The sequence below is a fragment of the Euleptes europaea genome, chromosome 3 (genome assembly GCF_029931775.1).
Source record: "Euleptes europaea isolate rEulEur1 chromosome 3, rEulEur1.hap1, whole genome shotgun sequence".
In the NCBI taxonomy this organism is placed as follows: domain Eukaryota; kingdom Metazoa; phylum Chordata; class Lepidosauria; order Squamata; family Sphaerodactylidae; genus Euleptes; species Euleptes europaea.
Genome location: NC_079314.1, coordinates 68,066,513 through 68,210,691, shown reverse-complemented (window position 1 = coordinate 68,210,691; position 144,179 = coordinate 68,066,513). Strand labels below are relative to the sequence as shown.

The 144,179-nt window shown below is 41.8% G+C and overlaps 1 protein-coding gene across 1 annotated transcript; it reads left to right on the top strand.

Moving 5' to 3' along the window:
* The first annotated feature begins 68,181 nt into the window (after positions 1-68,181).
* Positions 68,182-125,394, top strand: LRIG3 (leucine rich repeats and immunoglobulin like domains 3). Its single transcript, XM_056846501.1, has 19 exons — positions 68,182-68,360; positions 77,446-77,517; positions 77,761-77,835; positions 105,623-105,757; positions 106,815-106,958; positions 108,605-108,748; positions 109,027-109,170; positions 109,594-109,737; positions 111,140-111,220; positions 112,281-112,352; positions 112,619-112,690; positions 114,598-114,761; positions 119,519-119,839; positions 121,253-121,534; positions 121,700-122,152; positions 122,358-122,522; positions 123,929-124,072; positions 124,175-124,450; positions 125,127-125,394. The coding sequence occupies exons 1-19, from the start codon at positions 68,182-68,184 to the stop codon at positions 125,366-125,368; spliced, it is 3,309 nt and encodes a 1,102-aa protein (XP_056702479.1). The 3' UTR covers positions 125,369-125,394.
* The last annotated feature ends 18,785 nt before the right edge of the window (positions 125,395-144,179 follow it).

Sequence of the window (144,179 nt, the reverse complement as noted above, 5' to 3'; positions counted from 1 at the left end):
GGGAACACTATGAAGAGAAGGGTAGCATTAATTGGGAAAAGGTGGGGGGAGATGGTTTCAGAGAACAGAGTGAGAGAAGTCTTATGAGAAGGAGCCGGGGACAATGACAGAAGTAGGACAGGAAGTAGGACAATGACAAGAAGACAACACAGTGTGGAACTGAGAGGGGAAGGAGGATTTCTAAGCAGGGATTCTGGGGGAGAGGAGAGTTTACATCATATATTACTTAATCCACACTATAAGTGTTGTCTGTGAAGCTCAAGTACAACTGTGTGGGGGAAGAGAACAGTCTGGGATAAAAGTGAACCTAGTTTTCTGAATCAAGTTCAATTCTAATTTTTTTGCTGTTTTTTAAATTATTTTTCAAATTAAACATACAGACATACATAAACAAATTAGTACATTACATTATATAATTAATATCTAATAATACTTTTGTTGCTTAAATTCTATCATACGTTATTGGCTATACAGTTAAAGAATACATTCCATTTTCCCTAAAACTCGGAAATTGATCTATTATGTACTACAGATGTCGATTTAGCCATATTTACATACTCTGTTAATTTATTTAATAATTCAGTTATATCTGGGTACTCCTCTGCTTTCCACTTTCTTGCATACACCACCACTCTTGCCACTGTCACCATATACCTAAATCATTCATAATATATTTTTGAGATATTGCTTGGTAAATTATTTCATAACATGCTTGTTGGATCTAATATAAACTGGATTTTCAATATTTTTTGTATTTCATTGTGTATCATTATGCAGTATTTTCTTGCTTTTTTACAGATCCATCACATATGACAGAATGTTGTGTCTGTCTTGGCATTTCCAACAGTTACCACTATAACCTTTATTAGCCTTTGCTATGTCTTGCTGTGTTATATGTCATCTAAAATACATTTTATACCAATTTTCTTAGCATTTGGCATTCCGTGAATTTAATTTCTTTGGCCCATAAATTTTCTTACTAGCTCATATTTATACTTTCTTCCAAATTTTGCATCCATTTTATTATGAAATCTTTTCAATTTCGTACTGTAATAACAATTTATAGATTTTTTTCCTAACAGATGTCTTAAATCTCCCTTAATTAGATGTTAATAAATTGTCTTTTCTCTTAAACATCCACCTTCCTTTTTCATCTGTTCTTTCATTATTGAAGCCATTTGATGATACAGTAGCCACTGAATATTCTTTCCTTCATCTTTAATTGTTTGCCAAGTTTTTATTTTGGCTCTTTTGTCCATCATATTCTTAAAAGTTATATAGCCCGTTTCTTTTTGTGTAACATTATTACAGTGTACATCAACTGGCAATGTCAGTGGTGGAATTGGGGGACTTATCCTTCTTCTGCATTAAAACCATATTCTAAGTAACCCAGCTCTTAAGATATATTTCCCATCTTGTTTTTAATTGTTACTAATTAGTTCTTTGTCCATAAGTAGTTATGAGTTCCTTCTTTAATATCAGTTATTTCCATTTCTGCACTTTGGATCAATGATCCAATCTGTTTTCCAAACTAATGCTGTGGCTTGACAGTGTAATTTGATGTTTGGAACTGCCAGCCCTCCTGTTTTCTTCTCATCTTGTATTACCTTAAATCTCACTCTTGGTCTTTTCCCACTCCATATGAAATTGATCTTTGCCATTTTTAAAAAAATCTTTTCCACTATTGGTAACATTTAAAACAGAAAAATCAATCTTGGTTATATGTTCATTTTCTTTTGCTGTTGAGAAATACAGTATTTACTAAAATATAAGACTTAATTTTTCACAGGTATGCTACCAAAAAAAGAGAGGGGGTCAATTTTACATTTGCATATAAGTGACAATTATGTAAAGGACTAAGTAAAGTGTCTAATTGTTGGTGCTGTAACGTACAAGATGTACTCTTCAAAATATGCTTTGCATCTGTCCAGTTAATCGGTCTTCTCAGGAGGAAGTAATTAGTAATATCTATTTTGTATTAGAATATGTATTGATCTTTTAGGATGCTGATGTACTTTTAAACTGTTTGCATGTCTCCTGGAAGCTAAATGATGGTCAATGAAAATGGACCTTCCATGCCCTTACTGTTGCTGAAAGACTTATATTACAACACTGGAAAGATAGATGCCCACTTCCAGTAATCTAAGAGATTGAGGACCTCACAACTTTTCAGCATTTGAACATATGGCACAGAGATGACAATTGCATATAGACATATTTTTAGACATTTGAAAATCTTTTATAGATGCTTATCTGTAGACTTGCCACCACTGTTGTTATATTTTGTTTTTTGTTTTTTTATTTCTCTCTCTTTGGGGTAATTAAAAAACACAAAAAAGTTAGACTGATGTCCAAGAATATTTTTGTGTATATAACACTTTTTAGGGGTCATCTTTCTTTTGAGTAAAATTAGTACTTTAAGTTGCTACAAGACTCCTGCTTATGGATAAACCCTAAATGTGTTTTAGACCAATTCAAGATTGGCTTGTATAGCCATCCACCATGATACTTTGAATTTCGTTCTTCTAAGGGCTTAGTCCTAGAAAGCATTCATGATGAATATTAAAAATGCCTTTAAATTGTAGGTGCAAGATGCAGAGCAAAAGTGACTCTTCTTAAAAATTAAATGTATTTTCTAGTCAAAATAGTTCTTTTCTTTGTTCCTTCAAAAGCAGGATGATGCAGTGGTTAGGAAAGCTTTTGTTCATATTTATATTTTGCAGATACTCAGCTCCTAAACAGTCCAGCCTCTACAAACCTGAAAGAGAGGTGGGATATAAGTCCTGTAAATCAATTGGTCAATAAGAAAATGGCAGTGTTCCCTTGACATGTCATTGCGTAATGAAGCCACAAGAATCATTTTAACATTCCAGGACATTCAGTTGCTGATTTAAGAGTAGCAGTTCTCTTATTAAGGGATTGCAAAGGGAGATTAGAAAGAGAGACTGCTGAATTACAACTAATAATGAAACTCAAGACAATGCATTCTCCTGGATTGAATAGAGATCTGGAATTCCTGTCTCATTACCAATGCTAATTCCTCCACCCCTACTACCCCTCGGCATATCACAACTAAGCCAATCACTCCTACTAATGTCATTTACTTGCTTTTGGCGTTTCCATTTCCATTGTATGTCTAATTCACTCTTATCTACTTAAGGATAGATGGACTCACATTCTAGCTCTATCTGAAGCTGTGGCTCACGAAAGCTAATACCCTGCCAGAAATTTTGTTAGTCTTTAAGGTGCTACTGGACTCTTTCTCTTTTCTACTGCTGCTGACAGACTAATATGGCTACCCATCATGAAGCATCATTAGGGGGTGATAGGAGACCCTAAAAATAGAGGTTCATGCACATCTGTTATAGTGTATTACTGTGCAGAGTCAAGCCATTCTAAGCTCATTGAAGTCAATGAGTTTAAGGCCGGAGTTTAAGGCCATCTTTCTGGCCGGTTTCCAATAATTTGTTATAATGGCTTTGCTAATGTTGTTACTCTGTGAAGTGTTGTTGCCTGAAGTGAAGAATGTCTGGTTTTGACAACAGACCTTTCTCATTTGTAGCCACAATTTCCCCCCAATTAATCAGGATTAACACATTCCTAAGAAGCAAAACTGCACTAAGGCTGGGAATACTACAGTTGTGTGGTTAAATGGTCGGGGTGTGTGACAGAAATTTTATTTTTTTGTATCCAAAATATTTATATCCCACACTCTAAATTCCTGAGATAGCTAATACAAATACCCATAAAATAACAAATACTTATAATAGACAAATAAGAACATCATAATAGTACTGAAGTAAAAAAAAAAAAGACAGTCTAGGCAGCTTTAACTTCAGTGGACTTAGAAGGGTATAACTCTGCAAAGGACTTCACTATAGCATATTCTTAAAAGCCTGCTAAAATCAATCAGCAGCAGAAACAGATAAAAGTGAACACTGGCCAGGATAAATTGACAAAACAGCACATGCAGCATAAGACCAATAGAAGAGGTTCAGTAAAAGAAACCAAAAAGAATGCAAGGGTCAGACGACATAGGGCGAAAATGCACGAACGTGCGTTCGACCCTGGCTGAATCCTGGCTGGAACAAGGAAGAAAGGAGGCTAAAGCGACCGTGCGTTTTCGCCCATAGTAAGCACGAAAAACTGGGATTCGGCACAAGGTTAGTGGCCTTGGGTAGGACACTCCAAAACTGAGGAGTCACGATATAGAGCTCTTCTGGCGGTTCACCCACCTCACTTGAGAAGGTAAAAACATTCTGAGCACTGCCCTAAAAGGAATGAGGTGAAGAGTAGCACTTCTGCCTGTTTGCAGACTTAAGATATTGACACACTAAGCTGAGAAAGTGGGCCATGTCTCCACATCTCCTCAGGGAGGCATACGTCTTACTCTGTGGATCTTAGCCTATTGCTTGTTTTTCAAATACATCCAAAAATCCAACCTTGATGATTTGACACTCTGTATATTTCAGTTTTGTTTCCATAAAAAAGCTATCCAATTTCAGGTGAACACAACATCCCCAACCGTTGTTATTATATCAGCACTGGGCTTGTAGAATGGGTAGTGAAGTGGCAAAAAAGTACTGCTTAGACCTGGTCAATGACGAGAGAATTCCACCCTGAGGAAATGCAGTGCCTACAGTTCATTTGTTTGAGCTGTGTCCAGGGACAAAAGAAAGCGGCCTTTACTTAAAATGGTAAGAGGAAGAGTAATGAGCTAAAACTAAAACCATTCAGGTTATATGTGAGAGAAAATTTCTCCAAAGCTACAGCAGTTTGGCATTGGAAATAACTACCAAGGGAAGTAGTCAAGCCATTGTCAGTTGAACCGTTCTATTCAGGATTAGATTGGATACAGCTCCATTGAGAACAATGAAGAAAAACATTGCGCATGGTGCATAAGGCTTAACTGGGAAACCTGTAAGCGCTCCCATTTATTTCTAATTCTTTCCATGTAGCCTACCTTATTTCAAATGATGCTATTATTAGAGATGCAAATTTAGAAACAGACTACATACTGTCTGGAATTCAAGAACTGAATCATTCATTATCAGCCATGGTATATAATCATGCTCCTCCATTGATTGTCTAAGTCTTTTACCATGATATTGTTATGGCACAAAGATAATGATTCATGTAATTCATAAAACATTACAAAAATTAATAACAATTATCCCATTTACCACAAGCTTAGACTCATTATTAAACCATCTGCAAACCATTTGTACAGTTGGAGTTCTGCCAGCCGAGTTCTTAAATTGCATTCTTCTGTCCAGCTGCAAAAAAACCGCATTCTGCCAAATTTGTCTTTCTTTCTCCCCCCCCACTTCAACCATGACTGACTGCCTACAATCAGGTTTCCATTGGATTTTTTTTGTTCTATAATTAAGTGTAAAATAAACTTGCAGTTGAAAACCAAACTAAATTAAGAACCATATTTGTAAAATCACTAAGCACATTACAAACTAATAAATGTTACCATAATTTTGTTGGAAAATAGTCTGATACCTAGTGAAGAAATACAATGTCCAGGTCATAGAGAAAGTTTGAAAAGCACAACCATTCCCTGGCATTGTTTTACACATTAGTCATGCAGTTGAATATGACATAGAGTACTGACAGGGTTTGACCTGGGAATTATCACTCTGTTAAGGGTTAGGGTTAGTGAGCATGAACAAACATCTGTGCCTCTATGCCACTCGCATTATTGCAACTTCCCAACACTGGGCTGGGTGCTCACAACTGTTGGTACACATCTAATTCCACAGCTCCCACAGCAATTAGTAACTCCAGCTTGAATGGAATTTCCAGAGAGACGATGCCCAATAAAACCATGTCTGTCTAATCTTTCTTCAGATGTTATAGCCTCCAAAATCACTAGCTGAAAATTTGAAGATGAAATTTGGGATCAGTGGGTTAGGAATCACACACAGACACATCAACATTAACCAGCGCAAATTAAAGAAAGAGAGGTGCCCCTTTCTCCAGATGTGTTGGTGCTAATAATTAACAGACAATGCTAGGATCAGTGTCACAGAGTTAAGTTGTGAGGGTTAACTCAAGCCTATTACAGCTACATTATTTCTGGAACAACAGATAATGAGACTTTGTCTACATCTATGTGACAGCCCTTCAGGTCCTCCGTAATCTCTGATAAGATAGATGAGAAGAGCCCAAGAACATAGCTGTGTGAGACATAGGGTATGACCTCACATTGCGTATAGTTCTATGATGATTTTTCTCAAATTTTTAACAGCACAGATGGAGGTAGCAGTCTAAAGTTGCAGAATGGCACAGAGGAGAGTGGCTAAAAATGGATAGCCATATTTTTCCACAGAAAGGGTAATAGCAATATGCTAACTGTGGAAGTTTAGTCATGTGAAAATGACTAGCCCTTGTTCCTCTGTGTACCAGTCCTCCACTTCCAACTGCAATCCCTGTTCCTGCACTTTTTAAAAAAAATCAAGAAAAATGATCACAGAAGTAAAGGTAACCCAGAGTTCTGCATTTTTTTTTATTACAATGGGGTGGGGAAAATGTGACATTCCCCTACAGACCATGTGACCCAATAGTCATGGTTTTGGAACCTGACAAAATAATTACTGAATGCTACTTTCATGATGCTACATCATGTGGTCCTGGAATTCAGAAGAGTTTATTGCTATCATATTTATTAAATAGAACAGGGAAATGTTTAGAAGTCACACTGTCATACTATGGTTCTAGTTTACACTATACTCAACATGAGAACTACATATAAAATGAAATCCACTCTGGAATAATTAAAAAGTTTATGAACCATTCTTGTGAGCCTGGTTTGATTTCTGATTTATGTTCAGGATGAAATAACTGCTCAGGGCAGGTGTTTTTTTTAAAAGGAACTACATTTGAACTATCAATAAGTTTGGAGGCACAGTACAGGAAACTGTATCTTCCCCATACACTGCTTCCTTCCAGAAGATCTCCCAGACCAAAGAATTACAGAGGCTCTCTAGGTATTTTTATGTTTCACATATAAACTCAATTCCTTCACCCCCCAATCATTTGTAGCTTAACTCATATGTGATCTGTGCTAATTTATCTCCAATAGGGATGCCAAGTGGCTTACATTTTATCTTTACAACAACCTTGTGAGGTAAGCTAGGCTGACAGTGTGCCATTATCCCAAGGCCACTCAGCAAGCTTCCATGGCAGAGTGCGGATTCAAACCTGCAACTCTCAGAGTCTAGTCCAGCCACCACACCATGCAGTCTTTCAGTAAGTGGGTGAGGTTGGTGAACTGCTATGTTTGAACAATTTGGGGCATAAAGCAGCATCTACCTACTGACATTTAAAGTGATCACCACATTGTAGCATGTATAATTTTTGTGCCTCTGGAATAGAAAGCTACTCTTAAACTCCATTGTACTTATTAAAGGAACCAGGATCTACTAGGTACCTAGAACTAGGCACAGGTCCATGTACCCATACACTTTGGGCAGAGATAATTGGCCAGTCATTCAATTTAGTTAATATTGCCAAATATTAATTCTACTCCATGAAAACTAGACTTGATATGTTATGGCAATACAAATAATCCAGGGTTTGTTATCTTACTTTGGAATGTACAAATGCATTGCGTGCTTTGCTAAAAGTATCCTGTTACGAACCCACTGTATGTGAGACTCAGGGTACCAGAGACCTACATTCCTGGAAACAATGCCTGTGAACAGTTTAATTATTTTGTTCTTCTTTAAATCTCCTTGCCAAGAACTTTACTGGATTAAGTATTCAACACCAAGAGATTAAAGAGGAATATCCCTGTAGCTACCACTGGACATGTTGCCACATAATCATGGGGATTATCTTTTCCAGGAAGTAGATCAAAGCTTTGTTTTCTTGCAGGTATCAGATAATAAAGGCCAAGGCTAAAGCAAGCTCTCATCACTTTTGCATCTATCTTCTAGCTAGTAGAACACAACTAAATAAGAATGTTCACAACAATAAAGCCAAGAGAAAATGCTTCTTTCCTACACAACAGCTGTAATAATAGGAACACCAAAGAGCAACTTAAGGTGAATAGAGAGATGGCACGTAACAAGAAATCTTTAAGGGAGCACAAAGAAAAGCAATTAATAGATTACAGACCTCTTCAAAAGGAAGAATGAATAAACAAACAGTCACAAAGATCACACTATTTGTGCACAGCCTTGGATAGGATGTATATGAATTGCAGGTAGTCTGTTTGTGTGACCAGTGGTTATTTACAAGGAGGCTTTTCAAAGACACTGCTGCACATGACACAGAATAAAAGTCTGATTCGGAACATCGCAACACTCAAGAGTTGCCTTGATTAATATTCCCCGATACCCGAAATGTCAGAATATAAAGACTAGAGCTTGTTGCTGCTCTCAATTCACCTACAAAAGAACCTTAAAGGGAAAATCCAGTGTGAAATTGCTGAATTGGAATTCAATAATAAGTTCAAGACTATTCCCCCTCCAGGTCTTGCCAGGGAGTTTGGATTTCTCACTCACTACAGGTGATAATATCTTGCTTCCATTAGAGATATTAATTAGTTTAACCATATGCATGAATTATGAATTGTATCAACTTATTTTATTTCATCCTGCACTAGATATTATGTTAATCCTACTTTGCACATCTAACAACAGTTAGATGTTAGATGGAACAGTTAGACGGAATACTGTGTACAGTTCTGGTCACCACACCTAAAAAAGGATATTACAGAGCTTGAGAAGGCGCAGAAAAGAGCAACCAAAATGATTAAGGGACTAGAGCAACAGTCCTATGGGGAGCGGTTAAGACGCTTAGGGCTGTTTAGCTTGGAAAGAAGGCGGCTGAGGGGAGACATGATAGAGGTCTATAAAATTATGCATGGTTTGGAGAGAGTGGACGGGGAGAAGTTTTTCTCCCTCTCCCATAATACTAGAACACGGGGTCATCTGCTAAAGCTGGAGGGTGAGAGATTCAAAACAGATAAAAGGAAGTATTTTTTCACACAACGCATAGTTAAATTGTGGAACTCCCTGCCCCAGGATGTGGTGATGGCTGCCAGCTTGGAGGGCTTTAAGAGGGGAGTGGACGTATTCACGGAGGAGAGGGGTATTCATGGCTGTTAGTTAGAATGGATACTAGTCATGCTGCATTATTCTCTTTAGTATCAGAGGAGAATGCCTATTATTTTGGGTGCAGTGGAACACAGGCAGGATGGTGCTGCTGCACTCGTCTTGTTAGTGGCTTCCTAGAGGCACCTGGTTGGCCACTGTGTGAACAGACTGCTGGACTTGATGGGCCTTGGTCTGATCCAGCAGGGCCTTTCTTATGTTCTTAACATTAACAGTAGCCTTCACCCACTCTAAGTGAACTGATTTCTATTTTGATTGGCTATTGTCTTGAACCAACCTCTCTTAGTAACATTTCTCTTCCTCTGGTCTGTTGTGTATATAAACAGAACAGCCGAATTGATATACAACTCATGCATCTGATGAAGTGACTTCTGTCTCTGACTCACAAAAACCTATGCTGGGAAGAATTATGTAAGCCTCTGAGGTGCTAAACTCCGGTTTTATTTTGCTAAAGTATTGCACATGGTTCCAGAACACACTATTCTCTATAGGAAGACAAACTGTAATCAATGAACAGCCCGTTGCTGTTTAGGTGTAACAACGGCCAATTTTGTGAAGCTCTTAGCTGACCAAAATTCCATTTCAAAAACTGTGACAGTCACATAAGTGTCAAGGATTTGACACCTAAATGCTGTCAAGTAGTCTCTCAAGAACAGATCCAAGGGAGGACAATGGAGATCCCACCCACACTTGATAAAAGGCAGTTAATAAGTAAATAAAATTGATGGTCCACTGGAAGGACATTTCCCCATAGTCTGATATCTCTGGTTAATCCTGTCCAAAAGACCTTTGCAACCCACAGTTAGTGCCTGCACCCCACTTGCAGCTCTGTAAGCAACTCCACAAGAGCCAAACACACATGATCCTGGGAAAACAGTTTAGATCTATGGGGAGGGAAGATTTGTATACAGCTCCCCTTTCTGATTGGTTAAAAACAAGCTGCTTCCTTCCCACAAAAACCTTAAAATAAGGCCTAGCAAACAAAGGTATCGGGTAAGCTTTCAACTGTGGGTCTTATAATACTTGGCCTGCTTGTAAAAAAGGCATAAAGACCTAGAAATCTTTCTAAGTTTTGACACACATGAAGCCGCCTTATACTAAATCAGACCATTGGTCCATTTCTCTATTCTGACTGGCAGTGGTTCTCCAGGTTCTTAGGTAGAGGTTTTTCACTTCCCCTACTGACTAGTCCTTTTAAGGATCTGAACTTGAGAAATTCTCCATGCAAAGCAAAGGCTCTTCCACTTGGCCACAATCCCTGGCTTAGAAAATAAAATAAAAGGACAGTTTCAAGCTAAATTTGTATCTTTCCCAGTTCAGTTTGTCTGTCATTGTGTGTGCTTAGAATAAACTTTTAAAAATTGGATTGCAGACTTCTTTTAGTTTCCAAACTCCCCCCTCCACCAGATGTTCTGCTCACATTCCTTAGCATCTGGGACAAGCTGAAGAAGTCAAGTCGCCAGGACAGAAACAAGGAACCGTTTTTCCTCCTGGGCAGCAAAGTACCATTCTTGGTCTCACACCCACACTTTGGCTGATGAGACTCAGGAACACTGGGGTGCAACCAGTCATGGCCACAAAGAGAACTTCCCAGGTTGTGGCAGTTCTAACAAATCACAGATCACCTAAGGGTCATGCATAAATTCTGTTTAAACACATGAACACACAGCAGATCTCACGCTCCTTTATAATAACATAGTGTGACCTCTTCATCTTCTGTTGCATGGCATTCATCCCTCAATTTTCCAGTCCCCTTCCATAGTCATTCTTACAGCTGTCACCAGTAGCTCTGCATTGTCAGGCTGCCATACACAATATGATAAGAATCTCTCCTCAGTTAACATATGCCAACCTCCAGGTAGTGGCAGGAAGATCTCCTGGGATTGCAACTGATCTCCAGGCAACATAGATCAGTTCACCTGGAGAAAATAGCCTCTTTGGAAGGTGAACTCTATGGCATTATACCCATTGAAGTCCCTTCCCTCCCCAAACCCCACCCTCCTCAGGTTTTACCCCTAAAATCTCCAGGTATTTCCCAACCTTGAGCTGGCAATCCTAGTTATGGCATGCTAAGGCCAGACATATTATGGATATGTCTTGTCAGACACCTGAAATGAATTCATCACCCACACCAAAATCCTTTAGAAAATAGTCAGTATAGTATTCAAATATGGTGTTTCTCCTCTATCTCTTGTAGCCATTATATATTTTTCATTTTAAGCATTGCCAGGATACAGCTTGTCACATCAAAATTCTTTATCACAACAATTATTTGCAACTTTTTCTCAAAATTTTTACTGAAAATAAGCACCTTTTCTAGATTTCTCATCAGATTACATGATGAAGTAAATCTCACAAATCTCAAATCTGCTTACTCCTGGTCTACCTGACTGACGTAGGTTTTTCAAGGGAAAGTATTTCACAGCACTGATGCATTGTATCATTTGATAGTTAACTGTGGGAGTCTGGCCATTTCCAGATCATTCTCGTTAAATCACTCTCCTATCCAGGTTATCAGCTGTGAACCAACCATGACACAGTCCATATTGTTTTGCTAGTATCTGGAGGGGACCAAGCTCACAGATTAACTTGAACCACAGCACATTAAATTAATATCTGAAGATGCCCTTGGTTAGCATTACTAAATAGTCCCTGGTTCTTGAATAAATTACAGAACTTCAATTTATATAATTCATAAACAAAATAAGTTATATAGCCACAAATCTTATACCAGCTAAGAGCACCATAGCACAGAGTGGTAAACTGCAGTATTGCAGTCAATGCTCTGCTCATGACCTGAGTTCGATCCCAACGGAAGTTGATTTCAGGTAGCTGGCTCAAGGTTGACTCAGCCTTCCACCCTTCCGAGGGCAGTAAAATGAGTACCCAGCTTCCTGGGGGTAAAGTGTAGACAACTGTGGAAGTCAATGGCAAAACCACTGCATAAACATAGTCTACCTAGTAAATGTCGTGATGTGATATCACCCCATGGATCAGGAATGACCCGGTGCTTGCACAGGGGACTACGTTTACCTTTAATTTTATACAGGATTCAAGCTGATGGATTTATTACCTTTCTACTCCTATTCTATGCCTAAAAACACAGAATAGAAGCTAGACTTACAAAAATGGAAGTCAATAGATATCTGCCTATGGCAGTCACTATTGCTGCCTAGTGATGCAATTTCTCTGCTTATGTTGGTCATCTCCCTTGTTCATCATGGGGGAAAACAGCACTTCTGCTTGCCACCAGACAATCCACATTAAAGTGCCTTGAGAACTGGTAGTGATGCAGGGAAACAGGAAACCAGACTGCTCTTTATTTCCACTTTGTTCTGCACTATTATTATATTCTTCTTAAGGAAATGGAAAAATCTGGATGTGGAGAGTTTATAAATCATTCTTCTCAGGAAAATTAGAAGTTCTAATTTGAGACATAACCAAGGAATGTTAAGTCAGGAAGTAAGAGGCAGTTGCACTTCCCAGTACTTCCTGTATCTTGCTCCCATTCCTACTCAGCCGTAGGTTTGCTGTGATAAGAAAATGGAAGTAATCATCATGAAAATGGAAGCCATATTGGCACAAATTATTCTGGACTATATATTCAGCTGAACATCTGAAATCTGACTGTGCAATCAACAGCATGCAGACTCAACTGGGTTTACATTCTAAACATTTGCCTCAGTGAAGGACTCCTAGCTGACCTGCAAAACACTGGTGTCTCTGATACTATGCAAGGGCAACGTTGATATGACTATTTCTTAGTATGTATTTGCTGATGCACTAAAGTCGTAAAATTGAACCATTAAACAACCTGCTTAACTAAAACATTTTGCAACTCAGCACAAATCGTAATGCTGTATAATAACTAACTGGAAGAAAACATAGCCACACATTAAGAGCTGCATTTATTGTTCTGTTGTTGTTTTTCACACTAAGCTTTATCAGCAACATTTCTGAATACCAACAAATGCAGTTTTCTTCTAAAAACTACTGCATTGTCTTTAAAAAAAAAGTTTTCCTGAGCTATAGTGGAAATCTAAACATTTTGTCTTGGCAAAACGTGACCTGTACAAATAAAATTAACTGTAACATTTTATAAAATACTGGTATGAATATATATGAGATTTGGATGATTTACTGCCATGAAATAATATACAATTCTTTTCTGTATCCTAAGCTTAGTAAAATTTTAATCTGAATTTAATTAAATGACAGTGGGGTATTGTCAGTGCCTGGTATTGATATATAAAAACAATACATTCCCATATAATTTTATCCTTTTAACAGTTTTCATATGTGTTTTAATATAGATTTTTCAATAATAGATGTTGTATACAAAGATGTATTTAATAGTTTTATTCCTTTTCTGTGCCAAATAATTATATTTTATCTCCTGCCATGCAGACAATATAATTTTGAAATGTCTTATCTTTATCTCTATCTTTATATATAGAAAACCAATTCCCCACATCATTATTGATTTAAACACATTTTCTCTGTGTTTTATTTTTCTGCACCAGCTAGGTTTTCTTCTATATTCAGGGTCTGAAAAGTAGGGGAATGGGAACTAAAAATGAGCTTCGGCTCTGATGAAATCTTTTGTATTCAAAGGTATTCATAGGAATCTGTCACATTTGCTTCAGTCTTCAGGAGGTAGCACAGAGATTATGTCAGGTTCTGATCAAAACAAAGGTGTTATATAATTATTTACTCAATTTTATTTTCTTTGCTTAGTTTTATTATTTTTGTTGTGTGCTGACATAAGATGGCCTTGAGAGGTAACACACAAATGTTCTAAATAAATCAATATTTAATATTTATCATGAACTTTCCTCTACCAGATGGGTCAAGTTCTAAAGTAAGATTAAGCTCACATACTTCATCTAAGGGTATTCAAAAACCTACTAATTCAATTCAGCTCATATCTTGTTCACCAATCATGAATACAGAACTGATTATTTAATGGGCTGCCTGTTCATCAACCAGTTTATAGCTACTCAGCTGATTGCTTCAGCTATACCTTCCTAACACTACAGAATATTTGGCTTTTTATGCACAGGGGTTCTCACACAGCCCAATGAAGTTCTACCCCGTCCTTGCTTTGGCATTGCTCTGCTTGGTAGATGAATACTGTGTTTTAAAAAATCCTACAATTTGGTGTTTGCCTAAGTAGCCTTAGCTACTTTAATGGCTGCCAAACTACTGAGAATAGCAGCATTCTCGTGCATGCACAGTTTTGTAAAAACCTGATGCAAACCTAGTTGGTAGGCATTCAAGTAATTCAGTGCCAAACCAAGCAGAACTGGTGATCAACTTACATATGATCACTACTCTATTGGTCTTTGGCTGGTCACCCCCATCCTGCAGATGGTCACTGAGCAGAAACTTGGATTCAGGAGGAGGCAAGGTCTGGAGCCAGATCTAGCAGGGAAAGGTTGTGGTCCTGCAAACCAGGTGATCCAGCAAGACTGTCTTTCCAGACCCCATCTTAAATAAGCTGGGATGTAACTGGGTTCAGCTCTATTGCCAACAGCAAGTGGAGTTCCTGAGGTGGTTTTGCACACTGGCCAGGATCGTGCAAAGACTCACTGTCAGTGCATGACTCGGCCTTGGTTTTGCTTGCAGCCAGCCTGGCCCTTCACCTCCTTTGTGCCACTTCGGCCCAGGCCCTTCACAACCAGCATTCCTGCAGACTGGGAGAGGGTCCTGGGGGGGCACAAAGCCAGGCTTGAGTCCTTAGGGTTATGAACCTCCAGGTACTAGCTGGAGATCGCCTGCTATTACCACTGATCTCCAGCCGATAGCAATCAGATCACTTGGAGAAAATGGCCAATTTGGCAATTGCACTCTTATCTGGCATTGAAGTCCCTCCCCTCCCCAAACTCTGCCCTCCTCAGGCTCCACCCCTAAAACCTCCCGCCAGTGGTGAAGAGGGACCTGGCAACCCTATGAGCCCTTCATGGCAGAGGCCTGGGGCTGATGGAGAGGCTTCTGGAAGGCGGCCTCTGAGGCTGAGGAGGCATCATCTGGAGGTGTCTCTGCAGCACTGGGCCCTTCCTGGTCCCTCTGGTCCTCCTCAATCTCTGGCCTTGGCTCCTCATCTAGGGATTACAAGTCAGAGTCACTGAGTAGGCTGGAGGGGGTCCTGGCAGCTACTGTCAACATGATATACTCAACTGTTGAAAACATTCACCAAAAAATTCATGGCATCCCTAACATCAGAAGTTTAATCACATTTCTTTACCATGGAGAGCCCTACACCCTGTAGTTCTATGAGTGGGAGTAAGAAGACCAGCCTTAATGTTAGCCAGGGTTAATCATCCTGTCATCATTGCAGACTTTGGAAGAAAGCAGGGATCCTGAACACTTTGCTGCAAAGGTGAACTCATTGAATACATCTTGCTCAAACTCCATGCATATGCATATCTGAATCAGTCGAGCCCCCATGTAGGATCATCTTGTTGTTGTTGTTGTTCAACATTCAACTTAAATCACATGCCAAATGATTTTGTATCTGCACAGAAGATGCCTGTGCTAAATGGTATGGCTTGATCATGCCTTGATAGATAAGTTTCATTTACATTATGTGTTGTAGCTTGTGACGACTTTTGCACTTGTGCAATTGGAGAACTCGGTCTTCTTGACCGTTGGAAAAGATGGCATATGTCTGCCAGGGTTAAGGTAGGGTCACTAAAGTGAACACAGATCATTCATAGTTTCCCCCTTTGTGCAAATTTATCCACAATTAGAATAGTTTGACTAGCCTTTCCTTTTGCTTGTCAATGTGGGTGCCATGTGCTAGGAAAACTTCATTGGAGCAGTTCTGTAGATGTATCCCTCCTAGTAGTTTTACAAAGAAGTTGTTCATGCGGGGGTAGGGGAAGAAGGGGAATGGAAACAAACTATGTCTTCCATAAGACTAGGCAATAACATGCATATGTAAATTGCTCTAGTCAGACAACTCAGCAGTCATTGTCCAACATTGATATAAGGCACCAGAGACCCCAAAAGAGCAAGTCTCAACATAAAATATCAAAATGTACAGCATCCCCCGTCAACATTATATCTTTCAAGTTTGATGTGGCACCAGCACCAGATGCAGTGGCGGCACCAGATGTGGTAGCAGGATAACAGCTGCTACAAAGTAGAATATAACCAGTGCAAGTCATCTTTCTCCCTGCAATTGGACATGTTGAAGTGGTTCAGATACAGACAAACAGTCAAACGTTCAGCTCCTTTGATCATTACCCGCAAGCAGGACCTGAGCCAAACTGGCGGGCAATTGAGCATCCCTGGTTAAAAGGCAACATATTGTCAATTATTTAGTTTATAATTTTATTATCACTGTGGGACCCATTTGGATTTTATAACCCAACTTCTAAAACGACTTGGGTCGTCACTGAGACTAGGCATCTTTATCGGATTTTTTTTTTGCACCATTGCAAATTTCTAAGATAGTGTAAGGGAAGCCATGACAACATAACTGAGATAATACTATTACAAGTTCATAATATATATCTTCCCTAAATATTACTAAATAAAGAACAACTCTTGAGCTTTCTCAAGACTTATCTGCTATTGGCACCTGTATAACTGATATCGGAGAGACATCATGGTGTAGTGGTTAGGGTGTCAGACTAGGATCTGGGAAACCCAGGTTTGAATCCCCACTCTGCTGTGGAAACCTGCTGGGTGACCTTGGGCCAGTCACACACTCTCTGCCTCGACCCTGGCAAGTATTTAGATGGGAGACCTCCAAGGAATTACAGGGGTGCCACGCGGAGGCAGGCAATGACAAACCACCTCTAAACGTCTCTTGCCTTAAAAACCCTAAGGGGTTGCCTTAAGTCAGCTGTGACTTGATGGTAAACACACATACACAACAACAACTGATATCATCCTTTAGAAAACTACATGAAAAGGGAACTTTTTTTCCTAAAGTTGACATGTTCCTCTGTCACAATATCATTGTTATCACCAGACTTTTCTTCTGGGTATTGGAAATGTGAATGATATGAAAGAGTCAGTAATATGAAATATTGATTTTGAATTAGGGAAGCTCATTATGTGAGCTCTCCCAATCAAAAAAGTCCCATCCTATTTCAATCAGGCGCAGACCCCTTCATATTTAGATGCACCTAATCAGACCTTATGAAAAAAGATATAGGGCTGGAAGATGGGACCCCCAGGTCGGATGGCACTCAATCTGCTACTGGGGTAGAGCAGAGGACAAGTATGAGTAGCGCTGTTCTTAATGATGCGATTGGACTAAAGCCGAAAGGACGTTCAGTGGCTGACATGAATAGATGCAAAAGGAAAGTCCAAAGCTGTTCAACGCATATAATAGGAACATGGAATGTGAGGAGCATGAATCAGGGTAAGCTTGGAATTGTTAAACAAGAAATGGAACGTATGGACATTTCAGTCCTGGGAGTAAGTGAATTAAAGTGGACTGGATTAGGACATTTTCAATCAGAAAATTACGAAGTGTTTTATTCAGGGAATGACAAAAAGAGAAGAAACAGAGTTGCTTTAATAGTGAGGCAAGATGTAGCAAAGGCAGTCAGGAGCTATAATGCAAAGTCTGACCAAATAATATCAATCAGACTTCAGGGAAAGCCTATCAACATAAGCATCATTCAAGTTTATGCCCCAACTACAGATGCTGATGAGGAAGAAATTGAAAGTTTTTATGCCAGTGTTAAGGAAGAAATTGATCAGACACCTAAACAAGATATGATGATAATCATAGGTGATTGGAACGCAAAAGTAGGAAACAAAGCAGAATCAAATGTTGTTGGCAGATTTGGGCTAGGAGCACGGAATGAAGCAGGAGAACGCCTCGTAGAATTCTGTGAAGGCAACAATCTGTTCATTGCAAACACATGTTTCAGGCAACCAAATAGACAATTGTATACATGGACATTACCAGTCGGCCAGTATAGAAATCAAATAGATTATATAATTGGAAGTAGAAGATGGAGAAGCTCTATTCTCTCAGCCAAAACAAGACCAGGAGCCGACTGCGGTACAGATCATGAATAGTTAATATCGAAAATCAAGATAAAGCTTAAGAAAAATACCAAAACATTCATAGCACCAAAATACAATCTAAGCAATATTCCGGAAGAGTTTAAAGACCATGTAAGGAACACAATTGAATTAGAGTTCAAGTGAATGTAAACCTGAAGAACTATGGCTGGTAACTAGAGATATTATCAAGAAAGAATGTGCAAAGACTATTCCTGTAGCCAAAAGAAAAGAAAAACCTTGATGGATGTCTGAAGAAACTCTTAAAATTGCCAGAGATAGACGAGAAGCAAAAGTAGAAGGTGACAGAAATAGAATCAAATATCTAAGTGCAACATTCCAGCGACTCGCACGTAGAGACGAAGAGACTTATTATAATAACCAGTGTAAAGAAATAGAAGAGAACAACAAAAAAGGAAGAACAAGAGATCTGTTCCACGATCCAAGAAATCAAAGGGAAATTTAAAGCAAGGTTAGGCAGCTGAAAGTTCAGCATGGAAATACATTAATTGAACAGGACAAAATAAAGAAAAGGTGGGAACAATACACTGAAGAACTATACAGAAGAGATGAAAGGATAAAAGATTCTTTCCAAGAAGAATCTTTTGAAGAAGAACCTACAATTTTAGAAAGTGAAGTGAAAGCTGCATTGAGAGCAATTGGGAGAAACAAATCACCAGGAACAGATGCGATATCAATAGAGCTATTCCAAGCCACAGAAATGGAGTCCATCAAAATCTTGACAAGAATATACCAACAGATATGGAAAACAAAAGAATGGCCCACAGACTGGAAACGATCCATTTACATTCCAATTCCCAAGAAAGGGGACATCAAAGATTGCAGCAACTATCGGACCATTGCATTAATTTCTCATGCAAGTAAAGTGATGCTCAAAATCTTACAGCAAAGGCTGTTACCATATATGGAATGAGAAATGCCTGATGTTCAAGCTGGTTTCAGAAAAGGAAGAGGCACTAGAGATCATATTGCAAATATACGCTGGTTACTGGAGCATACGAGAGAATTTCAGAAAAAAATCAGCTTGTGTTTCATAGATTACCGCAAAGCTTTTGACTGTGTGGATCATGAAAAGCTATGGCTGGTTTTAAAGGAAATGGGTGTGCCACTACATCTGATCATTTTAATGTGCAACCTGTACTCTGGACAAGAGGCCACAGTTAAAATAGAATATGGAGAAATGGAATGGTTTCCAATTGGCAAAGGTGTCAGACAAGGATGTATTTTATCTCCCTATCTCTTCAATCTATATGCAGAACATATAATTAGGAAAGCTGGATTAGATTTAGATGAAGGTGGAGTGAAAATTGGAGGGAGGAACATTAATAATTTGAGATATGCTGATGACACTACGTTATTGGCAGAAAATAATGAAGATTTGAAATGACTACTGCTAAAAGTTAAAAGAGAAAGTGCCAAAGCAGGACTATAGCTGAACATCAAGAAAACAAAAGTAATGACTACAGGAGAATTACACAACTTTAAGGTTGACAATGAGGAAATTGAAATTGTTCAAGACTTTCTATTCCTTGGCTCCACCATCAACCAAAAGGGAGACTGCAGCCAAGAAGTCAGAAGGAGATTGAGACTGGGAAGGGCAGCCATGAAGGAGCTAGAAAAGATTTTGAAGTGTAAGGATGTGTCACTGGCCACCAAGACTAGATTAATTCATGCCATCGTATTCCCTATTACTATGTATGGGTGTGAAAGCTGGACAGTGAAGAAAGCTGATAGGAAGAAAATAGATTCCTTTGAAATGTGGTGTTGGAGGAGAGTGTTACGGATTCTGTGGACTGCCAAAAAAAAAACAAATCAGTGGGTTATAGATCAAATCAAGCCTGAACTGACCCTAGAAGCTAAAATGACTCAACTGAGGCTGTCGTATTTTGGTCACGTCATGAGACGACAAGAGTCACTGGAAAAGACCGTCATGATAGGAAAAGTTGAGGGCAGCAGGAAAAGAGGAAGACCCAACAAGAGATGGATTGACTCAATAAAGGAAGCCACGGCCTTCAATTTCCAGGATCTGATCAGGGCTGTCAAAGATAGGACATTTTGGAGGACTTTCATTCATAGGGTTGGAAGAGACTTGACGGCACTTAACACACATACACAAAACCAGACGTCCCCGACAGTTGATCTCCCTCTCTCTCGTCTTGAACAAAACCTTCTTATCTCTGAGAGCCAAACTAGGTGTTATGGCGGCCACGGGTAGGACCATCTGCTGTGGAGGCGGATTGTTTTGGCACTTGAAAAGTCATGGAGGGGGACAAGATCCTCTGTTCTCACCACACCTCAAGCCTTACAGGATCAGGCCTTTGTGGCATTTTAATGGTATTGGCAGCCTTGGTGGCAACCATAATGTCTAGTATAGTAGGCCCTGAGAAGGAGAAATGAAAACAGGTTGTGTGGAGGGCTTACGATAGACAAAACCCAAATGGTCTCATCTTATTAAATTCTATTATGGAAGACATTATTCTGTTCTAGAACATATTATACTTTATACTTTCACTTTATTAAAAACAAAACATATAAGACAGGAGATAGTGATTGAGTAACGTGTACAAGGTATATTTCAGAACATTAAGTCTTAGCATTTTTGTTTACTGAGTACAATGTGAATATTTCAAACATTTGTTTAATGCTAAGATATTGAAATCTATCCAAAGTAAATTGCTGGCATAATTCAAACACATTTCCTCTCTTTGATTCATATTATAAAAACAATGCATATGTCTCTTACTAGGATATAAAGTCTATTAAATGCCAGAAAGTGGCTCTCACTTAATCACAACAGTGTTGCTGAGCAGCAACTATATAAATGTGATGGCTGATCTGTTCTTCATAATGAGAAAGAAATATACTTCATCAAAGGAAAAAAAAACATTTTTTTCGGATGTCTAGTTAATTCTATTTTTATATTGCATTTAGATGGAAAAGCCAAGTAATTAGAAAAATGTGCTTCTCTAACAACTGGAACGTGTATTGATTAAGGAGGAATTTTTGTGATCTGGTCTTCCCAATTTTACTTCTCCTTTGAAAATGGAACTTGGAAGAGCAATTTTATTCCAGGAAAAGATCACGTAATTTGCCCTCCCCCATCCCACACACTGAGGTTTTCCCTTCTTCTTTCACAATGTTTCTCTGGTTATCAAGCTATCCATGCTGGATTAATATTAGTCTATTTCAGTGTGTTGGCCACATAGCATATTTATTGCCCCTTCTATTTTTCCAGCTTTTGAGTCCTTTTTCTACTTTATTTGCTACCATTTCATGACCTGAATGAACAATCTGCATGAATAAATCATCCTTGTCACTTAAACCAATAAACGAAAATGACATTAATTTTGCCCTATTTTTGTGACACATCATGATTTACATGCACATCACTTGTTGAATAGACATTGAGGTGTAAATTTTCCCCATGAATAACAACAAAACAACAACAGTAAAGAATGGCAATACAATATTGGTGTTTTGCCAACTTTACCAGTGTAAATGGTGGTTTTTACAATAGGTTTTGGCAGTTGAGTTAATAGTTAAGTAGGTAGTCAATGAAAAGTCTACCAAAATCCAGAACTTTCTACCACCCCAAATCCAGTGTCCCCGGGGTCACCAATCCACAAACTGAGGTCCAGAAAAAATAATCATCTGTATACAGCCTGGAGAGCCAGCATGGTGTAGTGGTTAAGGTTTTGGACTAGGACCTGGGAAACCCAACTTCAAATCCCCACTCATGCCATGGAAGCTTGCTGGGTGACTTTGGTCCAGTCACACACTCTTAGTCCTGACCCTGGCTAGTATTTGGATGGGAGACCTCCAAGGAATATGAGGGTTGTGACGTGGGGGCAGACAATGGCAAACCACCTCCGAATGTCTCTTGCCTTGAAAACTCTACCGGGTCGCCTTAAGTCAGGTGTGACTTGATGGCAAAAAAAAAAAAAACCACCCTGTGCTGAACGGTTTCCTGCAGTAAAATCACTCCCCTTAGTGGAATAGGTACTGTAGTTATGCTGAGGCTTCCCAGTAACAGAGAATGCACTCTGAAGAAAAATACTGCTTAGGTTTGGTTGCATCAGGAGAGCAAAATGGCCCGGGCATTACCTCAACACAGCGTATACCAGCATGGTTGCAGCTTGCAAATGTGGAAGCCCTGCAGAAGATGCCAGAAGAAGTCTTCAGCCATTGCTAGGCCTGGCAACCTGCAGTTAGAAGGCATGGTTGAAAGGCAGCTGACTCCAGTGGCAGCACACAGGAAGCAGGATGTAGCACGGACCAAGGGAGCTTCCTGTGTTCAGGCTGCAGTTTCAGGCCCATCCTGGGGGTGTAGCTCAGAGGTGCTGGAGAGCCTTAGCAGATCATGAGAAAGCAGCTCGGGAAGAAAAGGGCTGCACACCAGATAGGGTTGTCAGCCTGCGGCTGGCAGGAGATGGGGGAGGCCGGGATTTATGTTGTTGGCATCACACCAATGTGATGATGTCACTTCTGGTGTGACCCAGTAGTAACATCATTGCACTGAGACAGCACTGGGCTATAAAGGCCAGATGAGGGAAGACAACTAAGGTGTGGAGCACTAGAAAAGGGGGAAAGGGACAGAGCAAGGAGGCAACAATGTTCACACAAACCAAAGAATGCCAAGGTTCATTGGCCCAACAGCCTCCAGAGAGGGACACGCAAATGACTGCATGATGTCTGTGAGGTGAGACATAATTCAGCTCTCCCAGAAACTCCACCAACATCCACATCTCCCTGAGCCATGACAGAAAAGAGACCACACAGCAAGTACCAGAGCACGGGCTGGAAAATCACCATTTACTTCACTCAGCATGCCAGCTAACTTGCATTGGTGCCAAGTCCTGCTGCAGAACCAAACTGTTCAAATAAAATCCATCCTGGCCAGTGAAAGACACAGGAGTGGGAAACTCTGAGACTTAGCTCAGTATTTCAGCTTCTGCTGTTCAATAGATCATTCATACAACTTCAGCACCCAGCCCAGAGAGCTAGGAAAGGCAGGTCATGAACAGGAAGTGATGGAGACAAAGCTGAGTTTCTTAGTTCAAGCCCAGATTCAGAACTGCTTCATTGTTGTCATGGCTACGAGTTCCACATGCCTAAAGTCATTGGTTTCTGAAAAGAATGATGCAGTGTCTAGCCTTACAGCTGTATATATAAACCAAATTAGTCTACCATGTCTCTACCTGTTCCATGGCTCACAATGAAAGGAGTCATATATCATGAAATCAATCATGGAGTAGTTATATTCTGCACACATGCTGATTTTATTGCATACCCAACTTTATTACAATTTGATTTCTAACTCAGCATAAATTAACAGTGGGGGCAAGGTGTTGATTCAGAAGATTCCTTTGTGGCTGTCGACAGGTTTGCTATCAGATGTATGCCAAAATGTAAATAAGTCCTTCTCTTTCCCCCATATATAATTTTTTGTTGCTGTACTTCGTAGCTGTTGTAAGAAAATTTCCAAGGCTGTGCACAAGATAGCTTCTAAGAGTCACTGACTATACTAGGGCAGAATTTTTCAATACACAACAACTATTTCAAAATGGGGCACCCACAACTACTCAGCTATACATAAAGAGAAGGTGTCAGTGAAGATGTTAATACTATTCAGACCTTTTAACATTTCCAACCATCTTTTAACCAAATTCACATTTGGCCAGTCACATTTGATAATCCTGATTAGGGTACAACAAATTCTTCAGCTTATTCTGCTTGCTTCCTCTATACCATGTCATATGCCAGATTTAGTAAAAGTGGTGGTGCAAGAATACAGCAAGGAAGCCTTTCCCTCACATTCAAAAGTCTCCCTGGCCCTCTTTGCCCCATCTTTCCTGACAAGATCCTTGCCCATCACCTTCACTCTCTCACTCCATGACCCTCAGTCATCCAAAGGTTCCTTAAATGACTCTTCCTTCTTTCCCTTGTGGTTCCTTATATCTGCAACAGCTTCCAAAAGCACTCGCACAAAGCTGCTTCTCTCTCTTCCTTCAAAGCCTTTCATCAAACCCATCTTTTCTGTGATGCCTTTATTCCAAACCTCCTATTGAAACTTAGCCTAAATACATACAACTGAACTAGACTAGATACATGTTTACTTTCACTCCCACCATCTCCCCAATCTCTAGGCATGCCAGCCTCCCAATGGGGCCTGGGGATCCCCCAGAATTTACAGCTCATCTCCAGACTTCAGAGATCAATTTTCCTAGAGAAAATCGTTGATCTGGAGGGTAGATTCTATGGCATTGTACCCCACTGAAGTCATTCTCCTCCCCAGGCTCCATCTGCAAATCTCCAGGAGTTTCTCAAACTGGATCTGGCAACCCTACACTTCCCATCCCCCACGGGTGGCCGGGGGGACCTGGCAACCCTACCACCCCCTGTATTTCTACATTGGGTTAAACTTCAAGATAAAAGTTTCCCAAGGGCAGGGACCTGAGTTTCTGTTGTTATCTTGAGAAAGGAGATGGGTTTCTAATAAGCTCTGTTTTCCCACCCCCCATTCTGAAAGCATGTGAGCAGATATGATGCAGCTGTGCTCCATCTGTCTTCTTCAGAGGGATAAAAGAGACAAAACCATGCATTAACTTTTATTGAGGCCAATCCAAATGATACAAAACATTGTGCAAGCTTTTGAGTTCTGTAGAACCATCAGACAGATTTTTTCAAATTGAATTAAAAAAAAGTGGGGGGACCACAAATTTTCCAGGTCCAGACCTAGCTGGACTCTTTTATTGTTTTTTAAATGAGGTGATCCTCCATTGTTTGTTTCTTCTTCCCAGAATGCAAGTGCTGTAATCTAACATCTACAGCAATCAAACTGTGCGCCTGCCAGGATCCGACATCAAAGGATCATTACATGATTTTGTTTCTTTTTCTGGGTCTAGCGTGGGCCAATATGCCTGTTTACAACTTTCTTCTACATGAAAGGGACAAACACTGTACTACTGATAATGAAGTCACCTTAAATAACACAAGGAAGATTTCCAGAAATTTATATGCTGTGTTACATTTTTAAGAATCCTCATAAGTACAACCTGCTTCTCCCTCCTTTTGTGATCAAGGCATAATGTGAGAGTAAATCTAAAGGGAAACAAGCATTATTTGTACCATTTGACAGCCGCTAAAGCCATTTGGGGGAGCTTGCCACCACAATGAAGTCAGAATTTTCTAACACAGAAGGGCCAACTATGATGAGCTGTTTTTATTTTATGATGAGCCTCCTCAGGCTCCACCCCAAAAACCTCCTGCCGGTGGCGAAGAGGGACCTGCCAACCCTAAGCTCACACTCTTTTCAAACGGAAATGTTAGTACAATAAACACTAGAAGCAAGTTATCTTTGGTGAAGTCCAATCAGATTTTGTCACCTTCACCTGCCTTTTGCATATCCTCAAGTAAATGTAGTAAGTTCCATGATTCCTATAAATGCAATGAGGTTGCCATCATTTTCAGCAACTATTGCTTTTATTGCTGTTTTGTCTTTATTAAAGTATTTTTAAAAGGCATATAAACAGTAGGCATGTTCAACTTTTATTTAGGTTAAAATTTAGTGCAGGAAGAAGTCACAGTATTAATCACTGCGCAGAAAGTAATAAAAGTTGGGTACAAACCCAAGAAAAAAATATGTCCCATTACTTCTCCCAGGCCATAAATGGCCATCACACCTTCAGTTATGCCCACCACCCAGGATGCTTATGACACATTCTTGTACAATTACACAAAGATGCACTCCCTCTTTCATTTTGTGGCTACCGTATTCCCAGGTTTCCCTGCTATGGAACCAAGACAAATTTACTACTCAACACACACTATGAAAAATGGTCCATTCATTCCTCAAAACATTGGCTGCATTAACTTATTCACACCTTGGTTCCTCGCTAGTTGAACTTATGTTCATGTATGAAAGCGAGAGGACTGTGATAGTCAGGGCAAATTATCCTGGCACACAATGGCATCCCCTTCATCTTTGGTTGGGTAAGGCCTGGAATCATAGCTGGGCCCCGCTGTCTACTCATCTTTGAACAGCAGACGTAACACCTGCCTGTCAAAATTTATCTCTCTCCTCTACCTATCACAATGTAGCAATGTTGTCAACAAAAATGGCCATGAACACCAACTGCAATTATGAAACTTCCAACTACCAGTACTTGCTCTGTCAAAGCAGTGCTGACCCCCAGATCTGCAGGACCTGATGTCACGGGGTGATAAGTGAGGTCACAGTTTCTTCAGCAACCTGAATCAACAATAGGCATTGTTTCACTTGAGTCTCATTAGTCTCCTTGATTTAAATGACATTCAATCCACCTTTAATCTTATAACATCTTCTGATTCACATTACCTTTTATTATCAGTGAGAGGACTTAGAGGTGAGAAGTAATAACCCTGTACCCACACAGATTACAGATTACTGAAGTTAATAAGAGTTTGCAAATATTAAAATAATTTCCTTACCAATATACCTTTTTCCTTAGGTGCTGAGATTTTTGTACTCCAAAATCAGCTTTGGGCCTCCCCTCACCAGAAGACTGTGCCCTATGACTCCTCCATAGGAACTACAGAGACAGGAATACAGCACAATTATCTGATTTTATAATTGTTTTTGTTTTTGTCTTGTTTGTGGGCTTCCTAGTGGCACCTGGTTGACTACTGTCTGAACAGACTGCTGGACTTGATGGACCTTGGTCTGATCCAGCATGGCCTTTCTTATTCTTATGTTCTTATTTTATATGGATTCCAGTGATACAGGGGCCATAGTACAGTGATAGAGCACCTATTAGCCTACAGAAGACCCCAGGTTTACAGAGCCATCCTAACCAGGTCTACTCAGATTCCTACTCATATCTAGTCGATGGCCCTTACTCCCAGGAAAGTGTTTTTAGGATAGCACTCTGGAATCCCCAGTTTCCAGCCTCAAGGAACTGTTTTTCATGAACCCAGTCTTGTGACAACCCTACTAAATAAAAGAATGGGGTAATAAAAAATACACATTGTAAAAAAAAACTGCTTTATTTTCTAACTCCATGTATCTCTCTACATTCCCTTAAACAAACTTTCGAAGAAAAAATATAAAATATGTAATGTACATTATTTACGTTGTCGGCTATATGATACATAATTCATCATTGCTGTTACACTTTCAAAGTGCACCTGCAACTATTGCTTCATTACAACAACCAGCAGGTTTAGTATATCAATTTATAGAGGGTGATGCTTTGATTCTTTTAAAGGTACACAATCACATTATGCCTGGGGATACCCTTGGCCACAAGGAATTCTTGGAACAGTGTGCATGAAAATGTTTTTAAAGAAAAATACAGCTGCGCATTTTAGACTACCTGTATTTAGACAACATTTTTTCTACTTCATTTTCAGTGTCACTAAACTTTTCAGTCATTACGATTTTGGTGCATAAGGGGAGATTTCTGCTACCTGTGGTCTTCACTGTTCATGTGTTGTAGGTCATGTGGTCACCATTTTGTATGAATAGGGCAGACTGCATATCTTCCAGCTTTGGTACACATGATTGAATAGAATTATTGAGGGTACACATGTGTGTATAATGAAGCTGGAAAAATATGTCCGAGTAACATTATCTCACTGTCCATGTAGTTTGCTTGCCAAAATTGTAATGACTGTAAAAACAACAGTTTTGACTGGAATAACTCTGCATAAGATTGTTCTATTTTTCTCAGAGACTGGTTGAACTAAAGTAATATATGTGAACAACCCTAAACACTCAATAACTCTGAATGTATAATCTGAACTGAGGTAGCATATTACATTTCCAAACATTTATGGATTCTCATTATGACCATAATGACAGAATAGACTGAAACAATATATTCTATTGCAATTTCAGGTGCTCTTTTACTCTGGCAGTGAAATTCACAACTACATGAGCCATTTAGGTTTGGCTTACTGTGGATAGTTGCAAATAATTAAATTAAATATACAGTCATGCCGTCAACTTAGTAAATGGGAAATCAGTTTTAGATGGCTCCTAATATGATTAAATGTATTACCAATATGACACACTGCAGGTGAACAGGGAAAGACAGTATAATTGTGTATAATAGGCTGTATAATGAATACCTGATTGATACATTCACCCCAAGGTATACTTAAGCATCTGTTGCTTATTATACATGGTCTTTTTGCATCCTACTTAGTGATTTAAACAGGTGGACATATTTTCTTTAGACACTTAGTTGCTGAACTTGACTCTTCCCTACATAATCAACCTGTTTCAGAAACCTTTCATAACAGAAGAAGGGACACCTACAAATTGCAACTGACTTCTCTACAAAAACAGAAAGATAAGAAACTCTCCAACCTTTTACAAGACACTTCTGGACACAACAACTCCACCAAGAATATTGTCAACCTTTCCCAACATACTCTCCGCTTGGCAGAGGAATCTGTCCTTTCAAGAGGCCTATCCTTCTGCCCCACCAAGTCCACAGAGACAGTACAACTCTGTGGAGACCTGGAAGCATTTTTTCGCCGTCTACATTTGAAGGAATATTTCTGCCACAATACAGAACAGAATACACAGGAACAGACCTCACAGCTTCAACAATCTACTCCTGAACAACCTCCTCACATTTCCACCATTGAACCATATAAGGATGATCAATTGGCTCCCACCCAACACCACAGAAAGAAGAACTCCATGTGGACTCCACCTGAAGGCCGCAACACTACCCTGGCCATGTATATTGAATGTTTTCGCCGCCGAGCCCAAACTGAAATAATCAACAGAAAACACCACTCAATATACATGTCCAGGGTAGTGTTGCTGCCAATATACACCACTGCCGCTTTGGCAGTTGGGCTCTATGGCATTGAAGTCCCTTCCCAAACCCTGCCCTTCTCAGGCTCCACCCCCAAAATCTCCAGGTATTTTTCAGCCCAGAGATGGCAACCCTAGTTGCATTCGACTTAATGGCGACCCTGGAGGGTTTTCAAGGCCAGAGACAACAGAGGTGGTTTCCCACTGACCCTGAACTTCCTTGGTGAGCTCCCATGCAAGTATTAACCAGAGCCCATCCTGCTTAGCTTCTGAGATCTGACCAGATCAGGCTGGCTATTGCCTGCCTCTGTTTAGCAGCCCTGGACATCCTTGGCAGTTCCCCATCCAAATACTAACTAGGGCCAGCCTTGCTTAGCTTCCGAGATCTGACAAGATCGGGCTAGCCTGGGCCATCCACGTCAGGGCAAGTAGGAAGTGGGGAGGCAGTTGCAGAGGGGAGAGGGCAGGAGCTCTATAGGGAGATGATAGGGGTCAGTGAGGGGCCATCCACAGCCTGGGTGAGGAGCGAGTCCAGGCACTGGCCTTGGAGAGGTCTGCCAAGCTGTTAGGCTGGGTTTGTGAAGGCAGTTCTTACAATAATAGCAATTTGGAATGTTTGCAGGAAACCTTGCCATAACCCTGCGAGGTAGGCCAATATTACCACTATCTTGCAGACAGCGGGGTGTCTGATGTTTGCCAGTAACTGGCTTGCTTTAGATCACTGAAGGATGGTGGTATGGCTGCCATCTTGGAAGGCGTTAAGAGGGGAGTGGACATGTTCGTGGAGAAGAGGGCTACTAGTAAAAATGGATACTGGTCATGTTGCAGACCTGTTTTCTCCAGGATCAGAGGAGCACGCCTATGATATTACCGTATTTACCCAGCCGATATTACCCAGCCGGCTCTGTACAGCCCCGCTTGCCTCCCAGCTGGCCGTCGGGGCGGGGAATGCCGGCTCGTGCCGGATGCGCACGCGCCCAGCCGGATCTGTGCGCCCTGCCAGCTAGGAGGCCCAGCCGGCATTCGCTCCATAAGACAAGTTTTTAGAGGAGGAAAACAAGATTTTTTCTTGTTTTCCTCCTCTAAAAGCTAGGTGTGTCTTATGGAAAGATGCGTCCTGTGGAGAGAAAAATACGGTATGTCCGAGACACCACAGACTTCCTAAGGAAACTACAGTCCATCGACCGTCTCCCAGAAAACAGCATTCTAGTCACCATGGATGTGGAGTCTCTATACACCAACATACCCCATGACGACGGGCTACAAGCCATTAGAAATACCATCCCTGACAACAACACAGCAGATCTGGCTGCACAACTCTGCAGGTTTGTTCTCACTCACAACTACTTCCGGTTTGGTAAGGACTTACACCTTCAAATCAATGGCACTGCCATGGGCACTCACATGGCTCCACAATATGCCAACATTTTCATGGCAGATCTAGAACAATGTTTTCTGAACTCATACCCACTGGCACCTCTCCTTTACTTGAGATTCATTGATGACATTTTCTTTGTCTGGACTCATGGCAAAGAAGCCCTTGAAAGATTTCACCAGGCTTTCAACGACTTCCACCCCACCATCAATCTAACTACGAATTACTCTGAACAAGAAATCAATTTCCTAGACACCGCAGTATGGATCCACGGGGGACACACAAGCACCACATTGTACCGGAAACTGACGGATCAGCAAATGTATCTACATGTGTCCAGCCACCACCCCAACCATATCAGACAATCCATTGTCTACAGCCAAGCCCTACGCTATAGTTGCATCTGCTCCAATCCTTCAGACAGAGATACACACTTGAGAGACCTACAGAAAACATTTTTGCAACTACAATATCCTGCTGATATGGTGAGAAAGATGATTGAGAAGGCCAGAATGATACCCAGGCACAACTTACTACAAGATAAGCCCAGAGAGAATGACAACAGAACACCTCTGGTTGTCACTTATAGCTCCCAACTAAAACCAGTCCAACGTATTATTAAGGACCTACAACCAATGCTGGATTGTGACACTTCCCTCGCTAAAGCACTGGGGGGGGGGGGCATCCCTTTCTTGCTTACAGACAGCTGGGTAACCTAAAACAACTTCTCACCCATGATGATAAACTACTTAACAGGAACATGGACTCTGGCACCAAGGCCTGCAACAAACCAAGGTGCCAACTTTGCCCTCATATAGATTCTAGGAACATCATCTCTGGACCCACCAATGTCAGCCATACTATCTCAGGTTCATACTCCTGCTCATCTTCTAATGTGATTTATGCCATCACATGCCAGCAATGACCTTCCACAATCTACATTGGTCAAACAGGTCAGTCTCTTAGACAAAGATTAAATGGACATAAGTCTGACATCAGAAACCACAATATTCAAAAACCAGTGGGAGAACATTTCAACCTTCCAGGACATTCTGTTGCAGATTTAAGAGTAGCAGTTCTCTTACAAAGAAATTTCAAAGGGAGATTGGAAAGAGAAACTGCTGAATAACAGTTGATATTCAAACTAAAGACAATGCATTTACCTGGGCTGAATAAAGACCTTGCATTCATGGCTCATTACCAATGCTGATTTCTCCACACCCATCTCTCCCCTGGACATCACAGACTCTTCTGCATACCACACCTAATCCCATCACGGCTGCTATTCACATTTACATACTGTTAACATTTACATACTAATGCTTGTCTGAATTCACTCTCTTCTACTTAAAGACAGATGGATTCACATTCTAGCTGTATCTGAAGAAGTAAGCTGTGGCTCACAAAAGCTCATACTCTGCCAGAAAATATTTTTGTTAGTCTTTAAGGTGCTACTGGACTCTTGCTCTTTTCTACTAGTGCAATCATAAGCACAGCTGTACTCTACTAAACCCATTCATGTAAACTGATTTAGAAGGTCATAATTTTGCACTGGTAATTTACTTCACTTGAATTAATTAATCCAGCCTTTGTCATGATACAGACTGCATAGCGGTTGAGCTCATGAGCATCAAAATAGCTCACACTTGAAATAGCCGTTCTTCCCACCCCACCCCGAAAGGCCCCATTTCGTTTGATGAATTCTTACAAGCAAACAAAACATATACTCTTCAGTTGTAGCTTGCTTTTCCTTGAAACTAGAGAGCATCCTGTAAAAGGTGAATTGCCACAGTGAGTTGATAAAATCCTGTATTGCTGTATGAGATTGGCCTGTTATTACCTTTATGTTTTTGTGAATGTAAGTGAATTGCATTGAGAGCACCCAGCATTACAGTAGCCCATTCTTGCACCTCACTGCTCTTTCTTGCGGATGAGCAGTCTCCTTCAGAACAGCCCCTGTGGTCGAGATTTCGGCTGACTCTGATATCACTACCACCCCCATGAAAACCTGCTTTCAAAAAGAAGGTCACCCCGCACCATGACCATCTCTTGAAATCAGATTTTTGATTACTATAATAAAGGACTGTTCACAGGATGTCATTTGCCACCAAAAGAAATGTTTTCTGTGCCTTATTTTTCTTGCATTTAAGCCTTTTTCCTCAGTTTGAAAGCTAATTTGCATAGACATCATGCTATGCACCCCAGGTATGAAGGGAGCCTCAAACTTTGAAGCACCAGCCTGCCAGTCAGCTCTTTCCACCCATCCTTGGCAATGCTGAACCTGGGGGGGGGGGCATAAAATTGAAGCCCCTGAGTACCCAGCTTACTGAGGGTGCCGTGTAGACAATGGGGAAGGTACTGGAAAACCACCCCATAAACACAGTTTGACTGATGTGATGTGATGTCACCCCATGGGGCAGTAATGACCTGGTGCTTGCACATAGGGTTGCCAGGTCCCTCTTTGACACCGGCGGGAGATTTTTAGGGTGGAGCCTGAGGAGGGCGGGGTTTGAGGAGAGGAGGGACTTCAATGCCATAGAGTTCAATTGCCAAAGTGGCCATTTTTCTCCAGGCGATCTGATCTCTATCGGCTGGAGATCAGTTGAATTAGCAGGAGATCTCCTGCTACTACCTGGCAGTTGGCAACCCTACTTGCACAGTAGACTACCTTTACCTCCAAATACACCCCCCAAAAAAACCTTTGGAGATAATGCTACTTCTTTTGGAGATAATGCTACTTGACATTTCTTAGGGCCTCATCATATCTTAATCCAGTAGTGACAGGGCCATCCCCCATTCATTTGTCAGACCTTCTTTTAAAGCCATAAAGCATTAAGACATCATCATATCTTTTAGGAAGTAAGTCTCATTAATTAATTGTAATTTATTGCATGAAGAAGTACTTTCTTTGTTCGGAATCTGTATAAAATGATTTTATTAGGCAATTCTAAGTTATAGTAGAGAGAGGACAATTTTTCTCAATCCACTTGCTCTATACAATGCATAATTTTAAATATTTATCAGGGCTGCACTTAATCATCTTAAAAAAAAAACAATCTTCATGTTTCAGCTTTACCTTATAGAGGAGGCCCTCTAACCTCCTAAAATAGTTACCCCTTTTTTGCATCTTGAGAGTTTTATTTTCTTTAAGTCAATGTGTTTAACATGGGTATATTTCTAAAGAACAGCTATTTGAGCAAATGTACATTTTAAAGACTGCAAGGCACTATTTGATATTTAATGAGGATGAAAAGTTGATGTGATGGTCACATGTTGATGTGCAATTTTTTTATATTGCTGAAATAAGGTCCATGTTGTTATGAATAAATCTGTAAATTTATAGGCATTAATAGTTCACATTTGTGAGGACAGAGGGATTAATAGGGTTGCCAGGTCCCTCTTCGCCACCGGCAGGAGATATTTGGGGCGTAGCCTGAGGAGGGCAGGGTTTGGGGAGGGGAGGGACTTTAATGCCATAGAGTTCAATTGCCAAAGCAGCCATTTTTCTCCAGGTAATCTGATCTCTATTGGCTGGAGATCAGTTGAATTAGCAGGAGATCTCCTGCTACTACCTGGCAGTTGGCAACCCTAGCGATTAACCCTGTTTGCAGCAAGTGTGCCCGGACCAAAAGAAATGGGTTACACCTGGCTGACCAAACTATAAAGCATTTGGCATAACAGAGCTGTCTGGAATGAATGGAAGTTCCTCCCTAACAGACTGCATGCACAAAGTTGTATACTAAATGGCCCAGGAATTGCTCAGAATCTGAATGAGATTAAAAGAAGAGGAAATGATAAAAACAAGAAGAAAGCAACAAGGGTTTCACTCACATAATTATATGGAATAGCAGGAAGTCCTCTTGAGAACACACTTGCATGATTTAGTATCTTGCTGTCTCTCTTTTGTGTATTTATCTTTAATGTGCATTGACAAAGGCCAGAACACAGGGATGCCACCAAAAACAGAATCCCCATGGCATGCTCACTGTGCCGTGTCAATTAAAAAAAATACAGGAGTATTACAGACTTACTAAACTTTCGTATCAGCTCATGTAAATATGATGTGAGCATTATTAGAAAGATAGCCTTTGGAATGGCCTTTTGTCAGTGGTAAAATATCTGAATTGGGAACAAACTCAAGTGAATGAGTTCCTTCATTCAGTACTATGTTTGAGCTGCTGAAATACCTGGATGGCTGTTGCTGCTGAAGATATAGGCTAGAATCAAACCACAGTCCATAGCTACCGAAAGCACTAGCATCGAATATTGTATTATAGCCAGAGTGGTGATGGATCTTTGGTGTTAACCAGTCGGCATGATAATTCTTATGTAATTATAGCTAAAGAGATAGGAAGAAATGTATAGTGACCTGGATTGAAACTTGGTTGTAGGAAGGGGATATAAAACCCCCCAGAGTATAGATTTGGGACAAATGGCAGGTATTTCAGGAAGAGAAAGGCAGGGAACTCTTCTGTCTGATCCAGCCCAATTGTTCATAATATGCAAGTCTTACCGCACAACTGAGGCTATTTTTTATGACAACTGTTAGCCATGCTATATATCTGTTAACGTTCTTAATTCCAAATCTCATTTTTCCTGAAGTAACATGCTCCTACCAGTACTCACATTAAACACTGAAGCAGGACTCTCGTTCTTCCTTTGGTTGTTTGTTTGTAATTAAATGCTTGGTTTTTTTCACCCTGGGACAATCCTGAGGGTCTTGGTATGTGACTAATTATAAAATAATGTATTTAGACATATGCCAAAGGCAGCTCTATGACTTTGGGCAAGCTATATTTGAACTGAATTTCACCACAACAGAATTGTTCATATATTTTGCTGAAACATGCTTCAAATTCAAATAGCTAGTCTTGGCAGGAGTGACTACAACCAGGATACAAGGAAGGATTCATAGGAAAACAAAATAGGAAAAAATTACAAAGCAGTTTGGAGGGGTTTTAAAATTTAATTTACTGATAAACTCTTTGAAACTTTTTTCCCCAGGTAACCCCAGAGTTTTTAAAAAATGCTATTGATTTATAGCAACGAGTAACATACAGCTCTATAAGCAAAGGGATGAAGCTTGCAAAATTCAATCACAAAAAGAGGCTTTATTTCACAATAAACTTGAGCCTAACTTTAAAACAAATATCACTGAAAGCACAATGCAATGACGATTGATGTTTTTCATCAAGACACAATTATCATTCTTTTGTGGGCCAGGATTCTAATGCCACATTGGCAGAACCAAAGTAAACAAGCATCTGATAAATCCAGAGCTGTGTTTTGGAATGTAACTGTTGTTATTAGTTCTCAAATAAGTTTGATCTTGTTGGGAGAAGAAGGAGGAAATTCAAGCAGAGAAGTTTCTTTTCATCAGACACTTTCAGATGATCCTTCTATTAATTTCTGGATACATAAAATAATCTTCCTGTAGACAAAACACGGGCTAAGAACTTGTTTTGTTTTTTCCAACCATGTAGAATTTGTAGCCCATCCAGTCAAACATAGTTCACCAGCCATGTATGGATTGCTCAATAACCTGCCTGGTTTTGCTCTCTGTCTGGGTATACAGAAACAGGAAGGGTGTTATTTAGCACCCAGCAAGCCACACTGTGAAGAGGGGCAGCATGGTGTAGTGGTTAAGGTGTCAGAGTAGGAACTGGGAAACCCAGATTAAAATCCTGGCTAGTGCCATGGAAGCTTGCTGGGTGACCTTGGGCCAGTTACACACTCTTAGCCCTGACCCCGGCTATTTGGAGGGGATACCTCCAAGGAATGCCAGAGGAAGGCAATGGCAAACCACCTCAATAGGGCTGCCAGGTCCCTCTTCGCCACTGGCAGGAGGTTTTGAGGGTGGAGTCTGAGGAGGGTGGAGTTTGGGGAGGGGAGGGACTTCAATGCCATAGAGTCCAATTGCCAAAGTGGCCATTTTCTCCAGGTGAACTGATCTCTATCGGCTGGAGATCAGTTGTAACAGCAGGACATCTCCAGCTAATACCTGGAGGTTGGCAACCCTATCTCTTGATTTGATGATCCCCCCCCAAAAAAAGCCACACTGTATGAACTAGCTTGGCTTTGTGGATTAAAAGTTGTACAGACCTTTTTAAACCAAGTTAAAATATCAAGAAATAAGCTTATCTTCTGTTCTCTCTTGGTTCAGAGCTATACAATGCTGACTTTTAGCTTTTGCTAGCACTGAATACCTTTCAATGGTAGCTCACAAAAAAAGGTATGTCCCTACAGGTATGTGCAATTAAATGTAGGATGACACCTTACAGAGGTGGTGAGAAAGGGTAGGCTTGCAGTGACAACAAATGGAGGGAATTGTTCTTCCTGACAACATTTAGTTCATTATACACACTCCATTGTATACAGAAGTTAACATAAGTGGTGGGGCATAATTACAACTGCTTTGTATAATATGGCAGCTCTAAGAAGGTCAGGCATAAAAGCAGATTGAGAATGTAAAAAGAATTTAATAAAGAGACTGTTTAATAAAGAGACACCGGAGTCCTGATTCTAAGCGAGGATTAAACGATGGCTTAGAATCCTGGTTCCTGGAAAACAAACCCACATTTGTTAATCTGCCCGAGTCCAGGCATTAGTTTGTAGCTAGAGGGAAGATCTCCTAAACCTTCAATTGAAAGTCATCAATCATAGTTCCATGTGCAAGTGAAGAAAAAAAAGGGGGGTGCATGGGCCTGAGGATTTGAGGTTTGCTGACCTCACTAACAAACTGTATGTTCTTCATGATGTCTAAATTAATCCTAAGAGTTAAGAGCAAGAATATTGCCTTGGTTCTCTCTTATAGGAGCAGAAGCCTGTCTACCTTAGGCATGAATGGCTCTTTAGAACTCAAGCTCAAACAAATATGTCTACAGTGGGAGGATCTGCTGAAGAAACTATTTTGATTCCAGTATCATACCAGCTGCTACTGTGGAAGTGAAACATTCTTTTCTTCTACTGCTGTATTGTTGACCACACCTGGTGCTGGTATTGCACCACCCCTTCCACAGGGGTCTTTATCTATAAGCAAATTTTGATCAAGAATTCAAGGCTTCTCCAGATCAGCCCCATGAACAACAATAACCCAGTCTTCAGACTTTTCACACAGCCTTTATATTCAGCTGACCTAATTCGACAGCAGACTGAAAGTACCAAGTACTACTAACAATAATCACTTGGATTTAAAGCATGTGAGAGTTACATTAATTTCAATGGGATTTACGTTAATTGTTGCTGCTAAGAAGGAAAAATGACTCCAGGAGAGGAGGGAGAGACCTCTTTTCCCCAAAGGCATAAAGAGGGTATTAGGGCATAAAGAGGGTTCTGTATTCTCCACCATCTCTGATGACACCATGAGCACTGCTAGGGTCTTGCCGTTCACTTGGCCATTGGAAGAGGCTTCTGGAAATCTCCCCTCTGCATTAGCTTGAGGCTGTGTAAAGCCTCATCCCCCCCAAAAAAAAAGAAAAAAAGAAAAAAGGCATTATTCGACCAGCAGTGTATCATCAGTGTTTGTTAATTATGCTGTTCCTCAACCCCCTCAACAACTTCTTGTCCTGTTTCATCTCAATACTATATATTTATATATAAAACTCACTGAATGCCTTGCACAGCTCTCTGTATCTTTTAGCTTACTTCCCTTCTCAGGAATGTCATGAGCATAAATGGCAAAAGAATTGCAAAGAACTTTTTATTAACAACTGCTATAGAAATTATTTTTAAAAAGCAAATATAAAACTGAATCAATCTCAATTTGCATTTCCTATTCTCTGTCTATTTTTAACCAGATAACAGGCTGCAAAAATAGCTAAACAAATGCAAATAATAATTTATATTTACATTTTGTCCCAATGTATTCCAGAATAATATGTGAATGTTGACATAAACACTGATTTCCTAACTGAAATGAAGTCACTTCAGGTCTTTCCTTTCCTGTTCCAGCACTCTTTTAACTGAGCTACTAGCTCTTAATGCTGGTCCCTGTGTTTCCTGTTGTGCATCCACTCTTTTATGTGCATGAAGCCTGTGATCTTCATGTGGACCCTGGTAAGTCTGTTGTTGTTTGGAGCATTCTGATGAGAGCCCCCACCTCATGGGACAAACCTTTCTCCTTAGGAACTACGGACTCTCTGTGTACGTCTCCTACCCAATAGATGGTAGAGCTGGCTAGATGTTGGGAATCAGAATGATGGTTCTCACTGTTTCACCCCCACCCCCACCCTTGCTGTTTGTCTAGCAAGCTACATGGGGATCTGATCACTTGCAGGAAGGATTAGAGTTGGTAGCTGTAGTCATCTTTTGCTGTCCTGATCCCTATTGCCCTATCATAATCTGAACTGAGGGAGGGCAGTGGAGGTCTATGTGGTATGTTGTATTTGTACAGGCTTCTCTGGCCATTGCTGGGTGTTGGAATAGTATCTCATGTACGTGGACCTATAAGCAAGCAAATTTGTGAGAGCCAGCATGGTGTAGTGGTTAAGAGCAGTGGTCTGGAGCGGTGGACTCTGATCTGGAGAACCTGGTTTGATTCCCCACTCCTCCACATGAGCAGCGGAGGTTAATCTGGTGAACTGGATTTGTTTCCCCACTCCTACACACAAAGCCAGCTGGGTAACCTTGGGCTAGTCATACTCTCTGAGCCCCACCTACTTCACAGGGTGTCTGTTGTGGGGAGGGGAAGGGAAGGCGATTGTAAGCCAGTTTGATTCTCCCTTAAGTGGCAGAGAGGGTCGGCATATAAAAACCAACTCTTCTTCTTGTTGTGATTCGTGGGTGGTGGCTGAATTATCAGAACACTGACTGTTGGTTTTGTGACACTGGCTGTCCATTGCAGGGTCATCTCTTATGCTATATCAGTGGAACTCAACTGGCAGATGTTGGCAACTGCCAACATGATGGAACCACAGCATTGGTCTTTTTTTTTTAAATGCTGGTTTATCTAGACTACTGAAAGAAAATGAAATCTACAGTTTTGTGCTGCCAAATGAATATGCATCTGTTTTATGAACCAGACTCTAGACATTAAGAGGCATTCTTCTGTTTTATACCTGCCTCACTTTTTTACATTTTGGGAAAGAGCGAATGTGTGGCTTAGTCCCCCAACTCACACTTTTTCACACAGCAAGTTTGATTTTTAAAAAAATCAAATACAGTCATTAGTAATAACTGGAATCCAGAGTTGCTAAGTCTTTCTGGTCTATATTTTGTGTTTTGTCTAATGCACTATTTTCTGAAATGTCTACTCACAATAAAACTCCTAATAAATATTCTTTCCATCTCTTTGGAAGGATATTTTCTATCATTACCTACCAATTAGAGATTCCAGGGAGGCTGCCGAAACGTTCAGTATTCAGCCCTTCTGTTGCTTGCAGCATGTCAACTTTATGTTGAAAACAGAACAATTCAATGTCAGGTTGAATTTTGTGCTCTAATGCAGATCTGCGTTACAGCTCTAAAACGTTTATTCACAGATCACATTTTGTTCAGATCTATTTTATGCTTTTCTCATTGCAAATATAGTAACCTTGAAACACTAATTAAGGGCACAATTTTCTATGGCAGGAGAGAAAAGAAATGACGCACAAAGGGTTCTCAGCCTCATTTGCCCTACCCAAGGGCAGGAACATTCCTGCCTTCCATTCAGAAGCCATATTGAAACTGGAGCATATAAACATGCTCTCCTTACAACTGTGGGGAAATGGTAGGGCCAAATGGGATTTCTTTTCATACAAACCCTGCTCATACAACAATGACCCCAAATGAATACAGAAGGGGTGGGGGCTTGTTGACCTTAGTGCCCCCCCACCATGTTTCTGAACAGCTTGGTACATGCAACTGTGAACAGCATCTTTTGCAGGGTTCTTTCTTGATAATGTGGGCAAAGACTGGGCACGAATAACTTGTGCATGCATTCAGACCTTTTGATGACCCCCCCCACACACACACACAAGGTACTGGTTTAGAAAATAGAGGTACTAGACCTTTGCACTGTTTGAGGGCATATATATTGTGTCCTTTTCTACATTTGAGGTCAGTTTTACTCTTTCTTTCCCATTTTAATCGCATATATCAAAGACTTAAGGTGGGGCTTAGAGATCTCCAGGAATTACAACTGATGTCTAGATTACAGAGATCCATTCGCCTGGAGAAAATGGGTGCTTTAGAGGCTAGACTCTATGGCATTGTACCCCACTGAGATCCTTGTCCTCTCAAGCTACATCTCCAAATCTCCAGGAGTTTCTCAACATTATCCCCCCATCCCCCGCTGGTGGCCAGGGGAGATCTGGCAACCCTAGCTCCATCCCCAAAATATCCAGGAATTTCCCAAGGGGCTAACTGCACATTATATAAAGGTGCTAACTACATGTTATATAAAGACACACATAAACAAATCTCAGTGCTAGGGTTTTTTAATTTGTTTGTTCTGTTCTGTTTAAAAGAAGAAGCAGCAGAATACCTTGTTATTCAAATACAAGAGCAAGCCTAACCAGGAAGCTTTTATAAGCATTAGGTCTAACCACATGACTTATTCTCAGGGCTGACATCAGCATAGCTTCAGGTGGGGCAGCTGCTGGGACCCAGGGTTTCTAGCAGGGCCAGAGCCGGATCAGTGGGACGGAGGGCGCCTGCCCCAGGTGGCACTTAGATGGGTTGGCTGTCTCACAGTCTTTTCTATGGGGTCCCCGGTCTCTCCAGCTAAGCAGCTCTTCCCTTGCAAGGCATGGAGCTGCAGCCACTCCTCACTTGGCCTGTTGTGCTGCAAGGGAAAGTTGCTCCACAGGTGGGCCAGGAATATGCAGCTGCTGTGGGCCAGAGGCCAAGTCTCCAGGGGAAGCAAGGAGAAGAAAGGGTCAGTGGTGGTGGCCCAGCTCCACAGGGCCCATTCAGGAGCAAGGAAAGGTGTGCCAGCAGCCCTCCCAACCAGGCCACCCTCTGTTTGCTGTGCAGTGGCGGAGTGGAAGGAAGAGTGCCTGGGAGCCCAAAGCAGCCAGGGAGGACAGGGCGCACCAGGCGTTTTGGGGTCTGGCCTGCCAATAGAGATCTATAAAGCCATGAATAATATGGACAAAGCAGACTGAGGATTTTTTTTCTCCTGTTCCCTCAATAATATTAAAATTTGGGGTACTCCAATGAAAATAGAAATCTGTACGCTTGAGGATGTTGGCATAATGAATAATTTCATTGTGTGTTGGGGTTCACTGTAAGTCTCAAGAGCCAAACACTGGCTGCTTGTCACCATTTAAATTACTGTGCAATCCTAGGCATGCATGTTTATGCTCCTGCTGCTAAGTCCCTTCCAACTTATGGTGACCCTAGGATGACATTAACAGCCTTGCTCAGATACTGTAAACTGGAGCCTGTGGCAATTTTGTTGTTAGCCGCTTGGAGCCTGACCTTGGTCAGGAAAAAGCAGGATATATATCGAAGAGAGGGATATAAAATAATTACATTAAATTAATAAAATTAATTGATAGCTAATTAAATACATACATGTATACTTAGAAGTAAATACTACTATTAAGCTGAGCAGGAGTTACTCCCTAATAAGAATGCTTAAGATTACAGCTTAAATAACATCATTTGTGAGTAGGGTTGCCAACAGACCTGTATATTGAATGATGAATTTATGAGTACTTAAAATATAACTGGTAAAGGGCATACACTGCAACTAACAGAAGAGATGTAAGATTGTAAAAAGAAGAATGTACCTTATTTAGGAAAGAATGGTATATGCTGAGATGATGTCATCCCCCTCTTGTATTATGCAACTTTTGCCAAGGGTAATACCAAGATAAATAATGTTCTACCTGTTCCTTAGCTTTGTGCTTATGTTGCATATAATTGTATATAATAAACAAAACATTACACGAGCTACTTAGTAAACTGTGGGTACTTACTCTAGTGGTATAATTAAGCAGGGCAATTATGAAATTAGAATGCACCATTACCTACTAAAAGCTTGCTACAACTCAATTTCCCTCATTAAAATATTTAAGAAGAAAGGAAACTTGCAGGTTGGATATTCTGTGTTCCAGGAAGGTTACGGTTATTACAGTGGTTTATTAATAACTGTGATGAGATAGGAGGTATCTTTTTAGTACCTATTTTTGTTGTTATCATGCTGGCGGAACTCTAAAAACCAGTATGATTTTCAGCCACTTAATAGGGGTGAGCCATAGTCTGTTCTCAAACAGATCTCAGCCCTGGGAGGGTGCCAAGTTCTTGTGATCCAACCAGAATCTGAGTAAACCTACCTATTGTAGGTGGGAAGAAGGTATTGGCTTCAGAAAGGAAGCAGGGCGTATTTGAATCTGTCAGCTGGCCTAGCTGATTCCAGTGTGTCCTGAGCCAGTGGCACCTTCTTTGGCATGGTATGACTGGTCTCTTTTTCTTGCTGTGGTGAGAGGACTACCATCTATGAAGGAACATGCACACACACACACTTTCTGTATCCCTGCCCATTTGGAGTTATACAAGGAAAGCAATCTCAGGTTTCTTCTCCTCTTCCTTTCCTTAGATCTCTATGATGCAACAGAGGGGAAAGCAGTGGCATGTTCATTCACCTTGCCTGCCTATTTGGGCATATTGTACCCAGAGAGATAGAAGCAGGTGAGCAAATAGCACCTAGCAGTGGACTTCCACTTTATTTGCTATGCTCATAGATCAGCCAAGTGAGTGGCCATTACAATACACCCACTTGTGTGATTGGTGACAAGAGAGTTGCCACTGTTGTTTTTGTGTTAGGGAGGAGGGGATCGCTCATAAGAACATAAGAGGAGCCCTGCTGGATTAGACCTGTGGTCTTTTTAGTCTAGCATCCTGTCTCATACAGTGGCCAACCAGTTCCTCTGGAGGTCTAACAACAGGGTATAGAGGCCAAGGCCTTCCCCTGATGTTGCCTTCCTCAACCTGACCCTCCCTATCCTGGCTATAGAGCTTAAACCTGAAATTTACCGAAATGGCTAATTTCGGGTGTATTTTTGGTTTGGGTTTATCAATATGCACAACCCTAGCTGCCTGGTTCCCTTTGGGTTCAAGTTAAGCCCATCTCTTTTGTACAGGTTTGCTTTGTCCCAGAAAATTCCCCAGTGCCTAACAAATCTAAACCCTTCCTCCAGGCGCCACTTTCTCATCCACACATTGAGACCCTGATATGTGCCTGTGTAGTTGTCCCTGCACGTGGATCCGGTAGCAATTCTGAGAATGCTACCTTTGAGGTCCTGGCCTTTAACTTTCTGTCTAGTAACCTAATGTTTTTCTCCAGAATGACACGATTACATTTCCCAAGGTCATTAGTGCCAACATTCACCATGACTCCTCCCCAGCTCTATCTACCAATCTATCTAGACAGTGTGTGATGTCCCTAACTTTCATACTTGGCAGGCAAGCCACCATGTTGTCAAAACACCTGTCACAGATCCCTCTCTCTATGTTCCTCATAATCAAATCACCCACTACCAAAAGCCCACCTCCACCCAGCCCCTGGGGGGGGGGTATCCTCAATTTGAGAGGATACTGGTCTGTCACCCAAGGAAGAGGTACCCTCTAAGGGATCACATCTCTCCTCCTCAGACTGATGCTATCCAACCTCAAGACTCTCATTCTCCACTACAGCAGAAGAGCTGTCAGCACAGGAATGGGACTGTTCTGGTAAGTCCCTAAAGGACCTGTCCCCAAACCTCTCTCTCTGCCTCAGCTTCTCCAGGTGGGCAACCCTAGTCTCAAGGGAATGAACTTGCTCCTTGAGAGCCAAGAGCTCCATGATCAAGCACACACCCATGATTTCTACCTGGTGGGTAATCATACATGGGGCACTCCATTCAAAACACTGGATAGTCCCTGCTCCCCTGCTGGCTTTCTACCTTCATAACTGGTTAGTCATTTAAAAGTATTTTACAGTGCAATAGGGTGCTTAACTGAACCTGTGTGGATTTCTGTAGCAGGAAAGATACAGCAACACACCACCTCTGTGCTGATATGGAGCTTGTATGTCCTTTCTCAGAAACTCAGATTAGAGGGGTTCTCCTGCACCCCTTCACCCTCCCTGGCTGAACTCCCAAGCTCAACACCCCTGTTAGAAACCCTGTTTGAAGCACTGGTTGCAAGCCTCAGGAACAAGCCCCACAGGAATCCTGAGTGCCTCTTACAGAGTCAGCCCTTTAATGAGCTTTGACAGGTTGGAAAAGGGGCCCACAAGACCCCTTGCTGAGGGTCCCTGAATCTATATTGGGTTCTGTCCAAACTTGCCCAAAACAGCTGGGTTCCATCCCTAGCCAAATTCTACCGACTTTTCAAAAAATTATTTTGTAAGCCTGAAAAATGTGGGAACATGCATTCCTGGAATCTCTTCCATTCCATTCTCCCACTGTGTAGTGATTTCAAAGGCATTTTTTCTCTATCTTTTCTAAAATCCTCTACCCCAGAACTGATGATATTCTCATAATTTTCCCTCTGTACAATGAGGTGTCAGTCCTAAACCGATTTCAGGATTTTTTAAGGATTCCACTGAAGGGACAAGAGCATATTTTCCCACATGTTCTCCAGGCTTCCGGCTGAATGCTATAAGAGCTCAAGCAATACTGCTAGAAGCTGCCTTGCAGATGTGCCCTAAGCCGCCCTAGGCTTTCTTTTATAAATACCATAGGTTTGCCTTGTGGGCAGTTCTGTCTTTATTCTTTATGGCCTAACATAGCAATGGATGAACACAATATCTCCTGCAAATTCAAAAACTCTTCTACAGCATTTGTTTGCAGACATTCTGATGTTTTTACAGATCTCTACAGAGCTGGCAGGGACTTCATTATTTTATCCAGGACAGGACAAACTATTTTTAGGCAAATACAGATTTCAGTGGGAAGGGGGTTGCTCTCACTCTTCTTGGTTAGAGATAGGTGATTTTGTCTTCTTTCATGTTCAAACCAGCTACAGCTTGTTCGCCTATTTCTGTTTCTTGGCGAAATTGTATAATAACAGATTTAGTTCCCAACAATGAAAGACATGATTCTAACTAGGAGTCTAGCACAGAAGAAGAGTTGTTGGGATTTGCCGCTAAATGAGCAGAACATTATTCCTCTGAACAGGGACTATACTTTGATTGTGGGGACGGGGCTCCTGCAGTGACAAATGTTGATCGACTCCTCGCTTACATGACAATTCATTTGAAATAGCTTTTTTAGCTCAGAATAAATTGAACGACTACTTTAATGCAGTGGCCCCTGGGGTCTCTTTCCTGGTGTGCAATGGCAGTCATGAAACAGAAACAGTGGGAATTAATACACCTCGTAGTGAGATTTCCATACAAAAATTCAGTAAGGCAGCAGGAAGCGCCAGCGTGATTGCCTCCCCATCCTGTGTCTTATAGTCTGAAATGAAATAAAACAGATGGAGGGTGCAGGGCTGTAGTGTGTGCAGGTAGCTCTACATGTTTATACACACAGAATCCCAAGTGCAAGATGTTTTAATCTGGTTTAGGCTTTCTAATTCTGGAATTAAACCGCAAACACACACATACATACACACAATTGATTGTTCAATTGTATTTTGTTAAGGGAGACACCAGGTACACACTGCTGATGTTTCTAAGTCGCTTCTGTATGTTTGTATTTGTTTACTCTGAAATAACCTGACCTGCAGTGATCTTAAAAAACAAAAAGAGAGGATATTTGTTCTTTTGCTTAAAAATAATTGTTGTGAATGAGTGGTCAGGGATTTCATTGAAGTGTCAGTGAAGAAACCTATTGAGTCCTAAATGTTGGGGGATATTTCCTGATTGGCTGGAATCTAGCCTTTATAAAGTGATACCCCACAGAGCTAGAGAGCAGAGAAACTGTTTGGAGCCATTTTGACAGTTTTTAAGTGGGGGAAGCGATGAGTCACTTGAGGGTGAAGCACTTTAGAGGTATAACAGCTTGCTCAAGGAATCTGTCAGACAGTCACTGGTTTTGCTGCTTGTTATTTCCACTATGCTCAGTTTGTATATTTGTAAATAAAACAAGTACTGTAAACAGAGCTTTTGGGGGGCAGTACTCACCCATATGGAGTACTGGCACCTTTTCTGAGGGGGGAATTGGTGGAAATCAAAGCAACTTTATATACGAATACTAGCACCTTTTCCTTTTACAAAATAAGCACTGACTATAACCCAATGGGAATCTTCAGTGCTATTTGCGTAAAAGAAATGTAACCATGTAGCATTGTCCCTTCTACTTCCTCAGGTGAGGAAACTGAGAGTAGGTATACACGAAGTGTATACAGAGTGATACATAGTAACTGGTGAACTTATTGCCAAACTATTTTGAGTGCAGAAGTAGCTGTGTGTGTGTTTAAGCATCCATTATCTAACCACATTTTGATCTCTATAGGACTTCCTCTAAAAGTTAATGGCATAATAATAATAGCTCTTCCTGCCTATTAAGGACAGCACAAAACACCTCTCCAATTATTAAAAACCATGAAAGCTATAATCAAGAGGAACATGCCTTGAGAATTATACAATAAATTCCTTAGGACAGAGGATCGTGTTAGAAAAGTTCTTGGTATACTTGAGATAAGCACGGAAATAGCAAGAGTCCAAATCCAGGCCCAAAGTTCTTATCTTGCCACCAGCCTGGGTCTTGATTTCAACACATCTATTCCAATGCACGCATGCATGCAGACATACCCCACAACCAGTTTCTCTTAAGCTGAGACACAAGCAAACACCCCTTCAGCTCCCCCTCCCCCAACAGGGACAGCAACAAGGATCTACCAGCATTTTGTTCCTCAACTGTACACTTCAGTGCACATGCAAAAGGGAATGAGCAGCTGAAGTACATGAGGAGTGATTTTCTGCTTCTGTCTACAGTAGAAAGGGGCATCTCTCAGTTCATCTAATGGTATGGACACAGGGTCTTATTCCAAGACACTGAAATACTGGACAATTCTACCAACTATTTTGTCAGATTGCACAGAGAAGCCATTGAAATTCATAAACATCAGCACAACTTTAACAGAAAAGAAGAGAGTTTAAGAATGAATAAGGCTTGGCTTCCTGTCCTGAAAACCTCCAGACTAACAAAGACTACAGTCCACAATAGCCATGCGGATTAGTTTTGGATTCCACATGTTAACAGATCACTTCAGGATACAATGGTTCCACATTAACATACCACACCCTCATTAGCACATTATCTTGATACTTACAGGACAATGATGAGCCCATTACCTTTAATACTTTGCAGGACAATGAGTTAGCTCAAACCCAACCCCCTTCTGACTATATATTACTCTTCCTACACACTTGACACTGAGAGACACTGTCCTTCAGTGTTACTCCTCTGAAGATGCCTGCCACAGCTGCTGGCGAAACGTCAGGAAAGAAAATACCAAGACCACGGTCACACAGCCTGGATAACCTACAAGAACCGATAACAAGAGATAGTACTTGCTAATATACTTTTCTTCCGTGTCTGACAGGGATATACGTATTGGACTCAGAAATATCCAGAATTCAATTATGAATTTCTTGAATCCTTACTCAGGATGTTCTGAATATTTCTGAATGCAAAGTTTATAATGCCAGCTATTTGGGATCCCCTTGGTTCCTGTGAAAAACGGACACTGGGAGAGCCATCCTAAGCAGAATTACACCATTCTAAGTCCACTAAAATCAATGGGTGTAGAAGAGTGTCACTCTGTTTAGGATTGCACTGGGAGCAACCTGTGAAATGAAAGTGACACAATCTTCCCCGCTTAGCACCAGTGGCTGAGTGTTCTGTGTTTTTGGTGTTGCCTTGGTGTTGCTGGGGGGTGGGGTGGGGGTGGGGGGCTGGAGTGAGAGCAAAGCCTGTGAGTGATGTTTATCGGCACTTAAGGGATACAAAGGCAGGCACAGAAAACACTTTCTCATTGGTGCTTTCCAAACAAAAGGTGCATATAGCTCCTTTCTCCATACCATTTGTGTTAGTTCCTCCTGAAATGGCCCTCCCGATGTCCCTTCCCAAGCATCACATCCTACACTTGATTCCTTCTCCACCCCTTGATGAATATATTTAATATTTAAAAATAAGGTTGAGGATTAGTAGAATACAGATTAATTAGATTGTAGATTAATAGCAAAATTTTGTATTTAGTTTAGGCCCCTTTGGGGTACATAAGACATAAAAAATAAGATTTGTTTGATGGATTGATTGATTTGGATTAGATTTAGATGTTATAGATGTATAGACTTTGTCCATGCACGCTATGACTGCATGTGAGAGAGAGATTTTCATTTGTGTTTTCTGGCTATGTTCTCCTGTGGCAATCAGGTTGCCAGCCTCCAGGTAGGGCCTGGATTTTTCCCAAAAATACTCCTGATTTTCAGACTACAAATATCAGTTCCGCTGGAGGAAATGTCAGTTTCAGAGAGCCGGACATATGTCATCATATTCCCACTGAGCTTCCTCCCCAAACTCTGCCCTCCCCAGACATCACCACCACATTTTCAAGAATTTCCCAAGCTGGTATTGGCAACCCTACAGTGGCACATGTTTTTAAGGTGAGTGTGCTTGTGTTCCAGCAGGATGTAATGTGGCTGTGGTGGGGACGTTGACATATGAGGACAACTGTCCCCACTGCGGCACCCTCTATTGGGGAGGAGATAGAAGAAGGAGAGGGGGAAGAGGCAACCAGCCCTAGTTATGAGTTCCCTCCCCTGCCAATCCACCACCTGCTGCCTTGTTCAGCACTAGCACTGTGAACAAATCATAGGCAGTGACAGAGGTGGCATCTTTGCCGAGGTGGTGGAAGAGATCCTGATGGTTAAAGGTGGAAAGGAAGCGTAAGTAGCCCAGACGCAGGCATGGGGGGGGGGGCAACGCTGAAGTCCTCAGAATTCAGGAATGCACTGAGGTGATGGCCAGACTGACCAGCTTGTTGAGAGAGAAGACAACTGATGAATTTCCACGAAAATGGGAAAACTGTTTGGACTATGTTCAACAAAAGGGATAGATTTATAGATGTAAGATTTGGAATATATAAACTTATAATTAGAATAGAAGGAATTTATTATGTAAACCATACTGATAATATAGAAGACTTTTTGAGATGTACAATGAAACAGACTCCCCGAAGGAGTATAAACTGTGTGAATGGATGTGTGATTTTATGTTTGTTTGTTTGTATATATTGAAAATTTAATAAAATATTTTTAAAAAACAAAAAGAATTCAGGAATGCGCTGTTACTGTATGTTATTATGAAAATAATATGCTATTCCACTACCAGAGTACTACACTGCAACATATTCCTTTGTATTCAGCATCCTTACCATTATTTTCAATCATACATCAACCTGAATATAAGCAGAACCAGTGACATCATTAGATCTCAGCAAGCAGCTTTTCCTATTTTGTCTCCTTGTTTCTGGATTTAATTATTGATGTAAATGTAATCAAGAGCATATTTTTCTACAAAGCTCACCAAATATTGCATATCTCCTACTTGGCTATGCTAGTCAATATGTGCATCAGCATCTAAAAAATTAGCTGTATCGTACCTCAGCTACATTTTTACCACAGTCTTGTGCTAACTTCAGAAGAAAGTATACTTTCCCTGATTTTATTTGGAGCACTATTCAATACAATTGGCATCATTCGTGTACAAGCAATACAAATTTTGTTGCTCCAGAAAAAGAAAACAAATACAAAAAAATCCTTTGCCTCACCAGAATGGTCTGCGGCATGCACCAACACATTATTCCAGTTGTGGAGAGAGCAAGGTACCAAGAAAACCTGAGAGTTTTTTTTCCTTTTTTGTTGTTGTTGCTAGAACAATGGCTTGCCCACCTTTGGCACTATTATCATACCACTGACCACAAATATTAGATACCAGCAGTCCATACTTTTCCATCGCCCTCTCCAACACAATGCTTGTAAGATCTTTTCCTGTTGTATCTGTGACACTGAGAAATTCCAAAAAAAATCTCCTTTATGTCCACTGATTTGCCATTAACAAAGAGAGGGAGAATGTGTATGAATAGAGTGAGGAAATTGTCCCTTGGCCCTTGGGTGAGAGCTTAGCATCCATCACCATAAAGTAATAAAATTGTGCTTTACTGTGGTGAGAAGTTTGCAGTGTGACATTATTTCACAGCAGGGGTGGGCCTTGGCATGTTCCCCACCCCACCTACAGCTAACGCTGGCACTGAGTAGGAGTAACAGCAGCAGAAGTAGTATTAGTTGAGGCCTCCAAATCCTCAGTATTCTAAACCCTGAGAATTATGAGAGAGGACTAAATAAGGATGTGCACTTGAAAAAATAAATATATATTTTTAAATTAGGATTTCAGAAAGGGAATCCATACTAGTGTTCTGGTTTATATGGGTCCCCAATACCATTTTGGAATTAGTATTTGGGGTTCTGGGGGGGATTCCAAATTTGTGGAGTCCATTATTCACATTGGGGGACTATTTTTTTAGGGGGCTTGTGAACTGTTTTTCAAGAATGTCACCAAAATTGCATAAAACCTAGCCCTGTATATTCATTAAAGACCTCAAGTTTCAAGTGAATTGGATCAAGGGGTCCAATTTTACAGGACCCCAAACAAAGTGTTCCCAATCATCCTACTTGTCTCCATTGTTAACTAAGGGTGGGGGAATCCATGCTTTTTCAGGACAAAGAAACCAAACACACAAGAGCAACCACTGGCCAAAAACCTCCAAAACAAAACACAACCAACAAGCTCAACAGAACTGACATCAAATCAGAGAATCCTAGCAAAACCACAGGACAGTGGTGCCAACACAGCCAATGTCAAACCAGAGAATCTAAGCCAAACCAAATTAAACATGAGACTCTATTGCAAGCCCAGCAGAACCAATGTCAAATCACAGAAACCAGCAGAACCCAGAGCCAATATGGCAAGCCCAACAGAACCAATATCAAACCAGATAATTCAGTTGTTATGATTGGGCAGACAGTTCTACTGCTCCCTAACATTTGATCTGACAATTGTAGGTGGTGGTGGTGGGGAAACAGTCCTGGGAGCCTTAAAATGCTGGTCTTGAATATTTCTTGAATTTTTCAGGACCCATTGTACTGGTATTCTGGAAAATCCAAATATTGCTCCAAATACCCAATATATCCAAAAATACTAATACGGCATCTTTAGGATATATATTTGGACTGGAAATACACAAATGCACATCCCTAATATTGAATACTAGTACTAATAATAGTACTTCTACGTCTTTGGGAGTGTCCTTGTATCCTTACCAGTCTAGGATTCCCCCCTCCCTCTCTCTGCAGTTTGGTTTCCTTTGGATTTGTATTTACCCTCCCCACCATTTTACTCTTCCCAAAGGCAGGAGCAGGGAAAGAGGACGGAAGAGACAGGAAGGTGCCCCCAGAAAACAGTTGTTTGTGTCTTTTCCATTTCCATTTTAAAGCTCAGTTATGTTCTATGGCAGGGATGGGGAACCTCAGGCCCGGGGGCCGTATGCGGCCCCCAATGACATTTTTGTGGCCCTCAGGAGCTCCGGGGCTCTGCCGCAGAGGCAGCTCTCCCTGAGGGTGTTCCTGGGGCCACGGCTTGCAGGGGCGCTGCGGCGCCCTTTGGACCTTCTCTCGCAGACTGACGGCTGTGGTCGGCAAGAGGAGGAGGAGGGACACTTCCCCCAAGGCTGCCCCCTATAGCCGCAGCGTCCAGGAATGCCGGGGCACACTGTAAGCCCCTCTCGCTGCCTGTCGGCTGTTGAGCAGCGAGAGGGAGGGGGGAAAGAGGCCCGCGGCTCCCGGCAGCAAAGCTTGTGTGCAGGAGCCAATCGGGCTTTGCGGGGGCCTTTTGTGGACTCTGGGGTAGGGAGGGCATGGAGCCTGGGGCCAGGTCTTGTGGGGCCGGCAGGTGTGTGTGTGTGTGTGTGGGGGAGGCTTTTCTCTCTCCCTCTCTTTCTGTCTCTTTCTTTGTCTGTCTCCCTCTGTCCTTTTCTTTCCCTCCCTCTTTCCATTTCTTTCTCCCTCTCTCCCTTTTCCTTTTCCTCTGTTTTCCTTCCTTCCTTCCTTCCTTCCTTCCTTCCTTCCTTCCTTCCTTCCTTCCTTCCTTCCTTCCTTCCTTCCTTCCTTCCTTCCTTCCTCCCTCCCTCCCTCCCTCCCTCCCTCCCTCCCTTGCTGATTGACCGTGGGCTGCACCCCCCTGGTGCCTCGTTTGCTCGGGCCCACCGCTGGCTGCCCTCCTGCCTGGGATGGGGGAGGACCGGGGGAGTGGGGGCCCCCTCTAGGCATTCTCTGCGTGGCCTGCCCTGGGGTTGCCAACCTCCAGGTGGTGGCTGGAGACCTGGCAACCCTAGCTTCTCCCCCCCACCGGGAGATCTACACCTGGTATGGCCCTCAAATGATGTTATAAATGTGCAAATGGCCCTTGGCAGGAAAAAGGTTCCCCACCCATGTTCTATGGGAAGAACTGGTTTCAGGAGTTCCAGCTACATGTCCACATTGTTGTCCTTCCTCCCAGTTCACTTCCAGCATTGGAGGCAATGGAACTCAATACTGCACCACAAAGTATGACACAGTGACAGCATTCTAGGTTGATAGACCAGAGTGGAATGCATCATCCTGTTCTCTCCAGTCTAAGGCCAAAGTCACTACATCAGTTTGGCCAGCTCTTCTCCCTGACTCCAACATGCACTCTGTGTATTTTTTAAAGGATTACGCAAAGTAGTCCTGAGTTACGGAGCCTGATTTTTTAACACCTCAATTCTTATAACCCAGGAAAATCCAAAACTTGGCAACAAAAATCTTCTTACACCTTTGCACATGTAAGGCCCATTTCAGAAATAGATGGCATGTCTCTAACTGCCAAAAACATATTCCAGACCTATTGAAGACAAGTTTAATGACCTTGGGAAAGACAGTTAATAATCCCAAAGTACCATTCTATAGAAATTTATAAAATGTGTTTAAAAACCTCAAATTAAAACTTTTTGTAGGCATAGTATCCTTGTTGCAAAAGTCACAATAGCTGGCAAGGTGATGATTAGAGTTCTCTTGTACAGTAATTTTCACTTGGCAAAGTTAAAGGGAATTTGTATACAGAGCTTCAAGACAATTTTGCTAGACATGCCAATACTTGGTTATGTGTATCATGAATAATATATCACATTTATTAAGGGTGGATCTTTAGCATGAAATCAGTTTAAATTATTTAAATTATTTTTTTATCTAGCACTAACATTTAAAAAAATGTGGGTTTTGATCCCATTATGAACATGTCTTGTGATCATATTTTGCTACTCACTGTCAAAACCATCTACCTGTTCTTTCAGAAGGTTTAGTGCAGGGGTTGTATTTGGAAAAACACAAACCCTGTTCTGTCATTACAATTTCAGTGCTCCAATCTTGTGTAACCAGACAACATGCTAACTGCAATCCTTGTAATATGCATGGCTGCCATTTTTGGCAAACAGGGCAATGGGTATATTATCCTGCTTCAGTATGTGCAAGCACTCTCAACATCCAGGTTTCTGATTATGTGTACTGAATGTGGAAAATATCGTGTTGACCTATTCATGCAAAATGGTAACCACATATAATGTGAGAACTGGCATAGCATGATCTCCTCTTACATTGGATTGCCTAAATCTTAACTACCGTAGAGGGCTACACTAGGAAGAAGCTGAGCCCCAGTGGGGCTGACGGTGCCGCAGGGACTCACTTCCTTTGGTCCCTTGGGCAGAGAACTGCATGCCAAGCAAAATGTTTTGATGTGCTGATGTTTAGCATATGTGCCACCTTACTGTACAAAGTGTTTTTTTAAAAAAAAAATTTTTTTGATGTTGTCAGATCAATTATAATATTTATAATGATATTTGTGTTTAACATTTTATATTCTGATTGCAATTTATCTTAAATGTTTTTTTTAATCCCTGGCAATCGATTCCACCACTGAACTGCCCCTTATTGTTAAAAAGTTTTCCCTAATATTCTGCTGAAGAAGACATATTAAAAGAAGGAATGCAGCTGTTTTGTTTCCTCAACCAGGGGATAGGCTTACCCAATTTGGGACCCATGAAAGATCATAGGGAAATAACACAACTGAACCCCCCTTCCATAGTGCAGTTTTATGACAGTGCTGAGCTCCAAGACAAGATGAGAAGCACCTCAAAGAGCTAGTGCTGCAGTTCTATTTCACTGTAGTGCTATATGCTGAAATTTGAAGTTAACCTGAAATCAAATCCTGACAAAATAGACTGAAAGAGTGTGACTGGCTCATGGTCACCCAGTGAGCTTCCATAATTTGAACCTGGATCTTCCAGATACTAGTCTGACTAGGGTTGCCATGTCCCACCTGGCCACCAACAGGGGATGTGGGTAGGGTTGCCTGATCCAGGCTGGGAAACTCCTGGAGATTTGGGGATGGAGCCTGGCATGGACAGTGACGTCAGTGGGATACAATGCCATAGAGTCTACCCTCCAAAGCAACCATTCTCTCCAGAGGAACTGATCTCTGTAATATGGAGATAAGTTGTAATTCTGGAAGATCCCCAGGTCCCACCTAGAGGCTGGCAATCCTAAATATGACACTTTTAACCACTACACCAAACTGGCTGTCTTTGGGAAGACTTCATTTTTGGGGGGAAAAAAAAAACATGCCTCCTGTTTGCCTCAAGCCTTCTATCTTCCCTACCTCCCAGTCAATTCAGAGGCATACTCTGAGGGGCAGACTGGGAGGGGAAAATGGGCCCCAAAAAAGGGTTTGGCATGTTGACATGTAAGACTGCACATGGCAAGCAGATGTAAAAGATCTAAGTGACAGCCAGGTGATTGGTGGTGTCACATGACAGCTCAATGACTGAGCAGAAAAACTGGCTTGTACTGGACTGAGCTAGATGGTCCTGGAGACAAGGCAGCCAACAGTTGATTGGCTGGGAGACTATGCCAGATATGTATATAGGTGTCATATATGTATTGGGTTGTGGATTGTGAGAAGTAGATGTTTTGCATAGCATTCTGTCACTGTACAATAAAATAGCACTTTTATACTACGTGCTGACTCTGCTGTATTCGCTCACCGCTGGGGTGTCTGATACTTCTTCCAACCACCAACTGTGGCCTGCCCTGGCCTCCCCACAAAGTAGAGCGGGAGAGAGCCAGCCCCACACCACCATAAGACACTTCCTTCCCTGGTTTCTTCTGGGCTTGGAGTCTCCTTCCTTCCCTACCCTGCAGATTGCAAAGATTAATGGGAAAGTGAGTTTTCAAGCAGGCGGCTATTACAGACGGTGAAAAGTAAATAATTTTAAAATTCTCCCCGGGGGGGGGCATTTTTTGAGGTAGAGTCACCAAATTTACAGCATAGCTGCAAGGGACTCAACTTACATGAACCCCAAAGGTGGTAAAGTTTGGGACGGGGGTCCAATTTTATGGGTCCGGAAGAGGTAAACCCCCCTCCTCCATAGAGAAGTATGGTAAAGTTTTCAGTGCTTCTCTATGGAGGAGGGGGCAACTCCTTCCAGACCCCATAAAATCATACCCCTGACCCAATCCTCACAAAACTTCGGGGTTCATGCAAGGACAGCCCCTTAAAGCTATCCTGAAAATTTGGGAACTCTACCTCCAAAAATGCCTCCCCCAGAGCTTATTAAAAAAATTCCCATAGGGAAAAGCCTGGGGAAAGCCGAAGCTGTAAAAAGCTGAATACCTATTCTTCTGATTTGGCGACGGGCTATTCGGTTTCGGCTTTATTCCCAGGTTTTGGTATCCGATAAAACCAAAACTCGAATATTGCCAAAATGGCTAATTTCAGGTTTATTTCAGTTCAGGTTTATTGATATGCACAACCCTACTCCCTGCCCATGCTTGGAATGAGGTAAATTTCAGATTGTACTGATTAGTAGGCTTTGGGTGTCAGGTTGCAGCGTCTTGGAAGCAGAGAGGACAAAGGTTTCCAGGAGTCAGGGTCTTTTAGTCCAAGGTCAGTTGCCAGAGGTTTAGCAAGCACTATTAATCAGAGTTTCAGGCGGCGGAATGGCGTCAGGCAAGCGTTTGCTGTACTCCTTGCAGCCACGCCCAGCAGATTCCCCTGAGAGCTTTTTATGCTTTGCTCCCACTAATTCAGTCAGCATCCTGCAACAACTCAGCTCCACTATTAGCAAACAGCTGCTTTTGGCTCTTGAGGTGAGTAGTCTCCTCCTACATCGCTTCAAAGGTGTAGGTGAGCTGGAAAGGCCGGGCACCACTGCTTGCCCTTCGTCTGCTGGCTCAGGGCTGGGGCGTGACTGTGGGCTCAGGATGAGGGGAGGGCATGCTTCTTCACCCAGCTCTGTCTGAGCCTCAGTCTCTTGCTGGATGCCTTTAGTTGGCTCTGGGTTGGCTACACAGGGCCTCTCTTCCGCAGATGAGTCCTGACTGCCATCCAGTCCTGACTTACCCACAACACAGATGCTGTAATCCATCCCTAATTTTAATGGAGTAGAATTCTGCTCTCTGCAAACAGCTAGACATTCCTGTCATCCCTAAAGTATTTTCATGACGACTTACATAAGAACATAAGAAAAGCCCTGCTGGATCAGACCAAGGCCCATCAAGTCCAGCAATCTGTTCACACAGTGCCCAACCAGGTGCCTTAAGGACGACTGCCCAAATAAGACGACTGCAGCAGCACCATCCTGCCTGTGTTCCACAGCACCTAAGATAATAGGCATGCTCCTCTGATCCTGGAGAGAATAGGCATGCATCATGACTAGTATCCATGAATACCCCTTTCCTCCATGAATCTGTCCACTCCTCTCTTAAAGCCTTCCAAGTTGGCAGCCATCACCACATTTTGGGGCAGGGAGTTCCATAATTTAACTATGAGTTGTGTGAAAAAATACTTCCTTTTATCTGTTTTGAATATCTCACCCTCCAGCTTCAGCAGATGACCGCGCGTTTTAGTATTATGGGAGAGGGAGAAAAACTTCTCCCTGTCCACTCTCTCTCCAAACCATGCATAATTTTATAGACTTCTGTCATGTCTCCCCTCAGCCGCCTTAGAATCTCTGTAAATCAAATTTCATCCTTTGTCCTTTTTCAAGTTCAAGAATTTCCTTGGATAGTCCAGCTGGTTGCATAGGGCTGAATTCAGCCAGTAATAGCATAGCCTCCCCACCTTCAACATACATTCCAAGACAATCATGGTTGCCATCCTACAGCCTTTCCAGAAAGTTCTTGTCTCTTTTCTTCAACTGGTTACAGTGATGTTCCTGGGCTGCTCAGCTGAAATAAATTCTGCAGCAAATATCTCTGCCTGAGGGAAACTGGCAGTTTGGAGGAACTTGTATTTTAACCACCTCTGCTGCCAAACTTCTTAGAATCAATCCTGTACCATCTTGCAACATGTTTACTGAATACACAGACGTTTCCCTCAAGCTGCTGCGTGTTCCTGAGCAATTCTGGTCTTGTGAAAATATTATACACTCTCAGCCATTGCACTACAAACCACTGTGTAGGACATTCTGATGCTTATTTTTATTCCATCTTGAGAAGGGGAAAAAAGCACTTTCACCAAAGAAGGTTGACAGTAGAAATATGGAAAGAATTTTTTTAGCAGACATTTAAATATACCAGGCATCTTGAACAGCTTAAATCCTTCAAGTGTTTTCACAGATTCAGTCTCTGCTATCTGAAATCCCTGTTTTATTATAAGACAAGTTCATATTACCTCACAGTGTGTCTGAATTTAACCAAATATTCAGTAGTAGTGATTTTCCATACAGGAGGGGAGCGTGATCTGTATTTTTGGAATAACTTGTTTCAGTTCAAGTGAAAGAAAAGTAGAGAAGGAAACATTAATTTAAACCAAAATCCATTGTCTTGATCCAGCAGTCTCCTCAGTACATACATAGAATGAATGTCCCCAATTCAAAGAAGGAAGAAATGTATGGAGAGTTCCTTCTGCCCCGTCCATCTTGCTTGATATTAATGATGAATCTAGAAAAGCTGTATGTGCAGAATACTCCTGAGGTGCTGCCAGGTGCGCAGATAAGAATTCTGCATCTGCTAGCTGACAATGTGGCAGCAGCTCTTATCAGCAGCGACACCCAGTATATAGAATTCTGATACCCAAATAGTAGTTTGGGGATCTGGGCACCATCAGTGGAACACAGGAGCCTTGCCAGGCAAGCTATCAAAATAGCACAGTAGGCTTGGGAAGACCACTCCAGTCATTGTTAATTTACGGTTTCCTCACTTTGATGTTTGGGCTGCAATCCTAACCACCTTTATTTGAGTGCAAGTCCTTGTGAATTCAATGCGACTAACTTAAGAAAACATGCCTAAGGTTGGGTTAAGGATAGAGTCCCCAGGGTTTCCAGCTTCCAGGAGGATCCTGGAGATCTCCTGGAATTACAAGTGATCTGCAGACTACAGAGATCAATTCCTCTGCAGAAAATGGCAGCTTTGGGGGGTGGAATTAATGGCATTATACCTCACTGAGGTCCCTCCCCTCCCCAAACCCCACCCTGCCCACAAATATCTAGGAATTTCCCAACCCAGAGTTGGCAACCATAGTCCACTATTAATAGGGTGCAAGAATTCCTAGCTTGTTTATTTTTAGATATTAATACTTTGCTTTTCTCCCCAATGGGAACTCAAGGTGACTTAGAAAATTGTTCTCCCCCCCTCCATTTTATCCTCACAACAAGTCTATGAGTTAGGCCAGGCTGAGAAAAAGTGGCTGACCCAAAGTTACCCGAGGAGTTTAATGGCAGAGTGGGAATTTGAACCTATGTCTCCCAGATCCTAGTCTGACTCTCCCCCCACAACACCATGTAGGCTCTTGTTTGCACACCCTGAAGATTAAAGGGTCCTATGGAGGGTGGCTTACCTCCAGACTCATAAAATCCTACAGCCAGCCTCAAACTTAGACCCAAGTCATCCTCATCTTTTTTGTTCTCATACATTGCATTGCCTGGCAAGCGACATTTATGGGTTACTAGTCTACAGACAATATTTTTTTTTTTTTAAAGAACACTATATTTGGTGGGACTAATAAGCTGGCAAAGAAGGAAAAATACTACTCAATCAAAAGTATGATTCAATGAGTGAAATATATTTGAACATAAGACAAAAAGGAACGAAGAATGCAGGTCTGTGTTGCCAATGCAGGCTTTAAAATCTAGCTTTTGCACCCTGTTCTTTTTGTTTCACAGGATTGTTTTCCACATCTTAAAAAATGAAAGAATGTGCAAATCAAAGAGATGTTTGTGCTTTCCTATGTCCTTTAAGCTTCAAAGGAAATCTTTTTAGTCTTCCTTCACTCCATTTCAATGTTTGTATTAAACTTGGAGTGTTAAAAATGGAGTAACATCTAAGGAAGGTTTATTTAAAATGTTCCTTAGGCAAAAAGCAATTTGAAACTCGTTAACCAATTTCTCGTTTATCTAGTCATAACACATCCTTTATTGATGCTACTTGCACAGAAAATATGCTCAGGCCAAGAGTGTGTGGATGTCCAAGTGAAGTAAAGTTATTTCCCAACGTGTCAGAGGAGTAAACAGACTGGCATGTTGCCAGAAGACAGCCTGAGTAATCACCAGAATTAGTGCCCTATAAGAGGCTGATTATTCAACTTCTAACTGGGGAACGGGCGTGTGTGAATCTCTTTGAATTAATGGAAATGCCACAGAAATATAGTGAACGATTACCTTGTGGAAGAGGAACATTTGAATGTGTAGTGGTGACTAGTGAGGTTGCTCTATGGGTAAGAAGGGGAAGGAAAAAAGCAGCCACTATTGGGTGGCTACCAAAGAGGAGAGGAGCCCCCAGGCCATTACTAAAAAAGAATGTGAGGTGAAAATGGAAGGGCTGGCCTGCCTGGAAGAAAGGTTTTTTTTTTTCTTATCAAGAGCAAGGCTCTGCTCTGCCACACTCCCCATTGGCAGCTGTATTTGTTGTTAGGAAGGAAGCATGGTACAGCCCGATCTCGTCAGATCTCGGAAGCTAAGCAGGGTCAGTCCCAGGAATACCAGGGCTGCTATGGAGAGAAAGGCACTGGCAAACCACCTCTGTTAGTCTCTTGCCATGAGTGGTCGCCATAAGTTCGCTGCGATTTGATGGCACTTTACACACACACACACAAGCTGTGTTGACATATTTGTGAAATTTGATTTTTGTTGTTGTGGTGGTGTTTGTGTGTGTGTGTGTGTTTTGACATTGTAAGTCTGCATTGAGTGGAGAAAAATGGGTTACAAGCACCTGAATAATAAAATACTGGAATTAAGTGCAAGGCTGCTGATTGGCTCAGAGGGCTCAGGGGGTTGCATCAGCACCTGCAGTGAGCAATTTCAGTCAGTTGGAAGACACACACCTACACTGAGTTGATTCTAGCCAGCCACCTCTATGTCTACCACGCCAACAAATCTTGCAGGAGAGGACATGGGTGCATTCCCCCCACCCCACCCGGGGTTTTGGCTCAACAGCTTGATTGCATTCCTACCTATTGCTTTGTTTCACTGGCTGACACTGGAAGCATGTGAAAATGTATCATCACTGTAGTTTAAAACTGGGTGTTTAATTGTATGTGTCAGAGGGAAAAATTGCTCTAGCATTACTCAAAAAGGTAGAAATTGTAAAAAGACCTGTTTTAAGGCCATATATTTTATGTTATGTGATTGATGCAGAGTAGAATCACGTGGAAAACCTTCCAGTCCCTTGAATAATTGCACCAATAGAAAAATCTTGGCCAGAGTAATCGGCTTGACACAATGCAGCAATCATGGGAGTAGCACCACCTGTAGCTAGATCTCTTCATTTTATTTTTATTTACTTCATTTACATCCCACCTCTCTCCCCAATCGGGGCCCAAAGCAGCTTACAATATTATCCTTTGCTCTGTTGTATCCTTACAACAACCCTGTGAGATAGGTTAGGCTGAGAGTGTGTGACTGACCCAAGGTCACCCAGCGAGCTTCCATGGCAGAGTGGGGATTTCAAGCTGGGTCTCCCAGATCCTAGTCCAACACTCTAAGCACTGTACCATGCTGGCTCTCGAGCAACAATCAAGGGAATAAGAGCACTATTGCCAGTACAATATTTTTGGTGGATGTTTGATCATTGCCCTTCCTCTATACCAGGCTGCATTTAACTTCCTATTTACCATATGGAGGACAGATCTTAAAGACATTAGCAAACGTTACTAAGCATGAATTGCCAGAAGGATGCTTGAGTTTATTTGTAATGGAGACAAACGTTCCACATTTGAGCGAATGCTACAAATGGCTGAACATTTGGTGCCTTGGGCAAAGCTTTCAGAGAGAGTTCATATGGTTTTGCTAGTTGCAATAAGCCTGGCTCAAATTATGCATAATTTGGTTTTCACGGTTGGGTCTTGGATCACATAGAGTAAAGTATAATTACTACCACAAAGGAGAATTCTACATGCATTTTGGGGCATTCACTGTGGACTTATGACAACACTAGAAAAGGATCTGCAATTACTAGGAAATTATTTAAATACATCTTATTGTTTTTTCCTCAAAGGCAAGTGAAATTGCAATGAGTAATCACAGGAACTGTGGTAAATGGTCATCAGGTTTTAGTGCTATTATAAAATTAAAAGTATTATCAATTGATATTTTCGTGCCTTAGAGGAGGAAAAAACACTCTTTGGATTTCTCAAGAATTTCCAAGGGCACAGGAAGAGAAAAATGTGTACCACAAGAAGAGCCAATGTCCCTTTTATCGACCAGGGGATATACAGTTAACAATTTCCTCCAATACTTTAAAATTAATTTACAGAATTTACTGCCATGAAATATCCAGATGACTTGAAAAAAAGAATTAGATGGTGGATATCTCTCAGTGGATATTGGCCATCATGACTAAATGGAACCTCCATATTTAGATGCACTAGGTGACTAAATACCATTTTCTGAGATGGGCAAAAGTGGGGGAAAGTTGGTGCCTCCTTATTGCGCTTATAGGCTTCACAGGGGCATTGGACTGGCTGCTGTGGGAAATAGGAATGCTATACAAGATTAACCTTGCAGTTGGTTTGTTTATTTAAACAATTATCTGCTGTACTTTCCTTTATCAGCAAGATTCTAATTATATATTTTACAAGATATTCCAAACAACAGCCACATCTTTCGATTTATGAACTGCGTACCGGTTTTCCACAATGCTACAACAACATTTCTGAAGTTCCTGGACACGTGCCACACCTAGGTCTGTTTGTAGGTTGTGCATAGGGTTGCCACCACAATGCTGGTAACCAGTGACAGATTCACCCACTCTGGTGGGGCAGGTGATATTGCCAATGATGCAGTTCTGACTGGAGGTGACATAACTGCACCACCAGAGATACTCCAGCATTCAACCAAAACTCAATGTTTTAATCGTAGAGTTTTGACCAAATGCTGCAGCATCCCTGGCAATGTGTTGACATCAGTTCTAGCTGCTGCAGAAATGACATCATTGTGGCCCCAGCAACGTCAACGGCTGCATTCCACACCTCCCCACCCATTTCTCCCACTGAAGCAAGAGACCAGGCAAAGCCTGGTTGTGAGAGCTGTACTACACTGAAGCATGGCACTAGGGTTGCCAAGTGCACCCTGGCCATTTCATTAATTGATTTCTCACACTTATAGCCCGCCCTCATTCCCGGCAAGCCATTGGTGAGGGATGGGGAGATAGGATTGCCAGATCCAGGTTGGGAAACTCCTGGAGATTTGGGGATGGAAGCTGGGGAGGACAGGGACCTCAGTGGGGTACAATGCCATAGAGCCCACCCTCCAAAGCAGCCATTTTCTCCTGGGGAACTGATCTCTGTAGTCTGGAGATGAGCTGTAATTCCAGGGGATCCCCAGGTCTCACCTGGATGCTGGCATTCCTAACTGGTATGGACAACTGCCCCACATGTTCACTGAACATAGGGAAGGAGAGTGGACATGACTGGGCTGGCCCTGTCCCATGCCTCCATGTGACTGCCTGGATGTCAGCAAGGTGCAACCGTGCAGAAAAAGTGTCTGTGCATATGCCACCTCCATTTGATCAGCGACACTGTTTTCCAATGTTTCTAATCATAGGGAGGGGAGTTTGTGCAACTACTTCCTCCATGCAGTCACCCCTGCTCATTCAGTGAATCTGCAGGGCTGAATCTGTACCTGGCTGGGGAGATCACACTATTAATTACCATACAGTTCAACTCAATCCACAGTTACGCTAAATCCCATTGATTTCAGTGGAGTAAGCTTGAATAGGATTTCATAGACAAGGACCATGTTTGTTGCACATTATGCAAGCCACTTATTTGCTTGTGTAACTATGGCAAAAAAATATGAGCTGAATATAATAAAGAATCCCATGGCTTGCTCATCATATATTTATAATTTGTACATTACTGCACTACTTCTTGTTTACGAGAACAAAGTTGTTTTTCTTTCCTTATTTCTCATACCTTCTCCATGTTTACATTTATGCAAAATACTGAAATGGTTTTGATAAGTCCAGACAACTCTTGTATCCTTTATCTTGAAAGGTACAAGTGAAAGCTTCTATTAACACTTGCCTAAGTCATTGCCCTTGCCAACACTCAAGATAAGAAAAAATGTGCATGGATAAAAACAAAGTTTTCTGTGAACTCTGGGGATTATAGCCTTGCACGTTACAGGACTAGCCTCATTTTTCATTCATGTATGCTCCTTTATTGAACTGATGATAAAAGTATGTTTTACTCTTTTGGGTATTTTAAAAGGGGAGCAAATATTTTAAAAAAATTAGGGCTTCATTTAGCAGCATGCTATTGGAGGTTTTTGATCTTGAAAAGCATCTCCAGACTGGAAATTAATACATCCATAAATAATTGTAGCCCTTTTCAGACTCCCAGCCACACATCCCAGCCACACATCATGGGAGAATGTGCGCTGTGTCAGCCTCCCAAGATGCATAGTTGCATTTTTGTGGATGGGGGAGCATATATATCTTCCATGGGTGTACAGATTTGGTATGAATGAGCAGAACCCCAGATGTTTGAGGGTATGTGTTCATGTGTACCATAGCAATATACACATGGAAAATACATGTGTTGACCAGTTCACACAAAATGGTGACTCCATGTATTGAGAGGATCAGACATCGTGTGTGCTTTTCTCACCACTGCATTTCCAAGAAAGCTTTTGTTTGAATAAATTGGTTCTTCTTTAAGGTGCCACAACATTCCTTTGTTTTTTTTCTTGCAAAATTAATACAGAGACTTTAAGAAAGACTTTCTTACAGGGAAACAAAAACAAGTCAGCCTTGTGTAACCTTTTTGGACCTTTGTTGTGGAAACAGGACCTGATTATTTCAAAGCACTACATCAAAAAGGGAACTTGCAACTTCGCCCGCTTTGAGTTTTTACAGTGATTCCTATGCATTTCTATCAGATTGCAATTGTCAATCTGAAGTCCTATTAAGAAACCATTAAGACCATAGCTCCATGGAGTGCACTTTTTCAATCGATATGCAGGTAGGGACTGCCATAAAAGCTGCTTCCAAACTGTTCTTTCAGAGGCACAAAGTTCACAAAGAAGGTCAGACACAGAATTTTAAAGCAGGGGGTCTTCAACCTTGTTAAGCCCGTGGGCTATTTAGGAATTCTGAGAAAGGGCTGTGGCCATCACTATGAAATGGGTGCCATGGGAGATGCAAATACAAAATGTTGGGAGGTTCCAAGCCAAGCGTCCTCCAGTGATGGGGCCAGCTGCTTCCAAATGGCACTTCCTTCATCTAAAGGTGACGTCTCCTGCGGTCTTGCGAAGTACCACCTGTTCCAGTGAAGGGGAGGAAAACCAGGATTAGGGCTTCGCTTTGGGAAAGAAGGAAGTGGGCACCAGGAAACACGTCAGTGTGCACTATGTCAACCCACAGGCACCATGTTGGGGATCACTGCTTTGAAGGGTAGCAAATAATCTTGTCTACATCACACTCTGGTTATGTTGGGAGGGGGACAAAAAAATTTTGGATAACCCAAAGAAAGTAGGAAACACAAGTGGGAAGTGCACTCCACAATGTCTGAAGCAGCTCTTGCAGCCAGTGTGCGTTAAAATGAATGAAGGGCTTGTTAACCTGAAGTAACTATGTTAATATGACTTCAGAGAGAGCAAAACAGTAGCTAGAGTACATTCTCGGTAAGTAGATATATCTGTTGCAGACATTGCTGTAGTACCTTAGAGAGCTGCATAATCTTCCCATCACATTGCTATATTCTGCATTAATGAATCTGAAAAGAACTCTAATTTACTGTGCAATCCTGGGTGGGGGGAGCCCCATAGCAGCTGGTGTGACCTCAGCGCCGGTGTCCGTGCCAATCTGGACCTTTCAGAGTGGCGCAGATGGGGGTGCAGGGTGACTTACACACATGTCGAGGAGCAGCACAGCAGTGTGAGCCCCATGCACCGTCGCCGGTGTTTTTTCCAGCATGCGAGCTCACGCTGGCATCCAGAGGGGGCATTCAAAGGGGTGGAGCTTCCTTTAGGCAGCTTCCACAGCCCTTTTGCCTGGGGAATGCATCATTTAGCAGGTATAAAGTTACGTCTGTTAACCCCCTGGTGTAGCTCCATGAAATTCTATGGGCGGGTTTCATGGGGCCGGAGAGAAAATCAATTTTATTTCCCCTCTATGTCACTGCAAGATGAACAAGCGGTGGCGCTGTCCCCGGGCACCTCATAAGTACCACCCCTTAGGACTGGGCTGCCCACCTAGTTCCATAATCACAGACACTAAAGTGAATTAGAATCCCTTACCCAGAAATATGTAAAGAAAAAGAAAAATCCCTTTCTTCCTTCCACCTTTTTAATTGGCCAAATAGTTAAGGTGCAGAGGATTATACAACCTACAATGATGAGTCTGTGCCCTAATAAATTTATTATGGCATAACCTATCTCAGGCACCTGCAAGGTTTATTGGGTGGCTCATATAGGCTTGCTGAGCTGAAAGACTGCTTCTTCACGTGTGAGAAAGTGGGCTGTATTCTAATACTTGAGTATAAAGTTGAATTTTCTGTCCTCGTTACAGCACAAGAAGTGCCTGGCTGGATCAGACCAAAGATTCATCTAATACTCCAACCCATTTTCATGGACATCAACCAGATGCCCTTGAGAAGTCTACATGCAGGACAAAACAGCCCTCTCTCATTGTCCCCCTCCCTACACACAGTGGTACTCCTTGGCACACTGCCTCTCAACATGAACATTATCTTTAGCCATCACACATTTAAATTCCTTGGATTTATCTTGCTCCTTTTTAGGAGGAGGTGCCACCTTATTCCATGATGAAAGTTGAGTCATTTGAAATGTGGTGGTGTTGGAGGGGAGTTTTGGACCTCCAAAACTACAAATAAGTAGGTGCTAGATCAAACCAAGCCTGAGCTCTCCCTAGAAGCTAAAATGACCAGAGAGACTATCATACTTTGGTCATATTACGAGGAGACAAGACTCACTGGAAAACGCTAGGAAAAGTTGAAGGCAGCAGGAAAACCCAACATGAGCTGGAGTAACATAATAAAGGAAGCCACGGCCCTCAGTTTGCAAGGTCAGCAAAGCTGTTAATGATAGGATATTTTGGAGGACATTCACTCATAGGGTTGCCATAAGTTGGAAGCCACTTGACGGTATTTAACAAACACACAAATTGCAGAGAGTTAGTTTTATTACAGTGCCATCACAAGAAGAATGAAATTCAACCCATAGTTTGAATAAATGAATTTAATGGTACATCCCATTAAAGACCCAGCCACCTCTGGGAAAAGTAGGTTTGCCAGCCTCCAGGTGGGGCGTGGAGCTCTCCTGGAATTACAACCGATCTCCAGAACAAAGAGCTCAGTTCCCTTGGAGAAAATGGCTGTTTTGGAGGGTAAACTCTAAGGCGTTATACCAAGCTCAGATCCCTGCCCTCCCCAAACCCCATCCTCTGCAGGCTGTACTCTCAAATCTCCAGAAATTTCCCAACCTGGAGCTAGGGTTGCCAGGTCCCATTTCGCCACCAGTGGGAGGTTTTGGGGGCGGAGCCTAAGGAGAGTGGGGTTTGGGGAGGGACTTCACTGCAGGGTTGCCAGGTCCCTCTTTGCTTATGGCATTTTTTTGGGGTGGAGCCTGAGGAGGGCAGGGTTTGGGAGGGGACTTCAATGCCATAGAGTCCAATGGCCAAAGCGGCCATTTTCTCCAGGTGAACGGATATCCTGCTATTACCTGGAGGTTGGCAACCCTACTTCAATGCCACAGAGTCCAATGGCCAAAGCGGCCATTTTCTCCAAGTGAACTGATCTCTATCGGCTGGAGATCAGTTGTAATAACAGGAGATCTCCAGCTAATACCTGGAGGTTGGCAACCCTACCTGGAGCTGGCAACTTTAGAGGGAAAAAACCCTTTGCGGTTATCCAAAAACGTGTTAGAAATGGTTTAAAAAGAAAGGCGTTTAATGGCGTATTCCAGCAAGGGCCAGACTTCTCTAGACAAGAAAAACGAAGCCCAGTCCCATACATAGCCGGAGTTCACGAACTGCCGCCCTCTGCAGTCCCCCGGCCTTCAGGCTTGGCCGTCCAGCCAGGCGTATTAGCCGCGCCGCGCCGCGCCTCCCTCCGCTCGCTCGCTCTCATCCCATGGCAGGGGGCGGGCGCGGCTGCTCCAGGCAGGCAGGCAGGGGCTGGGAGGCGGGCAGAAGGCGGCGGAAAAGTTTGGCGGAGCGTCTGGAGTTGGGCTGCGCGGCGCCGGGGCTCGCTGGCGGGTTTCGGGAGGGGCCACGGCGGGGTCCCGCCAAGCGCCCTGAGAGCGGCGGGGGTGCCGCGCCGTCCCCCCCACCGCCCCTCCGCCCGGAGAAGGCGCGCGGCGCAGCGGCCATGGGCTTCTGGGCGCCCCGCTTGCTGCCGCCGTGGCTGGTGCTTTGCTGCCGCCTCTTTCCCTCGGCGCTGGCCGACGGCTGCCCGGCTCCGTGCCGCTGCCTGGGGGAGCTCGTGGATTGCAGCCGCCTCCAGCTGAGCCGAGTGCCCGAGTCGCTGCCGGCGGGGATGGTGCAGCTGTGAGTATGGCTCCGGGCCGGGGGCTTTGCGCCGGGGGCGAGCGCGGGAGCCACCCGGCTGGCGGCCTCTGGCGCTAGGGGGCGCGCCGGCCCGCTTGCCTCCGGCGCTTAAGGACTAGCGCCCTTGGGAAAGAACCGTAGGATTGGAAGGGACCACCGGGGTCATCTAGTGCAACCCCCTGCACAATGCAGGAAATTCACAGCTACCTCCCCGCCCACAAACCCCCAGTGGCCAGAAGATGGCCAAGATGCCCTCCCTCTCAACATCTGCCGAAGGTTATCGAATCAGCATTGCTGACAGATGGCCATCTAACCTCTTCTTAAAAACCTCCAGGGAAGGAGAGCTTACCCCCTCCCAAGGAAGCCTCTTCCACTGAGGAACCGCTCTAACGGTTAGAAAATTCTTCCTACTGTCTAGACGGGCGCTCTCTTGAGTTAATTTCAACCCGTTGGTTCTGGTCCGACCTTCTGGGGCAACAGAAAACTACTCGGCCCCCTCCTCATCCCCCCTCCCCTTGGATCTGCATAGGGGAACAGTAATAAAAGCGCTTAAAACTTGGGAACGATGAAATAGCAGGAAACAAAAGTTTGGATGTGGTCCTCCAGGATTTGTTCGGGGGAGTATTGGCATGCTTGTCTTTCACTGGGCTGGGGGGAGGGTTCCCTGGGCCACCAAGCCTATTGTATACAAATAGTGATCCCTGTAAAGAATGTTTGGGCACCGTTGTGGCTTAAATGTTCATACTTTAGGTCCCAATGAATCTGTTAATCTTTAAGGCGCCACTGGGCTCTTCTTAATCTGTGCTGTAATGAACAGAGCTGCCCTTCTAGAAGCTGTCACTTGGAAAGACCACTCTCTCCCATACTTTTTCAGCCCATCACTCTGTGAACTGCTTAATATGTTGCAGAATTCCAGCATGGAGGAATTCATTTGTTACATATAGATCTTCACATGCTATGTCCTGCCTTCATATGCAAATCACAGTATGAGCACATAAATGAGAAGCAGAGCCAGTCGTGTTCTCCAAGAATGCTTTCATTCAGTGATTACCCCTTGTAGAGAATGGCATGTGTGAATGGCATGTGTGAAGCAGCCCTAACTTGGGTGCAGTGGTCCTAACTTTCCAGGGCTTTCTCAGTTGTGTTTGGGTTCTATGTGTTTTCAGAGGTGCTTGGTATGTATCATTCGATGGGAAATTATGGCCTGTTGATTTCACAATATATGTTTCCACGGGTGGATTAATGTGATAAAATACAGTGATATTGAAATGCTATTGTGCTGGTAATCCACAGTAAATGTCTCATTTTTCTGCCAATTAGTTGGATATAGAGTACACTGTTTTAGAGCAAGGGCTACTGTTTGTCTCCTACAATCGAACTCTTTCTTTACAAATTAGGTATTAAAAATAACCATTTGAGAAAACTGTTGGTTGATAGCTGTGGAAGCAGGAGTTGGGCCTGGCTTGGTTCCTGAGCAACATTCCTGGAAGCTGAGAGCATGTTTTGAAAAGCTGAAGATTCTTACACTTTTATGCACTTCATTATTTATCAACATCCATTCTTTTATGCTGTGGGTTTCTTGTTCTCATTGCTCTAAAAATGTGACTAATCCCACTAAGCATATGAGATGACTCTTAATCTGACATGTTAGCATTCTGTACTATTTATCCCCCCCCCCCCCCGTGACTACTTGGGGCAAAATTTTAAAGACCTGAAGTTTTTTAAAGTCAGAAAATAATTGCTGTACACTGGAATATTGTGTTTGGTTCTAATCCCTTGCCATTCAAGTAACATCTAGATTAGTATATTAATTTTCTATTGCACTTCAGAAACAAGGAGAGATAAGAACTTTAAAGTAAACAGGAAGGCTAACAATTAGTTGTGGCTAATTCTGTTCAATTGCCTCCTGGGGAGGGGGGTATGCTTCAAAGAAAAAAAAGGTTTGGTGTTTACATAACATCTGGGCCTCACTTCAAATGATTTAGACGAATGAGTAAATTCATGCATACCTGAAGGAGGTAGAAATAAACTGCAATTTTACTTGAGAAGCAACGTTTGGTACCTCGTGAACATACTCCAGATTTGCTTAACTTTGAGCAAATCAAGGTGCTTTCACTGTAATTCGATGCTTCTAACGGGCATTTAAACAAAAATGTATTACATCCACTCAGCAGTTAACAAACTTTTTTCTCCTAGGCAACAAGTGTTGTGCATTTAACAGTTACAGCAAACCAGTGGAAACACAAGCGATTCAAGCTAGTTGTTCATAGGAATGTTAATTTTGAATCCCAACAAATGTTTAAAATATGCCCTTAAGATGTTAAGTCAACAGAAATAATAGGACATTTTTGGGACAATTAACGTAAGGTCCACTAAAACAGATTTTGTGTTGTTTTTGCTTGCATAGGGAAGGCTTTCTAATTGGATTTCCCCTGGCAATGTAAATTGTCCATATGTCCATGCATATTCCTTTACAAGAAGTGTGAAAAATGGGCTCCACTTGTATAAATAAGCACTTGGCCTTTTGTAAGGAACCCTGCTGTGATCACTCATTGGATAGCTGCGGTCACTTGCTCACAGGGTGATGCCTTTGTTGGTGTCACTAAGCCATGTGGTTTGGTAGCTTTGGTGCAAATGTTTCCTTTTGTTTGTGTCAAATGCCTTGAGAAATTCCGGTTCCTTGCTTACTTGAAGAAAAGGTTGCAGTGAAATGTGCAGTTTTTCTGTTACCTCTTGCAGGTTCTCATAGTAGAAACCCCAGGCTAAGAGTTTTCAGTTTAAAAACTCCATTTACCAGATCCTGTACATTTTTAGGGAGTAAATCCTACGGATTTTCAGTGGGTGGTAAGTACTTTACTTAGGAGTACTTAGGACACCTAAGGTCAGACACCTATGTAGATCCATTGAATCCTGGCATTTACTTCTGCATTAACATGCTTAGACATTTACGATGTCCAAGGTAATATGTTCTAACTAAGGTAATATGTTCTAACTAAATCGAAGCTAATAGAACAGGATTGTGGCTGCAGTAGTTGATGACAGTTTCCGGGGTGGAAGCCCCATTGAATAAAATGAGGCTTACTTTTAGGTAGACCTGCTTAGGGTTGTTCCATGTAATCCTTAGCACCCGTTTTGATGGACTCTATTATAAATGCAACTTGCTTGAAGGAATGAAGGTGCCTTGAGGAATGGAATGAGGGTGCTAGGCAAAGAACTTTTCACTAGAACAAAGGCTTGCACCTCCATATTTATTTTCTTTGCCATGGTTCAGTGGTAGAGAATCCGCTTGGCGTGCAGAAGGTCCCAGGTTCAGTCCCTGGCATCTCCAGTTGAAAAATCAGGTAATAGATGATGTGAAAGACCTCTGCCTGACATGCTGGAGAGCTGCTGTTAGTTGAGTAGACAATCCTGACTTTGATGGACCAATCCTGACTTTGATGGACCAATGGTCTGAGTCACTAAAAGACATCTTCATGTGTTCATGTGTGCGCGCAATAATTTAGATTCTTGATGTTTGGTGGGAGCAAATGCTACAAATACCAACCTTGTTTTTGACCTGGCTGTTGGAAGTTTAAAACAGTATTATCTTGATGCTCTGTCAAAGTTGTGGTACTCTTGTTTTGGTTCAGTTTATTTATTTACAGTCATTTGATCAGCAGATAAACGTTGTTAAAACTGATCAATACAGAACCAGAATTACAGTTTTGATGTGCTAACCCGAGCTCTTCGCGCTCTAGTGGCAATGTAACTTTGCCATTGTGTAGGAAATATTGGCATCTTTATCCTCAAGTAAATATTTAATAATAAAATCATCTGAATGTCTAAAAACTCTGATCAACAAGGGCAAAATCAGCCTATTTCTGATATCCTGATAAAATTCATAATACAATAAAATATGGGTAATTGTCTCAACATCAGAGTTATAGGGGCACAACCTAGACGCCAAAGGTAAATGCTAGTATCTCCTGCTGAGCTCTTGTAATTTCAATTGACATGGAAAAAAGGCTCTGGGTTGTGGAAATTGGCCAATTTTAACACATGTTTACTACAGCCTCTCAGTAAGAAGTAAAATATTTGAATAAAAGCAAATCTCATCGCAACTAGTGAACATTTGTGATACTTTGTAAACAAATACAGCACGATTTCATTTACAGGGTAAGAGTAAATACTGTTTAAGTGTTCAAGAACTTGCTTTTTGTTAGATTGAAAGTTTAGGATGAAGAGCAGAGAAGGACAAAACCAGGAACATGTGCCAAACATCGTTACCACTTTTCAGTTCTCTTTGGAATTCTAGATTATTTTACCAGGTTTTGTCTAGGAATGTAAAAGCTGTCACTGAAGCTGAGGGGGAAACCTAAAGGATGGTTTCTGCTAATGTTTGTATTACATCTCAATATTTACATTTTCTAACCCTCACCAGAACTGCCAGGGAAGAAAGAAAGAGTTCTGATAGTTTTCACAGCTGTTCTTCAGTATTTTCCAGACTCAAATTTGAATGTAGCATGCTGATTTATGAGTCACTTTGGATCTATGTCTTAAAACTGCTACAGCCTGCTTCTTTGTTTTTTAGCTTTCCTTCTTTCTGCTGAATTAGCAAGTCTAAATGCCCCACAGGGGATTGATTAAGAAACTGTAGCTGGATTTGCATTTTCAATTTTAAGACTTTGGTTTCAGGCTTCTCCTAGGAAGGAGGTGAGGATTGCCCCTAAGTTTGTGCATGTTGCATTAGAATCTGAAGTTACTCTTGCAAAACATGCAAAGAAGTGTCCTGTTTTCTTCACCATTTATTCTCTGTGCTCAGGTTTTAGTAGCTTTGAATTCATATAAGCATTTGGAATGGCAAACAGTGCAGTCTTGGAAGGTCTTGTGCTAGTAAGGATTGCACCCCTATCCAAGGACTATTGAAGTTTGTGAAGGGGCAACTTTAATTTGTTCCATATATTGATGGTTTCATTTTCTGACTATTGTCCTTGGCTGCTTCTGCAAGTCCCTCCTTTCAAAACCTGAGGTTACTTCAAGTGTGTAAAGGGAGAATGAAACCCCCACACCTCCTTTGTTGCTTGTCTTTGTTCTATGTTGCTGATCTCTTTCATGAGGTAAAATTCACTTTTCACATGAAAAACAACCCCTCCCCGCACTGTTCAGGTTTTTTAATATTCACCAGTGGAAGGCTGGCAACCTTGGTTAGGGCTGTGGTTTATTGCACAGTTTGCTTGCAATAACAAAGTCCCAGGTTCACATACTTGATTTCAGCCTGGAGGTCCACCTATCCTTTACTGTTTCCATCTGTCTCTGACAAGGCACTGTTTGCGCTCCTTACTTGCTGCCAATGCTGTTGCATCCTCACTACAGGGCTAGGCACTGCGGCAGATAGGTCCCAGGAAAGTAACCTCCTGCTCTCCCAACCACAGATGCTGCTCCCTGGTCCATGGGAAGGCCTAGTCCCACCTGTCTATGGCCCCAGGCTTGGCCAGCTGCTTGGCTTCCTGCCTAGCGTGTTTCCCCATCCCTCCTGCCCTGGCTTTTTATTCCCTTTGTTCCTGCCTTATCTACTTCCTGGTTGTCTTGGCCTGGACTCGAGGTAGCCTTTATACCCAGGAGGTCTCAGCTTTAGATGCAATCTGTACTCCCAGATAGGTGAACGCTGCCATCCCTTTAGGTGCCCTCGGGGACCCTCTAGGGTTGCCAACTTCCATGTGGGACTTGGAGGTCTCTCAGAATGGCAACTGATCTTCCCACTACAGGTATCAGTTTCCCTGGAGAAAATGGCTGCTCTGGAAGATACACTGTATGGCACTGTATACCTCTGAAGTCCTTCCCCTCATCCACCCTCCCCAGGCTCCATCCCCAAATCTTGAAGAATTTCTCAACCCAGGTTTGGCAATCCTTGTGCCTTTACATACTAAGTGCCTTAGTATGTAAAGTAGGGTTGCCAGGTCCCTCTTCGCCACCAGCAGGAGGTTTTTGGGGTGGAGCCTGAGGAGGGTGGGGTTTGGGGAGGGACTTCAATACCATAGAGTCCAGTTGCCAAAGGGCCATTTTCTCCAGGTGAACTGATCTCTATCGGCTGGAGATCAGTTGTAATAGCAGGAGATCTCCAGCTGGTACCTGGAGGTTGGCAACCCTAGTCTAAAGTGTAGCTTCTCTTGGGGCTGTTCCTCAGTTTGGCCTCTTTCCATCCCGATCACAGATATCAAGAAGTGTGACAAGGAAAGTTTAGTGATATGAGAGGAACATGTCATGTCAGAAACAGCATATCGGAACTGGTCCTCATTTAATAGCAACAGCTAGCTCGGCCTGTTAAAATGTGCCATGCTTTTAGATGTATTCACAAAGTGCTGAGTCGAGCCAGCCCTACGTATTGGATCGTTTAAAAAGCTCTACTAGTGAGCCTGAACCACTGGAGAGATTTTTCTTTCTGTGTACTGTGGTTTAAGAGAAGCAAGAAGGGAGAAGGAGGAGGTTTGGGAATGGAAAATGTGTGTTTCCATCACTTCAGGGATGCCAGCTCCAGCTTCTAAATTATAAGGGGAGATTTGTTCACATTATTGTTCTACTAGTAGCAAGATGTTTTTAAGACTTCTTTTGTCCTTAAAAAAATGAAAATGTGTGCATTTAAAAATTGAACATATCAGAACTTCAGGAAAACATTTCTTTAAAAAATGATTTTAAAAGGGTTTTCAGGGATTCCCTGCAGTTCTGTGGCAAACACTGTATTTTCAAAAGGGAAATCCCTCCCTCTTTCTTCTTGCAGAGGCCATAAAATTAGATATAAATGGCTGTCCTCTTAAAGTTCTGGTAATTGTTGTTTGATTTGGGCAACTGCACAATGAAGACACATTATATAACTTCTGGAGAGGAGTCAAAACTTTCTCAGTTTGAAGGAAATTGGTGTGGGCTTTGGAGAGGTATTTGTACTTAAAAAAAAAAAACCAGCAGGGTGATGCATGGAAAAAACTGTAGATATCAGCGGTGTCAGAAAACATGGATTGAGCCTGAAACATAGTGCAAGTTGTTATGCTCACGGCTGCCTTGATAGGCTCCAGATGGATGGTGAGCTTCGGCTCTGAGTGAAAGTGTCTGGCTCCAGTTTGGTGATCATGCACAGCAGTGGTTGTAATTGCAGGATTTTTATAGTTTAAAGGCTCTGCCAGGTTTGTGTGTGTGTGTGTGTTTTTGCGCATGTTATAACGCCAGCAGAACAAATCCACTCACGTCTGTTACTGTCTGGTAGGTCCTACGGCAAGCATGCTTTAAATAAATCTTTGTAGAGTGGTGTGTTTCTGCTTTTGAAAAAAAAAACTTTCAGTGTAAAATGAAGAAAGGCAGGTTTTTCAAAACAGATTTTTCACAGCAGAATGTTAAAAGCCCTTTGTTACAATCATTTGATGCCTAAGTTAAGTCTTGTCTAATGTGCAGAAACATATTTGACTTTAATCGCCCTGATTTCAAAGTGTTTGGCTATGGTTGTGCATAGTTCTTTGAGTCCCTGTGAGCTAAAGCCAAGTATTGAGCTGGATACAAGGCAAAGGGAAAGTCCTTACACTCGTTTAACATCTGTTAGTTCAGATCACTCTCAATCATATTTAGATTGCTTCTACTGCTTCTCACCAGCTTCACCAGTTAAGGTTGTAGCATAAAGACCTGTGTGCCAATGCAGCAAGGGAAATAAGACATGCAGAAGTAGACTGATGCCCATGTGGCAGATGCACATTTGTGGCAGATGGGGCTCTTTCATTCAGCTCATTTGAAATATCGATGACTTTAAGCTGGAGTCTTTATGCAGGCCTGCTACTTACATATGGTTCATGTTAAGATATTTTATGTGTGAGAAGTATGGTGCAGACACACATGAATGCAAGAGCTTGCCACCCAGCCTCATATCCCTCAACTTTGCAAAGTTAAATTTGCAAGGGGAAAGCTATAAATTGAATACCAACTTTATGTTAGGGGTGACAGATGGCACTGGTCTGGAACAACAGTCTTTGACCCCATAGGCTTCCTTGGTGGTGGGGAGAAGCTTGGCTGATATTCCTTATGGTTCACACCCACACCAAAGTTGCCACATTGGTTTCAGAAAATGAATTTGTTTAATAAAACGAGGTGATGTGAAAATATCATTTGAGCTTGACCGGGTCTACACATGCAGCACAACTGAGAGCAGGGTGGAATGGTAAAGTTTTAATGTGGCAGAATGTGTGGTATCATCTGTCAGACTATAGTCAGAAGAAGTGGTTAAAGCAGAGTCGTCTGAAATGGAATCCATCAAAGATGGAGGTCCTGTGGCTGGGTTGGGGAGGTCCGAGGCTGGAGTTTCAGCTCCCAACCCTTGATGGGGATCAGCTTACGTCAACTTCCTCTCTCAGGAGTTTAAGTGTGGTTCTGGATGCCTCCCTTTCATTGGAGGCCCAGGTCACAAATACTGCCAGAATGGCCAGGACTGCGTTTTTCCATCCTTGCCAAGCCAGCCGATGCCCTGCCTATCCCGCTCTGATCTAGCCACAGTGATCCATGCAACGGTCACCTCCAGACTAGATTAACTCACTCTACACAGAGCTACCCTTGTGGCTGCTCCAGAAATTACGACTGGTCCAGAATGTGGCTACATGGGTTCTCACAGGGGCCCCATGGAGAGCACACATACAACTAGTTCTCCGCCAGCTGCACTGGTTCCAGATGGAGTACCGGTTCAAGATCAGGATTTTGGTATTGAACTTTAAAGCCCTAAACAGTCTAGGACCATCGTATCTGCGAGACCACTTCTCCCCCAAAGAGCACTGTGCTCAACTGGAACCAACTTACTGGTGGTCCCTGACCCAAGACATATCCAGCTGTCCTTGACCAGAGCTAGGGTTTTTTGCTGCCCCGGCCTGGTGGAATTCTTTGTCGAATGAGATTCAGGCCCTGTGGGACTTGGCTCAGTTTCGCTGGATTTTTAAGATGGAGATGTTCTGCCAGGTTTACATATGGTTGAGGGCAGCAACAGTTATACACTGATTTGCCTCTCCTGTTGGTTATTCAGGAATATATTGTATTGGCAGTACTGACTCTTCTTTTCTTTCTTTCTTTTTTTATAATCCTGTAGAGATTTAAGCTACAATAGATTGTCTTCAATCAAGCCCAGTTCTTTGACTCACCTCCATAGCCTGCGAGAAATGTAAGTCTGTGCTGTTGGCTGGTGATATTTGTTCAGATATGCAAGTGTAGTCCCACAATGTAATATAAGGTTATAGTTAATTTTAACTTTTAAAAAATGGCTTCTGTGAAAAATTTAGTGCTGGTTAAAGATTTTTGGTGGAAAGTGTTCAGTTAATATAATGGGAATAATAAGTGAAGAAATCAGAAGAGACCAATCGTCACTGGTTTACAGGTCAACTGATTTTCTTTATGTTGTTGACAGAAAACTGAGTGGTAACGAATTGAAAGACATACCGAATCTGGGGACTATTTCAGCAAACATTACTCTTCTGTCTTTGTAAGTTGATATTTACATGTTTTTATTGGTATATAAAAATTATCTAAATCTCTGAGTATGGAAAATTAATATGAAATTATCTTAATAAATGAAGCCGATGTTGATGTTGTCTTAACAAATGCAGTTAAAATGTGGCCATTATGGTGACAGTGTAGGATACTTACTTTGCAGTGTTGCTATGTTTTCGTGATTCCTGGTGCTCAGACCATTGTGTTGAATTTGTCACTGGGCACTAAATTTGGCAAAATACCAATATCCTTCTTCTCCTCACTATTTTTAATGGACAAAACCAACATTTTAGCTCTCATAAATCCCAAAGCATGTTTCTAAATGTGTGATATTGTATTCCAACAATCTGCCACTTCTTCCCTTGCCCAGAATAACATGGTTGCTCCCATTGAGTGAGTGGTTGCTTGAGAGGTTTATGATGGATATGAGGGGCGGACAGAGACTGATTCTAATCCAGCATAGTGTGTGGCGCAGTAGGGGCTACACTAAGTCTTTCTGTGAAGCTAAAATCTTGGGGATCTGCTGTGGAGTGGATTGATTGCAGCTCATGCTGCCCATCCTGAAGATCCGCTTAGGAGGATTTTAGTTTTTTAAAGGGGACTCTATAAACACAGCCTAATATAAACACAGCCTAAAGTGGTAGATTGAAGAGGGAAACCACCTGCAAAGAATCCTTTTGCATTCACACTGGTACAAAGATAGCCCCAAACTAAAACAGAACAAGACAATACCTGGTAACCATTCTTGTTAATGGAACTTAGATTGACATATACACGAATTGGGTTATGTACAGGTAATGCAGGATTCACCCAGAAATTAACCATCCCAGATTAAGATTTATTGGGTTGGATCACACCAGTTTTTCATTCAGTCTCACCCACTTCCTCTCTATTACTATAGCCCCCATCCTACATAGCTTTTGTGCATGTGGGTCCCAAGATTCTCAGCACAGTTTTTTTGGATGGTCAAAGGTAATGTCTCCTTCCTTTTTCACTAGCAGAGAAGCTGGTTGGATCCAATTTATTATGTGTGGTTGATTCAAATTTTTGCAGTGGACTTTAGTGCAAACAGATTTGCAAAACGGGCTTGCGGCCTGATCTGAGGAAAGTTTGGTTAGAATAAATCCAAGTTGTGTTCAGTATGATTTAATGTTTCAGTGTGCATAAGATTTCTGCCTTACATCATTTTCATACCTGCTACTAAAAGCGCTTTTAAGAATTTCTAATGTGGTTTGTGAGCAAGGGTGACTGTTAGTGCAGGACTGAAAAAGGTGGGATTTAAATCAGACATACATTGTGGCTAACAATGTAGTTCCTGCATCTGACCTGTAGAAGAAAGGAAGACAGAGTTAACATTCATTTGCGAATATAGAAGAAGAGTTGGTTTTATATGCCAATTTCCTCTACTTTTAAGGAGAATAAAACTGGTTTACAATCTCCTACCCTTCCTCTCCCCACAACAGACACCTTGTGAGGTAGGTGAGGCTAAGAGAGCTCGAAGAGAACTGTGACTGGGCCAGGGTCACCCAGCTGGCTTCATGTGTAGGAGTAGGGAAACCAACGCGGTTCACCAGATTAGCATCTGCTGCTCATGTGGAGGAGCGGGGAATCAAACCGTGTTTTCCAGATTAGAGTCCACTGCTCTTAACCACTATACCATGCTGGATAATATATCCTTCTTTTGTGTGTGACCTAGTATTCAGACTAATTTTCCATGTTTTGATATAGGATATATTATCTGCAATACATTGTTGCTATTAATGTAAAATTGTTCATCTCTAACTCTCTTTGTTGATAAAATGATTGGCATATTTAGCTGGAAAAAACATCCTGCTTAAAATACTGATAGTAATTTCTAGGTTTGTACATGGGAGTTTATTTCTTTTTTTTCCATTTCTTTCATTTTTGTTATTAATTGCAACATTTATTTATTTGTTTGTTTGTTTGACTTTTTTCCCATGCTTTCCTGACTTTCACGTCGGGATCAGAGCAGCTTACAGCATTTCAACACAGTTAAAATCCAACAAATTATAATTTAAAACCACAATATATCTTAACATTACCAAAGGCGCCCTAAAACCATACAACAATAAACAATCGTGGGGACCAATTCAGAGGGGAAGAGTAAGGGATTATTTCATTATTAGGTTGCTTGTATGGTTTTGTTTCATGATTGTGGTTTCATTGTCATAATTGTATTTTGTTGTTATTACCCATGGTTTCAGTTGAAGGCCCCCCATCCCCTTTCTTGGGTCTGGACCTTCACTGTCTTCCATCCAAATTGGACAAAGCTCAAAGGGATTTTAGCACTCCCATAGGACAATCACACTGCCAAGTTTATGACAGATAGAATAAAGGGATCCCTCTTTTTGAGGCAATGAAATGTTCTCATGTTTAACATTAAACTGTATGGGAGAATAGTTAGGAAAGATTCCAAACACACAGTAAGACAGAAATCAACATGCAGTGCCACTGTAGCTACTTAGCTTGAATAACAGTAACATGAAGAAGAGGCTGACTGACAAGGGAAGGGCATTTGAGGGCACAAGGCTTCTGGGTAGGCAGGCAGCAGGAGGACCTTCTGGTAGATTTGCTTGGCAGGGGTTAAGGTTTGGCAACCAGGGGAGTGCAGACTGCAAAGGGAAGTTTGTCACAAAAGGGCAGGCATTGGGAGGAGAGCCGAAGACAAAGCCCCACCCCGTATCCTTTAGGACTGGAATAACCCTAGTGGCTACAGCTTGCCATCAGTCCAGAAAGCTCAGGGCCTTTCTCTTCCCCCTCCTTTTAATGAACACAGCTTATGCCCTTATTAGGAGTAGTCAGAGAAACGAGTAGTCAGAGACAGACAAGACTGCAATAATGAAAGAAAAGGGAAAAAATGAAAGAAAGTTATGGGACTTTGCACTGTAGGCGGTTTACATGGGAAATTTATTTCATTTTAATTACAACAGTAGTTTCACATAAAGTTTCTAATGTTTAAATAAGAGGGGGAAACCCTGAAAATAACACAGTAGGTACAAGTTCTGTTTTGCCTGTTGGCAGAGGAACCTAAAGGGCTAAAACAAGATGTACACTTTGGGAAGCTGTTCTGTTAATTAAAGTGATCACTATTCAGTTGCTTACATCTGCTGACTTACTATAGTACTGTTTTGAGTCTGGCTCTGGGTCAGCCAAGTCAGCTGGTGCAGTCACTGAGTCTGCTTCACTCTGTTTGAATAAGAGCTAAGTGACATTTGATAGTGGTGTGGCTTTGCTATGGATCAAGCTGAATGGGGGAGAGCATTTAAAAGGAAAAGCAGATGGAGTCTAGCAGAGTTCCCCTCCCTCACAAGATCCAATGATGCTGAACCTGTGGGGGAAAAAAACTGTAACTAAGTTAACTCTCAAGTATAAATATGAAAGTTCGGTTTCTAAGGCCTGTCTAAAATTGATTTTATCACACTGGCCATGAGTACTGTGCTTTTCCACTCCACCCATATAATACCCATTGCTTCGTTCCATGTGGCTCAGACGACACTGGCTGTTAGGAATCCATGGCATTGGAGTTGCAACCTTGCACACGGAATTCTTTTGTGCATAAGCCATTACAAAGAATGGTTGTGAGGCCCTGCCATGAAAATGTTGACTCTTGGGTTCTGAATGGACGAGGATGAGACTAAAATACACCCTCTCCATGTCCACTTCCCAGAGATTTATCCATATGAGCCAAACCTTGGAGTTCCACAGCAAAAAGCGAGTCACTGATAAATAAGAAACATTGGCAGGTTTGATTATTAGCACTGTTCCCTAACACCCTTTCAGAAATATTATGTACTCCTTCCCAAAGCATTCTCAGACGTCTTAATTTCCATAGAATTGTAACTTCAGTTTTGAGAAACATAAAAATATTCCTGTGCAGCTGTGTAAAGATTTTCTTTTAAAAGCCCTACCTTGAATTTGTGATCTTGAGTTAGTTTATTCAGCTGACAAAACAGACTTTGTGTGCTATTTCATTTTTTGTTTTTTAACTTTGTTATACCACCCAGAAAAAAGGATTGGATTGTTATGTAGTGCGATTGGGCTGCCTGAGAGGTGTCTTGTTACCATTGTACTTTGAAACTCATGCAGTGCCTCTGAATCGCTTCAGAGGACTTCCTGTATTGTGTTCTGCAGAACTCAGCTGAGGTTACAAGTGTTTGCCGTATACCTTATGACCTCTGTGAAGAGTAGTTAGAATTAGAAAAAGAAGCAATTTATTATGGCTGCTTTGACGAGAAAGCCCCCTCTTGGCCAGCAGAGTTAGGGGCTCAGTTTGCGGTAGGGCTGTTGAAAAAAAAAATTCGGTAAAATTCATATTCGGCAAAATTCGGCCCATTTTTATTCAGGAAATGCCAAAGTCCAAACTCCCCTGCTTCGGGTCTGTGCAATTCGGCATGAGATCTGGAGTTCGCGGAAAAATTCGGCCGAATAAAGCCATTAAAAACACAATCACGCCTTTCTGCGGCTCCGGGTGGCATTTTTGGGGGTAGAGGTCCCAAACTTTCAGCAAAGCTTGAGGGGACCCTTCTTGCAAGAACCCCCAAGTTTTGTAAAGATTGGGTCAGGGGGGCTGAGATATGGGCCCCGAAAGGGGTCCCCCCTCCTTAATGTGCATCTATGACAATGGGGGTTTGCAATTAGCAGAGCTTGCCGCGTACTCCCGAAGCTCCCAGCCCCGACAAACAGCTGAGCTGCGGGGAACAAGGGCGGGGCAGGTGCGAAGAAGTTTGCAAACCATGCAAAGCAACACATTTGCAGCCATGCAAAGCAACACATTTGCAACCATACAAACCATGCAAAGCAACACGTTTGCAACCATGCAAAGCAACACGTTTGCAACCATGCAAAGCAACACCTGACACCTGGGAGTTTGCAAACCATGGAAAGGGACAGAGGCAGCTAGCTATGCATAAGGAGCAGGAGGGGGTGGAATTTCCCCTTTTGCATCGGAGTCAGGACCAGGCAAATGTATTCTTTAAGTCACAATTTGAAAACCAGTTTTGAGCAAGCATCAAAATAGACCTAACCGATCTTATGAATGAGGGAAAACCTGAGGACACACAATTGAAGCCCCCCCTCAAACCAGGGAGAGAGAGACTCAGGGGGCACCCCCCCCGCAGAACAGGCGAAAGCCCCCTTTGGCTTCCCCACCCACCCACCCACCCACAGAAACTGCTCCCCCACACGCACACACAGACTCTGCTTCCCCCCCACACACACAGGAGAAAAATCATAGAGAAAAGTCCCAAAATGGGTCTTACTGTGGATGTCTTCTGTTCCATCTTCTTCGCACCTGCCCCGCCCTTGCTCCCCGCAGCTCAGCTGTTTGTCGGGGCTGGGAGCTTTGGGCGTGGGCGGCAAGCTCTGCTAATTGCAAACCCCCATTGTCAGAGATGCACATTAAGGGTGGGGAAGAAGACCCAGCTTGGCCACCGATTGGCCACAGGAGAATGCTGCTTACTAACTGACGGTTATGCTGCTGCGCCGAACCCCAAATTTGCCGAATTTATTTGCCGAACACCCCGAACTCGCTGAATTCAGCTTTCCGTTTTCCCGCCTTTTTTGAGTTCGGTTCCATCCGAACTAAAAACCGCCGAATCAGGAGAAATTCGGCTGTTTTTCAGTTTGGGACGAACTGAATCAACAGCCCTAGTTTGCGAGTGAACACAAAAGGGGCTAAATAGGCATTAGAGAACTATTGAAAGGGTAGTGGCTTATGATCACTCTGCATTTCACTCACGCTAACCATTCTCTACCATGAAAATATCATCAGATCCCACCCTGTGGGCTGCCATACTAAGCTTATTCCTCCCTGATTTCAAAACTCATGGGAGTACAGAAAAGGCTAGGTAGATCTACTGTCACTGTAAAATGTAATCGTGTGCGTTTATAAATTTGTAACTGGTTTTGAGAATCAAAGCCACCTTCTCAAGACATGATCCATTACAAAGCAATATGGCAGATTTATGGATGTGTTTCTGCCCTTTCAAAGGGTGTCACAAGACCAACAACTTCCTAATTATGAAAGGCGCAGAGCGTAACCTCTTTCACTTTTCCAGTTTGAGCCCTTTGGGCTCTTGAATTGTTTTTCTGAGTTCTGTTTTTAAGCATATCTGTAAATTGTTTGTGGATTATAATGGTGCACTGAATTGTGTAAAGGCTTCTTTGGGGACACTGAGGTTGCAACTCTGGGTTGGAAATTCCTGAAGATTTTGGGGGAGGGGGAGGTGGTGCCTGGGCAGGTCAGAGGTTGGGGAGGGGAGGTACCTCAGAAGGGTATAATGCCATCGACTCCACCAAAACAGCAATTTATTTCAGGGGAAGTGATCTCTGTTGTCCAGAGATCAGTTGTGATTCCAGGAGATCTCCAAGGCCTGCCTAGAGGCTGACAACCCTAGGCAATACTGAGAAAGAACTGTGATATACCCCTCCCTTCCTGGCCTGGCCTAAAACTCTCAATCACCCCAGAATTCCTTTTTTTTGAATCAGTGAAGAGTAGCTCTCATTTATGTTTGGGGTTCTCGAGTTTTCCCTTATTTGCTGTGGATTCCTGCACGGCTGGGTGAATGGTCATCAACAGATATTGCCTATTATACAGGGGGAAATTTTGTATTCCAGGTGCTCAGATGCTGTGAAATTTGTAAGCAAAAATTACCCCAAATTGTTTTAACCACAGGTAATGCAAGCTAGATTAAGTAGTATACAACCATGTGTTGGGAAAGGGAAGGCGACCATGTGGAAGAAAAGTATTTGTGTGTTATAACTGGATATCTCAGGTGTGGCCTAATTGTCCTATATCTTAAAGTGCATGAGAACTGTTGGCTGCAGATTAATTGCCATTAGTTCTACCATGTTGTTTACCATTCCATTGTAAAAAATATCATACTTTAAAAATAAAATAGGAAAAAGCCTTTCTAGGTTTGGGTTTAATCTACATATTGCACATCTGTGCAGTCCATCAAGGACAAACTGCATTTGGAAAAGAGTTTCATCCCTGGAATTATTCTCCAGATTGGATCTCCCATATTCACTAGTAACCTATATGGAGTAACCTTTCTCTTTACTCTGTAGCTCCTGGTGTTGTGCACAGCGTTTATTGGAAGGTGGTCAGTTTTGGAATGCTGATGTCCTGCTTGGAGTAATTCTATTTGTTTACTTAGAAAGATATAAATCCCATTTTTGTAAACTCTGTTCAAAGTGGCTAACAATAGACATATATTAGACATACAGTAAACATGCAAAATATAATACACCAACAATAAATCAGTAGACCATGATGAAAACTGTGTTAACCATCCCATACACACATAATACAGTAAAAGTGCCTCAGTTCCCATACAGAACTTTTAGCTACAAACCTGTTGTAAGACGACAGTTTCACAGATTCGTTAGGTAGACAGGAGGGAGGAGTCAAGCTGGAGTTTCTCCAGTAAGCTGATGTACAGTGTTGGGGTCTCCAGTGAAAGAATGAGTCTTCACCAAAGCTAGTTGGGTTGTTGGCATCACTGGCCTGATCCAAGTTGGTGAGAAGTGTGTAGAGAAAGGCAAGTCTGTGTGCTTGGACCATGAAGATTTTCATAAGACCCAGCACCTTGAATTGAGCCCAGAAACACACAGGCAACAAATGTAGCTGTTTTGTGATAGACATGATGTGCTGATGGCATGACATCCTTATTAGTAGGGAAACTGGGGTTTTGCACTAGCTGAACTTTCAGAGATAGTTTCAAATAGAGTGCGCTACAGTAACCCAGCTGAGAGACAACCCACTCCAAGCCTCCTTTCTTTCCCACCAAACAGCCAAGAGGAACAGTACTTTCAAAAGAAAATGTTCTGCCCTTCTTTTTGGAAGGCGCAAGTGCACAGATCAGAACCCTAATTGCATGGTGATTATGGCCCTAAGGAAAGGATTTGTTTTATCCTATTTTGATGAAAGTTTACCTTGAATTCCCCAAAAGGAGTAGGTTCAGCAGAGTCATTTTAAAGTTTATGTGCATTTAAATTTGTATTTTTAAACCATCCTTAAAGAATTTCTTTTGGGGGAGGATTTCTGGAAATTTGCAGCCATGTGTTATAACAGAGTGAACACTTTCTCCCCCTAACTTTGGAAATTTTGGGTTCAAATTACTGTAAATATTTTTTCATGCAGTTAATAGTCATGTGCTGTATCCTTAAACTCTGATATTTTAAATGTTTGCTTATTTGCATTCCTTAAATATTTGAAGGACCACAAAGAGCTCTCTTAAACTATGTGAGAGTTGCATATTGCAAAACAAGTTCTGTTGTTTTAACAATCAGCATTTGGGAATAATGATCTGGAACAAAAGCATCCTTTGCAGGTGCCTCTACACCCTCCCCCCACAAAGAAACACCCTTTAATGGAAGAAAATCTGGCAGCCAGCTTTTCTTACCAATAAACTGTTGCTATAACCAATAGTCTAAATCTTATTCTTCCCTGAGCACCCTATCAGAAATATTTCATAGTGAGGTAGAAACAGAGAACTTAGAAATGTGTTATTTCACTCTCTTTGTCTCACAGATATAACTTCTCATAAGAGCAGGTTTGCTGAGTAAGAGCAATGGTGCATCTTGTCCAGACTATTGTTTTACTCAGTGACTAACCAGATGTTCCCAGAAGACTGTCATGCAAGGTATAGAGACCAAAATACTACTGTTGTTGTCTCTTAGTACTGGTATTTGGAGGGTTACTGCCTCTGAACATGGTTGTGTTTAGCTATTGTGACTGTTTATGGACCTGTCCCTCACAAAGTCTACTATGAGGGACTATAGAAGCATCAGTCATATATGAGTTTTCCATGGCTGATGTTTGAATATACATCTCTAGGTTTTTATAATGCATAGCCTAGAAAACACATTAACAATCTTGCAATATTTTTTTTCATCTCACCATTAATAGATATTGTTCTTCATATTTCCTGTAAACTATCAACATGCCACCCACCTAATTTTTCATTTAAAGAATCCCACTCCATTTGCCAGTGCTAATATTGACTCTTATTTGCAAGGCATCATGCTCAAGAGGCTCAAATTTGTCCAAGAGCAGAATTTGCCAAAAAGCACTGGCATAATGCCAGTATTGCCCAACTAGTTTCTTATTTGCATGGTGCAGATTTTCTGATTGGACAAACCATTGGCCCACATTTCTGAACGCTGCAGAAATTGTTCCTAACTTCAGCCAGAATTTTGCCAGTTACCACATTTTCAGCTCCTGACTGGGCCAGAGGAGAATTGTCCCATACAGTACCTGTATGATCTCTGTATGTTAGTTCCCATATTGTTGGTGTGGATGCATACTTGCTCTTTTATGTTTCCTTGGTCAAAGCTTCACAATACAAACCTGGTATCGCACTAGTTTAAATAGTGTCCAGGAAGAAGGTAAAGACAACTCTAATATAGAACTGAGGGCATTATTTCTTCTGCTATCAATTAGGGCATAACCCCAGAAGTAATAGTGCTGTGGTCCTCAAAAATTCTATGGTAAAACCAAAGAGTTTGGGAGGATCCAAGAGCAAGTCACACAGACATGGTGACATTGCTTCCAGGTTTATGCCAGAAGTGATGTTACGCAGTTGGCATGACATCATTCTTCCCCCATCCCTGTTCCCCTTCCTTTCTTGTCTGTTGCCAACCATCTTTGTGGTAGATTTTCCTTTCCTCATCACACATTTGAATTGTTTTGGAAGGCAAACTGGTTTTGTTTTTCTTTTCATGTTCAGCAGCTTCTCTTTGTTCCTCTCTACTCTAGTAATCCCTCTACATGTTGGTGCAAGACTGGCGTTAAGATGGTGCCTTTGGTACTTGACACTGTTAAGTGTCACTTGGTATGTGAAATGGTGGCCCTGATCGGGCAGAAGGATAGTGCACACATTTTGGAAATAAACACAAATAAAGCCAATATTACCAGAGCTGTGTATGCTCCAGTCTTTAAAAAAAAATCTAAATGCTGAATTCTGTGGCCACTATTAATATTCTTTTACAGTATTAGACTTTTAATAGGATAAGAATGTAGTGACTCCATTCAGTTTCAGACTGCCTCCTTCCCTTCTTTTGGATATTGGTCTAAGGAATACCAGTATTCTCACTAAATACGGAACCCTTCCCTATGCCATGGAGTAAATGTAATGGTGTGGGGATTCTTTCTACCTCTCTGTAGGAATGATGTCAGTGTGCTCTCCACATAATATTAGTGCTCAAGTAATTGGGAAAGGGGATGAGAGTCCAGGGTTGCTATGCAAAGGCAGACAATACAAGCCACCTCTGCTCATCTCTTGCCTTCAGAACCCCATGATGAGTCACCATAAATTGATTGTAACCTTTCTACCACCACCACCTCCTTGGAGCATGCTGGAATTTCTGTATTTTGCTCAAAAAGATGGTGTTAACATTCATTTTTGTATGAAGGCAATATGAGGTCCTGCTTGGTTTAAATGGTGAAAGTTCAGTCGAGCATATGACGTGCTCTGTGAGAATTCTTAAAGTCTAAAGCTTAGTATTGCAGTGTTATCTGTGCACCATTTCGTGAAAGAAGAAGAGAGAACTGGCCAGGAGAGGTCGCATCCCTGAGTTAGAGCTAGTTCTTCTAATTCTGCTTGTAAATGTATTTACTTGGTTTTGTTGTTATTGTTGTTTAGTTTTAAGCACTTATATTTCACCTTCCTGCTATCTAGTTTTTCAGGCTACTGGCAACTCTAAAACAAAACAATAATGTCCAGACACAACGAAAGCCAACCAAAATGTAATTTGCAAGGAAACCGCAGTGGCAATCGATAAATCCCATTCTTGCCTCCCCAACCATAAAAGGCACAAACAAACAAATGGTTTTGTCATCTAAAAGATAAGAATGTTGGGGGCAACGTAACTATGTCTGGGGAGGACAACGCCACAAGAAAGGCCATCTCCCCATCAATTCTTAGAGTGGACTGCTGTAACTTCTAGATTTCCCCTGAAAGTGACGTAACACCATTGCCAACAGCAAAGAGAGAAAAACAAGATATAACATGTCAATAAATGAATCTAAATAAATACAAATTTGCTTGCAGCAATGAGAGTTTGCAACTCGCTTCTTTATGTAGTAAGAAAAAATACGCTTGTCAGAAATATTGGATCCCATATTGACAGTTCTAGAGAGAGAATAATGAAATATGAAAAAACAGGTGCAGCACTGACAACCTCACTAGTGCAACTTTTACTTGCAGCTCTGCCAGCACCACTCTTTCTTGATGTAGAGGACATAAAACAAATATGTTTCAGTTTCATTCACCCTTCAGCTATGACAGAGTCAACCAAGATATCAAGAGTGATGGAAAGTCTTGTGATATAACTGTTTTCCAATAGACATGGGGCTGTCACTTCTTAGAAGCATTTGACTTTCAGATGCTATTGACTTTCTATCAGAACCACACTGTATTTAAATGCTTAACCTGACCATAAAGACAAGGGGGTAACTGTCTTCTGTCTCGCGGTCATATGCTTGCTTGACAAGGTGCAGCAGTTATTAAATCTGCATACTTCATTCTAGATGCCAGATTTACGGTTACAATGTGGCTTTTGGACCAGTTTTTCAGAATTTAGTTTTTCGGGTGTTCAAAAAGAGGCACTTGTGAGTACCCAATGACAAGGTAGTAGTTCTGTGCACTGCCTCTTTTTAGGATGTGGAGCTTCCATTGAACTAAATGGCTACATCTTGTCGGTAGAAACGTAAAATGTCTTAAAATTTTGAAGCCATGGAAGGGAGACATTTAGCATTTTGTTTTGACAAAAAAAAAAAATGGAAATGGAAATGCATGAAATACTTAATTTCCTATCAGACACAGATGTATCTTACTGCTTTAACAACATAAGATGCATAATTTATAACTTGGCATATACAATTACACTATCTGGAATATTTATGGAATTTAAAAGTACGAATGCCTTTGTAAGCTGCACAGAATCCTAGTGAAGTCTGTTCAGTGGGGCTTACTCCCAGAAAGTGTTCTTAGGATCATTCTGTTAGTTTTCTATAACCAGATTGCAAATATACTTAGTACTCAAGAGAGAACTGCAAACTGCTGTACCCTATGATACCTTAGCACATATTTGCTATCTGGGAAGGGGGAAAGGTTAACCAGAAAACAATTTTGTATAGTAAAACAAAGAAAGTGCATTATTTGGACAGAAACAGTTTTATACAACCACAATAGGACTACCAGCATATTTGAATATCAAGTTAACCTTTACAACATTGAAAACACTGACCACTTCAATAATGTATTATCAAATGCATCACAGAATATTAGTAGTTGCTGAAAATATCCACAATATATATTGTATGTACCTTCAGTATACATAGAAACTATGATTTTGCAATGTTATTTTACATAATTGTTTTTCAATCAACACATTTTGAATGAGTAAAACTATCTTAGAAACATTTCAAGAGAAAATATTTCACAGGAAGGGTTTTTTTCCAGTGCTTCCATAATTTTCCATTTTTTCCCATTGGAAAAACAGGGGGAAAGTTCTCGAGGTGGGGAGAGAAAACTAATAGTTTTTTGGTTTTCTTGTTTTCCATCGAGGCCTTCACATCTCTGCTTATACAGCCAATGTGGTATAGTGGTTAGAGTGTTGAGCTAGGATCTGGAAGACCCAGGTTCAAATCCCCATCCTGTCATGAAAGGGTGACCTTGGCCAGTCACACATACCTCACAGGATTGTTGTGAGGTTAAAATGGAGTAGAGGAGAATGATATAAGCCACTGGGCAGAAAGGCTGTGTACAAATGAAGTAAATAAGTAAATATCTTCTCATAGGCTGTAAAGCTCCATTGTATGTCAGAGATCCAGAGTTTTCAAACAGCTGATAATTGATCAGCTGGCTGGGGGAGCCCTGAGCTTATTCATTGCCTGATAAAATGCTGTTGGATGGTTTAGGCTGTACACAGTTAACTTAATTATCCACAGTTAATGCAGTAGGATTCTTTTGAGGACTGATTCACACATTACAAAGTCCTTGTGGGTGCCACAAGGACTTTGGATTGCACGTATGCTGGGAGTTCTCTGTGTACCAGGCGTGCGTGGGCATTATCAACTCCCTAAGGCTGTTTCAGGTCTGAAAAAAAAATGTGTGTGTGAGAGGCTGAATTCCCACATATATTATGATTACTATTGTTGTTGTTTATTAGGCTTGTGTACCACCCTTTCTTGACTTTTGGTCAGCATTGGTGAGGCAGTAGTTTGTTGTTGACCATGTCAAACGCTACTGTCAGGTCGAGTAATAACAGCAGCACTGACCCGCCTCGATCCAGCTGTCTGCGGAGATCGTCTGTGAGGGCGACCAGTGCTGTGTCTGTCCCATGGCCAGATTGGAAGCCAGGTTGAAATGAGTCCAGAACCAGTGTGTCCTCCAGGAAAGCCTGGAGCTGTTGGGATATGTGACATCGTGTAGTAGTTGGACAGATCAATAGGATCCAAAGATGACCTCTTCAAGTGCGGCCGAACCATTGCCTCCTTTAATCCCCTTTGGGGAAAGCCCCTGAACACAGGGACAGATTAATAATATTTGCTAGGGGGCCCCGCACCCCCTCACCGCTGGCTTTCACAGCCATGATGGACATGGGTCCAAGAGGCAAGTGGTAGGCTTCACAGCAGAAGTTCCTGTTGGCATCAGTCCGGGAGAGTCGGCTGAATTGGTCCAACGTAGGCCCCGAAGGTGGCCAACGGGCCTCCATTTCGCTCACTGTATCAATATATACTATGCTCCTGATCTAATTTGGTCCTACATGTGCCTGGAAAGCATGGAACTCCTAGCACACATGGGATTCAAAGCGCTGATGGTAGCCACAAAGATTTGGTAATCTGGGAATCAGCCCAAAGTAAACATTCATAGTATTCAGTTGTTCTTTTAAATTGTGCTGTTTTATGTATTTATTTGTTCTGTGTTATAAATTAAAATTGGTTTGTTACCATTCAACATTTTCTGGGTATCCCTAATTCTTCTTGGTCTCAGGATAATCCAAAATTATGCTCCTTTTTCCAGTTGATTTTGCAAACTGTTTGGCAATTGTAAGTTGTGTTTTCTGCTAGGTAGAAGGAGGTATGTGAGGTTGAATTAAAATCCATTTCATTTCTACTGACGATCTTGCAGTGATTTCCTTTTGATTTTCTTCTGTGTGAAGCAGTATAGAGTGGATTGCTTAGTAACGATCAGTTCTTAGTACTGGTTGCTCAATTAATTTTCTTTTCTGTGTGGTTGGAAGTGGGAGGATTGTGCTCAACCTTTGTCATGATTAGTCTTTCCTAGGTCAACCCAATAGCCATTAGGAGTGTTCATAGATATAAAATGTACAGTGGGATTCATCTGGCTAGTTTCATTTTTCTCTTTATGCTTGTGGGCAGATAGCAGCAGGTTATGTGCTCATGGCATGCCTTTAGGTGCCAGACTCAAGCACTTGGGGTGGGGGGACAGGCTACTTCATTTACTCCCAGTGTGGACAATTAATGCAAGGGTTGGTGCTCTTATTTCTGGCCAAGGTGACAAACACAGTGGAAGAAGGCTGGGAGGAGCTTCAGCCTGTTCTTGCTGTAGAATGAGTTTGCAGAGAGTAATTCACCTTCTCACCTCTGAAGTAAAAATTGCCTCCAGAAGACACAGACCTTTTTAACAAAAGTTGGTTCTTTTTAGCTTTTGACCACAACCACGTGTGCCAACAGACAGGACACTAAAGACCATTCAGTTAGTAGGTTTTGTGGGTTTATTTGCAAATTGTTCCAAAGGAGCCCTTCCACTATAGAATCAATAGAACAGAGCAGTTAATAGTTTGGCAATTACACTGCTGAATAGTACTGTAATTTTATTGTGACATGGAGATTTGGGGGTAAATAGTGACAAAGATAGGTTCTACAAAGGCTGCTAGTATTCATTAATAAAATCTGCTTCACCTGTCTCCCTGCCTGCTTGGCTGATCAGCTCAAGGTGAGGCCTGGCATTTGGGCTAATGAATTTGGCAATCTGAGCCTCAGCTTATTTACTAGGAAATATATTACATTTTGTTAAACAGGAGCTTACTCCCTAGATTGTGTGCTGCCCAAGCATGCTTAACTTGAAGTTAGTTGTACTGAAATCAGCATGATCTGCTTTCAAGTATTCATGCTTAGTATTGCTTCACAACCAGAGAAATAGCCTGCCAATATGAGAACAAACATTCTTTCCAGGATCAGAGGAACATGGCTATTATATCAAGTGCTGTGGAACACAGGCAGTGGAACACAGGCAGCTGCTGCAGTTGTCTTGTTTGTGGGCTTCCTAGAGGTACCTAGTTGGCCACTGTGTGAACAGACTGCTGGACTTGATGGGCCTTGATCTGATCCAACATGGTGTTTCTTATGTTCTTAACATCCTATCACTGTGATAATGTATTAATAAGAAATAGCTAGGGCTATTGGATTGAAGTGATTTCCTAAAACTGTTTTTAAATGGTGTTTTTGCATTTATTTTGTAAGCCACTTTGAGGCTCCAGATGGGGAGAAAAGAGGGATATAAATGCCCAGATAGAGAAGAAAATGAATAAAACCTAAATGAAGGTCATTTAAAGGGTTGTATGCATAATTTTTCACCCAAAATGTCGATTTCACCTATGTTTCATGAGCAGCAAACAATCCTCTTGCTGATGTCTGCATGTATTCTTTATATCTTTATAGCAGACAGGAAGAAGGTTTTGGAAGACAATCCCTTGATTGAGTTCACTTTCTGAAGTTTGCCAGCCTGACTTCTTCCATGCAACAAGTATTGCCTTGCTGCAAGTTTGCCTCAAGTACACTGGGTGATTTAGGCTGCAATCCTAAAAAACACTTTCCTGAGAGTAAGCCCCATTTAATAAAATGGGACTTACAAGTAGACCTGCTTATGATCGCTCCTTTAAATGCAACCATTTCACCAGTGGATCTCCCAGAAAGTACACCAGACTTTGTATATCAGCTTCACTAAAAACATTTCCGTTCAGTGAAATTTGTTTGCTGAAAACAATTGGTCATCGTAAAACTGCCCCTAATGAAAATATACAAAACATTCTATGGGAGTGACCTAAGAAGTATATGCCCCAAATTAGCAAATTTCAGCCAGTGCATTTGCAGATCCAACTTTGTGACAGTCTTTAAAAATACACTTATCAAGTTCGTTATGGTAAGCTTAAATTAGGCAATCACTTCTACAAGAAAGAACACTATGCACGTGACTATTCTGATTTTCCAGCAGCTACATCAAAGAGTGCTGTCTTGAAAGAGACACATTTTTACTTAGACAGTAATAGATATTTTCAAAATCTATTAGCCCCATGATTCTCTTGAGCAGACCTGATAGAAATCTTTCCCTGACTGGGATTCCTACGTAGCTACCGTGAATTAAATTCTTAGTTGTCTTTTGGTCACATATGCACAGTCCTTGGTATTCTGGGGCTTTATTGTGAACAGCAGTTGATGAGATGAGGCACAGGAAATATCCCAGCCTCCACCACTGTACACGGCTCAAGGGGGAAAGGGAAAAGCAGTGCCCTTATCAGCAGGCAACAGGAGGGAGGTGGCGATGGAGCTGCTGGGGCCATGAGTGGTAGCATCATGTGCATTGTCCAAACTGCACAGTTCTGCCCCATGTGTACTTCAAGTAATAATATTAACAACACAGATTTTAGTTGTGGGGACCACTGAGAGAGCTCCCCTGTCTTCAGCAAAGTTTTGGAACAATCTGTACAGACCGAAAGAGCAAATTTTGCTTCTAATGTATACCCTTTCCAGAATGGAGTCTCGTTTGAATGAGTTCACCAGTATTTTAGTGTGTAGACCTGTTCCATCTATCCATTCCTCTGCCTATGATATTTTATCCCACACTTCCTCTAAAGAGATTATGGTGGCATGCATGGTTCTCCCCTTCTTTGCACCCATAGTTTGTGGTAAAACTTATTTTCATTCAGTCTTTCTGACAAAGGCTCCAGATCTTCTTCTTTTTAAAATTAAAAATAGGATCCAATTCCTACCAGTGTAGGGGTCAAGTCATCTGCAGGAAGTAAGACCCACAAAATGTTTGCATTTCTGGAGTCCAGGAGGGGAGTTGTGGTGTGTGGGGTGGGGTGGGCCTCAAAGGGCTCCGTGAGGCCCCAGAGCCTTGTGTCTCACACTTCTGTCCAGAAGTAGTAATGCATTACTTATTAATGTAGGTGGGATGGAGTCATCATGGGTCTTGTTGTCCATCTGAGATGCAGTCCTGTAATCTGGCTGTTACCCAGTTGTCAAGAGATGAAGGGTTGATTCACTTGTTTTTAAAAAGTATGGCCACTTTTGATTCAATGGAATGTCTTATGTGCCTTTGATTAAATCCCTGTTTAAATGCTTTCATACATGAGAAACCTTTTTCATAAATGTCCAGAGCAGACTGTTTAGGGTGTGTAATCTCCTTATGCACTCTAACCTGTTAGGTAGGGCTGAGACTATGGAGGAAATGCATATGTTGTCCACTTAGTCACATCAGGCATGTACCAAAATGATACTCCCACAGTTCAATGTTTAGTTTGTAACTGCATTTCAGCCAACTTGTTTTTATGTCCAATTTGTGTAAGCCAGATGGAAATCTATGCAGTAATATGATCTGGTTTCCCAACATCTTACAAAATGTACCAAGCATCTAATGGTGCAAGAACAAAGGTTATGCACAAAATGCGCTTTGCAATATGCAAGGTGATGAGTGAAACAGCTGTGAGACATCTGTCATGGGATTTACGCATTTTACAAAACACATCATACGTACCTGGCAGTCTTATTGCTCCTGTGTAATATCTTGCCATGATGTTTCCTGTCAAGAGCAGGGCATATGGCTCATATAAAACCTGCCATTAGCTGCTAGTCATAAGTGGGATTAACTATATGTTTTGGAAATGTGTGCATACATTCAGTGGTACTTTGTGGCCATGTAGCCGAGACCAAAAATGGGCTATGTATGTCACAACTGCTTAAGTGTGTTGCATAACAGTTTTAACTATGTGGAGAGTCAGTGCTTCAGCCATGTGGTAAACTTATGGTGCAGACTTACACAGAGTTACACCCTTCTGTGCGCTTTGACTTAAATGGGTGTTGGAAGGTATTGATTGCATTGCTGGTATTGCTGTCTGTTCAGCTAGATTTCTGTGCAGTAACGGGGGTGGGGGAAAAATGACGTATGACCTGGTTTTTACATACTCAAACTAGGCTTTCTTAGAGGTCCAAAGAGTCCAGGGCCACCTCCAGTTTTTGAGGCCCCTAGCTGTAATCTTCATGAACAAAACATATATCAGTTAACCAAAAGAGTGTGTTTTGTAGCAAATCTCTTGTTTTGCTTTAAGTTTGCAGCTCCAAAGCTGAGAGTGTGTTCCACATTTTGGTGTGATAGAAATGCACGTTAAAACATGTGGGAAAGCATATCAAATACCTTAAAGTTAACAAATGTCAACAATGAAGGCCCCCTTTGAGCTTGAAGCCCAGGCCAAGTGGTCCTCCCCACACACACAACTGGCCCTGCATAAAGCTACCATGCTGTAAGTTATTAAGAGACCACCATGCAATAAGTGGTTTTATTATTCCATTCAAACTTTGTTCTTGACAGGGCATATTCAGTATGGAAGTACGCTTTTAATTTGCCTTGGGAAGTCTGTTATCTGCTTAGAGTATTATTGGGCTTTAGTTAATTTTTCCTACAAGAATCTGTTGAAAACCTTCAAGAACCTTCTTCTTGTGGTGGAAAATGAGAATGTTAGGGACCCTCAGTTTGCTTCCTAAGAGAGTAACACTCTTGAGTTTTTTAATTTAACGTTTCTGTTGGGGCCTGAAAACTTCATGAAGCATTCCTCTCTGTGTTGCTGCTTTCATGTTGAGAATTGACAGTTGGCCCAGGGTCATTTAGTTTGCTTCATGGCTAAGTGGATTTGAATCTGTTTTTATACACCACTGGTCTAAGCATTACACCAAACTGGTTCTTATAAAATTTGATGGAGACCTTGTAGGGCTTTAAAAAAAACCTTCTTCCTTTTTTTTTTTTTTGCCTTTTTACTAGGATTGCTATAATGTTTGTATAATGGCCAGCCCTATTAATTGTCAGGTTGTTATAGTTTTGTATATTAGGTCTGATTCACACATATTTTCCCAAGATAATTCATGGTTTGGTGGCTAGGAACTAATGTTTTTTTGGGTAATACAGAAATTCTGTAGTGGCTAATATATGGTGGGTATTCATATATGTGAGATCACATAATGAAACGAGCATCATTGGTTTCACAGTTCACTCCTAAACATAGTTACACCCTTCTAAGACCCATTGAAGTCAATGGGCTTGGAAGGGTGTAACTGTTTAGGTTTGCACCGTTAGAAACCGAGGATAGGTTCACAGATATGTTACTTGGCTTCGAGCCAATTGATTGCTCCACCTTTGGTTCACAGCTTCATGTATGAACTGACTTTATTAAACAACACTGAGGTAATCATGGACAACTCTGTCCATGATTAATATGCTTGTGTGAATTAACCCCGAGTGTGTTGAGTTTTCTGGTCTAATTGAAAAACAAGCATAATTTGAAATTTAGAAGACTCGAAACCTTCTACCTGAAACTAGCAAAAAACATTTGATCATGTTTAAATTGCCATCCACTCTCAGCAGCTTGTGGTAAGCTTAAGGGCATGAGAACCTTTGGGGGTGGGGGAAAGGCTGGTGGAAATTGGGAATTTGAGAAGAAGGCCGTAGCATAACATATTGAATTGCAGGCAAGGTTTCATTCTTGGAATCCACTTGGGAGAAGGCCCAGGAATGAAAATTGTGGTAAAATGTTACTTGGGGAGAGGCAGCAAACAAAGGGCTGGAGCAGAAAGGAAGGCAAGAGCAGGTTCTGCAAGCTCTTCGCAATGATTCAAGGTGAAGCTAAAGATTTCATTTGTGTCTAATGCTACTTGGAGGAGAAAAAAAGTCTGGCTAGAAGGCAAAGGGGAACTATACATGCAGTGGCTGAAGTGGATCAAGTAAATGAGATAGCAGAAGAGCACAGGATTGCAAAGGAAGTGAAAACTCAAGGGCTACAGAAATGAGGGGTGAAAAACAAAACATTGAAGAAGAAAGGCAGTAGAAAGGGGGCTGCAAATGCATATGAAGACAGACATTGCCTGTTGGCAGTACTGTCAGACTTAAAAGCCGTACGCTGGTATTAATGATCCACCAGAGATGCAATAGGAGATGCTTTCTTTCCTAAAAAAGAAAGGAAATAAATAAAATACAAGACTTGACATTTGTAACTTTCATCCTCCATCACAGCACAATGCTGCCTCTTGAAATAAAATGCCTTGGTAGAGCCATGAATATCTGACATAAAATCTGAATACCTGCCAAGCAAAATCCTGAAAAGTCAAGCAAGCGGGGAGCTTATAAAGGAGGGAGTTAACTTGTCTTTAGGTGCATGGGGGACCTCTCAGAATCAGCTGTGAGTCCCAAGGATTGGACCGATACAGCTTAAAGTGAGCAAATGTGCAGCTTTGTTGCCACTCTGCTAAATTCTAGTTTCATGGCTTAAGACATTCTGTGTGCTGCCTTTATTGGTTGCAGGGAGAATTAATGGCAGCCCCCATTGGGGATCTTGTCTGCCATCAGATTTAGTTTCCTATTTAGAATGAGGGGGTGCTAAAGCTGAAGCTCAGTGGTTACAGTGAAATGTCTTGAATTATATTACCGTATATACTCGGGTATAAGCCGACCCGAGTATAAGCCGAAGTGCCTAATTTCACCTCAAAAATGGGGAAAAATTAGGCACCCGCGTATAGGCCGAGGGGGAAATGCAGCCCCCCCCCCGCAGGCTTACCTTAAGGCGGGCAGGTGGCGGCGGCCCCCTCCCTGCGCCCAGGAGGCCGCGCGGGCCACTCCTGGCCCGCAGAGAAGGCGCGCGGGAAGGCTGGCGGCGGCAAGCCACAATGCTTCCCTGACTTGCAGGAGGTAGAGAGTATTTAGAGAGAGATGTAGAAATAGCTCTGCTCCTAACCATCACCTCAGTGCCCTACATCCTTCACATAGCCTGCCCTGCTGTGATCCGGCAGCTATCTGTACCATCCAGTCATGGTGCCTCTTTTGAGTGGTCACGGGGCCTCTTGCTTTTTCTGCTCTTCCACTTAACCTAGCGGGCTGGGCTGCCACTGAGGGTTCCAGGAAGACTGTTTCGTCAACCACCGTGTCTGTTCGGGCCAAATGCTTTCATCTGCCCATTGTGCAGTTCTGCACAGATGTACTTCTATACCATGACAGCATTCCCCTTTAGAGGAGTCTACGTACTCAGTAATAGGGAGCATTTTGATTTGAAAAGAGTGACTATCCCGAGAGGCTTATCTTTGGGCTGCCAAAAGCTTATCAAATGTACCCTTCCTTAAGGTGCCGGATGTCTCCTCTGTGATTCTGCCTACTTCCTTAGACTGTCAGATACAAACCTTGTGGGGTACCAAAGGCCTTCCTGCTGTCTTTGCTGCCTGTGCCAAACATCTACCTCTGCCCGTTTGCTGCCTTAATTCCTTATGAAACTGGAATCCTTTTTCTTACCGCTTTGAGATTTGGCAGGAGGATCCTTTCCAGGAGAAGTACTGTCCCTTCAATGGTTGTCCAAGTTAGATGGAAAACATAGAAATGACAGCATTTCCCTCTAAAATCGATCAAAAAAATGAGAACGAATAAATGCAATATGTACCGAAATGCAAACTGCTACCAATTTTTTAAAATGAATTTTGTATCCAAAGTCATGCTGAACTTTGAAAGCAGGCACCTCAGAGCACAGTCCCCAGCTCATGTGAAAAGTTAAGGTTGCTGGCTCTGGTGTGAGAAATCTCTGGAGATTTGGTGGTGGTGCGTGGGGAGGGATTTCATCTAGAATATGTGATATAGACAGGGTTGCCAACCTTCAGCTGGGTCAAACATGAAAAATCACCGGCGCCGTACAGTATAGCTAGGAAAGAACCAGCATGCAGGTCTATATGCGAAAATATCAAACAGTGTATTACAATATAGTGAAGACAACAGTGAAGTGCAAACAGAAAAATTTAAACACAAACTATACACTAAATATATACAAATTCAGTAACTCTCCAAAATTGAGTCAAAAAAGACTTCTCTTAGGAGGTACAAAGTATAAGAATCCTAAATAATGTCCAATTAGTCTAGAACGCGTCTTGGCGCTTTTTTCAAGAGAGGGAGCAAGTCGGGGGTTTCCTGGAAGAATAGATAGTGGGGAAATGTCTTCCGGAATTTCTAAACGTTTTTCGCAGATTATTGCTTCTCCAGCCTGATGAAAAATAAATATAAGCTTCCATTTACACAATGTTTTTCAACAGTATTTTTTCACAGACTTTACAATCATGTTTTTACAGCGTACAACACAACATGCAGGCATGTAATTGACAATGATGGCAAAATAACATATAATACCTGTAACAATAGAATTCATAGGTGCCATGCACTAGGCTGCATCTTTTCTTTCCAAAGTTCTCTCGGTAACTACTACTAGGTGGATCAGTGCAATTGCTGGGGCCTGGAGATCTGAAATTACAACTGATCTCCAGACAACAGAGATCTCAGGTCCCCTGAAGAAAAAGACCGTTTTGGAGGGTGGACTCCATGGCATTGTACCTGCTGATGCCCCTCCCCTCCCCAAAATGTCCCCTCCCAAAGCCCCATCCCCAAAATCTCCAAGTATTTCCCAGCCCAGAGCTGGCAACATTATAGAGTCTTCCCTTCAAATGGCCATTTTCTCCAGGGGACCAGATCTCTGTAGTCTGAAGCTGGCTTCTTAAACTTTTTCCACTCGTGACCCCTTTTTGCCTGAGAAATGTTTACACAAACCCAGGTATATAGGTATATAAAATAGGTATACAAACCAAACATTTACTGATAATAAATCATAAAGAAATTTTACTGTTACCAAATTTTTTGTGGACCCCCCCCCCACATTCAGTTACATGGCCCCATATGGGGTCACGACCCACAGTTTAAGAAGCTTTGGTCTGGAGATCAGTTGTAATTCCAGGAAAACTCCAGGCCCACCTGGGATTTGCACTAGGGTTGCCAGGTCCCTCTTCTCAACCGGTGGCAGATTTTGGGGGCGGAGCCTGAAGAGGGCGGGGTTTGGGAAGGGGAGGGACTTCAGTGCCATAGAGTTCAATTGCCAAAGCGGCCATTTTTCTCCAGGTGATCTGATCTCTATCGGCTGGAGATCAGTTGAATTAGCAGGAGATCTCCTGCTCTTACCTGGCAGTTGGCAACCCTAGTTTGCACCCTTAGTTGCCTGTACTGTGCTTTGGGATGCTCTGCCAAATCTAGCAGTAAACTCTGAATCTAGCAGATATTTCCTGAAGCTTGAAGTTGGGGAGGAACTCTGAAGCTGCTTCCACCTCCTCCCTCATTGTGTATTGCAAATACAATTGATTTGTAATGCAGATTATACAACTAAAACAGTGATTATCTGACAGGCTGGTGTCCTGGGATGCAAGGGCTTGACAAATTCTTCCCTCCCCGCACATAGCTAAATGGCTTCAATTCACACCTCTTCTTCTTTTTTTTACCCAGCAAGACAAGCTCTGTCTGCAGACGTGAGAACTCAAAAGTCTGAGGAATAAGGAAGTGGTAATACCTCTGTGGAGTTTTTTCCATATTAAGAGATGTTGGGATCTAATTTCATTCAGTTTTATATACGTGGAACCTTGACACTTGATTCTCCTGTTACCAGAAACAGTGACTGTCCCTTGAGAGTTTAGAAAGTGAAACCAGGGATATGTGCTTCAGAGCCTTTTGTGAGCTTGGTTGAACAGCACGTAGCAGTAGATTTGGGGGGGGGGGAGAAGGGGGTGTTTTCCTTGCAGACAAGACCAAGCTGTATTTTATTCATCTTGGTTTAAAAGGGGGGAAGAGAATATGCTATGCTGGTTCTTCCCTGGACGACATTAGATGACCTGATATTTGTATCTTGTTTTGAAGCTTACTGGAGGAAGCAACTGCTGCTGGAAGGGAGAACTCTTGCAGATCCTGTGTAATCAACCTTGAATTCCATAGTGGGGGAAAGGGCAGGATATAAATGTAATGAATAAATAAAATTAATCGCTGTAACTGTGTAGTAATTAAGCTAATAATTAATACCTTTCATTTAGTGAAAACTTGTAAAATGCTGTAATGATGGTACTTGGTTTAGGAAGGGGCGGTGCAATCTCAGAGGACCTCTGAAGATTCAGTCTCTTGTTTTTACAGATTCCACAGTGCTCCACACAGAGTGTTTAAATAGCTTCAAGCGCATTTTTTGGATCACCAGTAACAACATGTAGTACAGTCTCATTACTCATTACATGCACACTGGATGGGGGATACGCTTCTGGGTAGCAGTGTGTGTGAACAAGATCTTGGGGTACGGGTGGACCGTAAGTTAAATATGAGCAGCCAATGTGATGCAGCAACAAAAAAAGAAAAAGCTAATGCAATTTTGGGGTGCATCAACAGAGGCATAGCATCCAAATCGCAAGATGTCGAAGTTCCGCTGTACACTGCATTGGTCAGGCCGCACCTGGAGTATTGTGTGCAGTTCTGGAGCCCTTGCTTCAAAAAGGATGTGGACAGAATCGAGCGGGTGTAGAGGATAGTGATGAGGATGATCAGGGGCCTGCTGTGCTGGTCTATGACTGTAACAATAAAACTAGATCAGGGGCCTGGAGACCAAGCCCTATGAGGAGAGGCTGAGGGAGCTGGGAATGTTTAGTCTGGAGAAGAGGAGGTTGATGGGGGGACATGATTTCTCTCTTTAAGTATTTGAAGGGCTGTCACTTAGAGGAGGGTAGGGAGCTTTTCCTATTGACAGCAGAGAATAGGACTTGTAATAATAAGTTTACATTGCAGGCGGAAAGGTACTGGCTGGATATTAGGAAATATTTTTGTACAGTAAGAGTTGTTTGACAGTGGAGTGCTTATGGGCACCTCAGATGCAATACATACAATCAGCTACCTAGGGAGGTGGTGAGTTTCCCTTCACTGGCAGTCTTTAAGCTAGACAGACACTTGCCAGGGATGCTCTAGTCTGATCTTGCATTAAGCAGGGGGTTGGACTGTATGGCCCTTTCCAACTCTATGATTCTATTAATTGTGCCTTTGAACTGTGTTGTGATCCATCCTAAATAGAGTGACACCTTTCTAAGTCCATTGCATTCAGAGATTTAGATGGGTTACAACGCTGCTTAGGAATGCACTATAAAGCTTTAATGCCTCGCCTACTGATAGTCAATAAAAGAACATACTTTCTCTTATAATCCCACAGTCAGAAATGACCCACCAAATGTCATCTGGGAATCATGCTACCTGAAGTAATTTGTCAGTTAAAGTCTGGTTTGAAGGCAGTATTATTCAGACTCATTAGGAACAGCTAAATTCATGATGCAAGGACTATTATTCTCCTAGTTGCGAGAAATTTCTGCTTTATGAAGCAGCGCTGACACAAAGACCACAGTGTGTAAGCCCTCTCTCTAACTGAATACTTTCACACTGCAATTTAGGAAGCATGCAGTTCAGGAAATTGCAGGCTTATGCTGAAGCACAGTTTTACTGCGGGAAATTTTTATTTGTCACTCACGTAATTGGCAGTTTTAGTAGCTTGTTAGTAATTACCTGATGAGCAAACTAATGTCTAAACTAAAGACTCTTTAATCTGTTATCTAACTATGCCTCGGTTGCCAGTAAACCTGATACATGGATCATTCGTGGTGATTTAATGATAACTTATGTTTACATTTAGACCTTCCAACAAAGAGTTAAATTAAAATGACTTGCCCCAGATGGGCAGAGACACTGAAACTTGACACTAAAGGAGAACAATGTTGGAGGTGTAATAAAATGTTTCTTTTTTACACATCTGGTATGAAGGCCAGTTAATCCACAGCTTCTGATCTTTTTAGTCTTTTAGTAATAAGTAATTAATCTCTCCCATCCAGCTTCCTCCTGAGTGCTTATGGGCACCACGCCATACATTCTGGGTTTTTTAAACTTATTTTGGAGAAAGGGTAGTCATCTCAAGAATACCCTGAAATGGTAGAGAAATTTAGGGTAAGCAGGGTACCCTGTACTCAAAAGAGAACACAACCACAGATTCATTCGTGCTTTTAAAAACATTCTACATGCTGCATGAATTGGACTGAGAGATGTCTTGGCTAGGACTGCTAGTGGTCCAAGTTTGGTACCAGATTCCCAGAAATATACAATCAGATCTTGAATGCAGTACAGTTTTCTGAATTTGTAATGGAGCAAAGGAACTGAGCTGTTTTTAAGAAGAAATGTTTTAGAGGCACGCTCTGTTCTCATGGTGACGAGACACTGCCTGCATACAGCCTAGATTGTCAAAGAAGAGTCCATTTGCTATCCTCTTAGATCAGCTCTGAAGAGTGGCTGATGGATTGGTTGCAGAAGATGCATTTTGATTCAGCTAAATATCAGCACAATGTTTGATGCCATGACTGCCTGGTTTCTGACTCCCTCCAACTCTACAGTGCTGTCCGGAACTATTCCTACAACAATTAACTGATAGTGGTACTCTAGAAAACAAAACCCTCCCCCCAAAAACAGTTGATACTTATTTTTTCTTCAAAAGAACCAGATTCGAATTGGGACCTTATACTGACAAATAGTCAAAAGGCATAGTTCTGATGGCCACATGCCCTTCTGATGGCCCAAGTGCCCTACATGAGAGCCTGTGTGCTGTAGTGGTTAAGAGCGGTAGACTCAAATCTGGAGAACTGGCTTTGATTCCCACTCACACACCTGAGTGGTGGACTCTAATCTGGGGGACCAGGTTTGACTCAACACGAAGCCTATTGGGTGACCTTGGGCTAGTCACAGTTCTGTTAGAGCTCTCTCAGCCTCACCTATCTCACGAGGTGTCTGTTGGGGGGGAGAGGAAGGGAAGGTGACTGTAAGCTGGTTTGAGACTCCTTAAAGGTAGAGAAAATTGGGGTATAAAAACCAACTCTTCTTCTTCTTATGGACTTTAAAATGAAGGGCTGTTTTGTTCTTTTTGGTCAGATTTCCTCATGCTGTTTGTGCCCTTGTTCTTCTAGGGGTAGCTGTTTCCTACCTTATCCCTTCTCAGTTCTGTCCCTTCCCTTATTTTCCTGGCAGTTCTGATCATGTATTTTATTTTTCCCTTGACTAGCTACCTTTTTTTGCTCACATTTTGTAATATAAAACTTCTTGCTTTATGGTCTTCAGGATGCTGTTTCTTCTTGAATTCTCCTGAAGTATTCCTCTAATTTGTTGTACTGGGCTCTGCATAAACCTCTAGCTTCTTCTGTCCTGTCTCATTGTTGGTCTTTGGCTCTGACTTCTCCTGGAGCTCAGTACTCTGTTTCTTACCACCCTTTTTTTTCACTGAAAAAACTCACTCTGTTTATCTTCCACAAATACTATTCTTGTTTTTCAATATCTCCCTTTGTTTTCCTGTCCCCTTTTCCACATCTGATTCCTTGCCTTTCTATTTGACCAGTTGATTTTAGATTCAAGGCTCACAGGCTGGGAATGATCTTTTCTTAAAATAAAAAAGAACCCCACCTAGTAATTTTAGGTGTGTACAGTATCATAAAAAGCATGTTTCATGCATATGTCTGCATTCTTATAAAGATATTTTCATAACGAAGTTTTTTAAAAAGTGCCATGATAAAAAACATAATGTTCTAGAAATTGATATTTAACTGCTGATTTCTAATTTAGGACAGGTAACAAGATTTCTGACATCTTGCCTGAACAACTGAGACCATTTCAATCTTTAGAAACTTTAGATTTGAGCGACAACCATATTTCTGCGCTTACAATGGCATTGTTTCCTCCTCTGCCACTCAAGTACCTGTAAGTTACATTTTGCTTAATATAATGTTTGTCCGGTTATCCAGAAAATGTTAAGACAATTTTCTTTAGTTTTTGAACAGTTTATTTACTTGACTAATTCAAGTAATACAGGACTTAAAGATATGCAATACTTTAAAAGTAGTGTAAAAATAATTTCCCTTAGTTAAATAAGACATGTTTTGTCCAATAATCCATTCCTAGTGCTGGCCGCCATTCTCCTGGTACAATCAATGGCCACACAATAGATATTATATATGCCTATGGACCTACACATGTAGGCTAGAACTATGTCTAGGCTCAAACCACATGATTTGTCCATTCTGTTTTATGATATATTGATAAGCCTTATGCAGATACAACATTTAATGCTTGGAGATTAGAAGAACAGTGGCAGATCAGGACAGCACCAGCACTTACTGCAAAACAAATGTCTGCATAGAGCAACACATGTATTAAATGAATCAAGAACTATCTGCAGTTGTTCTGTAATGTTATCAGGTGACACTGTTGATTGTAGATTATTTATTTAAAATCCTCTGCCATCATATGCTCTGTAAATTACACCAATTGATTGATTAATGCTTTCAGTTCTAATATAGAGTATTTTCTTCTGGCTTGCAATTGATGAACTTGTTTCTGAAATTCTTGTATACATTTTTCCGATTTAGCTTTTTAGGTGTTCCTGTAAGTTGCACAGAGTCCTGCAATGTATGTTTTAGGCTGCTAGAAATGACAGTCAAAACTGTAAAATGATAAATGTCGGTTGGTCTGAACTTACACTTGATTTGTAAGAACATCTTTCAATCTTTGAGAATCTATTTGAGCTGAATTTGTCAGGTCAGCATGGTTGATTCCGCCTGTCTTCTGAGACCCATAGTAGTTGATGGAATGGATCTGAACCGTGTGCTTTGCAATTGCCACTGAGCCACTGATGGGAGGTTGTTAAAGCAGTGATTAAGTTGTTAAGTTGTGCATTGCAGCTAACAGGTAATGAGGGCATGATACTGTGTTAACTTTCCAAACATCTTAACTTTCCAAATGTCATTGTTTTCCACAGGCATATCAACAGTAATAGGATCGTTTCCCTAGAACCAGGCACTTTTGACAACTTATCCAGCACACTTCAAGTACTGAAGCTGAATAAGAACCGGATTGCATTCATCCCACAGAAGATGTTTAAACTCTCCCATTTGCAACATCTGTGAGTGCACTGAATTGTTTTAGATTAATCTTGAAGGCCTTTGGCAGTGCTTGTACATCACTTTTCCACAGCAACCACATAAAGCTTTCTGCCCGTAGAAAGAAAAGAGACCCAATACTTGGGTTGCATTCTTGCTCTGAATTTTTGTATTGATATTATCTTGCTGCACCTGGAACAATGACCTTGCAGTGCCAATGTACTATCATGGTTCATGGTGTTTTTGTGATGTATCAAAAACAGGGGTAGGCAAACTGCGGCTTGAGAGCCGCATGCGGCTCTTTGGCCCCTTGAGTGCGGCTCTGGGATGCAGAATCGCGGCCGCCCACCTGAGAGAAGCCACCTTCCCCGGGCGTGGAGGGCGCAGGGGGGGGGCTGGCTTCCTTCGGTGGAGGATCAGGGCTGCACGTCGCGGCGGAGGAGAGCCTGGCATCCCTTCCCTGCCCCGTCCGGGCTCTGCGCGCACGCAGAGGGGAGTGGACCTGTTCATGGAGGAGAGGGCTATCCATGGCTACTAATCAAAATGGATACTAGTCATGATGCATGCCTATTCTCTCCAGGATCAGAGGAGCAAGCCCATTATATCAGGTGAAAGGAACGCAGGCAGGACAATGATGCTGCACTGGTCTTGCTGGTGGGCTTCCTGGAGGCACCTGGTTGACCACTGTGGGAACAGACTGCTGGACTTGAAGGGCCTTGGTCTGATCCAGCACGACCTTTCTTATGTTCTCATGTGTTTACTGCGTCTGTGAATCTAGAGAAAAGTTTGCTCACATTGTTCACATTAAGTGTTTGTCAGTCATTGTCATGATTTAATTTTATGGATACCTTACTTACTTTTTCCCCTCCTCAGAGGCCATGTCTACCCACTGGCTTTCTTGGCGGTAGACGTGGACTCCGAGGAGGGGAAAAAGTCCCCCTTCAGAGTCCAGGTCCACCAATTGGCTTCTATGGGCCTCCGGAGGCCAGGTCTACTGCCAAGAAAGCCAGTGGGTAGACCTGGCCTCCCAATGGGACTCAGCCGGAGGCCAGGTCTACCAATAGGCTTTTATGGCGGTAGACCAGGCCTCCAGACGAGGACTCCGGATGGGGAGGGGGAAATGGCAGGGACTTACAATTTAATTTTTATCAATACATAAGATCACTATTAAGTATAATATCAAGTTTTATTCAATGTACCTATAGTTTAATTAAGACTTAAAACTTTAATTAAAGTTTATTAAGTTAATAAACAGTGTACCTACCTATATAGTTTAAGTTTAAGAAATGTGGCTCTCAAAAGAAATCTCAATCGTTGTACTGTTGATATTTGGCTCTTTTGACTAATGAGTTTGCTGACCCCTGATCAAAAAGATATAGTCTAATGGCTTACAAGGAAAGAGAAAGTAATCCTAGCAAGGGTAGTAGAGGCATTCTGCAAGGTGTTAGGAAGAGCACAGACCATTCTAAAAGTATAGAAGGATAATGGTCAAAGGGCAGGCAAAGGTTTTAACAGTATTTGTGGGAAGTTGAACACAGCAAGGCTATGGGGCAACTTTGGTAGAACTTGGATCAGATGGGTAACCAGAGATCAAAGAGAAGTCCTAATGTTTAAGGGTGAGAAAGTGTGAGTTTATTTTATTTTAGCAAGATTTGTTGTTGTTTTGCAGAGAGATGAACCGCAACAAAATTAAAATGATAGATGGTCTTACTTTCCAAGGCCTTTCTGCTTTGAAATCTTTACGAATACAGAGAAATGGGCTAGTTAGACTCATGGATGGAGCTTTCTGGGGATTAAGCAACATGGAAATACTGTAAGTATCTGCTTCTCCATATTCTTTAGGAAGAACCATTTTGAATTACATCATCAATGCTTGTTTTGAATACATAGAAAGAAACTATGTTAACAGTATACAAATATTTCAGTCTCCAGGCCTGTAAATTAAAAGGAAACACACACACAAAATCAGTTGGCTTCTGTTTAAAGAAGAAGGAGCCCCTGTCTTATCAAGGGTCAAGAATCCCAGACCTTTTAAAAAAGTTGCTTGCATATGAAGCCTTTTAATCATTCTGGGTTTTTTTGTTCGTCTAGGCAGCTGGACCATAACAACCTAACGGAGATTACCAAGGGCTGGCTTTATGGCCTGCGGATGTTGCAGCAGCTTCATCTGAGCCAAAATGCTATCAGTAGGATCAGCCCTGATGCCTGGGAGTTCTGCCAGAAACTCAGTGAGCTGTAAGGACTTTTATTATTATTTGTTTTTTATTATTATTATTATTACTATTTAGTCTATCCAGTTTTCAGCCAAAGCATAAACCACTTACTATCAATATGTGAGTTTTTTTATAATAAAGTTTCCAAGTTGACAACAGCTTTTTGTGTTCTGTGTTCCATGCAACTGTATTTCTGTTGTGAGATACTGAAGCCAACTGGGCTTCCTTCCCTTCTTTGTGGCCATTTTGCTCTGTTTGGCAATTGTGATTTTTTTTTAATTTAAAGAAATATCATTCAGCAGTAATATTACAAGTAATGGGATATAACATACAGAGCTATATTTAAAATAATTATACTGAAAAAATTCAAGGATTTAATTTGGATTTAAATGTCTTAGTCACACTAATGAAAATAACCTTTTTTCCCCTCTTCTCAATCTTGCAGAGACTTAACTTATAATCATTTATCAAGATTAGAGGACTCAAGCTTTGTAGGCTTAAGCCTGCTAGTGAGACTGAACATTGGGAACAACAAAGTGAGCTACATTGCTGACTGTGCCTTCAGGGGACTGTCCAGTTTACAAATACTGTAAGTTTCATAGTTTCGTAGTAGCTTCTAAAGGATAAAATGCTCATGATTTTTTGGAATGTGCAATGTCTGGTGTAAAAGAAGAGAGGGAGTTCCTCTTGGGGGCAAATTATGGAAAGCTAGACAGGGGCATGGGCCTAGACCTTCTTCTTCTGTAAATGTCATGGGAGGGGGCGTGGCTCAGTGGTAGAGCATCTGCTTGGCATGCAGAAGGTTCCAGGTTCAATCTCTGGCATCTCCAGTTAAAGGGACTAGGCAAGTAGATGATGTGAAAGACCCCTGCCTGAGACCCTGGAGAGCCGCTGCCGGTCAGAGTTAACAGTACTGACTTTGATGGACCAAGGGTCTGATTCAGTATAAGGCAGCTTCATGTGTTCATGTGTCATTTTCCTGCTTGTCTCCAGTCTCAGGCTGTTTCCTGCTTCTTCCCCCCAAAAAACTCTCTGTCCTTCCCACATGACCTCCATCTAAATGTAAACAAAGGTCAGGTCTCCTTGGTGCTCCTATTGGGTTTATCTGCTGCCTTTGACACAGTGGACCATGCCATCCTGTTTAGGCACCTGGAGGCAGAAGTTGGTATCAGGGGTTATGTGTTGGACTGGTTCAAATCATTCTTCACAGTCCAGACCCAAAGAATTGCAATTGGAAACTTGTCCCCAGTCATCAGTGTGGAACCTACCCTATGGGGTCCCACAGGGTGCAATCCTATCCCCCATGCTCTTCAATTTTAAAGTAAGCTCTTAGGCCAAATCATTCATCATTTTGGGGGTTGGCTGTCATCAATATGCAGATGGTACACATCTATATATATTCTTATCCAAATTTCCTAGTGATGTGATAGAAGTCTTATATATTGGTCTCCTCTCAAACCCAATTCGGAAACTCCAGCTGGTGCAGAATGCCACAGCTCGACTATTATCGGGAGGTAGATGGAGCATGCATTTTACTCCCATTCTGCAGTCACTCCACTGGCTATCCATCAGTTACTGGGCTCAATTTAAAATATTCCCTATCACATAAAAAGCCCTTCAGGGCCTTGGACACTCATATCTGCAAGACCATATCTTCCTCAATGCTCCGCCATGACAGCTTCAGTCATCTGAACAGGATCTTCTGCAGGTACCAACCTGCAAATGGGCAAAACCAACAACTGCCTCTACACATGCCGTCTCTGTTGTAGCCCCCACCTTGTGGAATGGTCTGCCTGAGGAGGTCAGGAAGGCTCCCACTCTTCTGGCTTTCCACAAACAATTCAAAACTGAATTATTCAAGAGGGCTTTTCTGTGCAGCCAATAGGGTAGTACTGTACAAAATGATTCACAAACTTTTGTGATTTAAAAATGTACTCTTTGTTCAGTTTTTAGTAGTGGGTCTTAGTTTTTTCCCTCCTCTTTCTAAACAGAGATCTTAAAAATAATGAAATCTCATGGACAATTGAAGATATGAATGGTGCTTTCTCTGGACTTGACAAACTTAGATGGTTGTAAGTACAACTTTCCATTGTATCTGCAAATGTAAAGCTTAGAATATTAATTGTAGACCTAGGCTAAATTCTGCCATGAGCTAAATAATAACAGTAAGCAAAAAGAGGCTTCAAAAGTCCACAAGTTAGGAGATTAAGAGGTAAAGGAAATAAAAAGGAGCAGAACAGAGGCAGGGTGAGGGTTATGGAACTGTTAGTGACAAGTGGCTAGCTACCTGTAAGGTGGAATTGGCCTATAGGCAGTCACGTGCTCACCAAGTTTATTTTTTAAAGACCCTTTTCCCTACCAGACTGCAATATTAAAACATAAAGTCAGTTAAAACTCAGTAATAAAACCTATCTACTTTATTTAACTGATGGTGGTTAGATAGAATGACTAGGCTCTGAATATTGCCAAGGTGAAAATTGCCAAGGTGGAGGTGAAAAAGAATCAAAATCACTGCACACTATTAAATCCTAAAAAAAAGTCTAGAGATGCTAGGATGGTTTCAGAATTGCTATTAGGACTCACCTTAATTTTACAACTGGTTCTTTGATGGGATTCGTTTTCCCTTTTCTTAAAGGAAGTCCAGTGCATGAACCATTCTTATGCTATTATCTCTGAACTACACAGAGTGTCATACAATCAGTCTTGAAAAAGTTTTCGTAGAGGACAAAAAAATACTTCGTAGTAGAAAATGGAATTGTGTTATTAAAAGCCAGTGCCCAAGGGCAGTGTTTGATGAGCCAACCCAGCGTCCAGTGGGTGACTCAGGTAGAATGCAAAAATGTTTCCCTCCCCCAAAATGCACAGTTGTGATTGACATATAGTCCCAAAATAATTGTTTTACCAAATTGTACATATTAATCATCCTTGGGCATGCCTTCATATATCTAGTTATTAAAACAGGGCAAGTGTATGTGTTTTGGAGATGAAATGACTTGCGATGGTGAGGGGCTAAATGCCTTGGCTTCCATTAAAGTGCCTAAAAAGCATTTGTAAGAAACTTTCTTGGCAGGGTCCAAAAATGCTTCACCTCCTGCTTTGCATCTGTTAAATATTATGCATTTATATTTCCAGGCTGCTCCAAGGAAACAGGATTAGATCAATTACTAAGAAAGCATTTTCTGGTCTGGATGCGCTTGAACACCTGTAAGTAGTTGCACGTCATATTTAACTAAAAATGGCTAAAACAAACAACTGCAGTAACTGACTATAGGGAGGTACCACTTAATCTGTACATAGAATTCCCCTAATAAATACTTTCTACTTAGCTTATATGCTGAAAGTGCTATAATTTAAGGAATGTCAACATGCTAGTGTTTTTAAATGCTGCCTCCTTATTTTTTGCCTTTTTGAAAACCAGCTTCAAGAATTTGAACTAACTAGGTTTATATGTGTGTGTTTTATTTCTTCAGAGATCTAAGTAACAATGCAATCATGTCAGTACAAGGAAACACATTTTCACAAATGAAGAAACTTAAAGAACTGTAAGTGTTTCTGTGTTCCCTCTATATGGTCTCCATATGCTTCAAACTTAGTAAGATAAGCAGCAATAATATCTCTGCATGTATTATGGTGTAATTGCAAAACTGTACCTGTTGCAGTTTTCCCCATGGCACAGGGACATATCATTAAAAGGTGTAGATTAACTCTTTAAAGATGCCTTATCATGGATGAGAGAGCTATAACAAAAGCAATGATGCTTCTTGAAAGTCATGTTCAACAAGTTACATATGCAAGTTTAATCCTTTAAAAAAGAAGCAATTGCCAGTTTTCTTATTTCCTTTATACATCTACCTAAAGCAAGTGTCCAGAGTACAGTGGACCACCGTTGTTCCCAGCTCACCTACCTGCACTGGACAGAATTTCAAATACCATTTTTGTATATGCAATCCAGGCACGAAGGTCTGACAGCTTGCTTACATCCAATGTGAGGATCTTATTCAGGTCCTATGGAGAGGATAATACCACGAGCCTATTATGCACTGAGTCTGTGCTCTGTGCAGCTTTGAATTGGGTTATGTAACTGCAGTGACCTGTGCACTCAGGTAGCGTCGTGAAATGTAAGCTGCTTTCAGCATTAGATGAAAAGAAGTGGAGGCCCACCACTTACCATAGAGCCCAGAGCAGCCCCAGGGGCCCACTGCTGTGGCGGAAGCACAGCCTGGGAGCCGTTTCTGGTGTCTGCCACTGCCATGTCTGGACCCAGCTTGGCTCCTGGGGTTTGCTGCCACTTTGGCCTGGCCTGGAGGCTGACGCAGCTGGGTCTTTTTCAACAAAAGAGAGTGCGGCTGTGGGGGGAGAGGCCTCACCCACCCAGACCAGCTTCAGGCAAGCCACGAGAGCAGGCAGTAGGCCTTGCTCACTCACCTGGAGTGACTTCAGGTGAACTGGCGAGAGCAGGACTGTGTGGGGGGGAGGACTTGCCTTCCGAAGCCACTCTGGGTGAGTGTGCTTACCATATGGCTCACCTGAAACCGCTCCATGCCCAGCATGGCCCCCTGCGGCGGCTGTTGCCACTTCAACAGGTAAGAATTTGAACTCCCTGTTGTTTGTGGGTTTTTGTTTTTTTTTAAGAAATACACCAAGTTTGAAGAAACATCTATTTGGGGTGAGTGTGTGCCCTATCTGTGGATTTAAGTATCCACAGGTAGGGGGCACAGGTGGAAATGAGATATATACTTTTAACAATTAATAAAAATAAGAATGTTACTTGGGGTGCCAGTTATGAAAAACTCCTATTTTGGTGCATATATAATCTTACATCCCCTACAATATTTTCTTAGTATCTTTTTATTATCTTTTTCATCCGTCCCCTGTCTGTTCATAAAATGGCAGCATTATTGACACAACAGATTAAGCTTTTTTACAATGCAGGACAGTTCTACACCGAGAACTTTCCGCTTCTTGATTTCCACTCACTGGATTCACTCCTAGGAGTAAAATCAAAACAGAGTAAGCAGGCACCCCTGTGTGCACTCTCAGAGGGCACATTAGCAGATCCATGTTCCATCTTATAAGTAGGACTGCATTTCAGTGTTAAGTACGTTACAATTTAAGTTTTGAAAGTAATTTATGGGTAATGTTTCTGGGAATAAGTGCTATATTTCACTCCAGGATCATTTTCAGATCTGAAAACTGAGAGGGGGAGGCTTATCCCCCTCCTCTTGCACTGTGGTAGGAATTGTCCTTCTGCCCCATGAGTGATATTTAAAGAAAGTGCTGGGAGCTCCATTCACAGAACTCCCAGCATTGCCAGGAAGAAAGTAAAGAAATGACTTGTGCACCTTCATATTCCACTGTGTCAGTTTTAATGCATTAAAGTTGACTTCTCCGAAGTCAGGAAGGTCTGTTTCCTATGAACTGGATGTTCTTCTCTCTCTTTTTGTCCTAGGTATCTAAACACATCAAGCCTTTTGTGCGATTGCCAGTTGAAATGGCTGCCAGAATGGCTGGTAGATAATAACTTCCAGAGTTTTGTAAATGCCACTTGTGCCCACCCTCAGATACTGAAAGGAAGAAATGTTTTTGCTGTCAGCCTTGATGGCTTTGTGTGTGGTGAGTTAAAACAGCCCTTTTAAAAAATTCAATTCAGAATATTTCAGCAGGAGATTGTTGTAGGAAAGCTTTAACAAGCTCTATGTCTTCTACCTAAATACGTCTGTTAAAATACTCTTTCCACTGCATATGAGCTCTGACCTGCAGATATTTAGATTTGATGGTTTCATTTGAGATGGGGGAGTGACGTTTTACTGACTCAGATTCTTATGCAGTGTGTACAAAAGAAAGAACAGTGGTTTGTGGTGGCATATGTATATGCAGTTAGGTTTAAAATATGGTAAGCACTGTTCTAAGTACACTGGCATAGTTTGATATGTTTAGACTGTTGCATACTTCATGTTCTTAGTTGAATGCAAAAATATCCGCATGGTATAGTGGCTAGGAGCAGTGGACTCTAATCTGGAGAACTGGGTTTGTTTCCCCACTCCTCCACATGAGTGGTGGACTCCAATCTGGTGAACTCGGTTGATTTCCCCACTCCTACACATGCAGCCTGCTGGGTGACCTTGGACTAGTCACAGCTCTCTCAGAACTCTCTCAGCCCCACCTACCTCACAAGGTGTCTGTTGGGGGGAGAGGAAGGGAAGGAGATTGTAAGCCAGTTTGATCCTCCTTGAAAGGTGAAGTCAGCATATGAAAACCAACTCTCCTTCTTCTTTAATATATAAAGATGTGAACTGAACAAAAGTCAAGAAGTTCTTGAGGAGCTTTACAGAAGTTCAGTCCAAGACAATATTCCCATCTTTAAGATAGTATTTCTTTTTTATGGTCTGTGGGGTTTTGCATTCCCTCTTGGGAACATTTTCAACTTTTAAGCAGGGAGCTTGGATTCTTGGCCTGCTTCCTCAAAAGACGGTTTCTATCAGATTTTGTTAATATGCTCAGGGGAAAATGATGACTGTAGTTTTGTCCTGAGTGTGGGCAATCATAAAACGAACTGTAACTTTCAAATCAAACCAGAGTTGTTACAAAATCCATTAACATCTTTACTTGTATCTTAGAATGCATAGCTGTCCTCAGCAACTGTGAAGGCATTCCCTCCCTCCCCCCGTGAAGAGTCGTGCACAGACAGCTAGAAGAATTCTCTCAGGGAAAGGGAACAGGAGGGATAGATATCCCTCTGACTGCTCTAGAATATTCCCTGGGATAGCCTGGCAGGCATAAGACCTATTCTGTCTGACTGCACAGATAACTGTCGATAAGAAACCTCTGTACGTTCTCCCAGGTTACAGTCTGATGTTTTTCTTTACAAATGCTTTCTGAGATACAAACATGGATTTCCTTCCTAGGAGGGACAAGGAGGTCCTATTATCCACAAGAAATTAAAGAAAATACTGAAGTAACATACTGTAATTGCGGATGCAATTCCCCCCGCCCTTGAAAGTTGCTATTTGCTCCCTGGTTTGGAACAACAGTTATTTGTATGCTTTACCCCAGAGAGCAAACGGCAGCTCTGTGATGGGAGCAGGTATAGATTTGTCTAGATTGACTCCTCTGTTGTTGCTTTTAGCCTCTTAAAGAAACAGGTGTCACACTGAGTTTGGGCCTGAATCACAAACATCTCTTTTAGAAAAGAGAGTCTTATTTTCTGTTAAGATACTCAGCAGCTGAGCATCAAAAATGCCGTATATCACAGCCACCGTAATATTATATCTGTTATAACATCTGCACAATATGGCTTCTTGGTAGTTTAAAAAATAAATCCCCAGTGTCTAATTGAGAGAGTTACTATTTGAATTAATCTTATTGCACAGCGTCTCCCAGAAATAGGCTGAAATTCAGTTTTCTTTAGTGAGCCGAGCAAATTTACTGAATTGAATAAACATTTTTTGATCTTTGTATCCCAGTTATCGCTTTAACATCTCAATGGGAAGTGTCGCTTAAAGATATATTTGCAGTCTAGAAATAGTGTGCTACTTAATTCTCAGATCTTACATTTGAATGATCATAATTCAAATACCCATCCTTGCATTCATTATAATGATTGCACAGCAGGAGAAAAAAAATACCGCAATGCCTCTCTAAACTTAATGAAAGCAACTTGTTGTGTATGTTTGGTTTTTAGAAGCTAATTCAGCATGCCAGTTTAGAGACTGGGGAAGAAAAAGAAGCTGAGAAACCCCCAAGAAGAGTATATTAACAAAGATAAAAGTGTGTGCTTATGTTTTCTTGCCATTATAATTCACAACAGATGCAATTTGCACTGCTCCCAACTATCAAAAGATGATAAATTTCAGTAAGCAAGGTACTTTCTCAAAATAAACTGGAAATGAGTGTTTAAACCTGCTCCACTCTCTAAATATAGAATAATAATCTCACTGATCTATGAGTGATGGTGGTGGTGGTGGAAAGTGCTGTCCAATCACAGCCCGCTTAGGGGCAACCCCTTATAGGGTTTTCAAGGCAAGAGATGGACAGAGGTGGCTTGCCATTGTCTACCCTTGCATAGCAATCCTGGACTTCTTTGGTGGTCTCACATCCAAGTACTAATTCAGGCAGACCTTCTTAGCTTCTGAGATCTGACAGGATCAAGCTAGCCAGGGCCATACAGGTCAGGGCAGACTGTTGAGTACACTTGGTGCATACAATCATTATATGGTATGTAGAGATCAGCAACTGAAATCTTCTAGGCCAAAACTGCCATCCAAGGGCAGACGTGTAAACACCAAAGCAAAAAGAAGTAGGGAAATACTATTGATTGCATCAGTGGCAACTGGGGCCATTTTGGAGAAGTGCAAACTAGCTTTAGTTTTGGTGCTAGAATGGCCCTCTAAGCAAAACTGTTTGCCGATATGGAGGTAAACAGTATGGGGACAGCCTTACTCTGTCTATATTGCAGGTATTTAATTGGGCGCCCTGACCTGGATGGCCCAGGCTAGCCTGATCTCGTCAGATCTCAGAAGCTAAGCAGGGTCAGCCCTGGTTAGTATTTGGATGGGAGACCATCAAGGAATACCAGGGTTGCTGTGCAGAGGAAAGCACTGGCAAACCACCTCTGTTAGTCTCTTGCCATGAAAACCCCAAAAAGGGGTCGCCATAAGTTGACTGCGACTTGAGGGCACTTTACACACACACATTTAATTGGGCACATTGCAATAATATTCTTTACTAATCAGAGGACATGGCATAGCCTTTCCTCACAAAAGGGTAGAGCATCAATGCATGGAGAGACTCCCCTTACTGGACTCGAGAGCCAGTGTGGTGTAGCGGTTAAGAGTGGTGGTTTGGAGCGGACTCTGATTTGGAGAATTGGGTTTGATTCCCCACTCCTCCACATGAGTAGCAGACACTAATCTGGTGAACTGGGTTGGTTTCCCCACTCGTACACATGAAGCCAGCTGGGTGACCTTGGGCTAGTCACAGCTCTCAAAGTTCTCTCAGCCCCACCTTCCTCACAGGGCGTCTGTTGTGGGGAGGGGAAGAAAAGGTGATTGTAAGCCAGTTTGGTTCTTGTTTAAGTGGTAGAGAAATTCAACAAATAAAAACCAATTCAACGTCCTCGTCTCCCCATTCCTCAGCTCATGCAGAAGCAACACATCCAACCATTATGGGAATGAAAGGTCCGTGCACCCTTCCCATACCCTCATCCAGCCCCTCTGTGCTGTTCAGCTTACTGCAAATGCAGTGTGTAGAGATGGGCATGCAGAAATGAAGCAGCGCTTTGGGTTCATTCTGCATAAAAGGACTGAATGCCCCCATTGGAAAGAATGGTACCCTTGTCTTCAGATACGTTTTATAAAGTGCATCTAAACACAAAACTAAACTAAGAGGCTCTTTAGGCAAAACAATCATTAGTAAAACAGCTCCTTGATTGTACCTTGATTAGACTGCAGGCAGGAATTATATGCTGTCTGTCACTTAGTTTTATCCTGCCATTTATTATTTTATTTTTTTACTTCATTTATACCCTGCTTTTGTCCCCACTGGGAACCCAAAGTGGCTTGCATTGTACTTCAAGGAACTCAGGATTCTCTTCCATTGATCTTCATAACTCTAGCCCTGTTCACAGATTACGCTGACTGCATGTAAAATCCATGTACAGTGTACTCTTGATTTCTCTTTCTGTGTGTGTTGAGTAATTCTTATGTTACATTCAACACATGTACAGCAGAACATGTGATTGAAACCGCACATTTACCCAGGTACTGGTCCCCAGTTACATTTGTAAAGTGAGTGCACATTGGTGCTTTCTTACAGATGTACGCATGTACATGCGGGATGTATGTGTGTTTACTGTAACATGTGAATAGGGTTCATGTAATGTAGGCTAGGCTAAGGAGGTCTGGCCCCAAACCACCCAGTTAAGATGCATAGTTGAATAGGGCTTTGAACCTGGGTCTTCCCAATGTCAGTCTCACCATTATACTACACTGTCTTTCACAAACATACCCTTCCATGAAACTGTAGCAATCAGAGCCAAAGGTTTTAACCTAGCCTTCTCCCTGACATGATTGTTTTTTCGATCAAGGAATATTTCATAGGGGACGATTCAGTCATGCAATCCTAGCACTTGCTGTCTAAACGGAACTTGGTCCACCATCGTCCATCCATAATGTTGCCACCTGAACTGTTTGCCTAGAAAAGCTTGCATTATGTTACTCCAAGATAGCATTTGTTGTTTCTAGATACTTATTTCTTTTTCAGACCTGATCGAAAGCTTACACATCTGGTCATTCACCTTCTCCTTTTTTCTGTTTGGGAAAAAAGGTGATTTTAGTCTTGCAGTTCATGTTGTGCCCTTTTTATATTTGCAGATGATTTTCCAAAGCCACAGATAACTGTCCAGCCTGAAACTCAATCAGCAATCAAAGGTTCCAATTTAAGTTTTATATGTTCAGCTGCCAGCAGCAGCGATTCCCCAATGACTTTTGCATGGAAGAAGGACGGTGAATTGCTGAAAGATGCCGAAATGGAGAATTACGCACATCTCAGGGCACAAGGCGGTGAAGTGATGGAATACACCACCATTCTGAGGCTATGCAACATTGAATTCAGCAATGAAGGAAAATACCAATGCGTTATTTCAAATCACTTTGGCTCATCCTACTCCATCAAAGCTAAACTTACAGTGAACAGTAAGCATCTCAGTAACAGTAAACACAACCTTTTTGTCATATTGTGTAATTATTGTAATTATTCAATTGTAATTATTGCAATTATTCAATTGTAATTATTGAATTTTTAATTTTTTTTTAATGGAAGCCACTTCTAGAGCTTTTTGCAGATGAGGAAGAAGGGATTTAAGCAATGCATGTTCAAGCTACACTATATGGCATGATAAACATTTAATCCAAAGATTTTAGCCCAAAATATTTGGATAATCAGTGCTTAGGTCAGGGGTGGGGAACTTTTTTCCTGCCAAGGGCCATTTGCTCATTTATAACATCATTCGGGGGCCATAACCAGGTGTAGATCTCCCAGCGCAGGGGGGGAGAGGCTAGGGCTGCCAGGTTGGCAACTTCAGGGGAGGCCATGCAGCGACGGCCTGGAGGGCACCCCCGCTCCCCCTCCCTCCCCCTTCTCAGGCGGGAGGGCAGCCAGCGGTGGGCCCCGAGCAAACAAGGTGCCAGGGGCGCTCAGTCTGCAGCCTATCCTCAGGGAAGGGAGGAAGGAAGGAAAACAGAGAAATGGAGGGGGAGAAAAGGATGGAAGGAGACAGACAAAGAAAGAGACGAGGGGGAGAAAGAAAGAGTGACAGAAAAAGAGGCAGAGAGAAAAGCCTTCCCCCACACACACACACACACACACACCTGCCGGGCTCCAGCTCCCCGCCTCCCCTAACACACACACACAGCAGCACACGCAGCCCAGCGCAGCCAGGCCCCAGCCTCCATGCCCTCCCACCCCGAGTCCACAAAAGGCCCTCCAAGCCCGATCAGCTCCCGCGCGCATATTCCGCCGCCAGGAGCCACCGGCCTCTTCCCCCCCCCCTCGCTGCTTGACAGGCGGCGAGAGGGCCTTACAGTGTGTCACAGTATTCCTGCATGCCGCGACTGTAGGGGGCAGCCTTGGGGGAAGCATCCCTCCCCCTCCCCCTCCTCTCACTGACCAACAGTCGACTAGAGGAGGTCCAAGAGGCGCCGCGGCCCCAGGAACACCCTCAGGGAGGGCCGCGCTGTGCTGCGCCTATGCTGCTGGGCCCTGGAGCTCCCAAGGGCCACTGAAAATGTCCTTGGGGGCCGCATGTTCCCCATCCCTGGCTTAGGTGCTTTTAACTAATTTTGAAATGGGTGGGCATATGGAGAACACACATAATTTCACATGCACAATAGTCACAAAAATTAGATTAATGCACACACAGTATTAGTCATGAAGTTGCAGATTTAATGCATCTTTTCTAGACTGTCCTTAAAAACTAAAAAAACGGAAGACAGGAAATTATTGTTGACATAGGAAATTATTGCTCACATTACTGAAGGAGAAAAATTTCATTAAGAAAAAAATGAATAGATTGTGCAGCTGCTTTCATTTCTGGTATTTTTCTGTAGTGCTGCCTTCATTTACCAAGATGCCCACGGACATTACCATTCGGGCAGGAGCAACGGCGCGGCTAGAATGTGCTGCGGTGGGTCACCCAGTTCCTCAGATTGCTTGGCAGAAAGATGGTGGCACAGACTTCCCTGCAGCACGCAAGAGACGCATGCATGTGATGCCTGAAGATGATGTGTTCTTCATCGTGAATGTCAAAATTGAGGATACTGGTGTTTACAGCTGCACAGCTCAAAATACTGCTGGGAGTATTTCAGCTAATGCAACACTAACTGTATTAGGTAAGATAAAATGTGACTGCCAGATAGTGATCAGGTGCCCCAGCATGTCACGTTTTTGTTTTCTTTGACAGTGTTCAGTGCTAGCTGATATAGATGGTTAAAGCCTTACTGGCATCTCCAGAATCACTAAATATAACTGCTAATAATCATTTTGCTTTATTTCAGAAACACCTTCATTTTTGCGGCCTTTGGTGGACCGAACTGTGACAAAAGGTGAAACTGCAGTCTTGCAATGTATTGCTGGTGGTAGCCCTCCACCTCGACTGAACTGGACCAAGGATGACAACACTTTAATAGTGACTGAAAAGCATTTCTTTGCTGCAGGAAACCAGTTACTTATCATTGTAGACACAGACTTTGAAGATGCTGGGAAGTACACGTGTGAAATGTCTAACACACTTGGGACAGAGAGAGGCAACATTCGCCTTAATGTCATTCCCACTCCTACCTGTGATTCTCCTCAGAACACTGCCCCTTCTTTGGATGACGATGGATGGGCCACAGTGGGTGTTGTGATCATAGCTGTGGTCTGCTGTGTGGTGGGCACTTCCCTTGTGTGGGTGGTCATCATCTACCACACAAGGAGAAGAAATGAAGATTGCAGCATCACAAACACAGGTGTGTAAACTGAAACTTGGCACTAAAAGAGCCCATTCATCTATGTGTGTGGTTACCCTCAAGAATTTTTTCTTCCAGAAATATTTGTGTCTCCTGACTGAAATTCTGAGGCGAATCGTTTTTCATAATTAGCTTATTAGCTTAAAATTTGTGCCAAGACTCTTGAAACACACTGATACCTTTGTGTGTGTTTGCTTAATCACAGATGAGACAAATCTGCCTGCTGACATTCCAAGCTATCTGTCATCCCAAGGAACTCTAGCTGAAAGACAAGATGGGTATGGGTCATCAGAGAATGGAAGCCAACATCATTTTGTTTCACCAACCTCATCTGTGGGAGGATATTTCTTACAACAAAGGGATAGCAATGGTATGTATCACATTATTTAAATGTACTGCACTAAAGCCTGGGATACAACTGAATAAATAAAACTTAATCCGGACAAGATGGAAGTGTGAATGGATTAGGTGTGCTCTCAAACAAATACTAAGGAAAAACTGTACTGCCTGTTCTCAGCAGCACTGCACTTCCATTGTAAGGCTCACATTTGCAGTATGGGGTTCTCCAACACTGTCCAGATGGCAATAGTGGTGGTCAGTATTGCCTTTTAAAAGTTTAGGCTGGAATACCAGCAACACCCTCTCCTGAATAAAAAGATTTGTCCACCATCATTTTTACTCACTTGTCCCTAACTCACAATGGAGCTAACAAGGAGGGATTTCATTCCTGGATTTGGTCTACTGAGCTTGGGACTTGGTAAATGAGAGAATCAACACTAGTTGTTGTTTTTTAAGGTTTTGTGGATGAGGTATTTGTCAACCAAGGATTTTTGGCTCAAAGGGACTATTGGGACACTATTTTACCTATTGTATAAATAATCCCACACATAGCATCACATTAGACTGGAGAACTGTTAAGACCCGGGCTTACAGACAAGTCTGTGAAAAGTAAATGAATGCTAGAGTTCTGGTTCTTCTTCACCATGCAATCACTGGTCCTTCTTGAACTTCCTTGAGGCCTCTTGCTTGGTGACCAAGAATGATACCCATTCTTCTTGAGAAGGCTAGTTTATCTGTTTCTTCTGTGCATAACCATGTTCAGCTCTGCCACTGAATGAAAGGTTGACAGCAGTGCAGAAACTGCCATTGGAAGCAAGATGGAGGGCAGCTATTGTGCACTTTACTAGTATGCCTCTGGTATGGCTGTCTTCCTTTTCGTATGCCCATGCTCAGTATTAACCCAGAGGGAAGACCCTTGTGTTTATGAAATAAACATACACCTACAGACAAGGAACATGTAACTGGATCCAGGCAGATACTGTAATCTAGACTATAGAGGGTTTATATGAAAAGCCCAATTTAAAGAGTGGAGTTTTAAGATTTTTTTCCATATCAGAAGTTTGGGCACACCATTAACAAGCTCCTTTTGGAAGTTTGGGAGGATTTGACAAGAACCTAAGAAGTCCCAATGAATGTCCAGTTCTACATGCACTTATGAAATTCAGAGGGGTAGCTATGTTACTCTGTTGCAGCAAAATTAAACAGAGGCTGAGCAGTCCTTGCATCCACAATTTAAAAAGCTGAGAGCTACTAAGACTCGAAACACCAGTAGGCCAGTCCTTCTCAAAACAGGTTGTTGGATTTCTGATATTAAATAGGCTTTGTAAATCTAATGAAAGGTTTGTCTACAAACACTTTTTTTAAAAAAATAAATCATCTATGAAGAAAATTTGAATAAAAAGAAACCACTGATATGTGCTATTCTCTATTCTCAAGGAATTTGTCATATCGATAATTGCAGTGAAAATGATGTGGAAGCTGTGACTGATCCTTTTTTATGCCATTATCTGGGAACTGCAGGAAGTGGTTATCTGAAAGGGAATATATGTGGGCCAGATGTATTCGAAGTATACCATCCAAGTAAGCGATGTTCCATGTGAATTTAAATTGCTTTACTTTTCTTATGCTTTATGACAGTTTCTGCTCTACAAGTCTAACCCAAATGTTATCTATTTATTTAAGGATGTATCCCAGAGCAAAGAATCATGTGTGCAGACCTTTACGATTCCAGCTGCTTAAAGAAAAAGGAATGTGGCCTGTATCTACACCCACCCGAAGATCTTTTTGACCAGTATATCAGCATTTCTGGAATGCACACTCCAAGTGGTAAATTGCTGGCTTCTGTTTACGCTTCAAATGAAGAAAGTGAAATAAAAAACTCACATCTCAACATGGACACCTGCAACTTTAACAGAAATCAGGAGCTGCCTTCTGTTGCTACAAGTAGCACTTTTCTGGGTATGCTTTTAACTATTGTTAATGCTGTAGATGACTTTTGTGAGCAGAAAACTGATATACTATTGTTTGGGTTCTACCAAAACATTTGGAAGCAGTATAATTTGGTGATCATGTAATGTCCTCTTCATCCTTCAAGAAATTACATAAACCCACCTGATACTAAAAATTCTGATCTGATCTGTCAAAGGCAATCCTGTGTCATGATATATGGGAGCTGATTTTCTTACTAAGTTGTCAAGGGAAAGAGAACACAAAAAGATAAATGAGTTGTTTCATCACTGAAGAAGTTTCCTCTTGGCTCAGGGATTAGGCTGAGAAAGAGCGACTGGCCCAAGGTCACCCAGCAAGCTTCCAGTGGGGATTCAAAGTTGGGTCTCCAGAGACCGGCAGAGGTGTTGTTTGATCAGCCTGAGGAGCCATGTCTGAGGCACCCAAATGCACACGAAGTTCTCTGTCGACTTAGAGATATGTATAAGGAAGCCTTACTCGTGGACCAGGAAAGTTGATTTTTTTTTTTAAAGAAACTTTAGCACCTATCACAATTCAGCATTTCTTGTATCATGAAGTGATAATGCAAAGGTGAAACTAAGTTCAGAATATGGAATGTTTTTTGAGGGTCCTTTTGTCCATCTTTGATATGTAGAAAACTAGACATGATTTTTTCCTATTCTTTCAGGAACATTTGGGAAACCTGTATGGAGACATCAGCTTGATTCCTTCCCAAGCTGCAAGCAGGCATCAGTCTGGCAACCCAAAGCCTCTCATCATCATCCTCATGAATCACTGGACTTCGATTCTGAGTCTGAGGATGATTGCAGAAAGGCCAGGACGTTTCCTGATGGGGACAATTGTATTTACAGACAGGCTGCTGAACACCTGAGGACTCCGACTTTTCAATTCTCTGAGTTGGATACATAGCCAAAGTCTCCCCAACTGATTTATGAATGAACAAAATTTACTACCTCAAAGTGGACATTATTTAAAAGAAAAGAAACAAAAACACTTTGTACTTACTTCTTCTTCAATGGAGCTATGATTTTTTTAAAACATTTTTATAAAGATACAGTTTTATTGCCCAAATGTTGTACAGATTCATAGAGAGTATACAGTCCTTATAGAATATATGTTTCTAATTATTTTGTAGCTTTGATTTAACCAGATGGTACGTTTTTGTAAATTAATGGTTGTTAATAATAACTGTTCAGGTGTTTATCAAGACAGTCTTTGTTATACTGAAATAGGTGCTAAAGTGTTCTAAACTGTTGGCAACATATATTTTTTTTTGTTTTTTTACTTTTAGGGTAATATGGTCATATTTGCACATCAGTTGTAATAAATTGGGCTGCCTTGTGGATTTGAAGCACTGTAATAAATCACAAATGCAGCCAGGTCCACATCCATAGAAATTACAAAGTAAATTGTTTTAAAATTAGTCTTTCAACAATGCAATACATAAAGGTCCACACCAGATGATTAGATAGGTGCACAAATGTGCTTCTAGGTCTCTTATTCCTTGTAGATTTTAGCATTCCTCTTCCAGCAACTGGTTTTCATTATGTATGCAATTTGTGCAATGTGCATTAGGTTTTCTGGAACAAAGTCAGTGATTGCACACTCTAAAGCTTTTTTAAAAAAGTGAAAAGAAACAAATACATTTACAAAATAAAGAATCACAAGAATTTGCAGTCCTGCCAATGTTAGCAGGACTGCCAGCTCTTGTAATTCTTCATTTTATAAATTTAATAGTTGCTTTTCACTTTTTAAAAAGCCTCTTGTCAACCAACAATTCCACATTTCAGTAGAGATTGGTATAGTTATGGATTTCCTTTCTTCTATGAACAGAGGAAAAGGTCATGGACATGTAGCCCTTTCTGTCATGGAAAGCTGCAGTATTCTTTGGAGCATGCCGATTTGAGCAATTGATGATACAGTTGCACGGAAATAACCTTAGTCAGATATTCATCTAGCTATTGAAAGTTTTGAATTCTTGTCCCGATCTATTACAAAATTCATTTTTATAACAGAGAACAATATATATATATTTTTAAATGATGCAATAGCTAAAACATTTGAAACTTCATAAAATCTAAGTTTCTGAAAGTGTATGCCAATAAAGACATTTTGCAAGACTTAAAAAAAAACTAGACTTGAATGGAAGGACAAATGTGCCATTGAGAAGCCCTGTTCTTTTAGTTCCTCCTCACATGATATAGCTGATTTAAAAATACCAAGGAACTCTTAGGCATGTTATTATTACCAGAAGGGGAATTAGACAAATCAAAGAAGGAAGGAATAAATCTGTCATAATGACTGCTTCATTACTATGCTGTGTGTGGTATGTAACAGTCCAATTTAAGGCTGCGATCATAGGCATGCTTACCTGGAAGTAAATCCCATTGAACTCATTTGAAATACCTCACTTGAAATAGGTAGCACATGGGATGAAGCTTGTGGCGAGCATGGCCTGTCTTCAGCCACATACTTGAAATGTCTCTGGTTCTTCCATCAGCAGCTGTGATGGCTCTTCCATCATAGCTGCTGAAAAGAGTGTTCCTTCACATGAATCGTTTGCTGCTGGCTGCATCTGCCCATTGCCTTTTTTATATTTGCATTTCTTCATGTTCAAAGCAGTCACATGGAGAAAACATCCATGTGTGGTCAAACTAGAGTTCAAAAGAGATTCATTTAATGAACTGGCTCCAAATTGGTAAACGTGACAATGAATAAATGTGCAAATTGCTCGTGCCATGGCTACTGGGGGGGGGGATATATAAATGTTCTAATGTCAGTGTTGTGTTATTCCCCTTTCCTGGAGAACCATGAATTTGGTGAAAAGCCAAACCCAGTTTGTAAAACTTTTTTTTTTTTTAATGGAGTTTTGTGGTCTTCCTTTAGACTGCTGTAGTGTTCTATCTTTGGCTTTTTGCTGCTGGTCATAAGAAAACAGTACTGGTATTTGTTTTCTGTATAAATTGCACACAAATTACTTGTGGTAGTAAAGCACAGGACATAAAATTCTGATAACCATAACAAATCAGCACATTGTTTGCTTAAATTGATGCCAGAGGTAGAATTTGCTATTCCCTTACTATCCTAATGATGTTTTCACGAATCAAAATTCTGGGATGCAAAAATGGAATTCTGTGTCTTTCATTAATCAAACTGATTTGCATACAGTTGTTTGCATGATTTATTATGCTACTGCTAGCAGGGAGATAGAGCTTTGTGAGCACAGCACCTATGTGGGATATACCATTCCTTTCCCAGTTTCTCAGATTTCATCAAGCGCTGCCTACATACTTCAATACCTCTTTTCTACAGGCTATAGGCTAGAACTCTGCTTCTTTTAAAAATGAAATTCTCAAGATACTGAATTCTGTGCTCAGGGTCATTGTCAGCCTGGATGTTCTACACTTAAGATGTAGCACTTTAAGGCTCGATCAGACATTCAGAAGAGCTTACAATCATTTCACACAGTAGACTGAAAGTCTCCACTTCCAGCACATGCAAAGTAAGCATTACAGAGAAGACTTGATGATCTAGGAGTGCATTTTCAGGATAATTTTATTGTGGAAACACACATGAACAGTCTTCTGTGTTCATTTAGAAGTAATATGCTCCCATGGGGACAATACCATATGCCCTTGCTAAACCTTGGAATCCACTCTTCAAGATACAAATTACTTATTCTTCCATAACGTAAGAATAATAACAGGCTTTCTGGAACAGGTTTTAACGGAGAATCCCCACATATTCAATTCTGGCTAAAAGTAAAAACTTAGTATGGGGGGCTAATTAAAGTTAAATTAAGACAGGGTAATTAAAGTTAAGACAATCCCACCTCCCCCCCCCCCCCCGCCAGTTCCTGAATTTGTGACTCCTCGAGTCAGCAATATACTTCGACCTCTGTGATTCCCTGTGGGCTCATATTACTAGAGACTTTTTTTCTAAGATCCATTCACTTTGAAGGTGCAAATGTATACAGTTGTCAGGCTTTTCAGCTAAAGTAAAAGCAGCTGTTTGAACAGAGACTTCTAGGCAGCATCTATCAGAGGATAAGTTTGGAGCAAAGGTTTTCCCCCCTGTCTAATAAAGTCAAATCCAAGTCCTTTTCTTCCCCTTCCAGGAACCTGGTATCCAGATTGCAGTCAATTTCTCTCTGTAATTTAGGCACCAGTTTTGGAGACAGGAAGTTAATCCATCTTCAAACACTGATGGCCAACCTGTATAGAACGGATTTTCCATGTTTTTGTTTCTCAAATAGCCACGTTTGCAGAGTCTTATTGTTAATTTGTCTTCATTGTTGCCAGATGCGGTTATGTGGTGACAGACACTGATATTGGCACTTGAGGGTAATTAACGATGTTTGGGAAGAAATTAATTTTTCTTGGGTCAAACATAAGGCCAGGAGTCAATAATGCAAGAAATCCTAACTTAGATTTACTCACTAAATCACTGATTTCTTGGTTCTTCTAAAGTTTACTAATTTAGGTATCCATGTGACTGCAGATACCAAGAAAAGGCCAAACAGATTGATGAAGAAACAAGGTTAGAATCCCCTTCAAAATGAAGGAGATTGTTTGAATCTACCTCCCTGTTAACATTGGCGATCCATAAGAAGCAGTATTTAATATTAAACCCTACCCTCCTGCCCAGGATCTTTAAAATGATTTAATATTTTTTAAAAAATTTTTTTTACAAAAAATGACAGTCTAAATAGCAGCCAAGCAAACAATATTTGCATCCCAATCCTAAATATATGGCATTCCCATAAGAAGGATCCATCTTTGGAATGCTTTGGAAAAGGCCCTGCTATTGCTACTCTTTTATTTATTTATTTATTTATTTATTTATGTGTATATATATATATGTGTGTGTGTATATATATGTGTGTATATATATATATATATATATATAAAGGACAGGCAATACTTTCCTGCCATGGTGACAGTATTTACTTGTCAAGAAAAACTGGATATCAGCTGATAATTTTTTTGCATAAATTTACTGGAGTAAATTTACTGGAGTAAGTCCCTGTAGAAGGATTGTCTTGAGATCAGTACTGGGTATCCATTCCTTGAGCTTGGGCAGCTGCCTTTAGGATGTGCCTGAAGACTGTATTCACTTCTGAAAATAATGGTTGGCTTTTATTGTTAAGAAAGGATTCTTCTATAAGTTCTTGGAAGCAACTCATAGAAATAGGTTCTCTATGTTGGGAATTCAAATTTTGGAATTAGAGTCAATGGGGTTAGAGAGAGCTAGAACAGTGATTTTGGATTGTTTACACAATTTGGATTTTCTAAACTCACATTACAGCATGTAGAGTTTGTTCTGTCTCCTACTTGGGATTGTCCTACTCCAGAAGGCTCTCACTCTACATTAAGCAATTGACTGTGTCCTGATAGGAGAAGGAGTAGTAGTTGGTTTTTATATGCCAATTTTCTCTACCTTTTAAGGAGAATCAAACTGGCTTACAATCCCATTCCTCTCCCCTCAACAGCCACCGTTCCAGAGAGAGTGGTTAAGAGCGGTGGTTTGGAGCAGTGGAGTCTGATCTGGAGAACCGGGTTTGATTCCCCACTCCTCCACATGAGCAGTGGAGGCTAAACTGGTGAACTGGATTTGTTTTCCCACTCATACACACAAAGCCAGATAGGTGCCCTTGATCTAGTCACAGTTCTCTCTGAACTCTCAGCCCCACCTACCTCACAGGGTGTCTGTTGTGGGGAGGGGAAGGGAAGGTGATCGTAAGCCAGTCTGATTCTCCCTTAAGTGGTAGAGAAAGTCGGCATATAAAAACCAACTCTTCTTCTTTTGAGGCAGGTGGGGCTGAGAAAGCTCTAAGAGAACTGTGACAAGCCCAAGGTCACCCAGATGGCTTCATGTGTAGGAGTGGGGAAACAAACCCGGTTCACCAAATTAGAGTCCACCACTCATGTGGAGGAGTGTTGAATCAAACCTGGTTCTCCAGATTAGAGTCCACCGCTCTTAACTACCACTACCACATCTCAATAGGAAAGGTTTTATGCTTGCTAGGTTGAATTCTATACCAAGTCAAGTAATGAATGGCTGTTATAGGAAGGTGCCCTACCCAGAGAGGATATGCTTATGTGCTTCTGTGAAAATTGATACTATGGAATGCTCTTTTTTCTCAAATGTAAGAGATTTCTGGGTTACTCCATCCCTAGAGGGCATGGTGGGTGCATCAGCAGGAGAAAAAATAGGGAGACTTTTGGCTAGCGTGGATTAGGAGGTTACTTTGGCTGTTGAGATTTTTTTTTTCATTATAGCAAGTAGAAATGATTTTAATATATTTTTAAGACTGGTTTACATGGACTTGAATGTGGCACTACTCAAAACCCATAGGTTGAGCGAGTAGTATCATTTAAGAATATACATTTGCATCAGCTCTTAGTCTCACCAAAGCTGAAAGATCTATCACGTTTCATGGTGAATTAAAATCCATTCACACATCACTTTGAATCCTAGACCATTGCCTGAAGAGTATGCAAGGCTGCTGAAGTTGGTTTGCCAGAGTGCTCTTACCAGCAGTGTCACTGGATGAAAGCTAGTGTTTCTCTGTGGGTTTGTATGTGAGTGTGCATGGACTGCACATGCAACTGATGCAGGTTCTCCAGTGGCATCTGATCTCTTGGCTGCCACCACCATCAGAACTATTGCAGTGTCGTGAGGACCAAGCAAACAGCTTGCACCTTCATGGCGGTGAGACCTGGAGATGAAGATGACTGTTTAGGATACCTTAATGCTTTGTATGGAGGACTGCTTTGGATGTTGTTTGGAAACAGTTCACCACAGTTAACAGGGATGGCCCAATTTTAATGAGTTAAACTATTTGTACTACCTTGGCCTATCATGTCATAAACAGCTGCAAACCTACATATAGGTTAATGTGAAAGAAAGGTGGACTTTGGAGATAAACTTCAGAGCCCTTTCTTCAGCTGTCTATCTTCAGAGTGGTGCCTATCAGCGGGAAATCTTATTTTGCATTGTTGCCTTCCCTCTTATAGAATGTCCTCTCAAGACAGATACAATTTTATTCAAGATTTTGATGGCTTTATTACTATGACTGCATGGTCGATCATATGCTTTGCATCTATCAGTTTCCTGTTTTTAACGCCTGCATTTGCAGTTAACGGATCACAGCAAGCAACAAGACCTCTTGTCTGATAAGGAATACTACAGTAAGACCAAAGAGAAGGATAAATTCTTGCAGGTTTCCTGTAGATTATGTGTAGCGAGACATCTCAACTGATGGCGGTATAGACTCTGAATGGGTCCTGAAGGTAGAGACCTTTTTACCATAGAGTTTCTGGCAATTCTTAGAGAGATGTAATGTCACTTTTGGGGTTTTGGAAATCCCAAAAGTGGCATTACACCATTGCTTGATGGTACCCATTCCAGACTCCCACCAGTTGCCAGGATGTGCCTAGCAAATCTATCTGGGACAAATTCGAAATTGGGCTTGCCACTGCACACCCACATCAACCCTACCTGTTAGGAATTATCCTGTTATAAAGGACATCACACTTGGAAAGGGACAGGGGAAATAACTAGCAGTGTGACCTACTAATTAAGCTCTGGACAAATCCCTTGCCTTTCTTGCAATTACAAAACACCTTTCCTGGCTATCAGTTCCTGCTAAGGATTATGGGTTTTTAGTATTCTCTGCCTGGAATAGCCATACTCCAGGTGGGAGCTGGAGATCTCCAGAGATCAGTTCCCCTGGAGCCAGCATGGTGTATTGGTTGAGAGTGGTGGACTCTAAGTCTGGAGAACAGGGTTGAATTCCCCACTCCTCCACAGGAGTGGCGGACTCTAATCTGGGGAACTGGGTTGGTTTCCCCACTCCTACACATGAAGCCAGCTGGGTGACCTTGGGCTAGTCACAGTTCTCTCCAAACTCTCTCAGCCTCACCTACCTCACAAGGTACCTGTTGTGGGGAGAGGAAGGGAAAGAGATTGTAAACCGGTAGAAAAGGTAGAGAAAATTTTTGTAGAGAAAGGTAGAGAAAATTGGTAGAGAAAATTGGTATAAAAGCCAACTCTTCTTCTTCAGAAAAAGGCTGCTTTGGAGCAGGTAGAGAAAATTGTAGAGAAAATTGGTAGAGAAAGGTAGAGAAAATTGGCATAAAAGCCAACTCTTCTTCAGAAAAAGGCTGCTTTGGAGCATGAGCTGTATGGCATTATACCTCACTGAGGTCCCTCCCCTCCCCAAACCTCACCTCTCCAGGCTCCACCCCCAAAATATCTAGTAATTTCCTAACCCTGAGTTGGCAACCCTATCTCTGCCTCCTCATTCAAACAGTAAGGCAAGTAAAATGCCATCTTTCTTGTCGGAAATTGATGGTCATAGAAAGTGGGATTTGTAATTACAAAAAAGATGGATCCCATAAGAAGCTTATCTTTCTCCCTGTTGTGAAATTATCCCCATAACAGGGGTGCTCCTCAGGATTTTTCAATAGGAAAAATCACAAAAAGTGATTGTCGAGGAGGGTGATATCAAGTACAGAAGGTTGCCTGTCATAATTAGAAATATCCCACTGAAGTAAACATGATTTAAAATTGCATAACCTTGGCTGGATTATTTCCTAAGTGAATGAAAACTCATGGGTACTATGGCATTATGTATGTTTTTCTGATTCACTCTGAAACACACCTGGTTTTAGTACTGCCCTCCTTATGGCTCCTCCCACCCAGAAAGAGGTATTTTACCAGCTTGGCATGTCTGAAAGAGGATGTGCTGACTTTCATACATGGGGAGAAGGTTGTGTTGGTGGGGGTGTAACACTTCCTTTCTATGAATTTGTAAGGATAGCGTTTTTCTCTCTGATTTAGTTTGTTAATATTGTGTGGCACCAAAATCCTCTGAAACAGTAAAGTCCAAAACAGAGTTAGGTTCCTCCCCTCCTCCCATTTGTACAGATATTGCAGTAAATCAGTTACACAACTGACACAGCATTTGGCTGTATGACAAATGTTCCATAATAACGCAGCCTGGTAAAATGTGGAATTTCTGAGGTTACTGCTTGTAATGCTTTCGGTACAGTTGTAAATTCCCAGTCATGTCAGTGTAGGTGGAAAGTAAGTCATAAATAAAATGTGTTTAGAGATCTCTTGCCAAAGGGCCAGTTCCATGACTTCACTCAACCACTTAAAAAAAAAATCCTGATAAAGTCATTATCAGAATTATATTTACATGTTGGACATGTTATACAGTGTTCTTTGGACTTTAGATGTGGATTTAACCTGTATACTGCTTAAACATAAATAGGCACGAGAAATGGCCAGAAAAGTGTTCCAGGAGACATCAGCAACTAAAACAGAGATCCTTCTACCAATGCTAAGGCAGAGAAGCTGAAGCAAAGCAGTGAGGGCCCAAAAAATCAGAGAGGAACAAACCATGTAGTCATCCATGGTGTTTGCATGGATAAAGCTAGGGTAATAAAATCTTGATATACACTCTGCCGTGAATTGACTAGAGCACTGACTAAAGGGGAGAAGGGAGAAGGACATTATTTATTCACTTTTCTCCCTAATAGGGACTCAAAGTGACTGACAGCTGCCCCATCTCCGTTTTATCCTCACAATGATCTTGTGAGATAGGTTAGGCTGACGGTGTGTGACTGGCCCAAGGTCACCCAGCAAGCTTCCACAGCAGAGTAGGCATTCAAACTGGAGAATATGTATACGGAAGACCCAGAATAGCTTCAATTGTTGCATGGTAGCATTGAAAAATGTATGCACGAGAGACTACATATTTCTGCTATGTCCAAAATGGCACTGCACATATCTACATGTGAGGAAATGGGAGCGTAGATGAGCACTAGCAATACACAAGACACTGATGTGGAGTGCCTATGGATGCTTTATAATGTAGCACTATGTATGCATCCTAATACAGAAAGGATAGAGAAAATGGAATCTTCAGGAACATCAGTGAGTAATATCACTCAGACCATGAACTCTCAAGAAAAGTGATTTGGAGCTGACACATACTAGACCCAAGTGAATAACTGCAAAGGCTGATAAAGGAAGTGGGGATAGCGGTCTGACAAATTTGATAACAATGGAACATGATCATGGGTGAACCATGATCTTCATCATCAATATATTGAATTGGGAAGTGCCAAGGCCCATCTTTCCCTACATCCATACTTTTATTATTATTAACTTTGTTTATAGTCCACTTTTCTCACAGGGACTCAAGGCAGACAACAAATATGATAAGTACTATTCAAGAACAACATCATTTATGCAGCAACTACATGAACAGTGATGCAATCCAACACAGAGCAAAATACACATGTGCAGAAAATTTCGGGTTCAACCACTAAAGCTGGAAATAAATAAATCTAGCCAAAGTTCTCTTAGAATGGATTTTCCATGCAACCAATTATTCTGGCAGGAGAAAACAAACAGCAAGGGAGAAGTCCTCATGAGGGTCTTTCATATCCCTGCTTTAAAATCACACATGTTGTCCTTCATTACAAATACAGCAAAGCACAGACAGTAGTTTTACCTGCATCAAAAGGAGAAAGTAGTTTTGCTCTCATTCATTTCTAGGGCCGTGCAAAAAAAAAAAAAAAACGGTAAATTTCGGGTTCGCATTTATTGGGCCCATTTTTTCCCAGTACACTCAGAATAAGCTGAATACCCATACTGGTAAAGGGGTATTTTGGCTTTATTTCTGGGTTTACTGAAAAAATTCAGGTCCATTATAGTTTATGGGGATTTTTTCCAAAGCTCCTGTGGGGGCATTTTTGGAGGTCGAGTCACCAAATTTGCAGCATAGCAGCAAGGGACTCTCCGAAGTTTGGTAAACATTGGGATGGAGATCCAATTTTATGGTCCCACAAAGGGGTCACCCCCATCCTCCAGGCATTTGCAAGGCGAGCTGTCCGTCGGCTTTCAGGTTCAAAGGTTCAGCATTGCCGAGAGGAGGGGGCGTGACTCAGTGGTAGAGCATCTGCTTGGCATGCAGAAGGTCCCAGGTTCAATCCCCGGCATCTCCAGTTAAAGGGACTAGGCAAGTAGATGATGTGAAAGACCTCTACCTGAGACCCTGGAGAGCCACTACTGGTCTGAGTAGACAATACTGACTTTGATGGACCAAGGCTCTGATTAAGTATAAGGCAACTTGATATGTTCATGATGTGACTGGCAGAAAGAGCCAATTGACAGGCTGTCACCTCAGAGTCTGGAGGCTCCATTCATATCTGGGGTGCATAGCATTATGTCCATGCAAATTAGCTTCCAAACTGAGGGAAAGGCCTAAATGCGAGAAAGATAAGGCACGGAAAACATTTCTTTTGGTGGCAAATGACATCCTCTGAATAGTCCTTTATTATAGTAATCAAAAATCTGATTTCAAGAGATGATCACGGTGCAGGGAAATGAAGCCTCTAATTGGGGCGACCTTCAGTTTGAGAGCAGGTTTTCAGGGGAGGGGTGATATCAAACCCAGCCGAAGTCATGATTAAGGCAGCTCTTGTGAAGGAGATTGCTCACCCACTCGGGTGAGCAGTCTTCTTCAGAATGAAGCCTGTTCAGCAGCTGTTGAAGCTGGTGCTTTTTAGTTGGCGGGTATATCCCTCTGGATGGGACTGGGTGAGCCCCGTCTTTTAAAATTACCCTTCTAGACTAGTTTGGTCTGACCAAGCTGGCTCTGATTACACAACCCCTACCTCAAAACCAGTCAAAGATAGAAAAATGGGAGAAAGCCCAGAGCTGTGCATTTGAGCAAAGGCGAATAGCCAAAACCTGAAAAAGCAAAATTCAGCTTTTTTGGGAATCGCTATTCTGCTTTGGGCAGATTCCCAAGTTTTGGTATTTGGTTGACCCAAAACCCATATTCAAAACACTTATGTGGCCACATGGGATAAGCTGAGGGTCTCTCTGAATCTTTAGATATACTCAGCACTTGTTCAAATACAGTTGGAGCCCTCTGGAAAACATCCCAACTGTTAACTCAACTTGCATGTTTTAGTTTCTTTGCCTCATCTCACTTTTGGATAAAGTATGATACAAAATAGGCCTGCTGGCTACTTCCACAGTCTTACACTTGGACAAATGTCTTATAGGTGTGTGTAAAGTGCCATCAAGTCGCAGCTGACTTATGACAACCCCACCAAGGGGCTTTCAAAGCAAGTGAGAAGCAGAGGTGGTTTGCCATTGCCTTCCTCTGCAGAGTCTTCCTCGGAGGTCTCTCTTCCAAGTACTGACCTTGCTCAGCTTCCAAGATCTGATGAGATCAAGCTATATCATGCTGCCTTCCTTCCCAACCATGTCCTATATATTTACCCCAAAAGCGCATTATACATTTTATATCTCTCTTGGCACATGGATTCATAGATAATGTGGTAATGCCAAATTCAATCTTTTTTATTATATGGTAAGAGCTCTATTATGCAAGCTTTCATTTACTAAGGCTGGGTAGAATAATTATGTCACATTACTGAAAAAACTCATAAATTTAGACTATCACTCAGAAAAGCAAATAAGTCCAAGTCTCTAGCAATGCTTAAACATAATGAGCAGTGACTGGAAAACATTTTATTCACAAAATGTTGATCTTTGCAAATGGAACACCCAATATACTGCATTGTAACGTCTTGAACTATGCAGACAATGCAAAAGGAATAAGAAAATGTTGGATTTGTACTCTGGATTTTTAAAAAAGACTTGAACATACTTAAGGCTTTCAGTGCTTGCAGTATTATATTTGTGAATATTTGGATCATAGAATCATAGAGTTGGAAGGGACCACCAGGGTCATCTAGTCCAACCCCCTGCACAATGCAGGAAATTAACAGCTACCTCCCCCCACATCCCCAGTGACCCCAACTTTCCCTCCGCCATGCAGGATCCCACAATCAAAGCACTCCTGACAGATGGCCATCTATCCTCTGCTTAAAGACCTCCAAAGACGGGAACTCCACCACCCTCCGAGGCAGCACATTCCACTGTCGAACAGCCCTCACCATCAGGAAGTTCTTCCTAATGTTTTGGTGGAATCGCTTTTCTATTAGTTTAAATCCATTACTCCGTGTCCTAGTCTCTGGAGCAACAGAGAACAAGATAGTTCCCTCATCAACATGACATCCCTTCAAATATTTAAACATGGCCATCATGTCTCCCCTCAACCTTCTCTTCTCCAAACTAAACAAACCCAACTCCCTAAGTCTCTCCTCATAAGGCATGGATTCCAGACCTTTGACCATTCTGGTCGCCCTCCTCTGGACACGCTCCAACTTGTCAACATCCTTCTTAATTGTGGAGCACAAAACTGGACACAGCATTCCAAGTGAGGTCAGACCAATGCAGAATACAGTGGTAGTATTACTTCCCTTGATCTAGACACAATACTCCTATTGATGCAGCCCAGAATTGCATTGGCCTTCTTAGCCGCCATATCACACCGTTGACTCATGTTTAGTTTGTGGTCCACTAAGACTCCCAGATCTCTTTCACATGTACTGTTGCAACAGCCATAATGTATACTATCTTGCAAGAATCACAGATAGGGTTGTTAACCTCCAGGTGGAGCCTGGAGATATTGCAGAATTATAACCAGAATTATCTCCAGACTAGGGCTGCCACCCTCCAGGTGGGGCCTGGGGATCCCCGGAATTACAGCTCATCTTCAGACTACCGAGCTCAGTTCCCGGGGGCGGGGAGGATGCTTTGGAGAGTGCATTGTACCTCACTGAGGTCCCTGCCCTCCCCAGGTTCCAGGAGTTTCCAAACCTAGATCTGGCAACCTTATCCCCCCCCCCATCCCTTGCCAGTGGCCAAGAGGATCCTGGCAACCCTACTCCAGACTAAAGAGATCAGTTCCATTGGAGAAAATGGCTCCTTTGGGGGGAAGACTCTATGGCATTATACCTTGCTGAGGTTCCTCCCCTCCCCAAACCCCACCCTCACTAGTTCCACCCCCAAATCTCCAAAAAGAATTCCCAACCCAGAGTTGGCAACCATATTCACATGGTTCCTGAAACCAGGATACAATGATCTCTGAGCATATAAAACAGGCATCTCCAACAGGCTTTCAACAGAGCCATTTCTCACCAGCATCCCTCACCACGCACCATCACTGAGTCAAGGGCGCTACAATGTGTAAGGCCCTGACTGATAGCCAAGCTTCCTGTGTAAGCAGCTCACATTTGACCAGCTCCCCAGCTTGCAGGCCTCATTGAAGATGAGTAGCCTCTGTGTTTAGAGGCCAAGACTGGACCAGGCTGCGAAATACCTGTAACTGAGTTTTGGAATGATTTCTGTTATTAGTACAACACTTGCTTTGTCAGACACAGCAACAGTGTGCCTGGTTAATGCCCAGCAAGGGGCAAGGATATTAACAGGAAGTAGAACTCTGTAGGTTAGGGCCAAAATACATGATATGTGTCACACGTAGGGTTGCCAACCTCCAGTTGGGGACTGGAGAGCTCCTGGAGTTACAACTGATCTCCAGACAGCTTATTTATAAACTGCTTATTTATTATTTATTTACTTCACTGTGGGACTGCCATTTTGTGGCTAGCTCTACCTTCTGTGGCAGCCATTTTGTGGCTGTGCCAATTACGTTGTGTTAGAATTCCAAAGTTGCCCATAGGCTGAAAAGGTTTGGGGACCCTGTCCCCTGCCATAAGTGAAATAAAACCTTGGGCAGAAACCATTTTTTTAGTTCACTTTTAGTGAGAGTGGCACAGTGAAAGTTTATTTTATAACACTGTCTCTTGAGATATAATTTTATAAAGGTTGCAGCAGTAAATATTACAAGGAGCCAGAAGAGAACTGGAAGTAAAACAGTGAAGCAAAAAGATGGATTGGTAACATCTCAAAAGAAAGTTGGTGTTTGAAGGAAACACAAGTGACACTGATAAGAATGAGAGACTTCAGCACTATTTCTTGATGTGGCAGGTAAAAAAAGTATGAGAGATTTTTCAGACTCATGACAAGCTCTGTAAGTAAAAACTAGTTTTGATTAATGAATGTGAAGCAGACTGTGGACCAAGAAGAAAAGTTGCATATGAAACACACAAATTCTTCACTAGAACTCAAGAGTGAAGGAGAAAAGATGACCCAGAGGTGAGTGATTTAAAACTCTTCAGATTTTGAATTGGTGAGCTTTGTAATTCATATATAACATGGTACATGGCATAAAGTAAGATAACAGAGAAGAAGATACACTGGTATAGGGTTGCTGCCTCCCACGGGAAATACCTAGAGATTTTGGGGGTGAAGGCTCGGAAGGGTGGGGTTTGGGGAGGGGACCTTAGTGAGGCATTATGCTATGCAGTCCACCCTCCAAAGAAGCCATTTTCTCCGGAGGAACTGATCTATGTCCTCTGGAGATCAGTTGTAATCCCTCAGATCTCCTACTGAAAGACAGAGGAAATGCCAAGAAAACATTTGAGAGACCTGGGACAACAGAAAAAATATGGATGGTCTATTATGTAACAATACTTTTGAAACACAGGCATTTTCAGGCAAAACAAAATCCTAGCACCTGGAAAAGCCACAAGCATAAAGGAGAGAATATGGCTTGCTAAAGATATAACATGAATTCTTGTATATATTCACGATGGTGAAAGATTGAATCTATGTAATGAAAGTCAGTTAATGGAAAATTCCCATAATAGGGAACAAGGGATTTTTTGCGAAGCTCCTGCGGGGGAATTTTTGGGGGTAGAGGTCCCAAATTTTCAGGGTAACTTTCAGGGACTCTCCTTGAATAAACCACAAAGTTTGGTGAAGATTGGGTCAGGGGTCTGGTGTTATGGGCTCTGGAGAGGTCGCCCCCTCCCCTCCCTCCAGTTAGCGAACAGAGAATCTCTTACCTTCCAATGCTTCTGTATGGAGGTGGGAGGGGTGACCTCTTCCAGATGCTATAACTTCGGACCTCATAACCCAATCTTCACCAAACTTGGAGGTTCTTGCAAGGAATGTCCCTGCAAGCTACCCTGCTAGTTTGGGGGATTTACCTCAAAAAATGCCCCCCAGGGCTAAAAAATTTCAGGAAACCCAAAAATAAACTGAATTCCCATATTTACCAGTATGAGAATTTGGCTCATTTCAGGTTTCCTTAAAAAAAAAAAAATCAGGCCCAATAAACCCAAACCCAAATTTTACCAATTTTTTTTGTACACCCCTAGTTTCTTCATCATCAAGTTTAAAGCTGTATAATTCCTCAGTAATTACCTTTTTCTTCGTGTTATTCAGCTGTAATCCTGCTTTGGTACTTTCTGCTTTAACCTTCATCAGTAGACATTTCAGGTCTTCACTGTTTTCTGCCAGTAATGTGGTGTCATCTGCATACCTCTAATTGTTAATGTTCTTTCTGCTAATTTTCACTCCACATTCATCTAAATCTAATCCAGTTTTCTTTGGGATATGTTCTACATAAAGATGGAACAGATAGGGAGATAAAATACCTCCTCGTCTGACACTTTGCCAATTGGAAACCATTCTGTTTCTCCATAATCTGTCTCAACAGTAGCATCTCATCCAGATTACAAATTGCACATCAAAACAATCAGATGTTGTGGCACACCTATTTCTTTTAAAACATACAATTACTTTCCATGATCTACACAGTCAAAGGTTTTGCTGTAATCTATGCAACACAAGATGATTTTCTTGTGAACTTCTCTTGTATTCTCCAGTAGCCAACAGAAAAATTTGCAATATGATATGTCGTGCCTCTTCTTTTTCTGAATCCATCTTGAACATCTGGCATTTCTTGTCCCATATATGGTAAAAGTCTTTGCTGTAAGATTTTGAGCATTACTTTATTCACTTGAGAAATTAATGTGATGGTACGATCATTGCTGCAGTTTTTGACATCTCCTATTGTGCCTAACACAGCAATATTCCATAAAAAAGTATCCATGGATGCAACAGGAATTTGTACATTTCAGAAAGTTCTATGGCACTAGGAAATGATGTTTAAAAGGCACTTAATCATTTGTAAAAATCCTGGACTCAATTTAGAAGAACTTACAACAATGATAAATCAGATATTTGATGTGGAAAGCCAGACTGAAACTCAAAGAGGGTTATGGCAATAAAAACATGAAACAATAAAACTAATACTAAACCATATCATATGAATGTGATAACCAATTGCATTGTTTGATTGGCAAACATCACTTTAATGGTGAACATTCCCAGACAGAAGGGATGAAAGGGGAGAAAAATAATAACCTGACATAAGAGGAACTTTCATCAACAATTTCATTTATTTCAGTGATGTTCTTGTAAACAAACTAGGATGACAAAAAGCAAACATTCATTGGTTGCAGGAAATAACACAACTGTTTTTGATAGTCTTGTTAATTTGAGAATGGAAAGAGGAAGGTTCTTCTTTCCTTGTTATAAAAAGGGACAGATAATGTTTATGGGTAGCAATTTGGTTTTAGTGGATAACCAACCATTTATTACCAAGTTCAGGCCTTATTGCTTTTTCCAGCTTGTGAAAACTTATTTCCTTCATGCATAACACTTTTTAATTTATCACCTCCTGAGAACACTTAAGCAACTGTGATTCAATTAAACCCCATGTTCAACGGCTGTGCCTGTGTTTCTCATGTGGCTGATAAAAGGGGAGGAAAAGATACTATATGTTAGAATTATTGATTGACTCCTGTGTATTTATGACTTTGGCCAGAGTCTTTAATGATTACTTTAAACAGTTGAGTATATGGTGTGGTGATCAGATAAAACTCCAGCTGCAATCCATATTGATACAGGGCTTAACAATGCCCTTGCTTTAATTTGTCATCTGAAGGATTTAGAAATACAGCAAAGTTAGATGGAAACTCTTGTAGAAAATACTGTTGTTAGAGCTCAAAGAAATAGTTGCAAATATGTGAAATATCAAATGGCATTGAGTATCAAAATGGATACCAAATTGCAATGTGTGAGTACTCAACAAGTATTTAAACATGCAGAGAATATCTGGATAATGTTTGACATCCAGATTTGCCAATTAGTATTTTGAAGAGAATTTTTGAGTACAAATGCATTCCAATCTTTAACAGTTATGCAAAGAATAGCATCAGTGTTTAACAATGGACATAATAGCATAAGAAGCTATGATAAATCTAGCTGTGTTTGATGGAGGTCCATCAAGTACAGTATTCTGTTTCCAATGGTGGACAGGAAGATTTTACAACGACTCTTGTAAGAGAATATTAAGGCAACAGCACTCCCTTGTTGTTTGATATTACTGAGTATTTAGAGATCCAGTGCCTCAGGGGAAAAAATTAATACTATGTTGGATTCAGGGGAAGGGGCTTTCCATCAGCAGAAGGGGACTTTCTCACTTCCCTCTCCTTGCTGCAGCCCAAAGGGCTCTTGGGAGACAGAGGACCCAATATGAGGGATGAACCTGCAGCGTAAGGAGGATTCAGCAAAAATCTCTCTGCTTCTGTTTATATGCTTCTACCACTGTTTTCTTTTCCTCAGTTGCTAGATCACAATTAGGGCTGTTGAAAAAAAAATTCAGTATAGTTCAGATTCGGCCGAATTCACCCCTCAGGATTCGGGATATGCTGAAGTCCGAACTCCCCCGCTTCGGGTCCCTGCAATTCGGCGCGAATTCAAAGTTCGGGAAAAGATTTGGCCAAATAAAGCCATTAAAAACACAACTGCGCCTTTCCAGGGGGAGCATTTTTGGGGGTAGAGGTCCCAAACTTTCATTAGAGCTTCAAAGGACCCTTCTTGCAAGACCCCCCAAGTTTTGTAAAGATTGGGTCAGGGGGGGCTGAGATATGGACCCTGAAAGGGATCCCCCCACCCTTAATGTCCATCTCTGAGCAGAGTTTGCCGCCCACGCACAAAGCTCCCAGCCCCGACAAACAGCTGAGCTGCGGGGAGCAAGGGCGGGGCAGGTGCGAAGAAGTTTGCAAAGCAACACAACTGCAAAGCAACACAACTGTAAAGCAACACAACCATGCAAAGCAACACGTTTGCAACCATGCAAAGCAACACCTGACACCTGGGAGTTTGTAAACCATGGAAAGGGACAGAGGCAGCTAGCTATGCATAATGAGCAGGAGGGGGTGGAATTTCCCCTTTTGCATCAGACCCGGGACCAGGAAAATGCATTCTTTAAGTCACCATTTGAAAACCAGTTTTGAGCAAGCATCAAAATAGACCTAACCGATCTTATGAATGAGGGAAAACCTGAGGACACGCAACTGAAGCCCCCCTCAAACCAGGGAGAGAGAGACTCAAGGGGGCACACCCCCAGGCAGAATGGGCAAAAGCCCCCTTTGGCTTCCCCCCCACCTACAGAAACTGATCCCTCCCCACACACACACAGACTCTGCTCCCCCCCACACACACACACACAGGAGAAAAAATATAGATTAAAGCCCCCAAAGGGGTCTTACTGTTGCTGTCTTCTGTTCCATCAGGAGGGGCTGGGAGGACTGGGTAATCCAATATGATTCTATTTAAGCGTGGGAGGTTTTGCCTTGGATTTGCCGCTCTGGAGATGCATACAGGATCGGGTGATCCATTCATCCCAATAGGGAAAAGGGGAAAGTCCATATCTCGGGATCCCCTGACTCAATGTTTACAAAACTTGGGGGGTCTCTTAAGAAGGCTCATCTAAAGCTATGCTGAATGTTTGGGGGCTGCACCCCCAAAAATGTGCCCCCTGCAGCCATGGAAAGAGAAAAGAGGGGAGCCCATATTTCTGCCC

Coding starts and splice junctions, on each gene's coding strand:
- LRIG3 (XM_056846501.1), top strand. CDS start 68,182: ATGGGCTTCTGGGCGCCCCGCTTGCTGCCGCCGTGGCTGGTGCTTTGC. Junction 68,361..77,445: donor CCGGCGGGGATGGTGCAGCT/GTGAGTATGGCT, acceptor ATAATCCTGTAG/AGATTTAAGCTACAATAGAT. Junction 109,738..111,139: donor CTGTCCAGTTTACAAATACT/GTAAGTTTCATA, acceptor CTTTCTAAACAG/AGATCTTAAAAATAATGAAA.